The 144,179-nt window shown below is 44.9% G+C and overlaps 5 protein-coding genes across 6 annotated transcripts in view; 3 read left to right on the forward strand and 2 right to left on the reverse strand.

The window, feature by feature from the left end:
- Positions 1–39,043: 39,043 nt before the first annotated feature.
- LOC120028456 (protein HIRA) lies at positions 39,044–79,984 on the reverse strand. The gene is made up of 25 exons (XM_038974000.1): positions 79,764–79,984; positions 79,240–79,302; positions 78,919–79,029; positions 76,265–76,355; positions 75,884–75,978; positions 75,682–75,777; positions 75,437–75,597; positions 74,795–74,962; positions 73,911–74,024; positions 73,078–73,148; positions 72,763–72,868; positions 72,213–72,422; positions 67,767–67,852; positions 63,548–63,706; positions 63,234–63,413; positions 61,140–61,443; positions 56,161–56,262; positions 55,887–56,035; positions 52,181–52,342; positions 50,646–50,704; positions 43,259–43,364; positions 42,465–42,587; positions 41,154–41,317; positions 40,713–40,801; positions 39,044–39,933 (listed from the first exon to the last, which is right to left on the reverse strand). The coding sequence occupies exons 1-25, from the start codon at positions 79,798–79,800 to the stop codon at positions 39,817–39,819; spliced, it is 3,123 nt and encodes a 1,040-aa protein (XP_038829928.1). The 5' UTR covers positions 79,801–79,984; the 3' UTR covers positions 39,044–39,816.
- A 3,243-nt stretch (positions 79,985–83,227) lies between these two features.
- gak (cyclin G associated kinase) lies at positions 83,228–116,809 on the reverse strand. Of its 2 annotated transcripts, none has more exons than XM_038975679.1 (28): positions 116,469–116,809; positions 110,148–110,209; positions 109,867–109,926; positions 109,183–109,297; positions 108,478–108,620; positions 106,876–107,001; positions 106,118–106,207; positions 105,731–105,866; positions 104,978–105,090; positions 102,386–102,461; positions 97,200–97,320; positions 92,308–92,357; positions 91,832–91,980; positions 91,473–91,595; positions 91,144–91,277; positions 89,993–90,187; positions 89,743–89,860; positions 89,207–89,286; positions 88,866–89,059; positions 88,583–88,747; positions 87,804–88,250; positions 87,537–87,671; positions 87,327–87,455; positions 87,145–87,231; positions 86,777–87,031; positions 86,496–86,647; positions 85,908–86,084; positions 83,228–85,689 (listed from the first exon to the last, which is right to left on the reverse strand). In XM_038975679.1, the coding sequence occupies exons 1-28, from the start codon at positions 116,608–116,610 to the stop codon at positions 85,588–85,590; spliced, it is 3,876 nt and encodes a 1,291-aa protein (XP_038831607.1). In that variant the 5' UTR covers positions 116,611–116,809; the 3' UTR covers positions 83,228–85,587. The 2 variants fall into 2 exon arrangements, with proteins under 2 accessions (XP_038831607.1, XP_038830916.1); XM_038974988.1 differs by having other exon boundaries at positions 87,537–87,674.
- A 7,657-nt stretch (positions 116,810–124,466) lies between these two features.
- wdr31 (WD repeat domain 31) lies at positions 124,467–130,071 on the forward strand. The gene is made up of 9 exons (XM_039000727.1): positions 124,467–124,656; positions 124,850–124,979; positions 125,071–125,145; positions 125,426–125,570; positions 125,781–125,881; positions 126,529–126,596; positions 127,205–127,346; positions 127,641–127,803; positions 127,924–130,071. Exons 1-9 carry the CDS (start codon positions 124,607–124,609, stop codon positions 128,079–128,081), a joined length of 1,032 nt encoding a protein of 343 aa, XP_038856655.1. The 5' UTR covers positions 124,467–124,606; the 3' UTR covers positions 128,082–130,071.
- Positions 130,072–136,752: 6,681 nt separating this feature from the next.
- LOC120050181 (RING finger protein 223) lies at positions 136,753–137,427 on the forward strand. Its single transcript, XM_038996835.1, has one exon. It carries the CDS (start codon positions 136,834–136,836, stop codon positions 137,425–137,427), a length of 594 nt encoding a protein of 197 aa, XP_038852763.1. The 5' UTR covers positions 136,753–136,833.
- A 5,876-nt stretch (positions 137,428–143,303) lies between these two features.
- Positions 143,304–144,179, forward strand: part of tor4ab (torsin family 4, member Ab) — a 3,955-nt gene continuing 3,079 nt past the window's right edge. The window contains exon 1 of the mRNA XM_039000747.1: positions 143,304–143,454. The gene's annotated coding sequence lies outside the window, so the exon portion shown is untranslated. The remainder of the gene's footprint in view (positions 143,455–144,179) is intronic.

A 144,179-nucleotide genomic window follows, 5' to 3' on the forward strand; every position in this document is an offset into this window, starting at 1 on the left:
CCAATAGACGGACAGGACTCCTTTAGACCACCCAATAGACGGACAGGACTCCTTCAGACCACCCAATAGACGGACAGGACTCCTTTAGCCCACCCAATAGACGGACAGGACTCCTTTAGCCCACCCAATAGACGGACAGGACTCCTTTAGACCACCCAGTAGACGGACAGGACTCCTTTAGACCACCCAATAGACGGACAGGACTCCTTTAGCCCACCCAATAGATGGACAGGACTCCTTTAGACCACCCAATAGACGGACAGGACTCCTTCAGACCACCCAATAGACGGACAGGACTCCTTTAGCCCACCCAATAGACGGACAGGACTCCTTTAGACCACCCAATAGACGGACAGGACTCCTTTAGACCACCCAATAAACGGACAGGACTCCTTTAGACCACCCAATAGACGGACAGGACTCCTTTAGACCACCCAATAGACGGACAGGACTCCTTTAGACCACCCAATAGACGGACAGGACTCCTTTAGCCCACCCAATAGACGGACAGGACTCCTTTAGCCCACCCAATAGACGGACAGGACTCCTTCAGACCACCCAATAGACGGACAGGACTCCTTTAGACCACCCAATAGACGGACAGGACTCCTTTAGCCCACCCAATAGACGGACAGGACTCCTTTAGACCACCCAATAGACGGACAGGACTCCTTTAGACCACCCAATAGACGGACAGGACTCCTTTAGAATTATAAACACACTCATCCAGTGTTAATACTCTTACTCACCAACTCCAGTGCCGTGCACAGACATTTAGGGGGTACAGGTGCTCAAAGTAAAAAGAGGCCAACCCCCTCACAAAAAATATATATATGCCAACAGCTTTGCCGCTTGAACCGTTAAAAAAGTGGGACCAAATCACAGGATAACTGCAATTATACCCGGCAAAACCGTGGAGGTGTGGTTTAAACACGGCAGGCGCTGCGGCGTTAATGACAGCAGGCGCTGTGGCGTTAATCACGGCAGGCCCTGTGGTGTTAATCACGGCAGCAGCGGGAGGCGTGAAGCCCATAAAAGGAGAGTGGAGCAGCAGCTCAGACTAGAAGGCCCAGGGAGACAGGCGCAGCAGAGACGCTCATACCGACACAGGCTACAGACACACCGGATGGCCTGGTGTTAATTACACCTATGTCCATTAGCACTGGCACGCGCCAGGCCTCACACTCTCTCTTTGTGTCTCTGTCATTCACACACACCCTCACACACACACACACACACACACACACACACACACACACACACACACACACACACACACACACACACACACACACACACACACACACACACACACCGACATTCCCAGACACTTAGAAAAAGGCACACATTCCCTGTTGTCAACCACCCCGAAGGTGAGAGGACAAACATACATAGAGGGAAGAGTAGTGAGAGTGAAAGATGTATGGGAGCAGTAAGGACATCTGGGGAGGAGAGAGATGTATGGGAGCAGTAAGGACATCTGGGGAGGAGAGAGATGTACAGGAGTATTAAGGACATCTGGGGAGGAGAGAGATGTACAGGAGTATTAAGGACATCTGGGGAGGAGAGAGATGTACAGGAGTATTAAGGACATCTGGGGAGGAGAGAGATGTACAGGAGTATTAAGGACATCTGGGGAGGAGAGAGATGTACAGGAGTATTAAGGACATCTGGGGAGGAGAGAGATGTACAGGAGTATTAAGGACATCTGGGGAGGAGAGAGATGTACAGGAGTATTAAGGACATCTGGGGAGGAGAGAGATGTACAGGAGTATTAAGGACATCTGGGGAGGAGAGAGATGTACGGGAGTATTAAGGACATCTGGGGAGGAGAGAGATGTACAGGAGTATTAAGGACATCTGGGGAGGAGAGAGATGTACGGGAGTATTAAGGACATCTGGGGAGGAGAGAGATGTACGGGAGCAGTAAGAACATCTGGGGAGGAGAGAGATGTACGGGAGCAGTAAGGACATCTGGGGAGGAGAGAGATGTACGGGAGTATTAAGGACATCTGGGGAGGAGAGAGATGTACGGGAGTATTAAGAACATCTGGGGAGGAGAGAGATGTACGGGAGTATTAAGAACATCTGGGGAGGAGAGAGATGTACAGGAGTATTAAGGACATCTGGGGAGGAGAGAGATGTACGGGAACAGTGCAGGGAGATGGTGGTACAGAGGAGAGAAATGTATGGGAACAGTGCAGGGAGATGGTGGTACAGAGGAGAGAAATGTATGGGAACAGTGCAGGGAGATGGTGGTACAGAGGAGAGAAATGTATGGGAACAGTGCAGGGAGATGGTGGTACAGAGGAGAGAAATGTATGGGAACAGTGCAGGGAGATGGTGGTACAGAGGAGAGAGATGCTTGCTTGGCTCTGAGGGATTCAGTGGCTCCGCCCAGACCTTCTGTTGCCGTCACACAAGGCCACGGTTAAGGGAGTCACATCTGGGACCTGGGGAAGAGCTGTGATATGCTTCCTGTCTCTGTGGTTTAGATAAAGGCCATGTTTATCCTGGCACGGTGTGAACAAAACATGTCAAATGCAAGTGGCTAAACCTGGTTTTCTGTGGCCTCTTGTTTTAAACACAGGCAAACCATCCACTGGCCACAGAAGTCAATTCAACGTCTATTCCACCTTGGTTTAACGTCATTTCATTGAAATGACATTGATTCAACCAGTGTGTGCCCAGTGGGCAGTTACTTTAGACATCGCAAACTTTGCTTGTAATATTGGAAAAGTTTGACTTTATATGAGGTGTTGCTATATTCTGAAGTAAGCTCTCTGAATTGCATGTACAGCAGCAGTAATAGTATTAACATTTCCATCAGTGATGATGAAGGAAGCAGAGCTAACGGCTGGTTTCTACTAGCCCGGCTGATATGAACACTTCAACAGCTGGTGTCGGCCATCCAGACTAGATTTCTAGCCCTTTGGTTATAAAAAAAAAAGCATTTTGTGTAATGCAGAGAGGGTGAGTGTTTGCCCAATGAAGGATGTTGTGTTTTGTCATAAATATAGAAGCTTTGCATTTAAAAAAAATAGTATCCGCTGAGTCGATATTCATGATAAAAATAAGGAATTCCCATCGACCTCACCCACAAGTTGGGGAAACCAAACATTCTTTCCAATTGACCTCCATTGTAAAAAAGCCGACTTCGTCATCGATTTTTTTTTTTTTTTTAATACGAAATAACAAAACATACCGAAAAGATGCTGTGTTTTCAATGTACATGTAACCAGGTAAAAAAAATACCTATGGTTCACAATGCTCCCACATAGGGAGATAGAAGCTGTGAGAAGAGCCCTGGTGGCTTCAGGCTTTTGAAATGTGGGGACCTGGTGTCCAGGTGTGTGGAAAACACTTCATCACAGGGAAGACATTTAACTTTAGTTTAGTTTAGTCCGTTTGCAACTCCACTCGCTACGTGGAGCTATTTGTTTGTGATGTTGGTCTTGGCTAGCTTAATGTTTCAGTCAGTAGCTAACTAGCACTTACTAACTCACGTGGCTGCTCGCAACATCATGAAAAGGGGCACAAGGGAATGCAGTGTTACATTTTCCTAAGTAGTGAGAACGCTCTGGAGAAGGCAATGTTGAAAAGTCATTTTAGACATCTTGTACTTTTCTTAAATGTCATTTTGTAACTGACTAAAACAAACAGACAACAAGAACATTGCATTTGAAAAAGGTCCGTTTTTTGCTGTGAGCTAATAGAGTAACCTAGGTAACCACAGGTTGTTTTCCCCACAGCCATGCATGGTATCAACATTCTATCTAATACCGACTGGGACTATAACAGCGAAATCCCTTTATTCTGTTAAAATTGTTCGGATCATGGGGATTTTGTGATCTCTGATATGGTAATGTCACGGTTTTACCCCTAGATAATAATAATAATCCCTCATAATAACAGTATACCACGTGTAGAAACATGATACAGCTCTCTACCGCCCTCTAGTGTTTACACTAGATATCAAAGCTCATCACAATAGTTCTGTTGTCTCTTACATAACCATTCGCTGTTGTTTGGACAGGTTGGGTGGGTTTGTTCTCTCATGCGGAAAGGCTCTCTTAATACAGAGGTGTGCTTTTGTTCATGGTGGCCCCTATTTGACTAAGAGATTAGCGAGAGAGCCTCATGCAACCAACCCCCCCCCCCCCCCCCCTCAAAAAAAAGCTTTGGATTGAAGCACTGTGACGAGCCAGTGAGCTGGAACTGATTTCACACCTCTCTCCTGTTGTTTACACTCTCCATGACCTTTCTACCTCTGTCATACAGAAAAATAAAAGCAAAAAGTGCTCCTGTTGAGGGTTTGTATGTAAGAGTTAATTAGGATGAAATAATAAAGAAAACAAAGGTTTGTCTGAGAATAAAGTGGGTAGATTAGAATATGAAATACAGAATTAACTATTCCAACCTGATGACACCCAGCCAGAAACTGATGACACCATTGGGAACACCACTTCCTATGCAGTAGTGGTGTGTGGGTAAAATCACTGGCCACAAGACAGGGAAAAAAAAGCCCTACTACAACTTATGTGTTGTGATAATTGCATTGTTTGTTCTGTAACCTGTTAATTCATATTGACACCGTGATATTTAGGCCTAAAGGCCGAGACAAGAAGACAGAGTGGCAGAATAAATTCAACCACACCTTTGTTTCATCACAAAACCAGAGAACAACATCTGTCCAGTGAAGTCCTCAAAGCATATTGCATGTATCGAACAGTTACATGACTTACAGCATGGTCAAGCAGGGTAATGTTTCCAACATTTTCAGACCACTAAACAACTATTTATTTAGGATCACAGAGAGTTATCACACAACTCAAAGAAAACAGGAGCTGCCTCGATCACCATTTAAACTTCAACATCATCTAATCACCTATGCTTAGTCTAATACAGTGACAACTTAAACATACCAAAACAACTTAGTACAATCAATGTAAGCTAAATATGATTTGGCTGTCCATGGTTCTAATTTCTGTGTGTGTGTCTGTGTGTTTGTGTGTGTGCGTGCAAGTAGAAAAACATTTTGACTCACTCTACTTGTAGAGACATGGCAATGCCATCCTCCTCTCTTTCACGTTGCCTAAACGGTCTATCACTCTGTCATACAGTACACTTTTAGTTTTTGTTGTCATACGCTATCTGGCTAAAATGCTTGATCGCTAGAATAACTTCCTTTCATGGACAACGATTAACCAGCTAGTTAACATTAGCCTTCTACATCTAGCTACATATTGAACGTCCATCCTCTCAGGTCAGGGGCACAACAACGTATGAATTAATGGTTGGATCCGAATCACCGTCATAGTCATTGGACAGTACAGACAATTAAGTAAAACCACAAGTCCAACTCCCTATCTCCATCCATGGCTAATTTAGGAATGGGCAAATTTTAGCTAGCTGACTAGCTAGCCACCGGAGGACAACAACACAACGAGATGCAACAATTCAAGTTTTTTTTTTCTGTCAATTACGTTTTGCTCTCGATATGATGTGATTGGTGTGAAGCCAAATCCAAACTGGCTTACATTGCCACTTTTTTTCTGGTGCAACAGGGCCATTCACAGTTGAGCTCACCATTCACAGTTGAGCTCACCATTCACAGTTGAGCTCACCATTCACAGTTGAGCTCACCATTCACAGTTGAGCGCACATCTGCTGATATAAAAAGGGCTTTATAAATACATTTGATTTGATTTAGCTCAACACTGAATGGCTATTATTTTTTACCTTATTTATCAAGGAAGGCCAAATGCTTGCTGGCTTCCCTGGCATTCAATGCTACGGGCGGCAAAAATGTCATACTCTTTTTGACCAGACATCATCAGATAGATGGGCTACACATACAGAGGCAGAGGGGCGCTGTTTCACTAACTTTCTCCGGTGAAATACAGTACATGCAAATTGAAGGAAAATTGTGAAACACAGAGAGACGAAAGGCACACTAAAAGTTTGTGGGTCAAACATCTCATTCCAAAATCATGGGCATTAATATGGAGTTGGTTCCCCCTTTGCTGACATAACAGCGTCTACTCTTCTGGTAAGGCTTTTCACTAGATGTTGGAACGATTGCTGCGGGGACTTGCTTCCATTCAGCCACAAGAGCATTAGTGAGGTCAGGCACTGATGTTGGGTGATTAGGCCTGGCTCGCAGTCGGCGTTACAATTCATCCCAAAGGTGCTCGATGGGGTTGAGGTCAGGGCTCTGTGCAGGCCAGTCAAGTTCTTCCACACTGATCTCGAGAAACCATTTCTGTATTGACCTGACTTTGTGCATGGGGGCATTGTCATGCTGAAACAGGAAAGGGCCTTCCCAAACTGTTGCCACAAAGTTGGAAGCACAGAATCGTCTAGAATGTCATTGTATGTCACCATCACCACCCCCTACACCCCCACCCCTACCCCTACCCTCCCACCCCCTACATCACCACCCCCTACACACCCACCATCACCACCCACTACACCCCCACCATCACCACCCCCTACACCCCCACCATCACCACCCCCTACACCCCACCATCACCACCCCTACCCTCCCACCCCCTACATCCTCACCATCACCACCCCCTACACCCCCACCATCACTATCACCACCCCCACCCCCTACACCCCCACCATCACCACCCCCTACACCCCCACCATTACCACCCCCTACACACCTACCATCACCACCCCCTACACCCCCACCATCACCACCCCCTACACCCCCACCATTACCACCCCCTACACACCTACCATCACCACCCCCTACATCCTCACCATCACCACCCCCTACTCCCCCACCATCACCACCCCCACCACCCTCACCCCCTACCCCACCATCACCACCTCCTAAACCCCCACCCCCTACACTATCACCAGCACCCCCCCCCCGACACCATCACCACCCCCTACACCATCACCACCACCACCCCCTACACCACCCTCTACACCATCACCCCCTACATCCTTAGCACAGGCCCAGTAAGCCCCCCACAGCCTCAGATTAAAGCCTAAAAGGTTTTACGCAACAGCACTTATATAGATTACATCCATATATTCTCTCAGACCATTGCTGGGAGGAGAATCTTGCATTCAATTACAGAAAACGTGTTTTATTGATTTTTTGTCTGTGTATATATGTGTGTGTGTGTGTGTGCGTGTATATATGTGTGTGTGTGTCTGTGTATATATGTGTGTGTGTGCGTGCGTGCGTGTGTGTGTGTGTATATATGTGTGTGTGTGCGTGTGTGTGTGCGTGTGTGCGCGTGCGCGTGCGTGACTCTCCCTGACCTTGAGAGAAGAATGGAGGGTGACTTGACTTCCTCTAACACTCTTGTGTTCAACTGTTCTGTAATTTACTCCATGCCTGTTGTGCACCCCTACCCCCCATCGGTCCCATCCCCTGAAGACACCTTTTCATCGACTTTCATTGAAAAGGGAAAGGAACAGCTGCCTAAGGTTATGGAACTCTCCAGCACCACTGCCATTATCTGCTGACGCCATTTTGCAACTTCTCGCTCCAGCCTGTTTCAAATAATCCACAACAGATTTCAGGCTATGTTATGTTGGATAATTTGGATGTTTGTTATGTAGATTTCAGGTTATGTTGGATAATTTGGATGTTTGTTATGTAGATTTCAGGTTATGTTATGTTGGATCATTTGGATGTTTGTTATGTAGATTTCAGGTTATGTTATGTTGGATCATTTGGATGTTTGTTATGTAGATTTCAGGTTATGTTATGTTGGATCATTTGGATGTTTGTTATGTAGATTTCAGGTTATGTTATGTTGGATCATTTGGATGTTTGTTATGTAGATTTCAGGTTATGTTGGATCATTTGGATGTTTGTTATGTAGATTTCAGGTTATGTTGGATCATTTGGATGTTTGTTATGTAGATTTCAGGTTATGTTGGATCATTTGGATGTTTGTTATGTAGATTTCAGGTTATGTTGGATCATTTGGATGTTTGTTATGTAGATTTCAGGTTATGTTGGATCATTTGGATGTTTGTTATGTAGATTTCAGGTTATGTTGATCATTTGGATGTTTGTTATGTAGATTTCAGGTTATGTTGGATAATTTGGATGTTTGTTATGTAGATTTCAGGTTATGTTGGATCATTTGGATGTTTGTTATGTAGATTTCAGGTTATGTTATGTTGGATCATTTGGATGTTTGTTATGTAGATTTCAGGTTATGTTATGTTGGATCATTTGGATGTTTGTTATGTAGATTTCAGGTTATGTTATGTTGGATCATTTGGATGTTTGTTATGTAGATTTCAGGTTATGTTATGTTGGATCATTTGGATGTTTGTTATGTAGATTTCAGGTTATGTTGGATCATTTGGATGTTTGTTATGTAGATTTCAGGTTATGTTGGATCATTTGGATGTTTGTTATGTAGATTTCAGGTTATGTTGGATCATTTGGATGTTTGTTATGTAGATTTCAGGTTATGTTGGATCATTTGGATGTTTGTTATGTAGATTTCAGGTTATGTTGGATCATTTGGATGTTTGTTATGTAGATTTCAGGTTATGTTGATCATTTGGATGTTTGTTATGTAGATTTCAGGTTATGTTGGATAATTTGGATGTTTGTTATGTAGATTTCAGGTTATGTTGGATCATTTGGATGTTTGTTATGTAGATTTCAGGTTATGTTATGCTGGATCATTTGGATGTTTGTTTGATGGTGCTTGTTGTATGTCACCCATCATACTAAAATGAATCCCCGTCTTCCACAGAAAAGTGACAATTTCCTGCCCTCTTCACGGCCTATTTTGACCAAGGAATTGAAGTTAAATACATAATCACAAATAATGTGCCACAGAATGCAGTGGCACATGTTGTTGCCATGGAAACCCAGAATGCAGTACAAATAATACTGTAATATACCCAGCTTTGCTATCAGGCTGCTATTATACATATTTGGGATATGACGGGACCTTCCGGAGAATGAGATAGTTTGAAATATGGTTTGTTAAAATGTTTCAGGTCTGTCCACCAAGTAAATTGGAATGGCTGGGCTGAAAATGGGAAAAGTATCTTACAAATAAATAAAAATACAAATGGATATATCCACCAGACCTGTGTTCAAATTATATAACAAATGTTTTCTAATACTTTTAGAGTTTGCTTGAGCCTGCCTGGAGTGCCAGATGTGTAGGGTTGGCAATTTTGAGACGTTTCTATAGGTTTGTTTAAGGGATACTTTGGTATTTTGGCATGAATCCCTTTATCTATTCGAGTCAGATGAACTCACGGATACCATTTGTATGTCTCTGCATCCAGTATGAAGGAAGTTAGAGGTAGTTTCGTGAGCCAATGCTAACTAGCATTAGCGCAATGACTGGAAGTTAATTATATCTACTAGCATGCTAGGGGTTACCATAGACCTCCAGTCATTGAGCCAACACTAGTTAAAATTTCTTATGGCTGCAGTCCCGTTAACGGGATCGATATGACAACAGCCAGTCGAAGTGCAGGGTGCCAAATTCAAAAAACAGAAATCTCATAATTAAAATTCCTCAGACATTCATGTGTCTTATATAATTTTAAAGGTAATCTTGTTGTTAATCCCACCAAAGTGTCCGATTTCAAATAGGCTTTTCAGCGAAAGCACTACAAACGATTATGTTAGGTCACCACAAACCACAATAATCACAGCCATTTTTTCCAGCTAAAGATAGCTTTACAAAAACCAGAATAGAGATAAAATTAATCACTAACCTTCGATTATTTTCATCAGATGACACTCATAGGACTTCATGTTACACAATACATGCATGTTTTGTTTGATTAAATTCATATTTATATCAAAAAATCTGAGTTTACATTGAGGCGTTAGATTCACTAGTTGCAAAAACAAAGTGTTTTTGCATAGCCACATCATTTCAACAGAAATACTCATCATAAATATAGATGATAATACAAGTTATACACATGGAATTATAGATATACCTCTCAATGCAACCGCTGTGTCAGATTTCAAAAAGACTTTACGGAAAAAGAAACCAACGCTATAATCTGAGACGGCGCTCAAAAGTAAAACACCACAGCCGCAAAGACGGCGTCAACATAAACAAGAAAATACATGATAAATATTCCCTTACCTTTGATGATCTACATCAGAAAGCACACCAGGAATCCCAAGTCCACAATAAATGTTTGTTTTGTTCGAAAAAATCCGTTATTTATGTCCAAATACCTTCTTTTGTTAGCGCGTCTGGTATACATATCCAAACGCTAATTCTGGTCAGCGTTATATCGGACAAAAACTTCCAAAAGTGATATTACCGGTCAAAGAAACATTTCAAACTAAGTACAAAAATCAATCATTAGGATGTTTTTAACATATAGCTTCAATAAAGTTCCAACCGGAGTATTCTTTCTTGTCTTCTGAGCAATGGAACGCAAGTGACTTCCATGAGGAATAAGCATGATCAGAAAATGGCTGCTTGATGGACACCTGACTGATTCTGCTATCATTCACTCCCACAACACCATAGAAGTCTCATTATAATTTCTATTCATGGTTGACATCTAGTGGAACCCCTAGGCAGTGCACAATCATTCATAACTCAATTGGATTTCTTAAGGGACTCTGGTGAATACATACAAGCTCAGATTTCTGACTTCCTGTTTTGATTTCAACTCAGGATTTTGCCTGCCAATATGAGTTCTGTTAATCTCACAGACATAATTCAAACAGTTTTAGAAACTTTAGAGTGTTTTCTATCCAATACTAATAATAATATGCAAATATTAGCAACTATGACTGAGGAGCAGGCCGTTTGATATGGGCACCTTTCATCCAAGCGACTCAATACTGCCCCTTCAGCCATAAGAAGTTAAGAACTTCCTTCAAACTGCACACAGAGACACACAACTGGTATCCATGAGTTCATCTGACTCTGGGGAAGTGGATGACGGGCTTCTTTGGCCAAAATCCTGAAGTATCCCTAAGCCTGACAAGCTCAAACAGGCAGATAAAAATTTAAATAGATTTTTCAAGTAATTGAAACCCAGGTCTGATATCCACTCATTGAAGCCCATTATGCCAAAACACCTTTATAATTCCCAAAGAGTAGACAGAAGCCTGCAGGTAAGATAGACACATCCATCCCAATACGTTTCTTGTGTGATTTGTTTATTCCACATGGATACGTCCCGTGGTCTAAGGAAAGGAGCACCTTTTGTTTGTTATTACTACAGCCTCCACGCTGTGGTTACCTGCAGTCCTTCTGAACACGTGGAGTGTGAACAATTGCCAAAGTGAAGTAGAACTGAAATGAGGTGGAGTGAGGAAATCTATTTAGAAGTCAAGAACCATTTAAAACACACATGTACAGCACCTAGCGTTACTAAATGACTTTGTCTGAACACTAGCCCCTTGATTGGCAAATAGAGAAAGTGCAGTGGCAACCACAGGTGTTGTTTGTGAAAGAAAAGTCCAACTATTATGAATGAACTCCAGCTATTATGAATTGTCCATGTACCCATTTGGTGCTCTTTATATGACATTTTCTACTAAATCATGAAACAGGCCTTATGAAGGGTTAATTAAGCAATCATAACATATACTTTGTTTAAAGTGTGACTCGGCTTGTTTAAAGTGTGACCCAGCTTGTTTAAAGTGTGACCCAGCTTGTTTAAAGTGTGACCCAGCTTGTTTAACGTGTGACCCAGTTTGTTTAAAGTGTGACCCAGCTTGTTTAAAGCGTGACCCAGCTTGTTTAAAGTGTGACCCAGCTTGTTTAAAGTGTGACCCAGCTTGTTTAAAGTGTGACTCAGCTTGTTTAAAGCGTGACCCAGCTTGTTTAAAGTGTGACTCAGCTTGTTTAAAGTGTGACCCAGCTTGTTTAAAGTGTGACCCAGCTTGTTTAAAGTGTGACCCAGCTTGTTTAAAGTGTGACTCAGCTTGTTTAAAGTGTGACCCAGCTTGTTTAAAGTGTGACTCAGCTTGTTTAAAGTGTGACCCAGCTTGTTTACAGTGTGACCCAGCTTGTTTAAAGTGTGACCCAGCTTGTTTAAAGTGTGACTCAGCTTGTTTAAAGTGTGACTCAGCTTGTTTAAAGTGTGACTCAGCTTGTTTAAAGTGTGATCCAGCTTGTTTAAAGTGTGACCCAGCTTGTTTAAAGTGTGACTCAGCTTGTTTAACGTGTGACCCAGCTTGGATAGACTTTGCTATTCTAGATCAGCAGTATGCCTCCGGGATCAGGGTGACAGGAAGCATGTGTTACTGGCAGAGAAAATCAGCTTGAATAGGGTAAAGAACATTAAGTCAATGGCGTTGACAACAGTTTATCAAAACGACCTATAAATGGATGTCCTCTTGACCGTTTCAATCAATAACAGTAATGACCCACAAAAACCTCATTACAAACCACAGCAATGAGTGAATATTGTATAGATGACTCATCTGTGAGAAAATGTACTCTGTCCCTTAAGGGCTAACCATAGAAGTGGAATGTAGAACTTGAATAGAATGACAACTTCTATTGGGGCTGACACCTTCAACATGACTGCAGCTTGCAATGCTCAACGTCTCAACATAACTGGAGTCAAAAGAACAGAAAACGACAAAGACCACAGAGAGAAAAACCTCTCAAGGTTCCTCCTACAATTCTATTGTTCCAGAGCTTTTCTCAGTTACTAGATCATTCTGCTTTCTACCCTCTTCACTGCCTGGCCGTTCATCTCCTCGCTGCCTGGCCGTTCTTCTCCTCGCTGCCTGGCCGTTCTTCTCCTAGCTGCCTGGCCGTTCTTCTCCTCGCTGCCTGGCCGTTCTTCTCCTCGCTGCCTGGCCGTTCTTCTCCTAGCTGCCTGGCCGTTCTTCTCCTCGCTGCCTGGCCGTTCTTCTCCTCGCTGCCTGGCCGTTCTTCTCCTCGCTGTCTGGCCGTTCTTCTCCTCGCTGCCTGGCCGTTCTTCTCCTCGCTGCCTGGCCGTTCTTCTCTTCGCTGCCTGGCCGTTCTTCTCCTCGCTGCCTGGCCGTTCTTCTCCTCGCTGCCTGGCCGTTCTTCTCCTAGCTGCCTGGCCGTTCTTCTCCTAGCTGCCTGGCCGTTCTTCTCCTAGCTGCCTGGCCGTTCTTCTCCTAGCTGCCTGGCCGTTCATCTCCTAGCTGCCTGGCCGTTCTTCTCCTCGCTGTCTGGCCGTTCATCTCCTCGCTGTCTGGCCGTTCATCTCCTAGCTGCCTGGCCGTTCATCTCCTCACTAAAGCATAAAATAATCTGGAGAACAGGAGAACACACATTTGTGCAGTAGTTAATAGTTATAATAAAAGTTATATACCACTGCACAATTGCTTGTGAATGACATTTCTAGCATGCTTGTTGTCACCGTTACACACAGATCATTTCTGACCCAATAAAGGATGACCTGCTTGATAGCGGCCAGCGAGCCTCGTACATGATGACCTGCTTGATAGCAGCCACCGAGCCTCGTACATGATGACCTGCTTGATAACGGCCAGCGAGCCTCGTACATGATGACCTGCTTGATAACAGCCACCGAGCCTCGTCCATGATGACCTGCTTGATAACGGCCACCGAGCCTCGTCCATGATGACCTGCTTGATAACAGCCACCGAGCCTTGTCCATGATGACCTGCTTGATAGCGGCCAGCGAGCCTCGTACATGATGACCTGCTTGATAGCAGCCACCGAGCCTCGTACATGATGACCTGCTTGATAACGGCCAGCGAGCCTCGTACATGATGACCTGCTTGATAGCGGCCAGCGAGCCTCGTACATGATGACCTGCTTGATAGCAGCCACCGAGCCTCGTACATGATGACCTGCTTGATAGCGGCCAGCGAGCCTCGTACATGATAACCTGCTTGATAGCAGCCAGCGAGCCTCGTACATGATGACCTGCTTGATAGCGGCTAGTGAGCCTCGTACATGATGACATGTGCATTGTACAGTATGCATATTAGTACAAGCCTTGGTCTTGTGTTAGGTCTCATTGTCAGTGCTACTGGACGTGTAATTGCCACACCTTTCCCCACACAATGCATATTCTGACAGAAGATCAGTGAAATCCTACACTGAATAAAATTATTCCTTTATTTATTTTTTTACTTTGGGAGCGACGACAGAGGAGCGCTCTTTCTCTGCAGCTTAGTTCCTGGAATAAACAAGACTTTGATCACCTGGGCTCAGAACATCAGGCTTATCATTCCTGTCAGCCTTAAAGAATAAAAAACACAGGGGGACCATTCACTTTCATGTGTTGACAGCAAAGTCAATTTAATTATGTTGCCTGTGCTTCTTCATTTGGGTTTTGCCGGTCAAACTATGGGAAAAGTAAACCAGCTGTAGCTCGTGCATTATATCCTGCCTGTTTGGCCCTGTCCGGGAGTATTGTCGGACAGGGCCACAGTGTCTCCCGACCCCTCCTGTCTCTGCCTCCAGTATTTATGCTGCAAGAGTTTATGTGTTCGGGGGGGGGGGGGGCTAGGTTCAGTCTGTTATATCTGTAGAATTTCTCATGTCTTATCTGGTGTCCTGTGTGAATTTAAGTATGCCCCCTCTAATTCTCTCTCTCTCTTTTTCTCTCTCTTTTTCTCTCTCTTCTCTCAGAGGACCTGAGCCCGAAGACCATGCCTCAGGACTACCTGGCCTGATGACTCCTTGCTGTCCCCAGTCCACCTGGTCGTGCTGCTGCTCCAGTTTCAACCTGTTCTGCCTGCGACTATGGAACCCTGACCTGTTCACTGGACGTGCTACCTTGTCCCGGACCTGCTGTTTTGGACTCTCTCTCTACCACACCTGCTGTCTCTAACTCTGAATTCGGCTATGAAAAGCCAACTGACATTTACTCCTGAGGTGCTGACCTGTTGCAGCCTCGACATCCACTGTGATTATTATTATTTGACCCTGCTGATCATCTATGAATATTTGAACATCTTGGTCATGTTCTGTTATAATCTCCACCCGGTACAGCCAGAAGAGGACAGGACACCCCTCATAGCCTGGTTCCTCTCTAGGTTTCTTCCTATGTCCTGGTCTTTCTAGGAAGTTTTTCCTAGCCACTGTGCTTCTACATCTGCATTGCTTGCTGTTTGGGGTTTTAGGCTGGGTTTCTGTACAGCACTTTGTGACATTGGCTGATGTAAAAAGGGCTTCATAAATAGATTTGATTGATTGTGTAAACCCAATCTCCCCTGGGATCTGGGAAACCAACTGTTTTTACTTCACAGGTTGAGCCCTGCTCTTGATCGTCTGACGGACAGAATTTGGTCAAATGTAAAAGTTGATGCGGTAATCTTTAGTAAAAATGACACTGCATAGCTCCATCAGAACACCAAAGCCCTTTCAGTTGTATAACAGGGACAGAATAGAGAGATCTGTTGGATCCTAGCACCTTGATACCTTAGTTCTAGATTTACAAAAAAGTAATGACAATCAGTTAGGAGTGGTCTTAGACGTGACTGGTGTTGATACCAAGGCTACCCTCAGTTATCTCCCTCTATTAGTGTGGCCCTGCTGTCAAAAGAGGCCAGGGCGAAGACAGTGATCCATTTCCTGCCACAGCCAAGGACCGGCAGGGTCGATAGAGCCTGAGGGCCACCAGGGAGGAGCAGGAGCAGCCCAGGGTCTTCCACAGAAGCCTGACCCCACACTGATAAATGACCACACAGCACTATAGCTGCTGACCACCCCTGCTGACCCCTGGCCTGCCCACCCCTCTCTCCCTGACACAAATCACCACCAGGCCCACCACGACCACCAGGCCCAGCACCACGACCACCAGGTCCAGCACCACCACCAGGTCCACCACGACCACCAGGCCCAGCACCTCCACCAGGCTCACCACGACCACCAGGCCCCGCACCTCCACCAGGTCCACCACGACCACCAGGCCCCCATCCTCTACCAGGTCCAGCACCCCCACCAGGCCCAGCACCAACACCAGACCCACCACGACCACCACCAGGCCCACCACCACCACCAGGCCCACCACCACCACCAGACCCAGCACCACCACCAGCCCCACCACGACCACCAGGTCCAGCACCTCCACCAGCCCCACCACGACCACCAGGCCCAGCACCACCACGACCACCAGGCCCAGCACCTCCACCAGGCCCAGCACCTCCACCAGGTCCAGCTCCACCACCAGGTCCAGCTCCACCACCAGGTCCAGCACCTCCACCAGGTCCAGCACCACCACCAGGTCCAGCACCACCACCAGGTCCAGCACCTTCACCAGGCCCAGCACCACCACCAGCCCCACCACGACCACCAGGTCCAGCACCTCCACCAGCCCCACCACGACCACCAGGCCCAGCACCACCACGACCACCAGGCCCAGCACCTCCACCAGGCCCAGCACCTCCACCAGGCCCAGCACCACCACCAGGTCCAGCACCTCCACCAGGTCCAGCACCTCCACCAGGTCCAGCACCACCACCAGGTCCAGCACCTTCACCAGGCCCAGCACCACCACCAGCACCACCACGACCACCAGGCCCAGCACCACCACGACCACCAGGCCCAGCACCTCCACCAGGCCCAGCACCTCCACCAGGTCCAGCTCCACCACCAGGTCCAGCACCTCCACCAGGTCCAGCACCACCACCAGGTCCAGCACCTTCACCAGGCCCAGCACCACCACCAGCACCACCACGACCACCAGGCCCAGCACCACCACGACCACCAGGCCCAGCACCTCCACCAGGCCCAGCACCTCCACCAGGTCCAGCTCCACCACCAGGTCCAGCACCTCCACCAGACCCACCGCGACCACCATGCCCAACACCTCCACCAGCACCTACACCAGGTCCACCAGCACCCCCACCAGGTCCACCAACACCCCCACCAGGTCCACCAACACCCCCACCAGGTCCAGCACCACCCCAACCAGCACCACCCCAACCAGGCCCAGCACCACCCCAACCAGGCCCAGCACCACCAGGTCCAGCAGCACCTCCACCAGGCCCAGCACCACCCCAACCAGGCCCAGCACCACCCCCACCAGGTCCAGCACCACCCCCACCAGGTCCAGCACCACCACCACCAGGTCCAGCACCACCCCCACCAGGCCCAGCACCACCCCCACCAGGCCCAGCACCTCCACCACCAGGTCCAGCACCTCCACCACCAGGTCCAGCACCTCCACCACCAGGCCCAGCACCTCCACCACCAGGCCCAGCACCTCCACCACCAGGTCCAGCACCACCTGTTGTTTTATCCACGAGGTGGAAAACAGAGGCTGTTGGCACACTAATGATTTCTTCCACAGAACGAGCAGTATTGTTCTTCCACAGAACGAGCAGTATTGTTCTTCCACAGAACGAGCAGTATTGCACATGATGACACTGAAGAAGAAGAAATAATGATATAGCCACCTAACAGCAACACTATGACAACGGCTTCTGTGCTGAAGCTCAGTAGATGTGCTGAAGTTAGTGGACAGAGGATGGACCCATTCACCCGTCATCCCTTCATCCTCGTCCCTGAGCAAAGTGGAGAGTGGAGCTAGGAGGAATTCCTTAACACCTCTCTCTGTGGCTCAATCAGGGGGCTATTTGAATGGAAGCTCCTTTACCTTGTATAAGGTGTCTACACTCATTACGGAACAAATGAGATACTCATTCAGAGGGGAACGAGTGCAGGAAAGTAAAAACATCTCTAAGCACTGGTTTCAGATCAGCTATCCCTGCCACACTATTTTACCCCCCCCCCCCTCAACCAAACGCTCATTCTCAAACGGAGGGGGGGTGGGAAATGTATGGATGAAACAGCCCCCTTGGGAGCCATGTAAAACAGGTGGGAGGCAGGGAGCAAGAGAAGATCAAAGCTTGATTATTCTCCCTGCACATCCAGAAGCTAATAGAGCAATTAGTCTCAACATCTGCTAAAAGGCGCAGTGAGGCTGCATTGAGAGAATACTGAATGTGCCTGCTAGTAGAGGCACAAGCTTAAAAAGGCAGCGTTAGTTCAGGTGACTACTAAACCGCTGGGATTCGTTGAGGTGAGCAGGTACATTATACTGTAAGATGGTCTGTTGGCAGAATCTTGGAATCTTTTCTCATTCCCTTCCATTGCTCAAATTCATGCCCTGGTTGAGTGAATCAGGTGCTACTGTGTTATCCTATAGCTGGATCTATTAATAAGTCAACTGCCATCATGGGGGTGGTAGTTATCCACCCATTCCCCAGTGGTGGAAAAAGTACTCAATTCTCATACTGGAGTAAAAGTAAAAATACCTTCATACAAAATGACTCAAGTAAAAGTGAAAGTCACCCAGTAAAATACTATTTGAGTAAAAGTCTAAAAGTATTTGTTTTTAAATATACTTAGTGAACTAAAAGTAAAAGTAGTCAAAAATATAAAATAGTAAATTAAAGATACTCCAAAAAAACGACTTAAGTAGTACTTTAAAGTATTTTTCCTCAAGTACTTTACACCACTTCCATCCCCTCCCATGAGACAGAGGCCTGACACCATAAACCCTATACAGTAGCCCATAGGGCTCTGGTAAAAAAGTAATGCACTATTTTATGTAGGGAATAGGGTGCCATTTGAGATGTGACCAATGATCCTGCATGTTGATTACAGACAGGGTGTCACGGTGTCTGGGAGCTGAATTCTCCCGTGGCAGGCTGCAGACTTTGTCAGTCTGATGCTGTTTGTTTGTTGTGGGCTGCCAGTGTCAATGGCTCATCAGCAAGTCCCTGCAAACCCGGCGCTGCGCATAATTACATGTGATTGCATTTGGATACCAAGTCCGCTTAATGTCGTTACTTATTAATAACTACAGAAGATAAGACGCAGGAAGTCAATAAATGCCAGTAACTGTACCCATTTCTTTCTCTGTAAAACAATACTTGTTAGATTTCGTGTGTATTTATTTGGCTTAGAGTTCATGTTAATAAATGGTATTTGCATTGCTTCTGTTCTATTGCACAATAACAAATCCCTCAATTGGGATCGATTCAGAAAGCCTTCAGGTCTGAACTGGGGGATGTCGATTATGATTCCAGTCACACAAGAATGTGAATGATTTCTAAATATTTCTTGAATGCAAATGGGATAAAAGGAGATTTGGCAGTCGTATTGGAACCCGGGGAATGACTGGTCGTTATGAATATTGCATATGTGATTAGATGCACTTTCCACTGTTTTAACATCCATTCATTGTTATATTTTATGTAGTGCTGTGTCATGTGTAACTGTATGTATTCTGCTCTTTTGGCCAGGGCTCACTTGAACAAGAGATGGAAATCTCAATGTGATTTCTCTGGTTAAATAAAGGATGAATACAATTTTAAGCGATTGACTCCAAATGGCTTGTTAGCTCGCCTAAATAGGCCTTATGCAAGGGGCCGAAAAGCATGGCAAAAAGAGTGGTTCGACAATCTCCTGAAGAATCTGCATATGAGGTAAATAAAACAACAAAAGCTACAGACTTTTTACCTAGTGTGACTGTAATCTGTAATATCCTGTTCTAATAGCGAAAGAAAACCTAAAGTCATTTTTGCACAACAGACAAGAGTAAAGCCTTCATCTCATAATCTCTGGCTGCGTCTGAAATGGTTCCCTATATAGTGCACTACAGCCCTATGGGCCATCGTCAAAAATAGTGCACGACAGCCCTATGGGCCCTCGTCAAAAGTAGTGCACTACAGCCCTATGGGCCCTCGTCAAAAGTAGTGCAGTACATAGGGAACCATTTCAGACACAGCCTCTCACTTGCTGCTGGCACATGGAGAGATGAGTCTCAGCAGGGGGTGTGACCTATCAAGGCACATTTTTTGGCAACTCATAATATGTATTTTGGTGAGTATGTGTCATTTCTTGTATTTATACCAATTGGCTTCTCACATGGACATTGCACAGTACTTGAACAAATTATTATCCTTAATTGCTTGAGGACGTTCTCCCCTGCCACGCACTCTTGCCTGTCCAGCAAGACAGAATATTAATAAATAACAATAATACATTTCATTTGTAGCCTAGGTAGGTAGCCTAGCGGTTAGAGCGTTGGGCCAGTAACTGTTGCTTGTTTGAATAACTGAGTCATCAAGGTGGAACATCTGTCTGTTTCCTTGAGCAAGGACTTAACCCTAACTTGCTGCATGGGCACTGTACTACTATGGCTGACCCTGTAAAACAACACATTTCACTGCACCTATAATACTACTATGGCTGACCCTGTAAAACAACACATTTCACTGGACCTATCATACTACTATGGCTGACCCTGTAAAACAACACATTTCACTGGACCTATCATACTACTATGGCTGACGCTGTAAAACAACACCTATCATACTACTATGGCTGACCCTGTAAAACAACACCTATCATACTACTATGGCTGACCCTGTAAAACAACACATTTCACTGCACCTATCATACTACTATGGCTGACGCTGTAAAACAACACATTTCACTGCACCTATCATACTACTATGGCTGACCCTGTAAAACAACACCTATCATACTACTATGGCTGACGCTGTAAAACAACACATTTCACTGGACCTATCATACTACTATGGCTGACGCTGTAAAACAACACCTATCACACTACTATGACTGACCCTGTAAAACAACACCTATCATACTACTATGGCTGACCCTGTAAAACAACACATTTCACTGGACCTATCATACTACTATGGCTGATGCTGTAAAACAACACATTTCACTGCACCTATCTGGTGTAAGTGACAAAAACCCTATCTAGTTATTCTAAAGCTCTACTTAGGCAACAAAAAAATAAACATTTTTAATCAAGGCAGATAAAATAACTAGGTGCTGAAAATATTTTTCAGATTAGGGCTATGAAAAAGAGGAGCTCTGGTTAATGAAGCAGCTGTCAGATGGTCAGCGAGAGCATACCATAGACGAGGGGCAATTAGAAGGAGACTTGTCATAGGAGACATATCGAAGACATAGTATCTTAGAAAAATGGGTTCCGGAAGGGTTCTTCGTAGGACCACATAGGAGAATCCTTTTTGGTTCCAGGTAGAACTGTTTTGGGTTCCATGTAGAACCCTCTGTGGAAAGGGTTCTACATGGAACACAAAACAGTTCTACTTGGAACTAAAAGGGTTCTTCAAAGGCGACAGCCAAAGAACCCTTTTATGTTCCAGACGGGCAAAACAAATTCTAAGAGTGCAGGAGGGAGGAGGGACTCTGAACCTGTGAACATGTGAATGACAGGAGTCTGCTAAACTGAGGCCAGCATGTTGATGTTGCCATATCCAGAAATAAACTTAGCTGGTGAACTGATAGCAGCAGATTGTGGCATGCAAGGATGGGAGATTTGGCTCGATTCTGACAGACGGGCTAACAGACGGACTTGCCGTGGTGCGTGCCATTCTGTATTTATACCCACAAGTCTGTAGGGACTGTGCATGCCCACCACAGCCACCCCCGCCGCCACTCCCTGTACCCAGCCTCCACCCGCTGCCAGAACTAGGGCTTTGGTGTGCTGCTCTGTTCTGTTGTGTTCTAGAAAATAGATTTTAGTGCCTGTGTCGCCAAATCTACATCACAATGAATAGTAAACAGGAGATAGAACTGTTCGGCCTTGGCAGTCGGATTCAAGTTGAGGTACTGAGCCAACAAGTGCCATTCAGATCTCTTAAATACAAGATCTACAACAAACAAACATCTCTCCAAATAATTTGCGGCTGAAAAGGGTATTGGCTCAATTCTTTCTCAACAACAACATCCACACTGCACTTTTAATCATTTGAAATGAAATAATCCCATTTTGTTGTGTTCCTTTGCCATGTTGTTCAATCAGAGAGCCAGAGGACACGCTTGGTGGGCGATAGCATCGTCTCTGGCAGGCAAGGGGACAGGGTCTGTCATCTATCTTACCATAAGTCTTGTCCCTGGGTGAATTTACACAGCCGGTGACAATACAGGGGCCTTCGCAGGCATCAACCTTGAGAAGGATGTCATTGCATCCTACAAGCCTAGCGAGCTGTGAAAAGAACGGCATGTATATAACAGCCCATTTCAGAACTGTGGCTTGACTGACATCCAGTAGGCCATAGTTTTAACCCTGATTCATCGCCTTGTGTCACAGGCATTATGGGAAAAATGTGCTTCAGTGTACTTTGCAATCTTCCAGGCATTGAAGACACCTTACTGTTGCTGTAAACCCACATACAACAAATGCAGCGTGTAGAAGAAGATTGTGCTGATTTTGGGCAGTGTATCTCCAAGCTTGAAGATCACAGTGAAGGAAGGAAGTGGTAGGAGGACAGAAAGATGTAGAGCGTAAAGAGAGGAGGGGATAAAGAGAATTACTGAGTAAAGCTCTGAATCTTCATGAGGCGAATTGTTATGAGGGGTTGCTGTTCTGTGTCATCGTGTTGCCTACGCCCTCAATACCTTGGCTGTCCTGTGTCACCATGTTGCCTATGCCCTCAATACCCTGGCTGTCCTGTGTCACCATGCTGCCTTCGCCCTCAATACCCTGGCTGTCCTGTGTCACCATGCTGGCTATGCCCTCAATACCCTGACTGTCCTGTGTCACCATGCTGCCTACCCTGGCTGTCCTGTGTCACCATGTTGCCTATGCCCTCAATACCCTGGCTGTTCTGTGTCATCGTGTTGCCTACGCCCTCAATACCTTGGCTGTCCTGTGTCACCATGTTGCCTACGCCCTCAATACCCTGGCTGTCCTGTGTCACCATGCTGCCTTCGCCCTCAATACCCTGGCTGTCCTGTGTCACCATGCTGCCTATGTCCTCAATACCCTGACTGTCCTGTGTCACCATGCTGCCTACCCTGGCTGTCCTGGCTGTCCTGTGTCACCATGCTGCCTACGCCCTCAATACCCTGGCTGTCCTGTGTCACCATGCTGCCTTCGCCCTCAATACCCTGGCTGTCCTGTGTCACCATGCTGCCTATGCCCTCAATACCCTAACTGTCCTGTGTCACCATGCTGCCTACCCTGGCTGTCCTGTGTCACCATGCTGCCTACGCCCTCAATACCTTGGCTGTCCTGTGTCACCATGTTGCCTATGCCCTCAATACCCTGGCTGTTCTGTGTCATCGTGTTGCCTACGCCCTCAATACCTTGGCTGTCCTGTGTCACCATGTTGCCTACGCCCTCAATACCCTGGCTGTCCTGTGTCACCATGCTGCCTTCGCCCTCAATACCCTGGCTGTCCTGTGTCACCATGCTGCCTATGCCCTCAATACCCTGACTGTCCTGTGTCACCATGCTGCCTACCCTGGCTGTCCTGGCTGTCCTGTGTCACCATGCTGCCTACGCCCTCAATACCCTGGCTGTCCTGTGTCACCATGCTGCCTTCGCCCTCAATACCCTGGCTGTCGTGTGTCACCATGCTGCCTTCGCCCTCAATACCCTGGCTGTCCTGTGTCACCATGCTGCCTACGCCCTCAATACCCTGGCTGTCCTGTGTCACCATGCTGCCTACGCCCTCAATACCCTGGCTGTCCTGTGTCACCATGCTGCCTACGCCCTCAGTACCCTGGCTGTCCTGTGTCACCATGCTGCCTACGCCCTCAATACCCTGGCTGTCCTGTGTCACCATGCTGCCTACGCCCTCAGTACCCTGGCTGTCCTGTGTCACCATGCTGCCTATGTCCTCAATACCCTGGCTGTCCTGTGTCACCATGCTGCCTATGTCCTCAATACCCTGGCTGTCCTGTGTCACCATGCTGCCTACGCCCTCAATACTCTGGCTGTCCTGTGTCACCATGCTGCCTACGCCCTCAATACTCTGGCTGTTCTGTGTCACCATGCTGCCTACGCCCTCAATACCCTGGCTGTCCTGTGTCACCATGCTGCCTACGTCCTCAATACCCTGGCTGTCCTGTGTCACCATGCTGCCTACGCCCTCAATACCCTGTCTGTCCTGTGTCACCATGTTGCCTACGCCCTCAATACCCTGGCTGTTCTGTGTCACCATGCTACCTACGCCCTCAATACCCTGGCTGTCCTGTGTCACCATGCTGCCTACGCTCTCAATACCCTGGCTGTCCTGTGTCACCATGCTGCCTACGCCCTCAATACCCTGGCTGTCCTGTGTCACCATGCTGCCTACGCTCTCAATACCCTGACTGTCCTGTGTCACCATGCTGCCTACACCCTCAATACCCTGGCTGTCCTGTGTCACCCATGCTGCCTACCCTGGCTGTCCTGTGTCACCATGCTGCCTACGCCCTCAATACCCTGGCTGTCCTGTGTCACCATGCTGCCTACGCCCTCAATACGCTGGCTGAATCAAAGACAAAACCAGGACACAGTTTGCCTCACAACAGGATGAGCAAATGGACATCAGGGCCTGTATCACAAAGAGTCTCAGAATGGGAGTGCTGATCTGGCATCACCACCGTCCCCCGTCCATACTCTTATTCATTATGATCAAAAAGGCTAAACTGGTTATTAAAGTATGAAATGAGAGTACAGGGGTACGAGCTACCTTATTTTTTCCTAAGGCAGTTGAAGCTAACAGTGTTTTGAGAACTTTTTAAAAAATGGAGGAGGTATTCTAGTATCTTCACTTTGAACATAAAAAATGTCTGCTCCTTATTGTGCTACTACCTACTGTTTTCTTTCTGTTTGTTGTGCGTTTTGGAATGTTCACAGAAGTGACTGTTTACTGGCGCCATGTTGTTTGACAAATTCTGCATCCTGGTTAAACATAGGAGGTTGTTCTTGTAGAAGATGCAATGCCAGCTGGTGACCTTGCTAACTGCACTGGCGTTACTGGTGACCTTGGTAAGTGCACTGGGGTTACTGGTGACCTTGGTAACGGCACTGGCGTTACTGGTGACCTTGGTAACGGCACTGGCGTTACTGGTGACCTTGGTAACGGCACTGGCGTTACTGGTGACCTTGGTAACGGCACTGGCGTTACTGGTGACCTTGGTAACGGCACTGGCGTTACTGGTGACCTTGGTAAGTGCACTGGGGTTACTGGTGACCTTGGTAACGGCACTGGCGTTACTGGTGACCTTGGTAACGGCACTGGCGTTACTGGTGACCTTGGTAACGGCACTGGCGTTACTGGTGACCTTGGTAACGGCACTGGCGTTACTGGTGACACTACGACCAAAAGGCAAAGAATAACTGAAAATTTTAAAATAGAAAGGGAGAAAACAAATGAAGGAGTCAAAACACAACAAGACAAAATAATAGAGTAATGGGCAAGACAGGAACATACAAGACAGGATGGGAAAATACAAGACAGGACAAGGAATTACAAGACAGGACTAGAACATACAAGACAGGACAAGGAATTACAAGACAGGACTAGAAAATACAAGACAGGACTAGAACATACAAGACAGGACAAGGAATTACAAGACAGGACTAGAAAATACAAGACAGGACTAGAAAGTCCAAAACGGGACAAAAATGTACAAGACAGGACAGGACTGGAAAGTACAAGACTAATATATAAGCCAGTTACCATGGAGCTGTGAATTAGGAGGAGGTGACATATTAAATGTTGTCTGGGGTTGCTTAGGGGCAATGCAAGATAGGAATGGTTTCCAAATGTCATTATAATCTTTCAGTTTGTTATTTAGTTAGACGGTATATCTCTCCAGGGAGGCCAAGTCAGACAATAAATTAACCAGTATAGATCGGAATCTTTGGACCCCTTGTGTCTCCAAACTTTCACTCCTTTGCTTTGCAATTTCATAGTGTTGCTGGGGGGGGGGGGGGGGGGCTGCTATCAAAACCAAACAAATAAAGTGCATTCGGAAAGAATTCAGACCCCTTCCATTTTTTAAAGATTTTGTTACGTTATAGCCATATTCTAAAATTGATACAATTGTTTTTTTTCCCCCTTGTCAATCTATACACAATACCCCATAATGGCATCACAATAATGTCCCCATAATGTCAAAGCGAAAACATGTTTAGACATTTTAGCAAATGTATATATAAAAAAACAAAAAAAAACAGAAATACCTTATTTATATAACTATTCAGGTCCTTTGTTATGAGACTCGAAATTGAGCTCAGGTGCATTTTGTTTCCATTGATCATCCTTGAGATGTCCCCAAGAACACCGTGGCCTACATCATTCTTAAATGGAAGAAGTTTGGAACCACCAAGACACTTACTAGAGCTGGCTGCCCGGCCAAACTGAGCAATCAGGGGAGAATGGCCTTGGTCAGGGAGTCGACTAAGCACACGATGGTCACTCTGACAGAGCTCCTCTGTGGAAATGGGAGAAAATTCCAGAAGGACAACCATCTCTGCAGCACTCCACCAATCAGGCCTTTATGGTAAAGTGGCCAGACGGAAGCCACTACTCAGTAAAAAAGGCACATGACAGCACTCGTGGGGTTTGCCAAAAGGCACCTAAAGTCTCTCTGACCATGAGAAACAAGATTCTCTGGTCTGATGAAACCAAGATTGAACTCTTTGGCCTGAATGTCAAGAGTCACGTCTGGAGGAAACCTGGCACCATCCCTACGGTGAAGCATGGTGGTGGCTGTATCATGCTGTGGGGATGTTTTCAGTGGCAGGAACTGGGAGACTCGTCAGGATCGAGGGAAAGATGAACGGAGCAAAGTACAGTGAGATCCATGAGGAAAATCTGCTCCAGAATGCTCAGGACCGCAGACTGGGGTGAAGGTTCACCTTCCAACAGGACAACGACCCTAACACACAGCCAAGACAACGCAAGGAGTGGCTTCGGGACAAGTCTCTGAATGTCCTTGAGTGGCCCAGCCAGAACCCGGACTTGAACCCGATCGAACATCTATGAAGAAACCTGAAAATAGCTGTGCAGTGACGCTCCCCATCCAACCTGACAAACCTTGAGAGGGTTTGCAGAGAAGAATGGGAGAAACTCCCCAAATACAGGTGTGCCAAGCTTGAAAGCATCATACCCAAGAAGACTCAAGGCTGTAATCGCTTCCAAAGGTGTTTCAACAAAGTACTGAGTAAAGGGTCTGAATACTTTTGTAAATGTATTAATTTTTTAAACATTTGCTAACATTTCTAAAAACCTGTTTTTGCTTTGTCATTATGGGGTATTGTGTGTGGATTGATGATGAAAAAAATGAATTTCATTCATTTTAGAATAAGGCTGTAACGTAACAAAATGTGGAAAAAGTCAAGGGGTCTGAATAATTTCCGAATGAACTGTTGTTCCCCGTCAACCTAGAGGAAGTGTAAGGATGACAGTGTTTGGCTCACTCTCTGTGTACTGTGTTGTTGATGTTTGTGAGAGAGGCACAGTGGGGTTTGTGTGTATATTCCTATGCATCGCAGCAGCTCGGAACACGTGTTCTGTAACTCAGGAGTAATTAAGCAGCCAGGTAAAGTAAGACTCACTCCTCGTCTCAAAGACGTCTGAGGTGACATCAAATCGAATACATTTGATTTACTATGAATTACAAATGCATTGCAATTACATAATGCCAGCAGCTTTAAATATTCCCCTTGGTGTGTATGTGTGTGTGTGTGTGTGTGTGTGTGTGTGTGTGTGTGTGTGTGTGTGACCCACTTAACATGTCATATTTATCACTCAATGTGATTTTTTTCACCGATTGAGGGTCAAAGGCCCCAAAAAGGAAATGTGGCCCACAGTGAGCCCCGAACAAACTGCTTCTTTAGGAAGAGGAAGCAGGGCTGGTTATTAAAGTCAAAATGACAGACTACATGGGTATGAAGTAAACTCTCCGAGCCGAAGGCAGTTGAAGATAACAAGCAGTGTGATAGCTCACACTCAACATGAGGAAAAGCAGTCCAAATTATTCCCCAGTAATCTATAGCCTCCGGTATACACCCCTGCATATTAAAACGGAGAGGGAGACAGTTCTATTGGATCTACCAGCGGGCCAGTGGGGTACAGCAAGTATCTTGTTCCAATAGCGAGAAATGCCAAGATACTGTACATATTTGAACAACACACAGTCAGTAAAACTAAGCCAATTTGCTCCCTCAGTGTAGCTGCCATAATTCTACTGATTTCATCCTCTTTGCTTCTTGATTCCACATCCGTAGGCTGTGTCACCATGCTGCACCACATCCGTAGGCTATGCACCACAGTAGGCTGTGTCACCACATCCGTAGGCTGTGTCACCATGCTGCACCACATCCGTAGGCTGTGTCACCATGCTGCACCACATCCGTAGGCTATGCACCACAGTAGGCTGTGTCACCATGCTGCACCACATCCGTAGGCTACGCACCACATCCGTAGGCTGTGTCACCACATCCGTAGGCTACGCACCACATCCGTAGGCTGTGTCACCATGCTGCACCACAACTCGCCCCCTTGACATAAGTCGATCAAGGACTTCAACAACTTCAGTTTGGAAAAACACAAAAATTCTGCATGTTAAAATATATATATATATTTTTTTTAAGGTGTGTGAAAGTGGCTCGGGGAGAGATCTCAGGTGTGTGAATGTTCTGCTCTGCAAAAAGCCTTGGGACATCCCACATGGCACCCTAGCAGGGGTACCACTCCGTTCCCTTTTCTCCAGTCCTTACAGTACTTTGAAGAGTTCTCTACGGCCTCTTTTCAAACTGCCAGTCACACCTCTCGCTCTACAATGTGTGCCTATAGACAGACACGGTTGTTAATGGTCCTGGGTTAGCCCATCAGTGCTGAAAGAACATCTCAGTGAGACTTGTATCCCAAATGGCACCCTATTCCCTATACATTACTTTTCATCAAACTCCTTGGTCTAAAGTAGTGCACTACATATGGAATAGAGTGCCATTTGGGACAAACTTGTCTAAACACCCCCGGTACATAATGAGGTGAAACCCATTGTGTGGAGTGAACTATTCAGACGGTAAAACATTGAAGCGTCCTCAGTGGAGGGGAATGTTATTGGGAGAAAGAGGTGTCATCTGGATGCCTGAGGCTGTCTTTCTAAAACTTCTGATTCAAATCATTCAAGTGAATAGGATTCAGAAGTCAGAAGGTAGACTAGGTGAGTGTGTAGGTCTAGGGGGCCTTATATCTACTGGGTGGGTGATTCTCAGGTGTTAGTCCTGTGGTGCTGGGAAGGAAGGAAGGAGTTTACTGTTTACTTTGAGCCGACTGTTCCTGTTGTGACCTCCCCACGACGGAAGAAGGCAATAAAGGGCCCCCGTCACCAACCGAGACAAGGATAAAATACTAACGGGTGATTTGACTAGGAACCAAACTTGAGCAAACAGGCCGCAATGGCCCAATAAGAAATGCTGATTTCCGTTGCAAAACATTTTACAATCACCACTAACCCTGTGGCAGGAAGGGGAAACCCTTTTGCCTGCATTTAATCAGCATTAGAGATTAGCATTCTCTCCATTCCGGCTGCTTGATTGCTGTCTGTGTCCCAAATGGGATCCTTTACCTTACATAGTGCACTACCCCGTAGGGCTCTGGTATAAAGTAGTGCACTATGTAGGGAATAGGAGCTGTCTGTCATTGATATTCCTCGGGGGAAGCAGTATTTGGCTAATTTCTGCAGACGGCTATTTTGGGCATGTTTCAGTGAATGGGATGAATTATTTACAGAATGCCAGTCACAAACAGCATGCTGTCCACACACTGAACATATTGGACAGGTGCTGACTGACCTTGTCATGGAGACCTTCCCTTTGTGGTGCCTGGCAACGCTCTGAACCGTGTACTGTGGGTCTCTACTACTACGCTCTGAACCGTGTACTGTGGGTCTCTACTACACTCTGAACCGTGTACTGTGGGTCTCTACTACACTCTGAACCGTGTACTGTGGGTCTCTACAACACTCTGAACCGTGTACTGTGGGTCTCTACTACAACGCTCTGAACCGTGTACTGTGGGTCTCTACTACACTCTGAACCGTGTACTGTGGGTCTCTACTACACTCTGAACCGTGTACTGTGGGTCTCTACTACACTCTGAACCGTGTACTGTGGGTCTCTACTACACTCTGAACCGTGTACTGTGGGTCTCTACTACACTCTGAACCGTGTACTGTGGGTCTCTACTATAACACTCTGAACCGTGTACTGTGGGTCTCTACTATAACACTCTGAACCGTGTACTGTGGGTCTCTACTACACTCTGAACCGTGTACTGTGGGTCTCTACTATAACACTCTGAACCGTGTACTGTGGGTCTCTACTACAACACTCTGAACCGTGTACTGTGGGTCTCTACTACAACACTCTGAACCGTGTACTGTGGGTCTCTACTACAACACTCTGAACCGTGTACTGTGGGTCTCTACTACAACGCTCTGAACCGTGTACTGTGGGTCTCTACTACTACACTCTGAACCGTGTACTGTGGGTCTCTACTACTACACTCTGAACCGTGTACTGTGGGTCTCTACTATAACACTCTGAACCGTGTACTGTGGGTCTCTACTACACTCTGAACCGTGTACTGTGGGTCTCTACTACACTCTGAACCGTGTACTGTGGGTCTCTACTATAACACTCTGAACCGTGTACTGTGGGTCTCTACTATAACACTCTGAACCGTGTACTGTGGGTCTCTACTATAACACTCTGAACCGTGTACTGTGGGTCTCTACTACAACGCTCTGAACCGTGTACTGTGGGTCTCTACAACACTGAACCGTGTACTGTGGGTCTCTACTACACTCTGAACCGTGTACTGTGGGTCTCTACTACAACGCTCTGAACCGTGTACTGTGGGTCTCTACTACTACACTCTGAACCGTGTACTGTGGGTCTCTACTACACTCTGAACCGTGTACTGTGGGTCTCTACTACACTCTGAACCGTGTACTGTGGGTCTCTACTACACTCTGAACCGTGTACTGTGGGTCTCTACTACACTCTGAACCGTGTACTGTGGGTCTCTACTACACTCTGAACCGTGTACTGTGGGTCTCTACTACACTCTGAACCGTGTACTGTGGGTCTCTACTATAACACTCTGAACCGTGTACTGTGGGTCTCTACTATAACACTCTGAACCGTGTACTGTGGGTCTCTACTATAACACTCTGAACCGTGTACTGTGGGTCTCTACTATAACACTCTGAACCGTGTACTGTGGGTCTCTACTACAACGCTCTGAACCGTGTACTGTGGGTCTCTACTACAACACTCTGAACCGTGTACTGTGGGTCTCTACTATAACACTCTGAACCGTGTACTGTGGGTCTCTACTACACTCTGAACCGTGTACTGTGGGTCTCTACTACAACACTGAACCGTGTACTGTGGGTCTCTACTACAACACTCTGAACCGTGTACTGTGGGTCTCTACTACTACACTCTGAACCGTGTACTGTGGGTCTCTACTACTACACTCTGAACCGTGTACTGTGGGTCTCTACTACACTCTGAACCGTGTACTGTGGGTCTCTACTACACTCTGAACCGTGTACTGTGGGTCTCTACTATAACACTCTGAACCGTGTACTGTGGGTCTCTACTATAACACTCTGAACCGTGTACTGTGGGTCTCTACTATAACACTCTGAACCGTGTACTGTGGGTCTCTACTATAACACTCTGAACCGTGTACTGTGGGTCTCTACTACAACGCTCTGAACCGTGTACTGTGGGTCTCTACTACAACACTCTGAACCGTGTACTGTGGGTCTCTACTATAACACTCTGAACCGTGTACTGTGGGTCTCTACTACACTCTGAACCGTGTACTGTGGGTCTCTACTACAACACTGAACCGTGTACTGTGGGTCTCTACTACAACACTCTGAACCGTGTACTGTGGGTCTCTACTACTACACTCTGAACCGTGTACTGTGGGTCTCTACTACTACACTCTGAACCGTGTACTGTGGGTCTCTACTACAACGCTCTGAACCGTGTACTGTGGGTCTCTACTACAACACTCTGAACCGTGTACTGTGGGTCTCTACTACAACACTCTGAACCGTGTACTGTGGGTCTCTACTACAACACTCTGAACCGTGTACTGTTGGTCTCTACTACACTCTGAACCGTGTACTGTGGGTCTCTACTATAACACTCTGAACCGTGTACTGTGGGTCTCTACTATAACACTCTGAACCGTGTACTGTGGGTCTCTACTATAACACTCTGAACCGTGTACTGTGGGTCTCTACTATAACACTCTGAACCGTGTACTGTGGGTCTCTACTATAACACTCTGAACCGTGTACTGTGGGTCTCTACTACAACACTCTGAACCGTGTACTGTGGGTCTCTACTACAACACTCTGAACCGTGTACTGTGGGTCTCTACTATAACACTCTGAACCGTGTACTGTGGGTCTCTACTATAACACTCTGAACCGTGTACTGTGGGTCTCTACTATAACACTCTGAACCGTGTACTGTGGGTCTCTACTATAACACTCTGAACCGTGTACTGTGGGTCTCTACTATAACACTCTGAACCGTGTACTGTGGGTCTCTACTATAACACTCTGAACCGTGTACTGTGGGTCTCTACTATAACACTCTGAACCGTGTACTGTGGGTCTCTACTATAACACTCTGAACCGTGTACTGTGGGTCTCTACTATAACACTCTGAACCGTGTACTGTGGGTCTCTACAACACTGAACCGTGTACTGTGGGTCTCTACTACACTCTGAACCGTGTACTGTGGGTCTCTACTACACTCTGAACCGTGTACTGTGGGTCTCTACTACAACACTCTGAACCGTGTACTGTGGGTCTCTACTACAACGCTCTGAACCGTGTACTGTGGGTCTCTACTACAACGCTCTGAACCGTGTACTGTGGGTCTCTACTACTACACTCTGAACCGTGTACTGTGGGTCTCTACTACACTCTGAACCGTGTACTGTGGGTCTCTACTACACTCTGAACCGTGTACTGTGGGTCTCTACTACACTCTGAACCGTGTACTGTGGGTCTCTACTACACTCTGAACCGTGTACTGTGGGTCTCTACTACACTCTGAACCGTGTACTGTGGGTCTCTACTACACTCTGAACCGTGTACTGTGGGTCTCTACTACACTCTGAACCGTGTACTGTGGGTCTCTACTACACTCTGAACCGTGTACTGTGGGTCTCTACTACACACTGAACCGTGTACTGTGGGTCTCTACAACTCTGAACCGTGTACTGTGGGTCTCTACTACACTCTGAACCGTGTACTGTGGGTCTCTACTACACTCTGAACCGTGTACTGTGGGTCTCTACTACAACACTCTGAACCGTGTACTGTGGGTCTCTACTACAACACTCTGAACCGTGTACTGTGGGTCTCTACTACACTCTGAACCGTGTACTGTGAGTCTCTACTACACTCTGAACCGTGTACTGTGGGTCTCTACTACAACACTCTGAACCGTGTACTGTGGGTCTCTACTACTACACTCTGAACCGTGTACTGTGAGTCTCTACTACACTCTGAACCGTGTACTGTGAGTCTCTACTACACTCTGAACCGTGTACTGTGGGTCTCTACTACAACACTCTGAACCGTGTACTGTGGGTCTCTACTACAACACTCTGAACCGTGTACTGTGGGTCTCTACTATAACACTCTGAACCGTGTACTGTGGGTCTCTACTATAACACTCTGAACCGTGTACTGTGGGTCTCTACTATAACACTCTGAACCGTGTACTGTGGGTCTCTACTATAACACTCTGAACCGTGTACTGTGGGTCTCTACTATAACACTCTGAACCGTGTACTGTGGGTCTCTACTACACTCAACCGTGTACTGTGGGTCTCTACTATAACACTCTGAACCGTGTACTGTGGGTCTCTACTATAACACTCTGAACCGTGTACTGTGGGTCTCTACTATAACACTCTGAACCGTGTACTGTGGGTCTCTACTATAACACTCTGAACCGTGTACTGTGGGTCTCTACTACACTCTGAACCGTGTACTGTGGGTCTCTACTACACTCTGAACCGTGTACTGTGGGTCTCTACTACACTCTGAACCGTGTACTGTGGGTCTCTACTACACTCTGAACCGTGTACTGTGGGTCTCTACTACACACTGAACCGTGTACTGTGGGTCTCTACAACTCTGAACCGTGTACTGTGGGTCTCTACTACACTCTGAACCGTGTACTGTGGGTCTCTACTACACTCTGAACCGTGTACTGTGGGTCTCTACTACAACACTCTGAACCGTGTACTGTGGGTCTCTACTACAACACTCTGAACCGTGTACTGTGGGTCTCTACTACACTCTGAACCGTGTACTGTGAGTCTCTACTACACTCTGAACCGTGTACTGTGGGTCTCTACTACAACACTCTGAACCGTGTACTGTGGGTCTCTACTACTACACTCTGAACCGTGTACTGTGAGTCTCTACTACACTCTGAACCGTGTACTGTGAGTCTCTACTACACTCTGAACCGTGTACTGTGGGTCTCTACTACAACACTCTGAACCGTGTACTGTGGGTCTCTACTACAACACTCTGAACCGTGTACTGTGGGTCTCTACTATAACACTCTGAACCGTGTACTGTGGGTCTCTACTATAACACTCTGAACCGTGTACTGTGGGTCTCTACTATAACACTCTGAACCGTGTACTGTGGGTCTCTACTATAACACTCTGAACCGTGTACTGTGGGTCTCTACTATAACACTCTGAACCGTGTACTGTGGGTCTCTACTACACTCAACCGTGTACTGTGGGTCTCTACTATAACACTCTGAACCGTGTACTGTGGGTCTCTACTATAACACTCTGAACCGTGTACTGTGGGTCTCTACTATAACACTCTGAACCGTGTACTGTGGGTCTCTACTATAACACTCTGAACCGTGTACTGTGGGTCTCTACTATAACACTCTGAACCGTGTACTGTGGGTCTCTACTATAACACTCTGAACCGTGTACTGTGGGTCTCTACTATAACACTCTGAACCGTGTACTGTGGGTCTCTACTACAACACTCTGAACCGTGTACTGTGGGTCTCTACTATAACACTCTGAACCGTGTACTGTGGGTCTCTACTACACTCTGAACCGTGTACTGTGGGTCTCTACTACACTCTGAACCGTGTACTGTGGGTCTCTACTATAACACTCTGAACCGTGTACTGTGGGTCTCTACTATAACACTCTGAACCGTGTACTGTGGGTCTCTACTATAACACTCTGAACCGTGTACTGTGGGTCTCTACTATAACACTCTGAACCGTGTACTGTGGGTCTCTACTATAACACTCTGAACCGTGTACTGTGGGTCTCTACAACACTGAACCGTGTACTGTGGGTCTCTACTACACTCTGAACCGTGTACTGTGGGTCTCTACTACACTCTGAACCGTGTACTGTGGGTCTCTACTACACTCTGAACCGTGTACTGTGGGTCTCTACTACAACACTCTGAACCGTGTACTGTGGGTCTCTACTACACTCTGAACCGTGTACTGTGGGTCTCTACTACACTCTGAACCGTGTACTGTGGGTCTCTACTACACTCTGAACCGTGTACTGTGGGTCTCTACTACACTCTGAACCGTGTACTGTGGGTCTCTACTACACTCTGAACCGTGTACTGTGGGTCTCTACTACACTCTGAACCGTGTACTGTGGGTCTCTACTACACACTGAACCGTGTACTGTGGGTCTCTACTACAACGCTCTGAACCGTGTACTGTGGGTCTCTACTACAACACTCTGAACCGTGTACTGTGGGTCTCTACTACAACACTCTGAACCGTGTACTGTGGGTCTCTACAACACTGAACCGTGTACTGTGGGTCTCTACTACTACACTCTGAACCGTGTACTGTGGGTCTCTACTACTACACTCTGAACCATGTACTGTGGGTCTCTACAACTCTGAACCGTGTACTGTGGGTCTCTACTACACTCTGAACCGTGTACTGTGGGTCTCTACTACAACGCTCTGAACCGTGTACTGTGGGTCTCTACTACACTCTGAACCGTGTACTGTGAGTCTCTACTACACTCTGAACCGTGTACTGTGGGTCTCTACTACAACACTCTGAACCGTGTACTGTGGGTCTCTACTATAACACTCTGAACCGTGTACTGTGGGTCTCTACTATAACACTCTGAACCGTGTACTGTGGGTCTCTACTATAACACTCTGAACCGTGTACTGTGGGTCTCTACTATAACACTCTGAACCGTGTACTGTGGGTCTCTACAACACTGAACCGTGTACTGTGGGTCTCTACTACTACACTCTGAACCGTGTACTGTGGGTCTCTACTACTACACTCTGAACCGTGTACTGTGGGTCTCTACTACTACACTCTGAACCGTGTACTGTGGGTCTCTACTACACTCTGAACCGTGTACTGTGGGTCTCTACTACTACACTCTGAACCGTGTACTGTGGGTCTCTACAACTCTGAACCGTGTACTGTGGGTCTCTACTACACTCTGAACCGTGTACTGTGAGTCTCTACTACACTCTGAACCGTGTACTGTGGGTCTCTACTACAACACTCTGAACCGTGTACTGTGGGTCTCTACTACAACACTCTGAACCGTGTACTGTGGGTCTCTACTACACTCTGAACCGTGTACTGTGAGTCTCTACTACACTCTGAACCGTGTACTGTGGGTCTCTACTATAACACTCTGAACCGTGTACTGTGGGTCTCTACTACTACACTCTGAACCGTGTACTGTGAGTCTCTACTACACTCTGAACCGTGTACTGTGAGTCTCTACTACACTCTGAACCGTGTACTGTGGGTCTCTACTACAACACTCTGAACCGTGTACTGTGGGTCTCTACTATAACACTCTGAACCGTGTACTGTGGGTCTCTACTACAACACTCTGAACCGTGTACTGTGGGTCTCTACTACAACACTCTGAACCGTGTACTGTGGGTCTCTACTACAACACTCTGAACCGTGTACTGTGGGTCTCTACTACAACACTCTGAACCGTGTACTGTGGGTCTCTACTACAACACTGAACCGTGTACTGTGGGTCTCTACTACTACACTCTGAACCGTGTACTGTGGGTCTCTACTACTACGCTCTGAACCGTGTACTGTGGGTCTCTACTACTACACTCTGAACCGTGTACTGTGGGTCTCTACAACTCTGAACCGTGTACTGTGGGTCTCTACTACACTCTGAACCGTGTACTGTGGGTCTCTACAACTCTGAACCGTGTACTGTGGGTCTCTACTACACTCTGAACCGTGTACTGTGGGTCTCTACTACGCTCTGAACCGTGTACTGTGGGTCTCTACAACACTCTGAACCGTGTACTGTGGGTCTCTACTACACTCTGAACCGTGTACTGTGGGTCTCTACTACACTCTGAACCGTGTACTGTGGGTCTCTACTACACTCTGAACCGTGTACTGTGGGTCTCTACTACACTCTGAACCGTGTACTGTGGGTCTCTACTACAACGCTCTGAACCGTGTACTGTTGGTCTCTACTACACTCTGAACCGTGTACTGTGGGTCTCTACTACACTCTGAACCGTGTACTGTGGGTCTCTACTATAACACTCTGAACCGTGTACTGTGGGTCTCTACTACTACACTCTGAACCGTGTACTGTGGGTCTCTACTACTACACTCTGAACCGTGTACTGTGGGTCTCTACTATAACACTCTGAACCGTGTACTGTGGGTCTCTACTACAACGCTCTGAACCGTGTACTGTGGGTCTCTACTATAACACTCTGAACCGTGTACTGTGGGTCTCTACTATAACACTCTGAACCGTGTACTGTGGGTCTCTACTACACTCTGAACCGTGTACTGTGGGTCTCTACTACACTCTGAACCGTGTACTGTGGGTCTCTACTACACTCTGAACCGTGTACTGTGGGTCTCTACTACACTCTGAACCGTGTACTGTGGGTCTCTACTATAACACTCTGAACCGTGTACTGTGGGTCTCTACTATAACACTCTGAACCGTGTACTGTGGGTCTCTACTACTACACTCTGAACCGTGTACTGTGGGTCTCTACTACTACACTCTGAACCGTGTACTGTGGGTCTCTACTACTACACTCTGAACCGTGTACTGTGGGTCTCTACTATAACACTCTGAACCGTGTACTGTTGGTCTCTACAACTCTGAACCGTGTACTGTGGGTCTCTACTACCCCCCTGTGGTCAACTAACTCTAAATCTAGTCATTGGATTGATGAAGGAACGGGCTAGGGGGAGTTTCCACCACATCACTTATACTAGTCATTTCCATTCTAATCCATGAAAGGAAGTGATCAAGTGCACACATTAGGAGAGTTTATTGGCACACACCCTCACTGAACAGAGTGAGGATGCTAACTAACTAGCTTATTGAAAGAAAAACAACCATGTCATCCTGAATAGATCAGCATTAATTTCTTCAGACAGGCCTGAGGCTCCAGACACGCCAGGCCTGGCCTGAGGCTCCGGACACGCCAGGCCTGGCCTGAGGCTCCGGACACGCCAGGCCTGGCCTGAGGCTCCGGACACGCCAGGCCTGGCCTGAGGCTCCGGACACGCCAGGCCTGGCCTGAGGCTCCGGACACGCCAGGCCTGGCCTGAGGCTCCGGACACGCCAGGCCTGGCCTGAGGCTCCGGACACGCCAGGCCTGGCCTGAGGCTCCGGACACGCCAGGCCTGGCCTGAGGCACCGGACACGCCAGGCCTGGCCTGAGGCACCAGACACGCCAGGCCAGGCCTGAGGCTCCAGACACGCCAGGCCTGGCCTGAGGCACCAGACACGCCAGGCCTGGCCTGAGGCACCAGACACGCCAGGCCTGGCCTGAGGCACCAGACACGCCAGGCCTGGCCTGAGGCACCAGACACGCCAGGCCTGGCCTGAGGCACCAGACACGCCAGGCCTGGCCTGAGGCACCAGACACGCCAGGCCTGGCCTGAGGCACCAGACACGCCAGGCCTGGCCTGAGGCACCAGACACGCCAGGCCTGGCCTGAGGCACCAGACACGCCAGGCCTGGCCTGAGGCACCAGACACGCCAGGCCTGGCCTGAGGCACCAGACACGCCAGGCCTGGCCTGAGGCACCAGACACGCCAGGCCAGGCCTGAGGCACCAGACACGCCAGGCCTGAGGCTCCAGACAGAAACAACCGTGGACAAGAAGATTCGCCAAACAGCATTTGTTGATTGTTTTATTTAATTTCAAAACACAAGTGTTGCCTGTTTGTATTATTTTCCTCTCATTTCTTTTTTTTTTTTTCTTCTTTTTTTTAGAAAATGGAAAAGAAGTTGCCTTGTACAAACATTTAAAAATGACTAACAGAAAAGAGTCTGTACACATTCTGTAAAGATAGGAGAGGGGTTAAGCTCAGAAGAGGGTGATTCATGGTAGAACATAGCTCCTCTATCCTACTGTAGCTTTAGTTTTTTTCCTTACATTGACCCTTAAGCATGTGACCCCAGATAACCCTGTATAGTTGCACCCCAGGGCAGGAGAGGACAGGACAGGGCTGGTGCGACCCATAGCCAGGCTTGGTGGGCAGCAGCCACACATAGCAGTGGTCCGGTGAGGGAGTCGGTGGAGGTTAAGGGGGACGGGACTGTTGTGCTTCTAGTGACCCATCCAAAACCAGGTATACGCTTTTCTCCGTCTTCCCAGAAAGAGAACCCCCCCTGACATTTGTAGCAGGGCACGGATTTCCTTCAACATAATTATCATTGTCGTTATCAACATAATTAATCGATCAATTATTAATGGATACTTGGTGACAATGCATAATCAGTCATTATTCAGTGCTGTTTTCAGCATTCTACAACCCAGGTGGCAGTGGTTCTCCACCCAGGCACAGAGAGCTTCCTTCAGGCTGGGTTAGACAGAGCAGAGCGGAGAGAGGCCTGGAAAGAGCCAGAGCTGGAGGAGGGAATGTCGGTCAGCAGCCAGGGTGGAGCTGGGCTGGATAGGATAGTGGGTTAGTAAGTGAGTTACTTGAGAAGTGCTATTTGTTGCCGAGCAGCTCCAGCTGGTCCTGGTACTCTGTGAAGAGCCTTTGGAAACGCAAGTTCTGTCCTATGACAGGCAGCAGCTCTCTCAAGAGGTCCCTCTTCCGCAGGCCCTGGGGACAGACAGGTCAAAGGTCAAGTCACACAACATGATCATTTCACTGTGTTTGGATTGGACCACATTACTGGAACTCCTATTGTAATTGAGCCGCGACCTCCCATCACGAGTAGTGTTCCTGTAACCAACGCTGTTTGGGACTCTCTCTGGGATTGACCCAATCCCATAATCACTGCTCTCTTAATCATCATTGCTATTTCATTTGGGATTAGGGATGGGTATTTGAAATGATTTCACTGTTCGAGTCTCATTAAATGATTTCAGAGTACTCGCAGGAAGATTCAAAACAGAGTCTCATTAAATGATTTCAGAGTACTCGCAGGAAGATTTAAAACAGAGTCTCATTAAATGATTTCAGAGTACTCGCAGGAAGATTCAAAACAGAGTCTCATTAAATGATTTCAGAGTACTCGCAGGAAGATTAAAAACAGTCTCATTAAATGATTTCAGAGTACTCGCAGGAAGATTTAAAACAGAGTCTCATTAAATGATTTCAGAGTACTCGCAGGAAGATTAAAAACAGCTGAAGGAGGCTGTCTCACCTTTCAGCCACACCTGTTTTAAGTCCAATTCTGTTGCTAAGTATTTACAGGATCTAAGTATTTACAGGATCTATGATTGTGTTTTCACAGGAAGCCCCATTCTGTTCTTCTGTCCAATTACTGGCAAGAGCTGACCTGATTGGTCAAAAAGACCAATTAGTCAAAAAAATTAAAATAATAATACTTAATTGTGCAGCTTGTGTAAACCGCGTGCTGCCTTGTAGGCACCTACCAGGGTTGTAGGCTCCCAGGCACTGCCGGCAGACTTGTGCACTGGTCCCAGTAAGTCTTTACAGAGCTCCCGTAGCCGATAATCAGAACCTGCCGGACAGAACACAAAGGTTAGACAGCAAGAAAAAAATGGAAAGTTCAGGATTTTACAATTTAGATGGTTCCTCATCCTGAAATGAGTCTATGGGCCATGAGAAACTATAATCCATGGTTCATTTTTCAGCTACTACAATCTTTAACTTACTTTGGCCACCACCAGCTAACAATCAATGGAAGCGGATGGGACACGTGTGCATGTTAAAAAATAAACTGCCAAATCACATTCCCAAATACGGAGTTGATGTCAGTTAATTTTGTCACACATGCCCCATTCACTTCCTCTATGGGCCCTGGTCAAAAATAGAAGGGCATAGGTTGTCATGTGGGACACAGTCTGGCTCACCCTCAGTGACCAGGAAGCGTGCGTAGATGAGCAGCCAGTAGTGGTACTCTGTGCTGGAGCGCAGGGTGAGGGCCGACGCCAGCTGGTTCTCCAGGAAAACCAGGGTCATGCCACTCTGCAGGTGGTGGGGGGTGGACGACAGTCTGGATGCTAGGCGACCCGCACTGAAAACAACCACATTAAACATCATCGGAAAAACAGGGAAAAGTTTAGCAAAGGTTTCTGGATGAACGTAGATTCATCATGTGTGGATAGAAAGTTAACGCCAAAGTCCAACTTGTACATTTACGGTGTAAAATCACCAAAACCAAGCAACGACTGTATCTGTGCATTAACAGTCACCTTGACGACACTAACTAGCTACTTCCCTCGTCGGAACGTTAACAGAACTGCTGGATAGCAGTGCTCGGCAGGCGGGGGTCGAAGGTCACAGTGTAGCTGCGTTGTGAAACACCAAACATGCCGTGCATGCACTCTCCGCTGAGTAGACTGTATCCCGTGACTTCCAAATAGTGACCAACGTCATGACCTTCGCTAAACCCTGGGAGGAAAACATCTGGCCATGTTACCGCTGGAGACAACGTGACACAGCTGCCCCGTGGGAACACCTCCATACAGTAACGCGAGCTAGTTGACATGGTGATCAATATTACAGGTTACTTCTCGCTTGCCCATTGAAATAAACAGCACTTGTTAACTAGTGGTCGGTATTTCATATCTGTTTAAATGTCTGGAAGCCGAAGACATCTTCCCACATCTCACCTCCCATGCTGTTACAGGGAAGCAGCCTCAACGGCAGCGGGCGCAGCATGCAGCCTCAACGGCAGCGGGCGCAGCGGGCAGCCTCAACGGCAGCGGGCGCAGCGGGCAGCCTCAACGGCAGCGGGCGCAGCAAGGCAATGCTAATGGTCATTTTGTGTGATACCGTTCCTGCAGTAACTGCAGTCCGCAGATCGATAGTATTGTCAATATGACACACCATGTGAACATGTCTGAAAACGTTTTGGAGACAGAAAAGGAAAACGAGCCTTTTTCTTATTGGACGAGTTCGGATAGTACCTCCCCTGTTTTAGTGCCGGCTGTAGTCTTGTTTCTGAACGTGGCTGTTCACCATCTACATCTGAATCGCTCGGCTCTTCACCAGAGACCTTCAGCCCTGGTCTAATCATGACTAAATGTGTGTGTGTAACAGTCTGTGTGTAGGATGACGTTTCCCTACACTCTGATCTTGGCTCAGTTTAGCATTGTCCCCACTAATGGATAAGGTTATGATAAGTTGATCCTAGATCATCGTTAACAGTCAAGACTCACTTGAGGTTGTGTCCCTGTGTGAGAGCCAGGGGTCCCTGTGACACAGGTGCATCCTGGGAGGAGATGCAGTTCTTGAAGTCAGCACACTGCACCAGGGAGTCCTGCTTATCCGCTATTAGGTTCCTGACACACACACACACACACACACACACACACACACACACACACACACACACACACACACACACACACACACACGACAAGAGAGCATTAGTGGACAAGACACTGTTTTTGTTTGTACACCTAGATGTCTGTCGATGGCATACATACCCGATCACACAGGTTTAATAATTCAACACTACTTGTTGACTGTACAGAGAAGGAGTCCCTGGCTACATTCAAACTTGGGACAATTTTTTCTTGAGCGGATAGTCGGGGGACCGGAACATAACTATAAATAATTTGTAGACTGCAAATTGATCACAAGAAACCCAAACAGATAACATTTGAGTAAAATATAATAATCTCTACTGTTGAATACAGATATGTGTATTTACTCGATTTACTGAGGAACAGATTTTCTACAGTACAATCACTCTGAGCTGATTTCCTGGGGATTTTCCATTATTTTTAACTGTTAAAGTGTCCTGTTACAACAGTCAGTAGAACAGTTGGCAAGGTGCTAACTAATAAACACTCTACAGTATATACTTCTAAAGATGTCATGGATTGATTGACCAGACATTTGTGCCGCCTTCACCAGTCAACATCGTGCCGAAACATTGGGGGGGGGGGGGGTATATAGAATGTGTGACTTTCATGATTTCTCTAAAGTAAGTGTGTGTGTGTCTTACCATGTCTCCAGGGAGGAGTTGAAGCAGTAAGATTTCCCATTGGAGAGGCCAATGACTGGGACCCCCTGCTGTGTCAGTAAAGACTGGGACACAGTGCATTCTGTGCCTAGGAGAGGAGACAAAGAGAAGGATGAATACAGGGAAGAGAGACAGGAGAGAAGGATGAATACAGGGAAGAGAGACAGGAGAGAAGGATGAATACAGGGAAGAGAGACAGGAGAGAAGGATGAATACAGGGAAGAGAGACAGGAGAGAAGGATGAATACAGGGAAGAGAGACAGGAGAGAAGGATGAATACAGGGAAGAGAGACAGGAGAGAAGGATGAATACAGGGAAGAGAGACAGGAGAGAAGGATGAATACAGGGAAGAGAGACAGGAGAGAAGGATGAATACAGGGAAGAGAGACAGGAGAGAAGGATGAATACAGGGAAGAGAGACAGGAGAGAAGGATGAATACAGGGAAGAGAGACAGGAGAGAAGGATGAATACAGGGAAGAGAGACAGGAGAGAAGGATGAATACAGGGAAGAGAGACAGGAGAGAAGGATGAATACAGGGAAGAGAGACAGGAGAGAAGGATGAATACAGGGAAGAGAGACAGGAGAGAGGATGAATACAGGGAAGAGAGACAGGAGAGAAGGATGAATACAGGGAAGAGAGACAGGAGAGAAGGATGAATACAGGGAAGAGAGACAGGAGAGAAGGATGAATACAGGGAAGAGAGACAGGAGAGAAGGATGAATACAGGGAAGAGAGACAGGAGAGAAGGATGAATACAGGGAAGAGAGACAGGAGAGAAGGATGAATACAGGGAAGAGAGACAGGAGAGAAGGATGAATACAGGGAAGAGAGACAGGAGAGAGGATGAATACAGGGAAGAGAGACAGGAGAGAGGATGAATACAGGGAAGAGAGACAGGAGAGAGGATGAATACAGGGAAGAGAGACAGGAGAGAAGGATGAATACAGGGAAGAGACAGGAGAGAGGATGAATACAGGGAAGAGACAGGAGAGAGGATGAATACAGGGAAGAGAGACAGGAGAGAGGATGAATACAGGGAAGAGAGACAGGAGAGAGGATGAATACAGGGAAGAGAGACAGGAGAGAGGATGAACACAGGGAAGAGAGACAGGAGAGAGGATGAATACAGGGAAGAGAGACAGGAGAGAGGATGAATACAGGGAAGAGAGACAGGAGAGAGGATGAATACAGGGAAGAGAGACAGGAGAGAGGATGAATACAGGGAAGAGAGACAGGAGAGAGGATGAATACAGGGAAGAGAGACAGGAGAGAGGATGAATACAGGGAAGAGAGACAGGAGAGAGGATGAATACAGGGAAGAGAGACAGGAGAGAGGATGAATACAGGGAAGAGAGACAGGAGAGGATGAATACAGGGAAGAGAAACAAAGCTTTTAAAACATTTCAGACCGTCAGTACGGTTGAAGGTATAGATTATATCCCACGCGCTCTGCACAGGTTGAGTAATAATAACAAAGTCAAGCAGGTGACATGACAGCGTGGGAGGACGTGCCCCCCCGCGGTTCATATTTAAAAGTATGTCAGACCTTGTCTCAGAAAATCTTCTCGCCCCAAAAGATTGAGTGACAGGAAAGTACTGACAGTCTTCCAGGTCTTCATAGAACCATAGTTATAAAGTAGAACAGAAGTTACGAATGTACCTTTCAGACCGTCAGTACAGTTGAAGGTATGGACGACTTATACCAACAAGGTCACGAGGAATAGCACTAACCTCCGATTAATGCACCAGTGCCGCTGGAAGAACGGTAGAGCCCATGGTGTGGCAGGATGCGACGTTGACCTTGTCAAATCTTGAGAACGTGCAGGGCGACAACCAGGTAGCAGCTGCGTATCTCTCATTTCAGGGGGACGCCGCTCAGCGCAGGCCAGGATGTGGTGACACTCCTAGTCGAGTGGCAGCTCACACCTTCTGGGACATGGAGCCCTACTCCCTTGTAGGCCTGAGTGATGACATCCACAAGCCAGTGTGAAAGCCTCTGCTTGGACAATGCAAGGCCTTTTGACTTCCCACCGAAGCACAGAAACAGCTGCTCTGACTTCCTGTAGTGCTCCAAGGCTTGCATATAGCGTTTGAGGGAAAGGACTGGACACAGGAGACTAGCACACTCTTCCTCCGCATTCTGGAAAGGATGGGGGCAGTTGGCCACCAATTCAATGGCTTGATTGATGTGAAGGGGTGATAAACCCTTAGGTAAAAAGGCTGGATTGAGCCATAAGGTCACGCCTAGGTCGTCTGCCTTCTATCGTAGGTAGACCGGGCTCATAAAGAGCTCACTCACACGTTTCGCTGATGAAATAGTTAAGAGGAAAGCTCCTCTATATGCTTGAAAGGAAGTTACGTCCGATAACAGCAGGATCGCAGATGATCAGTAGAGGGTCGGGCACTTCAGAGGCCACACCCATAGCTGTAGTTGGGCTGGGATGCCATAACCTGCATTCCAACTGAACGCAGCTCCTGTCTAAGGGAACTGCCATGGCTCTCCCTCCAAAAGAATAAGGGTTGGAAACCAGGGTTTCACTGGCCATCTGGGGGGCTACAAGCAGCAGCCTGTGCTGAGCCTGAGAGACCATGTGCAGCGTTGCTAAGAGGCCCTCTGGCCATGTGTGGGCTAAGGTGTCCATGCCCAGAGGGATGTTTGCTATGAGGCAAACAGGTTCTCGTGCCGTTCCAAACCGCTGCCATTCCCCTGCGACAAGAAGACTGCCACCTTGTTCACCTTGCCTGGGAGATGAATGGCTCATAGGGAGGCCAGACGTGGTAGGGCCCATATCAAGAGTTGTTGGGCCACCTGTAGGGACCATACAGACCTCGTTCCCCCTTGATGGTTGATGTGGAACACTGTCCACGTATTGTCTGATCGTATCAGGACAGGAAGTGATTCAGGGCTAGGTAAACTGTCTGAAGTTCTAGCACATTGATGTGTCCTTTCCTTCACACACTCGCGAGAGAAGCGGCGCAGATGAGCCAGTCGTCGAGGTAAGGAAGGATCTCAATCCGTTGTAGATGGAAGGAGCTCAGGGCTGCGCTCACGCATCTTGTGAAGACTCGAGGCGCCAGGGAGAGACCGAAGGGTAATAACGCAAACCGGTAAGTCTGGCCCTGGAAGGCGAAACGCAGAAAACGCCTGTGTTCCAGTAGCACAGGAACGTGAACGTAAGCATCCTTTAAGTCCAGGTACGTGAATCATTCCTCTCTGGCTACAATCTGGAGAACGTTGACCGGCCGCAACATGTGAAAGGGGAGAACGTTTAGGGAAAAAACATTGAACCGTTTTAAATCCAGAACTGGACAGAAGCCTCCGTCTTTCTTCGGAACCAGAAAATAGGTTGAATAAAAGCCATCTTTGCTGTTCTGATGCTTTTACTTGTGATCGCACCCTTCTCCATGGTTGAGGGCGCAATCTCCAGGGTTGAGGGTGCAATCTTTCAGGTTGAGGGCGCAATCTTTCAGATTGAGGGCGCAATCTTTCAGGTTGAGGGCGCAATCTTTCAGGTTGAGGGCGCAATCTTTCAGGTTGAGGGCGCAATCTCCAGGGTTGAGGGCGCAATCTCCAGGGTTGAGGGCGCAATCTTTCAGGGGTTCTGTGACTGTCATTCTGATCCCTGAGAATGGTGGGGGCCGGTGTCAGAAGTGCAACCTGTACCCTTGTGAGAGGGTCATCAACACCTATGGGTCTGTTTTCTACGTATGATGACCCGAAGAGCAGTCTGCCTAGCTCTCTGTTCATGAACGCAAATGCTTAAAGAGATGCGTCATTCAGGTTGCAGAAGTCCGGATCTGCGCGCTCCGGCTGGAGCATCCTGTTCTGTGCTAGCATGAGCACTGAGGGCTGGGGCATCTTTCAGGGCTTCATCTGGAGAGAGCATTAGTTCTGCTATGTATTCATCCACCTTAGGCATATGGTCCAGCCCATGTTGTTTTGCGTCGCGCATGGCAGATAGCGTCCTACTGTCCTTGCTGTGGTGGGCAAGGGCCCGCGGGACAGACCAGCATCTCTGAAGCTCCGTAAGAAAAGACGGTGAAGGTGGCATACTGAACGGTGTTGCTGCCTGGACCTTCTTAAATAATGGGTTAGCTGAGGGGGCTGTTGCTTGAGGGTCATCAAGCTCCAGCCTAGCTAAGGCAGCACGCAGGACTGTGCGCATAGTGAGGCAGAGCTTCCTTATGACTCCTCTGACCCTTTGGCATTGAGACTGAATAGCTGCACAGTGGTTGGCACCTCCATCACCGTGTTGAGCGTGTCATCATCCTGGTCACTACAGTGCTGGTTGGATGCCCGAGTGGACAGCAGATCATCATCTCAGCTATCTGAGTCCTCTGTTGCGTCCCCGGTACGGCAGTGTGCGAGAGGGGGCCCGACTCAGGGGCTTGAAGGAACGCAAAAGCGTTTTTAGTTGCTCTATCTTAGAAGAGAAGGAGTCGGCCTTCCGTGTGAGGCTCTTATTTTTGATTATTATTTATTTTTTACAGGAGGGGGGGGGGGGGGGGGGGGGTTCCATCGGTTTCGTTTTTGGTGGACCTGGGTGGGTCCTAGCGAACAACACTGGTAAATTATTTGTGAAAACCAGGCCCTCTTCGCTTCCCTCACCTTCACAGGCAGGAGGGCGCAGTTAACGCAGGGGTCAGACAGATGGCCAATGGATCATGACCATCTGTAACCTGTAGTTCAGCTCCACAAGACGAGCAGCCATGCATACCTAGCATCATGGTGATGCAGTGTTCTCTGAGCTCAGAATGTAAACAAAATAAATCAAATATAAATATTTATTATACTGATTCATCAAATTAACTAATATAATAGTAACCGAAGACTGTATTACAACAGCTACCACAATACACAGAAAGGGTAGAGAGCTACAATAATCTGGAGGGAGATGTAAACATGGCTGGAATAGGAGCTGTAACATATTTAAATGTATGCTTATTTATGCGAAATACGCACGAATGGCAGTCGTTTGGTAAGGCAAGCTGACAACACAGTGGCAGCTAGTTTAATAAACTGGCAAGCTAGCTTGTGATACCAAGCGTGTGTAGCTAGCTTGTGATACCAAGCGTGTGTAGCTAGCGTGGGATACCAGGGGAGAGAGATGCCTAGGGGAGGCAAACTGAATCGCATGTCATATAGCTGGCTAGGCTAACAAAATTCCTACATGTGGTTATCTAGGAAAGTGACCCGTTCGAGTTTTATATACAGTCGTGGCCAAAAGTTGAGAATGACACAAGTATTAATTTTCACAAAGTCTGCTGCCTCAGGTGTATGATGTATGATGGCAATTTGCATATACTCCTGAATGTTATGAAGAGTGATCAGATGAATTGCAAATAATTGCCAACTCCCTATTTGCCATGCAAATTAACTGAATCCCCAAAAAACATTTCCACTGCATTTCAGCCCTGCCACAAAAGGACCAGCTGACATCATGTCAGTGATACTCTCATTAACACAGGTGTGAGTGTTGATGAGGACAAGGCTGGAGATCACTCTGACATGCTGATTGAGTTCGAATAACAGACTGGAAGCTTCAAAAGGAGGGTGGTGCTTGGAACCGTTGTTCTTCTGTCAACCATGGTTACCTGCAAGGAAACGCGTGCCGTCATCATTGCTTTGCACAAAGAGGGCTTTACAGGCAAGGATACTGCTGCCAGTAAGATTGCACCTAAATCAACCATTTATCGGATCATCAAGAACTTCAAGGAGAGCGGTTAAATTTTTGTGAAGAAGGCTTCAGGGCGCCCAAGAAAGTCCAGCAAGCGCCAGGACCGTCTCCTAAAGTTGATTCAGCTGCGGGATCGGGGCACCACCAGTACAGAGCTTGCTCAGGAATGGCAGCAGGCAGGTGTGAGTGCATCTGCACGCACAGTGAGTCGAAGACTTTTGGAGGATGGCCTGGTGTCAAGAAGGGCAGCAAAGAAGCCACTTCTCTCCAGGAAAAACATTAGGGACAGACGGATATTCTGCAAAAGGTACAGGGATTGGACTGCTGAGGACTGGGGTAAAGTCATTTTCTCTGATGAATCCCCTTTCCGATTGTTTGGGGCATTCGGAAAAAAGCTTGTCCCGAGAAGACAAGGTGAGCGCTACCATCAGTCCTGTGTCATGCCAACAGTAAAGCATTCTGAGACCATTCATGTGTGGGGTTGCTTCTCAGCCAAGGGAGTGGGCCCACTCACAATTTTGCCTAAGAACACAGCCATGAATAAAGAATGGTACCACTACCAACACATCCTCCGAGAGCAACTTCTCCCAACCACCCAGGAACAGTTTGATGACGAACAATGCCTTTTCCACCATGATGGAGCACCTGGCCATAAGGCAAAGTGATAACTAAGTGGCTCGGGGAACAAAACATTGATATTTTGGGTCCATGACCAGGAAACTCCCCAGACCGTAATCACATTGAGAACTTGTGGTCAATCCTCAAGAGGTGGGTAGACAAACAAAAACCCACAAATTCTGACAAACTCCAAGCATTGATTATGCAAGAATGGGCTGCCATCAGTCAGGATGTGGCCCAGAAGTTAATTGACAGCATGCCAGGGTGGGTTGCAGAGGTCTTGAAAAAGAAGGGTCAACACTGCAAATATTGACTCTTTGCATCAACTTCATGTAATTGTCAATAAAATCCTTATGACACTTATGAAATGCTTGTAATTATACTTCAGTATTCCATAGTAACAGCTGACAAAAATATCTAAAGACACTGAAGCAGCAAATTTTGTGGAAATTAATATTTGTGTCATTCTCAAAACTTTTGGCCACGACTGTAGTTGAAGAATGACTAACGTTAGTGCCCGGTGACCTTGATAACGAGCACAGCAGTGGAGGATATCTTGACAAGATTAGCACCGGAGTATGGTGGCCAACACACACACACACACACACACACACACACACACACACACACACTAGCTGGTGGGCTAAATCAACACAAGACAAGGAAGCCTGAAAACCTCAGATAAAAGGGATAGGTAGGGGAGAGCTGTCACACAGCCTTGGAGGGCGAATTTTACGCTCTGACCCACAGGTCTCAGGCTGTTGGTCACAGACTGACAGTACACACAACTCACACAGAGTTTAGCTTACCATACTGGGACCTGGGAAGATGCAAACTGAAAAACGGGAGCAGCGGACCAGTCAATTTGCGTGATATGCTATGCTAACTTTGGGGGAAGTAATAAGAGACAGTGTTCTGACGTACGGTTGTATATGAACCGCGGGCGCCTCCCCCCACGCTGTCACGTCACCGGCGGGACTTTGTTGTTATTACTCGACCTGCGGTGGGATATAATCCATACTGTCAACCGTACTGACGGTCTGAAAGGTTTGAAGTAGAACTCCTCTCACCTGATAAAATGGTCTGCAAAGATTCATTCTTCACTACCGCACTCTGTTTTTGGACATCCCTGTAAAGAAGAAAGAACACGTCTCAATTCTTTTAATTAATTGAACTTTTATTTAACTAGGCAAGTCAGTTTAGAACAAATTCTTATTTACAATGATGTACTCAATGTATGGCCCTGTCCAGAAACAAACAACCCCGAGCCTCTGAACCCCTAGACACTTGAGGAGATCTGACAGGATTTGATAGGTGTAAACAATGTGTCATTCTTCCTAGCCTATCAGAGAGCAAGTCTGAGATATCAGCATATTGGTGCGGTAGGTAGCCTAGCAGTTAAGAGCGTTGAGCCAGTAACCGAAAGGTAGCTGTTTCGAATCCCCGAGCAGACTAGGTGACAACTGTGTCAATGTGCCCTTCACCATAGCTGCTCCAGTAAGTCGCTATGGATACGTGCGCCTGCTAAATTAACAAAAATGTCCAATGTTCACACCTATCAAATGAAAAGGTGTCAAGGGACTAGGGGTTGTCTCTAGTCTAAAATACAAGGTGTGGCGAGTCAGGAGTGATCACCGTCGCTAGTGCACCCCAGAGTATGCGAGTCGTGTCAAGCAGTCGGAATTCCCACACTCATCGCTCACCTAGGTGATAGGCTATGTGGCCACTGCGTTAAACAAACAGCTTTTTCTCTAATCCACTGATGATCAGATGCTTTAATTAGAACTGTGGCCCTGTTGTGCTCACATCTTAACAGTTCATTGACAACTTTAGCACTCCTCTCTTTTTTAAACAACAGCCTGTATAGAAACCCAAACGTCTCTGATGCTGCTGCATGGGCTCATTGGTTGTCTTGTCATCAATTACACAGGTGGTGACCCATTTCTTGTTTGACTCATATCAACATCTCTGCACATTAGTGGTGGGGCTAAATAAATACAACAATAGGTCCAATTAAAAGAACAGTGATGAAGGAAATGAAACATGCTGGGCAGAGCCCCTCCTCTCAGCAGAGCCCCTCCTCTCAGCAGAGCCCCTCCTCCCAGCAGAGCCCCTCCTCCCAGCAGAGCCCCTCCTCCCAGCAGAGCCCCTCCCCCCAGCAGAGCCCCTCCCCCCAGCAGAGCCCCTCCCCCCAGCAGAGCCCCTCCCCCCAGCAGAGCCCCTCCCCCCAGCAGAGCCCCTCCTCCCAGCTGGGCAGAGCATGGCCAGAGCTCGCGGCTGAGTTGGTACAGGAGCCAAATCGCCGTCGCTCTATTTTTTTTAAATCCACTCCACACTCCAGCAAAATGATGCACGCTCCGCTCCTCGCTCGACTCACACCCTCTGGTGCACACTAGGTGTAGGGTGAAATTGGATCAGTTTTGCATTTCCCCCACTAATGGTTAAAATTAGGATCAGGGAAGCTGATCCTAGATCGGTACCTAGTGGAAACTTCCCATCAGAGCAGCAGCCTAGATGGTGCATCTCAATAGGTTTTGTCACGTCAATACGGGGGTATGTGTGTGTGTGTGTGTGTGTGTGTGTGTGTCACGGGGCTCTCTCTCACCAGACAGACAGGGTGGCGGAGGCGGTCAAGGCCATGACGTAGAAGCCTGAGCAGTGCAGGGCGGACATGGGCGCGGGCAGCAGGATGGCGGGTAGTAGGCGGCGGCCACACGCCGAGAACACAGACAACATGCGGTCCGCGCACGCCACTGCCACCACATCACTGGGGGAGGAAAGGAGGAGAGAGACGCACATTATTTACTACTGTGTCAATAAAGTTTTAACATTTGTTCATTACGACAGTTGGAATGGAAGCTAAATCCTTGCCCCCTATAAAAACAGCACAGTCAACTCCAAAGACGTTAAAGCTGAGATATAAAACAGCACAGTCAACTCCAAAGACGTTAAAGCTGAGATATAAAACAGCACAGTCAACTCCAAAGACGTTAAAGCTGAGATATAAAACAGCACAGTCAACTCCAAAGACGTTAAAGCTGAGATCCACATTAGCGGAAGCAGCACCACTGGCAGCCCCAGGCATATTGTTATGGTTTACTTTACTAACCCAGTCGAAGCCCTGTCTAAAGGAAGTCTGTTCTCAAGTGCCTCTCCTATATCTGAGATAAGATCAGGAAACATTTGTTTCTACTAAGCTATATGGATTTCTTTTTAAGAAGGTCATACACCAAGGAACAATAACAAACAAAAAATGATTTGATGAAAATGTTTATTTAGTTTCTTTGGCCTTACAGATATTATCCCATCCAAACGCATTGAATAACAGATTCACTACATGGAACAATAGTCCCCCCCGAAAAATCTAAAGGAAGTTTGTTCTGAAGTGTAGGTCCTATATCTGAACGATATAAGAAAGATCAGGAAACATATATTTATATATTTTTTTACAGGTATTTAAACCCTTATTTGGGGCTAAACAGTCTCCATATATACTTCCATTCACTTCTTCAACTAGAGCAAAACATGTACGTGTTTGTGACAGTCTCACCTTTCCACAGAGGTAGCCCAAACTGTTCGGACGCTACAGACAGAAGTTGTCAGATTGGCTGTACCAACTTCAGACGAGTCCTAAGACTCTTGTGAGGGGAACACCATTGACCGTGAGAGTCTCATCTTTCCAGAGAGGGGTCGTAATAGTTTAGGCCAAACCGTTTGGATGCCTTTGTGAGAACATGTCTCATGGTCTGACATACACCGCCTCTAGCTCTGTCACTTTTCATTTCTCTACCATAAGCCACCTCCAATGTCATTTTAATGAATTTGGCAGTACATCCAACCGACCTCACAACCGCAGACCACGTGTAACCACGCCAGTCCAGGACCTCAACATCCGGCTTCTTCACCTGCGGGATCGTCTGAGACCAGCCACCCGGACAACTGATGAAACTGAGGAGTATTTGTTCTGTAATAAAGCTCTTTTGTGACTGGCCTGGCACCCCAGTGGGTGGGCCTGTGCCCACCCATGGCTGCAGTCATGTGAAATCCATAGATTAGAGCCTAATTTATTTATTTCAATTGACTGATTTCCTTATATGAACTGCAACTCAGTAAATTTGTTGAATGATTGCATGTTGCGTTTATATTTTTGTTCAGTATAGATTTCCGCAGGGGCAACGGACATTGACTCGAGGGGGTTGAACAGAGAAGAGGAGCTATACAATCTGCTGTTCAATCACAAGTGCAATGACGTCCCTCAAAAATATTAGTTTGAAGTAACTTCTTTGTTGTAGTAATACCGCAAATGGATATAGCAGTTTCATTGCTACGGATTCCAGCTTTAACCCTTCACACTCGTACCAGTATACAGGTTGAAAATGACAGATTTGGGCACTAATAATCTCAGAAATCAAAACGTAGTGGCTGTACAGTAACATGCTACGCATGACATCATAGCTCAGTGGATGTACAGTAACATGCTATACATGAGGTCAGAGCTCAGTGGCTGTACAGTAACATGCCCTGCATGATGTCAGAGCTCAGTGGCTGTAGAGTAACATGCTATGCATGACGTCAGAGCTCAGTGGCTGTACAGTAACATGCTATGCATGACGTCAGAGCTCAGTGGCTGTACAGTAACATGCTATGCATGACGTCATAGCTCAGTGGCTGTGGAGTAACATGCTATGCATGACGTCAGAGCTCAGTGGCTGTGGAGTAACATGCTATAAATGACATCATAGCTCAGGCTCTGTGCTTCACAGCTCTGTATGGGTTTTGACTGACAGATGTTCTGAACTTGAGCACCTCACGCGACAAGAAGTGGTCACCATCCCTCCCACTAATTTGGCAACTTTAGCTTTTTTGTTGTCCGAGGGAAATGCTGTAAATTAAGAGGACTCTGTGTATTTTCAACGATGAGACATTGATTAGAATAAATACCACTTTGATGTGATCCAAGCAAGCCAAACACCTGTGAGTCCAAATGTGCACTTCACATTTCCACATCATAAAACTCATGTATACACAGTGTCACTGTTAATGATCACCATGCTTGACGTATAATTAAAAGTTGACATGGCGTCATACCCTGTGTTATTCTGAATAGAATCAGCCTGTTATTGTCTATTGTGAAGACAAATCGCCGCGGAACACGCACCTGCATACACACATGATTATTTTCTATGTGCACCAAAATGATGATCTGTTTGCGTTGTGAAAGCCTAACACGAAGATAATATTTTATAACTTTATAGCTAGTCATGTTGGCAATAGAACAAGCTTTCAAATGACGCCGACCTGAACCAGATTGCGATTTATAAAATGGGACGTTTCTGGATTGCTTAAACAACAGTAATTGTGTGATGGGGACGCAGAGCTGCGTTCCAAACAAAACAAACACAAGTGTGCTTGCTCTTAGTTCCTCAACAGCACAGCTAGGAGAGTAAAAACAAACACAAGTGTGCTTGCTCTTAGTTCCTCAACGGCACAGCTAGGAGAGTAAAAACAAACACAAGTGTGCTTGCTCTTAGTTCCTCAACGGCACAGCTAGGAGAGTAAAAACAAACACAAGTGTGCTTGCTCTTAGTTCCTCAACGGCACAGCTAGGAGAGTAAAAACAAACAAACACTAGTGTGCTTGCTCTTAGTTCCTCAACGGCACAGCTAGGAGAGTAAAAACAAACAAACACTAGTGTGCTTGCTCTTAGTTCCTCAACGGCACAGCTAGGAGAGTAAAAACAAACAAACACTAGTGTGCTTGCTCTTAGTTCCTCAACGGCACAGCTAGGAGAGTAAAAACAAACAAACAGCTTATGGTTGAAGACTGTTCCTTGAGCCATAAAAGTGCATTGAAATGACTTGGGACCTGTGCACATTTTGGAGAGGTGTGTGGCCACTTGGAGAGACCAGTTAGTCCTCTCACTCAAACACTGGTCATTTTGTCTTGAGTTGCACCTACCCCAATATTATTATCATGTTACTGAATATATTTATAATAAACAAATGCGGCAAAAAGTACAGTAAATGTAAAATACACATAAAAATCAACAGTGTAATGTTTGGATTCAGTCGTGTCAGGTGAACTGTTATGTCCTCAACTTTGACCTAATTTTCTCAAACTTCAAACCGTTCCCTTTCAATTGCTACCGTGGTTATGTTTATGCTTTTCATATTTCTTCTGGAAGAAACACTTCCATTTAGCTCTATCCATATTAGGCCAATTCCTACAAGTGTAAATTATCAAGACAATAGATAACTACCATTAATACTACTGGACTAGACATGTAGAACCTCCCTCCCCCTACTGCTTACCTGCTGCCCGCTGCAGTGATGACTCGACTGGGCAGCAACGTGTCCCACTCCCTGCCCTCCCTGGAACAGCGGAGCTGGCTGAGTTTGGCTCCGGACACCGCAGAGACCTCGTTCTCCACCTCCAGGTACACCGGGGGCTCCGTACTGACCTACAAACATAAACAAGATGGCGGAAAGAGAGCACATCCGACTAGCATCCATTGTACTTATCATGACTCTGTCTCTGACCATGTGGGTTGTTTAGCCACAACTGAAGAGCGATATAATAACATACCTGAAGAGTAAATGCTTTCTGTGGTGTGGGAGTGGGCAGTTTGAGGACAGCCACGGGGACAGCAGCGACACAACAAGGCTCCTTCTCTGATGAAGGGGTAGCCTGCAAGTGTGCAGTTGGGGAAAGAAAAAAAATGCATAAATGTCCCTGGTCAAAAAACTCTAACATAGCCTATAAGATAGAAAAGTGACTCCAAACACATGTTAACTAATAGCAGCTGTTTAAACAAAAGGTTGGCAAAAATGTATGTCCAAGTCAAGAAAGAGTTACCAGCAGCAAGCGGTACTAAACTGGTACTAAACAATGTCTTTTCAAAGCCTGTTAGATACTATGTAAGCGTAATTAGCACCAATGAGTGCAAATGGGGAGTTCACATGCTATCGGAGTTAGCAAAAGTTCTGAGTTCCGAGTGGGAAATATCACTTCAATAGCTAGGTTTCCTTCAAATTCGCATTAAAACCAACACATGTTCCTACCAGAGGTTTCCATCAAACTGACTCGTGTATACAAGGCATTATGCCTGATGACGTAATGCACATTCTGCGCTTAAGTTCTCATGTACCAACAACAACAAAAAAGACAAATGTAATGTGTTTTGGCTCATGCTCTCAAGACCATAGCTGGCTGATAAAGTGGACAGGGCTGGCAGCCCTGCAAGGTTTAACACGTTTAAATGTCTTACTCAGCCATGGAGAACAAGTGCCCACAGTCCTTGGGAGCAGGCTGCACCGGTGGCACTGTTATCCTCAAAGCAGGCGAAGAAGGTGTTTAGCTTGTTCGGGAGCAAGAAGTCTGTGTCTGAGACGTGGCTGTTTTTCCCTTTGTAGTCTGTGATTGTCTGTAGACCCTGCCACATACGTCTCTTGTCTGAGCCACTGAATTGTGACTTCACTTTGTCTATGTACGGACGTTTTGCCTGTTTGATTGCCTTACGGAGGGAATAACTACACAGTTTGTATTCTACCATATTCCCGGTGGTTTGCACTTTTAGTTTTGCGCTAATGCTGCCATCTATTCATGGTTTCTGATTTGGGCAGGTTTTAATAGTCACAGTGGGAACAACATCTGCTATATACTTCTTGATGAACTCAGTCACCATATACGTCAAATGTTATTCTCAGAGGCTACCCAGAACATATCCCAGTCCGCGTGATCAAAACAGCCTCGAAGCATGGATTCCGATTGGTCAGAGCAGCGTTGAATAGACCTTAGCATGGGTACTTTGTTTGAGTTTCTGCCTACAGGAAGGGAGAAGCAAAACAGATTCATGATCTGATTTCCGAAGGGAGGGCCTTGTTGGCGTCCCAGAAGTTGGAGTAGCAGTGGTCGAGTGTTTTAGCAGCGCAAGTACTACAGTCAATGTGTTGGACAGACCTTCGGTAGCGCTAGGTCGGGTGAACAAAAGGACTTGAGTTTCTGTATGTTACCACAATCACACCAGGAGTCATTCAACATACACCCCTGCCTTTCTTCTTCCCGGAGAGTTCTTTATGTCTGTCTGCATGATGAACTGAGAACCCAGCTGGCTGTATGGACGGGGACAGTATATCTAGAGAGAGCCATGATTCTGTGATACAGAGTATGTTACAGTCCCTGATGTCTCTCTGGAAGGAGACCCTCTCCCTGAGCTTGTCTACTTCATTGTCCAGAGACTGAACATTAGCGAGTAATATACTCGGAAGGGGTGGATGTTGTGCCCGTCTCCTGAGTCGGACTAGAAGTCCACTCCGAAAACCTCTTCTCCTCCGGCAGCGTCTTGGAGCAGCCTCTGGGGTAAGTTAAATTGCCCTGGGAGGTACGAACAAAGGATCCAATTCGGGAAAGTCGTATTCCTGGTCTTAATGCTGGTGAGTTACCGCCGCTCTGATATCCAAAAAGCTCTTTCCGGCTGTATGTGTTAACATTCTGGGCTAATAAAGGAAGAAATAACACACAAAAAAAATAAAATACTTCAAAGTTGCTTAGGAGCTAGAAGCAGAGCTGCCATATCTGTCGGCACCATTCATGGTTGAATTGCTGTAAAGAAACCACTACTAAAGGACACCAATAAGAAGAAGAGACTTGCTTAGGCCAAGAAACACGAGCAATGGACGGTAGAAATCTGTTCTTTGATCGGATGAGTCCAAATTGTAAAATGTTGGTTCCAACCGCTGTGTCTTTGTGAGACGCAAAGTAGGTGAACGGATGTTCTCCGCATGTGTGGTTCCCACCGGGAAGCATGGAGGAGGTGTGATGGTATGGGGTTTCTTTGCTGGTGACATTATGAGTTATTTAGAATTCAAGGCACACTTAACCAGCATGGCTACCACAACATTCTGCACCATCCAAATCTGGTTTGCGCTTAGTGGGAGAATCATTTTTTTTTCTCAACAGGACAATCACAACACACCTCCAGGCTGTGTAAGGGCTATTTGACCAAGGAAGAGAGTAATGGAGTGCTGAATCAGATGACCTGGCCACCACAATCACCCGACCTCAACCCAATTGAGATGGTTTGGGATGAGATGGACCGCAGAGCGGAGAAAAAGCAGCCAACAAGTGCTCAGCATATGTGGGAACTCCAAGAGTGTTGGAAAAGCATTCCTCATTAAGCTGGTTGAGAGAATGCCAAAAGCTGTCATCAAGGCAAAGGGTGGATACTTTGAAGAGTCTTAAATATATTTTGATTTGTTTAAAAACTTTTTGATGTCTTCACTACTATTCTACAATGTAGAAAAACCCTTGAATGAGTAGGTGTCCAAACTGTCGACTGGTGCTGTAGATCTTCATTGTAAAGGGTTTAAACACTGTTTCCCATGCTTGTTCAATGAACCATAAACGATTAATGAACATGCACCTGTGGAACGGTCGTTAAGACACTAACAGCTTACAGACGGTAGGCATTTAAGGTCAGTTATGAAAACTTAGGACACTAAAGAGGCCTTTCTACTGACTCTGAAAAACACCAAAGAAAGATGCCCAGGGTCCCTGCTCATCTGCGTGAACGTGCCTTAGGCATGCTGCAAGGAGGCATGAGGACTGCAGATGTGGCCAGGGCAATACATTTCAATATCCGTACTGTGAGACGCCTAAGAACGCGCTACAGGACGGACAGCTGATCGTCCTCGCAGTGGCAGACCACGTGTAACAACACCTGCACAGGATCGGTACATCCGAACATCACACCTGCGGGACAGGTACAGGATGGGAACAATAAATGCCCGAGTTACACAAGGAACACACAATCCCTCCATCAGTGCTCAGACTGTCCGCAATAGGCTGAGAGAGGCTGGACTGAGGGCTTGTAGGCCTGTTGTAAGGTAGGTCCTCACCAGACATCACCGGCAACAACGTCACCTATGGGCACAAACCCAACGTCGCTGGACCAGACAGGACTGACAAAAAGTACTCTTCACTGACGAGTCACGGTTTTGTCTCACCAGGGGTGATGGTCGGATTCGCGTTTATCGCCGAAGGAATGAGCATTACACCGAGGCCTGTACTCTGGAGCGGGATCGATTTGGAAGTAGCGGGTCCGTCATGGTCTGGGGCGGTGTGTCACACCATCATCGGACTGAGCTTGTTGTTATTGCAGGCAAACTCAACTCTGTGCGTTACAGGGAAGACTTCCTCCTCCCTCATGTGGTACCCTTCCTGCAGGCTCATCCTGACATGACCCTCCAGCATGAAAATGCCACCAGCCATACTGCTCGTTCTGTGTGTGATTTCCTGCAAGACAGGAATGTCAGTGTTCTGCCATGGCCAGCGAAGACCCCAGATCTCAATCCCATTGAGCACTTCTGGTACCTGTTGGATCGGAGGGTGAGGGCTAGGGCCATTCCCCCCAGAAATGTCTGGTGCCTTGGTGGAAAAGTGGGGTAACATCTCACAGCAAGAACTGGCAAATGGTACATCTGTGTATGCATGTATGTATGTATGCACACATACACTACCGTTCAAAAGTTTGGGGTCACTTAGAAATGTCCTTGTTTTTGTCGATTAAAATAACATCAAATTGATCAGAAATACAGTGACATTGTTAATGTAGTAAATGACTATCGTAGCTGGAAACAGCAGATTTTTTATGGAATATCTACATAGGCGTACAGAGGTCCATTATCCGCAACCATCACTCCTGTGTTCCAATGGCACGTTGTGTAAGCTAATCCAAGTTTATCATTTTAAAAGGCTAATTGATCATTAGAAAACCCTTTTGCAAAAATGAAGGCTATTCCATGCGAGAAATTGCCAAGGAACTGAAGATCTCGTACAACGCTGTGTACTACTCCCTTCATTAAACAGCTCAAACCAGAATAGAAAAAGGAGCGGGAGGCCCCGGTGCACAACTGAGCAAGAGGACAAGTACATTAGAATGTCTAGTTTGAGAAACAGACGCCTCACAAGTCCTCAACTGGCAGCTTCATTAAATAGTACCCACAAAATACCAGTCTCAACGTCAACAGTGAAGAGGCGACTCCGGGATGCTGTCCTTCTAGGCAGAGTTCCTTTGTCCAGTGTCTGTGTTCTTTTACCCATCTTAATCTTTTATTTTTATTGGCCAGTCTGAGATATGGCTTTTTCTTTGCAACTTTCGCCTAGAAGGCCAGCATCCCGGAGTCACCTCTTCACTGTTGACCCCTGCCATACCACAGCGAACCCATAGGGGACCCCCGGTTGAATTTTTATTTATTTATTTAACCTTTATTTAACCAGGTAGGCAAGTTGAGAACAAGTTCTCATTTACAATTGCGACCTGGTCAAGATCAAGCAAAGCACTTCGACACATTCAACAACAGTTACACACAAAAAAAAAAACTATATTCCTTGACTATAGGAATAAGGGTGTCATTTCGTACGCAGCCAATCAGTTTGTTGATCCCATATCCAATCAAGACCATTACATTCAAAGACAAGGATATCTTGAATATTATCATATCTTCTATCAGAAAAAATGTGTAAAGTCATGAGATTACGTGAAATTCAACTGGCACTGGTCTTACCTGCTGGAAGGCTTGGTGGGACATGGGCGTCATCATTTTCGCGTCCATTTTCCTGGGCCGTCCCTTTTTCCTCTTCTCTACCTGGTTGTCCCCTCCGTCCACGTCTAGGGCCTTCCGCTTCTCCACCTGGTTGTCCCCTCCGTCCACGTCTAGGGCCTTCCTCTTCTCCAACTGGTTGTCCCCTCCATCCATGTCGAGGGCTTTCCTCTTGGTGAAGGAGGGGGACTTCACCACAGCCATCTTGTCCTCGCTGTCGCTGCTCGTCTCATCCTTGAGCTCCTTGTAAGTGCTGCTGTCTTTCACTCTACAACAGGAGGACAACCACAGAAATAGACTCACAATTTGTTCCATTAACCCATGCCCAATCGCCTTAGTAGTGTTTCCCTATATATGATCATAGGCGAAACAATGCTTGGTAATATTGAATTTATTAACTTTTTTGTAAGTGGGGTTGAATTGTGTGTTGAGCCCAATTTGAATGATGTACTTCCTACCCTATTTCCAGGTTAACTTATGGCTGGGGGGCAGTATTGAGTAGCTTGGATGAATAAGGTGCCCAGAGTAAACTGCCTGCTACTCAGGCCAAGAAGCTAAGATATGCATAGTATTAGTAGATTTGGACAGAAAACACTCTGAAGTTTCTAAAACTGTTTGAATGATGTCTGTGAGTATAACAGAACTCAAATGGAAGGCAAAAACCAGAGAAAAAATCCAACCAGGAAGTGGGAAATCTGAGGTTTGTAGTTTTTCAACTCTTTGCCTATCCAAGATAGTGTAAATGTGATCCGTGCACTTCCTAAGGCTTCCACTAGATGTCAACAGTCTTTAGAACCTTGTTTGAGGCCCTCTACTGTGAAGGAGGAGAGATGAGAGCTGTTTCAACCAGAGGTCTGGCAGGGTGCCATGAGCTCAGTCTCGGGCGCTCCCGTGAGAGTTAGTTGCGTTCCATTGCATTTCTAAAGACAAAGGAATTCTCCGGTTGAAACATTGAAGATTTCTGTTAAAAACATCCTAAAGATTGATTCTATACATCGTTTGACATGTTTCTACGAACTGTAATGGAACTTTTTGACTTTTCATCTGGCCTGCGCCTCATGAATTTGGATTTGTGAACTGAAGTCGCGAACAAAAAGGAGGTATTTGAACATAAATTATGGACTTTATCGAACAAAACAAACATTTATTGTGGAACTGGGATACCTGGGAGTGCATTCTGATAAAGATCATCAAAGGTAAGTGAATATTTATAATGCTATTTCTGACTTCTGTTGACTTCACAACATGGCGGGTACCTGTATAGCTTGTTTTTGTGTCTGAGCGCCGTACTCAGATTATTGCATGGTGTGCTTTTTCCGTAAAGTTTTTTTGAAATCTGATACAGCGGTTGCATTAAGGAGAAGTGGATCTATAATTCCATGTATAACACTTGTATTTTCATCAACATTTATGATGAGTATTTCTGTAAATTGATGTGGCTCTCTGCAAAATCACCGGATGTTTTGGAAGCAAAACATTACTGACCATAACGCGCCAATGTAAACTGAGATTTTTGGATATAAATAAGAACTTCATCGAACAAAACATACATGTATTGTGTAACATGAAGTCCTATGAGTGTCATCTGATGAAGATCATCAAAGGTTAGTGATTAATTTTATCTCTATTTTTGCTTTTTGTGACTCCTCTCTTTGGCTGGAAAAATGGCTATGTTTTTGATGTGACTAGTTGCTGACCTAAAATAATAGTTTGGTGTGCAAGGTCAACAAGGAAAAAACAAAATCAGAAAAATCTAGTTCAGTGAATAAAAAAAAGAAACTGGTCATCACTTAATAACATCTATTCCAAGAAGAAGTGTCAATCAAAGGTGGATTGCTCCGTTAAAAACAAGGCATTCAACCTGTTGTTTCTGTTGTGTTCATAGGAACATGAGTACGTCCTAAACTGATGATACTGTTTTATTTTTTCCATGTTCAGATAACAAGAATCTCAGATGTGGAATCGACCAATAACGTTCCAGCATTGTATGCCTCAAATCAGCAACTGTTGACTGATCATAAAGACTATTGGATAAGCTTGATGGTTCTGTTCCCTTACCTGTCTAGCGGGGTGAGTCCCGCCATGGAGATGGTGACCCCGGGCATGACCTTTGACCTCTCTGTGAACCTGGAGTCAAGGGCTTTCATCGGCTCCATCTTAGTGGAGGTGGTTAGGAGCAGGTTGGACTTCATGGATGTGGTGTTAAGAGACGAGGCCTGGGCCATGGCACCGGAAACACTGTCAGGAATGGAAAGAGAGGGAGAGCAAAATACTAAATTAAACAGGCCGGTAAGGGGGGGGTGGAAGCAGAGCAGGAGAGAAAGAGGGATGGAGAGGAGAGAATGGCAGAGAAGACTAGACAGACAACTGACCTGTCTTTGGCGTCATCTGGGGCCTTGCCCCCCAGTGGGGTGGATAGGGGGTCCAAATTGGAGGTGGCCGTGTTGGAGTCTGAGGAAAGCTGGGAGGTGAGCTGGCTGGCCGACCCAGGGAGGATGGGTACGCTGTTGAAGAGGGCTGGGGAGAAATCCCTGAGGATTCAAACAGAAACAGTGAGAGCTCAAACTAACAGAAATAAGAATATCCCCGTGGTAATATATTGATAATTATTTGTAAAATAACAGGTTTAGTTTATCTATTTCGAGGTAGCGTGTTAGCACGTAGGGAGCATCGATTGGTGTCACCTCGTTAGTAACTGTGTTACACCTGTAATGGCTTGTCCATCTTGTTAGTCGGTAGGTGTTTCACCCATGTTAGCATAGGTAATATTTAAGACTGGCTGGGCCAGTGCTCCAGTTGAGCGTGAGAGATGTTGGGAGAGCTATACTTCACGTCAGCTGAGGTGTGATTTTTGAGCTCAACCTTTTAAGTTTGAAAGAAGCCTGATTTGTTATGGTTTCCCCTGTTTGTTTTGCTCCATATTATTTTTACTCCCCATCCTAAGTTGTGTTTTAAAACTAATTCTGAGGCAAACCTAGTGGGCATCTATGGTGGGTCTTTCAGAACCTCTTACTAGTTGCTTTGCCAGTTTGCACCCACATGGGTACCTTTCAGAACCCTTTACTAGTTGCTTTGCCAGTTTGCACCCACATGGGTACCTTTCAGAACCCTTTACTAGTTGCTTTGCCAGTTTTCAGTTTGCACCCACATGGGTACCTTTCAGAACCCCTTTGTTTTGTTTATCAGTGATTTTCTTTGTCAGTTAAATTTGTTGTGAGCAACTTGTTGAGTTTGTCTTGTGGGAACATAACAAAATGGCGGCTTGTCCGGGATCCTCTTTGTCATGAGTATGGTAGTCACCTACTCTGAAGCTCTGTGGGGTCCAGATATTTTAGTATTAAAAATACACTTTTGTGGTAGAGTTTGTGTCACCGGAATCCACCCTGAGAGGGTTATAAGATTGGCGGAATAATTTAGAAAGAAAGAAACACAGGTTTATAAAAAAATAAAGCCACAGACTAAGTTTGTGGAGCATTTGTGGAAATCCCTACATGGGAGATGCTATCTAAATGTACGAAGAATCTACTCGTCATCGCAAAGCATTATGACATCAAAGTTGCACATGCAGACTCAAAAGCAGTAGTCAAAAAGTCTATACTGCTTTAGTGGAGGAGGAAATCCTACCGGAGAGGGAGGATGATGAAAAGGGTCTTACGGGTGGTAGAGTACACCCCATTGAGGGAGGACGGTGAAAATGTATTTTTTATTTTTACGCTTGGTAGCGTACACCCCATAGACATACAATTGAGGTAGTATTAAAGGCAACATGGTAACAGAAATTAGAGTTGGAGGACAAGGAAAGACAAGATGAGCGTGCAGCCAAATGATAAGAACACACAGCCAGACTAGAACAAGAAGAAAGTGCCCATGCCATTTGATTGAAAGAGATCAATCTGGAAGTACTCCCAATCCAGTCAGGCCATCCTACACCCTCAACAGAGTTTGATCTAGGACGGAACAACCGACTTGTACCGCTTTTCAACGAAAAGGAGGTGGATGTATATTTGACTGTGTTTGAGTGGATTGCCACATCCCTAAAATGGCCGCAAGGTATTTGGTCACTGCTCCTCCAAAATGTTCTTGTGGGAAAGGCTCGAAGGTCGTGCTAAATCCTGTCGTTTGAAAGTAACCCAGACTAGAGGAACCTGATGGGTTATCAGAAAGGTACCCTAGAATATTCCCAGCGTGTTCCGTTACACGTGCTATGTCTAAAAATGTCACTGGGAGCAAGTCTAGTGTTAAGGAGAACGTCAGCGATCGCACTATATTTAATCTGTCCCAGACATTTATAGGTGATCCTGATTTAGCTAAACCTCCTGAGTTGACCTCTCCCTTGAAAACCCCAAAAGCTGAGCGGGTTCGTAGGACCGCTGAAGTAAGAGTTGACACTACAGTTGACACTTTGATGTCTAGGAAGCAGCAGCTGATTGCGGAATAGTAAAGATGTTTCCCTCTCCCCTCTTTTTGCTGAGATATGTCCAGAGGATTTTGATGAAGTTTGTGTGGGTTACTTTGACAGAGACGGTGTTCTAATGAGGAAATGGCGTTCTCGCGCCACTTCTGGGAAAGACGATTAGCTCAGTGTCTCTCAAAATTGTCGTTCCAGTTATACTTCGACAAGAGATACCGATGTTGGGTCATGATGGAAGTATGGCAAGCCATCTTGGGGGTCAACAAGACTTATGACAGTATTTTGTGTGACTTCTTCTGGTCTGAAACAGGATGATGCGGCTTACTGTAAATCCTGTCGTATTTGCCAGCGGAAGGGTAAACCGAACCAAGCTGTACCGGTTGTACCTTTGCAGCCTATTCCTGCTTTTGACGAACCTTTCAGCAGGGCTCTGGTGGACTGTGTTGGTCATTTGCCCAAAGCCAAGAGTTGTAACCACTTAACCATATTGTGTGCTGCCACTCATTCGCCTAAGGCCATTCCATTCAGGATCATCTCGGCTCCCAGTATTTTTAAGGCCCTGGTGAAATTATGCTCATCGTTTGGACTTCTGCAGGTAGCGCAGGTGGAGCAAGGATCGAATTTCATGTCAAAGGTCTTCCAGCAAATGCTACAACAGTTGGGCCTAACCCATTGCCCCTCTAGTGCCTACCACCCAGAGTATCAAGGTGCTCTTGAGAGATTTCATCAGACTTTGAAGTCTATGTTGAGAGCTTACTGAGCAAGCTTGTCCAACAAAAATATAGGATATATTTGTTGTCTTAAGGGGGAAGGTGTTAAAGGTTTTGTTTTCTTCATTTATGTTTTGAGGATGGACTTTAGCACGTATAGCTCATTAGTGCGTAGGGCACGACGATTGGTGTCACCTCGTTAGTCAGTATGGGTTACACTTGTGCTGGTTTCCATCTCGTTAGTGGGAAGGTGTTTCACCTGTGCTGGCCAAGGTGCTATGCAAGTGTGGCTGGTCCAGTTCTTCAGTTGTCTTGACAGATGTGGAGGGTCCAGTTCTTCAGTTGTCTTAACAGATGTGGAGGGTCCAGTTCTTCAGTTGTCTTGACAGATGTGGAGGGTCCAGTTCTTCAGTTGTCTTAACAGATGTGGAGGGTCCAGTTCTTCAGTTGTCTTAACAGATGTGGAGGGTCCAGTTCTTCAGTTGTCTTAACAGATGTGGAGGGTCCAGTTCTTCAGTTGTCTTAACAGATGTGGAGGGTCCAGTTCTTCAGTTGTCTTGACAGATGTGGAGGGTCCAGTTCTTCAGTTGTCTTGACAGATGTGGAGGGTCCAGTTCTTCAGTTGTCTTGACAGATGTGGAGGGTCCAGTTCTTCAGTTGTCTTGACAGATGTGGAGGGTCCAGTTCTTCAGTTGTCTTGACAGATGTGGAGGGTCCAGTTCTTCAGTTGTCTTGACAGATGTGGAGGGTCCAGTTCTTCAGTTGTCTTGACAGATGTGGAGGGTTAACGCCTTTAGTTGGCTCTCCCTAGTTAATTTCTAGAAAAACATTCCTTAGTCCGATTTTGTTTTGCTCTACCTTTTAGGTTTGCTTCCTGTCTATGTGGGTTTGCTTCCTGTCTTTTAGGTTTGCTTCCTGTCTATGTGGGTTTGCTTCCTGTCTTTTAGGTTTGCTTCCTGTCTATGTGGGTTTGCTTCCTGTCTATGTGGATTTGCTTCCTGTCTTTTAGGTTTGCTTCCTGTCTATGTAGGTTTGCTTCCTGTCTATGTGGGTTTTTCGTTTGTTTACCTCTTCTTGGGCAAATTTAGTGGGTGTCTTTTAGGTCCCGGTTGTTGTTGCTAGTCAACTTTCTGTGGACACCACCATGAGTGTCTTTCAGAACCCCTCCTGAAATCCCACCTGTTTTGTTGATTGTCAGTGACTGTTCGAGCGACATGATGTGCTTTTCTAGCTGGGGAACGTAACAAATGTATGAAATTGTATGTCATTTGGCTTAAAATGTATTTGCATGTTTTTAACATTGAAGGAAAAAAATGAATCCCAAAATAAACGTATTAAAAACAAAAAAGAATGAATCTTGTCTTTTAAAATGAGTTCTACAGTATAACTGCTTTGTTTGATGGAGGAAGGGCTCATTGTAATTTCTGGAATAGAATAAATGGAAAGGTGTATCAGAGGTGTATGAGTTACCCTGTGTCGAGCTGGGCGATGCAGAGAGGAGTAATCCTCCTCCTGCCGTCCGCGGTCCTTGTCTCAACCTGTTTCTTCAACAGGTTCTAGGAGAAGAAAATAAATATCCATGGTAAGACACCATTCAAGACCATTAAAACATGTGCAAGGCCACAGAATACATGACAACATCATAGCAACTCATCTCTATGTCCATTTGTCTTGTTAACAAATGAGAGCTGTTTTCATATTTTACTTCAGTCTTTTTTCCCACATGTTTTATTCCTTCAGTTATATCTGATCTGGTCCCGTATTTACAAAGCAGAAGTGCTGATCTAGGATCATTAAAATCAAAAAGGACCTAGACCTGATCCTAGATCTTGTGCCGTGTGTATCAAGCACCTAAAAGCAGGAGTGCTGATATAGGATCAGTTTATCCTTTTAGATCACAATGAATACGACTATAAGGACAGATTATATCAACGTCTAAGACGTTTAAAGGGACAGTTCAGCATGACATTTGATACATGCTAAGAGGGAGATTGACTTACACGGGAAATGTATCCGCAAATGTTGCTAATCCTTGTCCATAGACAGCTTTCAAAGTAAGGAAACTAATATCTAAATATATATGTTAAATTACTGGAATATCTCTAACGAATACGGGCCCTGATATCTGCCTTTCAGGGAGAGCAAGTCTGTCGAAGGGGGCAAAACAAAGACAGAACTAGGGTTGCAAAATTCCCTGGTTTTCCAGACATTTCGATTGGAGGATTTCTCAGATTTCCTCGTAATTCCAGGAATCTTGCAACCAGGATATCTGCATTGGTGTTATGGTTTACATCAATAGGTTTATTGATTTCCTACATGCCTGTCATTTCATTACATCCCCTCAATGAAGCCAATGGATTCAAAATGTAGGGATATGACAAAAATACAATAAATGTAATTGTAAATCAAACAGCGGAGAGAACCGAACACCTGCAACATGGAGAACTAAGTGACAGCTATATTGGGCTGAGCATGTGTGCCTGACTCACATTATTGGACCGACCGGAACCATACTGTTCTGGCTTGGATATTTTCTTTTCACATTCATGTTCCGTTCCAGCAACTACGGAAGATGCATAACCAGGCCAGCCCTTTACAGCTTGGTTCGGCTTGGCCTGGTCAGCCTTTATAGTGTTAATCAAACTTGGCTGGGTCAGCCTTTATAGTGTTAATCAAACTTGGCTGGGTCAGCGTTTATAGTGTTGATCAAACTTGGCTGGGTCAGCCTTTATAGTGTTAATCAAACTTGGCTGGGTCAGGCTTTATAGTGTTAATCAAACTTGACTGGGTCAGCCTTTATAGTGTTGATCAAACTTGGCTGGGTCAGCCTTTATAGTGTTGATCAAACTTGGCTGGGTCAGCCTTTATAGTGTTGATCAAACTTGGCTGGGTCAGCCTTTATAGTGTTAATCAAACTTGGCTGGGTCAGGCTTTATAGTGTTGATCAAACTTGGCTGGGTCAGCCTTTATAGTGTTAATCAAACTTGGCTGGGTCAGCCTTTATAGTGTTGATCAAACTTGGCTGGGTCAGCCTTTATAGTGTTAATCAAACTTGGCTGGGTCAGCCTTTATAGTGTTAATCAAACTTGGCTGGGTCAGCCTTTATAGTGTTAATCAAACTTGGCTGGGTCAGCCTTTATAGTGTTGATCAAACTTGGCTGGGTCAGCCTTTATAGTGTTAATCAAACTTGGCTGGGTCAGCCTTTATAGTGTTGATCAAACTTGGCTGGGTCAGCCTTTATAGTGTTGATCAAACTTGGCTGGGTCAGCCTTTATAGTGTTAATCAAACTTGGCTGGGTCAGCCTTTATAGTGTTGATCAAACTTGGCTGGGTCAGCCTTTATAGTGTTGATCAAACTTGGCTGGGTCAGCCTTTATAGTGTTGATCAAACTTGGCTGGGTCAGCCTTTATAGTGTTGATCAAACTTGGCTGGGTCAGCCTTTATAGTGTTGATCAAACTTGGCTGGGTCAGCCTTTATAGTGTTGATCAAACTTGGCTGGGTCAGCCTTTATAGTGTTAATCAAACTTGGCTGGGTCAGGCTTTATAGTGTTAATCAAACTTGGCTGGGTCAGCCTTTATAGTGTTAATCAAACTTGGCTGGGTCAGCCTTTATAGTGTTGATCAAACTTGGCTGGGTCAGCCTTTATAGTGTTAATCAAACTTGGCTGGGTCAGCCTTTATAGTGTTAATCAAACTTGGCTGGGTCAGCCTTTATAGTGTTAATCAAACTTGGCTGGGTCAGCCTTTATAGTGTTGATCAAACTTGGCTGGGTCAGCCTTTATAGTGTTAATCAAACTTGGCTGGGTCAGCCTTTATAGTGTTGATCAAACTTGGCTGGGTCAGCCTTTATAGTGTTGATCAAACTTGGCTGGGTCAGCCTTTATAGTGTTAATCAAACTTGGCTGGGTCAGCCTTTATAGTGTTGATCAAACTTGGCTGGGTCAGCCTTTATAGTGTTGATCAAACTTGGCTGGGTCAGCCTTTATAGTGTTGATCAAACTTGGCTGGGTCAGCCTTTATAGTGTTGATCAAACTTGGCTGGGTCAGCCTTTATAGTGTTGATCAAACTTGGCTGGGTCAGCCTTTATAGTGTTGATCAAACTTGGCTGGGTCAGCCTTTATAGTGTTAATCAAACTTGGCTGGGTCAGGCTTTATAGTGTTAATCAAACTTGGCTGGGTCAGCCTTTATAGTGTTAATCAAACTTGGCTGGGTCAGCCTTTATAGTGTTGATCAAACTTGGCTGGGTCAGCCTTTATAGTGTTAATCAAACTTGGCTGGGTCAGCCTTTATAGTGTTGATCAAACTTGGCTGGGTCAGCCTTTATAGTGTTAATCAAACTTGGCTGGGTCAGCCTTTATAGTGTTAATCAAACTTGGCTGGGTCAGCCTTTATAGTGTTGATCAAACTTGGCTGGGTCAGCCTTTATAGTGTTAATCAAACTTGGCTGGGTCAGCCTTTATAGTGTTGATCAAACTTGGCTGGGTCAGCCTTTATAGTGTTGATCAAACTTGGCTGGGTCAGCCTTTATAGTGTTGATCAAACTTGGCTGGGTCAGCCTTTATAGTGTTGATCAAACTTGGCTGGGTCAGCCTTTATAGTGTTGATCAAACTTGGCTGGGTCAGCCTTTATAGTGTTGATCAAACTTGGCTGGGTCAGCCTTTATAGTGTTAATCAAACTTGGCTGGGTCAGCCTTTATAGTGTTGATCAAACTTGGCTGGGTCAGCCTTTATAGTGTTAATCAAACTTGGCTGGGTCAGCCTTTATAGTGTTGATCAAACTTGGCTGGGTCAGCCTTTATAGTGTTAATCAAACTTGGCTGGGTCAGCCTTTATAGTGTTGATCAAACTTGGCTGGGTCAGCCTTTATAGTGTTAATCAAACTTGGCTGGGTCAGCCTTTATAGTGTTGATCAAACTTGGCTGGGTCAGCCTTTATAGTGTTGATCAAACTTGGCTGGGTCAGCCTTTATAGTGTTGATCAAACTTGGCTGGGTCAGCCTTTATAGTGTTAATCAAACTTGGCTGGGTCAGCCTTTATAGTGTTGATCAAACTTGGCTGGGTCAGCCTTTATAGTGTTAATCAAACTTGGCTGGGTCAGCCTTTATAGTGTTAATCAAACTTGGCTGGGTCAGGCTTTATAGTGTTAATCAAACTTGGCTGGGTCAGCCTTTATAGTGTTAATCAAACTTGGCTGGGTCAGCCTTTATAGTGTTAATCAAACTTGGCTGGGTCAGCCTTTATAGTGTTAATCAAACTTGGCTGGGTCAGGCTTTATAGTGTTAATCAAACTTGGCTGGGTCAGGCTTTATAGTGTTAATCAAACTTGGCTGGGTCAGCCTTTATAGTGTTAATCAAACTTGGCTGGGTCAGGCTTTATAGTGTTAATCAAACTTGGCTGGGTCAGCCTTTATAGTGTTAATCAAACTTGGCTGGGTCAGCCTTTATAGTGTTAATCAAACTGTGGTGCTGTACTGGTCCTGCTCTGAGGTGCATTGTTGCCGTGCAGAGTAGGGTGAAGTTGCCCCTAGACGCTGATCTAGGGTCCATTTAGCAGATTCCCCACTAATGGGTAAGGTTAGGATTGGAGAGGGTAAGCTGATCCTAGATCTGTATTTATCAGGGTTGGGGTCAATTCCATTTAAATTCCAGTAAATTCCGAAAGTAAACCAAATTCCAATTCCAAATGTTCCTCGTTAAAAGCATTGAAGAGAATTGAAATTTCAGTCTACTATTTTGAATTTTCTCAAATTGACCCAAACCCTCATACCGGCCTGTCCTACCTTGCGGATGTCACCCCCCTGCCCTAGACGCTGATCTTGGGTCAGTTTTGCAGATTCCCCACGAATAGTTAGGATTGTGGGAGCTGATCCTAGATCTGTACCTAGGGGAAACTAGCTGGCCCATCCTACCTTGCGGATGTCCTCCAGGGACTCTCCATTGACCACACTGGTGAGTTTGTGGGCCTGGGCCTCGTGAGTCATCCTGTGGTTGGCCTGTTCCGCACGCTGCCTCTCCTGCTGGTACTTGAGCATCTCCGGGTTCTCGATGATGGTGGTGGAGAGTTGGGCCTCGGTGGTGATGGCCAGGCTCTTACCATAGATGTTCTGGTGGATGGCATTCTGGACGGAGGAGTGTTAGCTAGCTAGAAGATCATCTCATAATCCACTAGACAAATATCTTATAGCTCTGGGGGGAGTTTCTTGAAAGCTAACGTGACGGCCCAGTGGCCAAAGCAGGGGGAGAAAAAGTATATGTGAACTGAAATTTGCTAAACTAAGCACTTTGCAGTTCTACAAGTGTTCTGGGTTGTTGTGAGAAATATAATTGCCACCTTCGCTGTAAAGCTTTTGGGGGAAACTTTATATTTACAGAGAATGTACAGAAAGAGGGAATTGAAGTTGTGGTATTGACCCCAACACTGGTTGGGTCACGTCAAAGGACATTAGCAGTTTGGCTGACCTTCTCGTCCTCGTTGAGGGGGTCCCCGAGCTCGTCCTGAGAGAAGTTGAGGTATGCCACTGTACCGTCCATGGAGCACACCAAGATACCCAGCCCATTCAGGGTCCTAAGTGGAGCAGGAAGCGAAACGCCACCACACACTGTAACTAACAGCGTTCCCACCCGTATCTCCATACACTTTGAAAGAAAACTAATATCATCAAACCCAGGCTAAGAAACAGACTATCAGTCTCTAAAGACATGTATTATATGTCAAAGTAGATTCATTCAGTGAGGGGGGGTGGGGGGGAAGATGGAGGGAGGAGGTGCTCTCACCATGAGATGTCCATGATGGATTTATCAAACAGGTCGTGGATGACCACTAGAGGGCGCTTCAGAGACGTCAGCTGAAAATGGAGAGGTATGCCCACACAAAACAGAGTTGGTACAGTTCATTATAGATCTGTCAAATATGTTTTGGGGGATTCTACAGACATTCACATGTACACATACTGCTGTCAAGACACATTGATGGAGGGTGGGTCTCACTATCCGTCTAAAATGTGTGAATAGATTAGATGCAATTAAAACAATCAATACAACAAAAACAAGAAAACCGATTTTTTTTGCTAGTGGATATGTCCGTTTGAATGAGGTATGAAGGATAAACATCTGACAAATCCTGTACACAAACCAGGTCCCCCAGTGTCCAGTCTGGAGCGTGAAGTCACAAGCGTAGCAACCTAGCGCTGCCAAAAGCCCTGGTTTGCTCTAGAAAGCCTACGTAAATTCTGATCGCAAGAACGGCCAAACCAAATAAATGTAGGGGCCCTTGTTTTGGGCTCTGAAAGGAATTGATTATGATCAAGTTCGATCCCCACGTGAATTATTTTAAAGTTCGCTACGAATCAAGATATTTAATTAAATAGCGATCTATTCTGACTACTACATTTGTCATCATACAGGACCACATACTGACATAGACCAATCACGGGCCAGCAGGCTACGAGGAGGCTCCAGGTTGATGAAAATGACTACATCAACCATGATCCTTGCACTTCAAATACTTAATGCGCCATCGGGAGTTTTCCATAGGAATACGTGGATGACATCAAAGCTATCACTATCTACTGGTTGTAATGTCTATGACTTAGAACGATGGTTCTTACCCAAACGGAGAGAGAGCGGTCTTTGCTTCCCACAGCACAGCAGCAGTAGGGACAGCTGGGCTTGGGAGAACTCCCATTCCTCTGTTTCTTTTTGAAGATTTTGGGGTTGAATTTCTGAGAGAGAGAGAGGAGAAGTGATTGGGAGCCTGAGGGATAAGAGTGATTCTAGAGCTGAAATGCCATCCCAATTGTGCCCTCTCTAAGTTTATGTCAGCGTCTGCAAGCTTGTGGAAGGATCTTTCCTCCAAACTTGTTTAATAACAGCATGTTGTGACAACACGCTTTGGAAAGTGTTTTGCACATAAAGCATTATTACTCAGATTCCTAGTCAATATCCACTATCACCATTACAAGAATAAGAGTGTTTACCAGAAAGCCTAACATGTAAGTTCTCAGTGCAATGTACAAAAATACAAAATCAATAATATGTTGTAAGGGATTTCAGGTGGAGTCCAAAAGAAGAAAGAATCCATTAACGTTATTCATTGTCCACAGAAAAGGACTGGCCACTCCTCTGAGCCTGGTTCCTCTCTAGGTTTCTGCCTCTGGCCACCCCTAAGCCTGGTTCCTCCCTAGGTTTCTTCCTTGGTTCCTGCCTCTGGCCCCCCCTCTGAGCCTGGTTCCTCTCTAGGTTTCTGCCTCTGGCCACCCCTAAGTCTGGTTCCTCCCTAGGTTTCTTCCTTGGTTCCTGCCTCTGGCCACCCCTCTGAGCCTGGTTCCTCTGTAAGTTCGTGCCTTCCAGGGAGTTTTTTCCTAGCCACTGTGCTCTGCGTTGCTTGCTGTTTGGGGGTTTAAGGTAGGTTTTAAGCTGGATATCTGTGACAGGTGCTAATGTAAAAAGGACGTTATAAAATACATTTGACTGATTGATCACTGGCCCTCACCACAACAGTGACAGCCTTGCGGTGGCCCACAAAGTCCATGTTGGTCTTCCAGCCGTCCCTCTCAATGATCTGAGCGGTGGGCCCTGAGTTGTTCATAGCGTGGGCTGACACCAGGTACTGTCCGTCGGGAGACCAGCTGAGACGCAGCACGTGGGTGGTCCCTCCACACTGGTCAACAACACAGAGAGGAGCAGAGAACAGGGAGTTAGGGCAACAGAAATGACAGACATCAATCCTGAGAAGGGAGAGTGACAGCTCGGGTCTCCTCAATAGGAACTAAATAGAAGCAAACGGGCCGAAAAGTGAAGAGACATTCCTGAATTTGTCGAATAGTATAAAAATAATAATAAGGTGGGTGCTATTTCACACATGTACAAGTGTGTATTATACATGTGTGGATTTGACATTTGTTTTTTTGCATATCCCACTCCCCCCGAGACGACCTCGGAAAGTGGGGTCACGGCCAGGGATCAGTCAATATTGACGGCGACCGTTATGTTGACAGTCGTGCGCCTGTGGGCACATCTCATTTTTTGTTGCAAAACATTTACCATCGCAAAGTGATTTGCTACAGTTGGCACTGACGAATACACCCCAACTGTGTTGTGTGGAGGGTTGTCAGCTTGGCAGAGTGGAGCTCACCTCGTTGAAGGGCTTGGTGACGTTGGTCTCCTGCTGCCAGTCCATGGTCCTCCACACCTTCAGGCTGTGGTCGTCAGCCTGGGAGGCGATGTACTTCCCTACAGGGTCCCACGTCAGCCCCTTCACCAGGCCTGTGTGGCCCTTCAGCGACGCCACTATCTCTGGAGGGAAGATGAACAAGGAAGGTTGTGAGAAATAACTCACAAATACACACAAAAAAACGGTGGGTGTCGTTTGGCTCGCACCTGGGAATTTGCGGGCATTCCAGATCACAATGGTGTTGTCCACACTGCAGGAGGCTAACCACACGTCGTGAGGGGACCACGCCACATCCATCACATCTGAAAACACAGACGGGATGTGCCCAAAGGCAAACGACTGTCAATGTAATGTAGAGCATTATCTGAGCTGTGAGCAGTCCATCTTTCCATAGAGCAGACAACTTACCCCCTGTGTGATTTCTCAGTATGGTCACACAGCGCCACTGCTCCACGTTGGCCAATTTACTGCTCGACCCAAATACAGTACTCGGTCCAATGAAGCTGTTCAAGTGAACACAGAAAATCAAAGATCACTTACATCAGGGGTGTCAAACTCGTTCCATGGAGGGCCTAGTGACTGCTGTTTTTAGGTTTCTCCTTTCCTTACTAATAAGTGACCTTAATTTGTTAAGCAAGTACAAGGGAGGAGAGAAACCCCGCAGACACCCGGCTCTCTAGGGGAATGACTTTGATGCGTGTGACTTACATGGTGAGTTGCAATGGCACAATATTACAGGAAAATATCAACCAAACACAGCATGTAATTAGGTGGGAGTATGTTACATACGCAGCTCTCTTCCACACCATGACCAGCTTGTCATCTCCTCCGGAGGCCAGGTAAAGCCCAGTGTTTGACCAGCGGACACAGTTCACACAGGCTAGAAAAGAGAAATCAACACAGCACCTGTTTTAGTTCAAACAGAAGTGATCCACTGCTTGTAGTGTTCAGTGAATTTGCCCCTAGACGCTGATCTTGAGACAGTTTTGCATTTCCCCCACTAATGGTTAAGGTTAGGATTGGGAGAGGGTGAAACTTCACCCCCAGAGAACCTCTTGTATGCAGTTTTTTTTGGTCAGATTAAAAACACGCCGGAATAAGGTTTGTCTCTATTGTCAGTCAGATCTGCGCAGCAGACATATGGTTCGTCTCTATTTTCAGTCAGATCTGAGCAGCAGACATATGGTTCGTCTCCCTATTGTCAGTCAGATCTGAGCAGCAGACATATGGTTCGTGTCCTATTGTCAGTCAGATCTGAGCAGCAGACATATGGTTCGTCTCTATTGTCAGTCAGATCTGAGCAGCAGACATATGGTTCGTCTCCCTATTGTCAGTCAGATCTGAGCAGCAGACATATGGTTCGTATCCTATTGTCAGTCAGATCTGAGCAGCAGACATATGGTTCGTCTCTATTGTCAGTCAGATCTGAGCAGCAGACATATGGTTCGTCTCCCTATTGTCAGTCAGATCTGAGCAGCAGACATATGGTTCGTATCCTATTGTCAGTCAGATCTGAGCAGCAGACATATGGTTCGTCTCTATTGTCAGTCAGATCTGAGCAGCAGACATATGGTTCGTCTCCCTATTGTCAGTCAGATCTGAGCAGCAGACATATGGTTCGTATCCTATTGTCAGTCAGATCTGAGCAGCAGACATATGGTTCGTCTCTATTGTCAGTCAGATCTGAGCAGCAGACATATGGTTCGTATCCTATTGTCAGTCAGATCTGAGCAGCAGACATATGGTTCGTCTCTATTGTCAGTCAGATCTGAGCAGCAGACATATGGTTCGTCTCCCTATTTTCAGTCAGATCTGAGCAGCAGACATATGGTTCGTCTCTATTGTCAGTCAGATCTGAGCAGCAGACATATGGTTCGTCTCTATTGTCAGTCAGATCTGAGCAGCAGACATATGGTTCGTCTCCCTATTTTCAGTCAGATCTGAGCAGCAGACATATGGTTCGTCTCTCTATTGTCAGTCAGATCTGAGCAGCAGACATATGGTTCGTCTCTATTTTCAGTCAGATCTGAGCAGCAGACACATGGTTCGTCTCCCTATTGTCAGTCAGATCTGAGCAGCAGACATATGGTTCGTATCCTATTGTCAGTCAGATCTGAGCAGCAGACATATGGTTCGTCTCTATTGTCAGTCAGATCTGAGCAGCAGACATATGGTTCGTCTCCCTATTTTCAGTCAGATCTGAGCAGCAGACATATGGTTCGTCTCTATTGTCAGTCAGATCTGAGCAGCAGACATATGGTTCGTCTCTATTGTCAGTCAGATCTGAGCAGCAGACATATGGTTCGTATCCTATTGTCACTCAGATCTGAGCAGCAGACATATGGTTCGTCTCCCTATTTTCAGTCAGATCTGAGCAGCAGACATATGGTTCGTCTCCCTATTTTCAGTCAGATCTGAGCAGCAGACATATGGTTCGTCTCTATTGTCAGTCAGATCTGAGCAGCAGACATATGGTTCGTCTCCCTATTGTCAGTCAGATCTGAGCAGCAGACATATGGTTCGTCTCTATTTTCAGTCAGACCTGAGCAGCAGACATATGGTTTGTCTCTATTGTCAGTCAGACCTGAGCAGCAGACATATGGTTCGTATCCTATTGTCACTCAGATCTGCGCAGCAGACATATGGTTCGTCTCTATTTTCAGTCAGATCTGAGCAGCAGACATATGGTTCGTCTCCCTATTGTCAGTCAGATCTGAGCAGCAGACATATGGTTCGTCTCTATTTTCAGTCAGATCTGAGCAGCAGACATATGGTTCGTCTCCCTATTGTCAGTCAGATCTGAGCAGCAGACATATGGTTTGTGTCCTATTGTCAGTCAGATCTGAGCAGCAGACATATGGTTCGTCTCTATTTTCAGTCAGATCTGAGCAGCAGACATATGGTTCGTCTCCCTATTGTCAGTCAGATCTGAGCAGCAGACATATGGTTCGTATCCTATTGTCAGTCAGATCTGAGCAGCAGACATATGGTTCGTCTCTATTTTCAGTCAGATCTGAGCAGCAGACATATGGTTCGTCTCCCTATTGTCAGTCAGATCTGAGCAGCAGACATATGGTTCGTCTCCCTATTGTCAGTCAGATCTGAGCAGCAGACATATGGTTCGTCTCTATTGTCAGTCAGATCTGAGCAGCAGACATATGGTTTGTCTCTATTTTCAGTCAGATCTGAGCAGCAGACATATGGTTCGTCTCCCTATTGTCAGTCAGATCTGAGCAGCAGACATATGGTTCGTCTCCCTATTGTCAGTCAGATCTGAGCAGCAGACATATGGTTCGTCTCTATTGTCAGTCAGATCTGAGCAGCAGACATATGGTTTGTCTCCCTATTGTCAGTCAGATCTGAGCAGCAGACATATGGTTCGTCTCTCTATTGTCAGTCAGACCTGAGCAGCAGACACCAAACATCAGTGACAGAAGAAACACCTAAGTGATTGTCCATCTGGCAGAGCATCTTGGGGATGTTCACGTTCTTCTCGTCCTCCTCTCGGAGCACTGGAGCCATGTTCCATATGACAACCTTCCCAGAGTCCTCTCCTGCAACACATGGCACACAAACACAACTCAGTACGATTGAACTGATCTCCTTATTAAAGTGTAAAACAATGGTGCATAGTGTATTGATTATTATGGTATGCTTGAGAAAATGGTCAAACAGTACTTTACGCTTGTACTGTTTAGTGAGGTGTATTGTTTAAATGTAACCCTAACAGTTATACCGTTATTAGGCTGAATGAAGGACCTTACCCTGGCCACCTGTGGCAAACTTTGTTCCATCAGGATGGATGTCAACAGAAAATATTGGTTTCCCTGAGAAGCAGACGTGATTTAAATTGTATTAACAAGCATGTCATCAAAATGCTGTAGATAGCTAAAATGCCTGATTCATAACACCAGGGGGGTATTCATTACGCAGATTAATAAATAGTAATAAATACAGCCCAGCTGTAGATACGATCTCAAATGAATACTGCAGCCTGCATTGGGTGTTTTGCAACAACTGCTATCTACTTACTGTTTTGTGGAATATGCTTACAAGCTAACCTTAACAAATAAAAACAGATAGCTAACTAGCTAACATTAGCGCCTTAGCGCATGGCTCATTCAAGAGAGCGTTGTGCCTTGCCCTTTGTAGCTATAGTTCACAAAGGAATGAGTAACGTCAGCTAGCTAACCCCCCCCAAACAACAACAGAAGCGCAACTTGTCTTGGGTCAAGATTCGGTCAACTATTATTATTCATTCCAGCACAACCGCGATTCAAATGCTTACCATTGTGACTGACCCAACTTGGTTTCAATAGCTTCATTTCAAGTGCGTTGGCTTTGAATTAAAATATTTTGAGCTAATCGTGATTTCTCCACGTCTCTTGCGTTTAGTTAGATATCCTTGGATCTGAAGTACCCCTCCTTTTGTGTCAAAGTCCGTCCGTTACTTTAATTGAACTCCATTTCTCTTGCTACCCTCTGGCACATCTCGCATTCTCCCCAATCTCCAAGCAGAAACAGTTCAGCGTCTCGTCGGCAACACTAAAAAAGTACTTCCGGGTCACAGACATTTTCTAAATAAAAGTCTTCCACGTAATAGTAGAAAAGTGTCCTAAACATGATGTATGTATCTAAACAATGCTTCATATTTAAGTGACATTCGCATTACATTTGGGTTTTAAAACATATTCCAAAGCAAATTACTTCATTACAATTCATTACATAAAACACGATTATTCTAGTGCTAGATCAGTAGGGTCTGTAGAATATTATTAAATACAGAAATCATCACAGAAATAATTTTGGGTTGAATTTTCCTTTAAGCTCCAGCCATTTCTCAATGTGCTCCACCTCATAATATTATTTATCTTATATAAATGTAATTAAAAAAATACAAAGATCATCCCATTTCCCGCAGGAGGCCTTTTGGTAGGCCGTCATTGTAAATACGAATTTGTTCTTAACTGACTTGCCTAGTTAAATAAAGGTTAAATAAAAAAATACAGCATTCTCCTTTTTTTCAGATGTAGTTATAATTTTGTAACATCATTTTTAAATTATGTAATTTGCAAAGCTACAAAAAAATTTGATTTTATGTCGTATGCATAGCGTTTTACGGCAGACTTTTATTTTAAAGGCAAAACCATAAAACCGGGACGGTAATGCTGCTGTCGTGATGCTAATAAGAAACAGACACCATAAAAGCAGCGGCAGCAACAAAGGAAGTGTTCCACCTTTCCAGTAGATCGTCTGGAAACATGTCCCGCAAGGCGTCTATTCCGCAGATTCATCCCACTGGATGTGCATTTAATTACTAATTTGAAAAGAGAAAGCTACTGCCTATTGTGAAATAGCACATACAGATTAAGACCGTGATATGGAAAAGGAAAGTAGCGCTAAAGGAAATAACTAGCTAATAGCTTTCCCAAGTAGCTAGTGTAAAATATTGTAAAAGTGTGCCGCGCTGTCTTTTATTTTGAAAAACCATGGCAAACGTCTTCGTCTGGCAAACCAAACAAAGGGCCTGTCTGTTGAACCTCTTAACTAATTAAAGTATCACTTATTTTCTTTATATGATCGGAATATAACCACCGAAATTATAATTTAAAAAAGTGACTGGAGAGGTTTTTCAGCTGTTGCACTTTGTATGGGTAGATGTATGGCTATGTAGCCCAGCAAATTTGTAAGGAAGCAAGCTACTAACTAGATAGCTAGGTATTGATTGGCCAGAGCCTTCTATTTACAGCTAACTAAATGTCGATATTATACACATTTTTGTTAAACAATGCCACTTAATATGTTTACATACCCTACATTACTCATCTCATATGTATATACTGTACTCTATACCATCTACTGAATCTTGCCATCTTTATGTAATAAATGTATCACTAGCCACTTTAAACTATGCCACTTTTATGTTTACATACTCTACATTACTCATCTCATATGTATATACTGTACTCTATACCATCTACTGCCTATGCCGTTCTGTACCATCACTCATTCATATATTTTTATGTGCATATTCTTCATCCCATTACACTTGTGTGTATAAGGTAGTTGTTGTGGAATTGTTAGGTTAGATTACTCGTTGGTTATTACTGCATTGTCGGAACTAGAAGCACAAGCATTTCGCTACACTCGCATTAACATCTGCTAACCATGTGTATGTGACAAATAAAATTTGATTTGATTTTGTTGTGGTTCATTTTGACCTGGAGGCTTTCATCTGTATAGATATTGGCACAGGTCCAAAATAAACAAGTGTCTTTGATGTATTTTGTTTTGACTGGTTCTGGTTGCACTTTTATAATGATGTTTGTGTGAAAAGGAGCTTTCCAAAGCTTCTCCTTCTCAGTGTGAGAGCAGCAGATCTCTGACATAGACACTCATAATGAGCTCCAAACAGAAAATGCTTGTTTGTGAGAAAGGAAATATGTTTAACAAATGGTTCTTAAATATAGTTTTTGAAATCAAATGTTCTTGTATTTCTTCTTTTTTAAAGGTCTGACAAGACAAAATAAAGTTTGGGCTGTTTTTACTTGATTCTTTGACTGTCTTGAATGTGTTTAAACTGGTCGGGTCGATCTGACCCATACCACAATGGACGTCGTTTTTTTTCAGCAAAGCACAAGGGTTAAACAAACTATTAAACTATATATTTACATAAACTTGTGCAGAGTGATTTAAGTGTGATACTTGTTTGTCCTTTGAATGTGGACAATAACAAATCTAAACTTGCTTAATAAAGTTCTTAATGGTGTATGTGTACTAGCTAGCTAGGTTAATATTAGACTGTTTTAGGAAGTAGGCTATGTTAGAATTGTTGCAGCTGTAGGCAATGATGTTTACCCACTACGCATCTTCCATAGTTATCATTGATTATCTGAGACAACATAATCAGTTGCCTAGGCCTAGTATTATCAAAGCTATAACTAACATGATAATGGATACTATACATTCAATTAGATTTCATTGTTTCTGCAAGGAATGGGCCCATTGATAAATGACATGCGTGTGTGCCGTAGACCATAGGTTCTCAAACTCGGGTACTGCTGGGGATCTGCACATATTTATTTTCTAGGAAAAAAGAAATATATATTTTTTAATGTAAAACTAAATATAAATATCACTAGCTGCAACAGAATACCTTCGTGGTTACTATTTTTATGTTTCTGTGTGCAGTATGAAGGAAGTTAGAGGTAGTTTCACGAGGCAATGCTGTCGCTGTTTCTGGTTCATCCGACTCTGGGGAAGTAGATAAGTGGCTTCTTTGCCAAAATCTCAAACTATCCCTTTGATATGAACGAAATGATTACTTTAAATGTCAATTATAATTCACCAGATGATAGGACAATACCTGATTTCCTGGGAAATCACAGAGAATAATGCAAGACGACACTTTTTCATGATTGCGTTTTAATGGTCATAAATGTCATTCCAGAAACAGAAGGGAAGAAAAAAATATTGGAAATATAACGGTTTGTCAGCAGGAAGGAACCTCCGTTTTAGAATGTTGGTGGTCCAGAGTCCATGTGGAATGAAATGTACGGCCTAACATGTGGGTTATGTTCATTACCTGGATATGTTAACAAATTGGGACGTTTGATGGTTCATCTATCACACTGGTCAGTTGCATTCATTCAGCAGCTGATGCTTGTAATCAGTAGGAGAAAAAATTTGAGATTTTTAAAACTTATTTGTCTTACTCATGGGTAAACATTTCTACTGAAGCTTTTCACTTTACGGGAGTCAACATTCTCTCAAAATCAGTGCACCATTTACTTGAATACTATACAGTATATTCAATGTCAATCATTCTGTAATACCAACATGTGACTTTAATAATAGTAGAGAAGCTCAATGGTTTGCAACAAATGGGGATGATCAGATGAAGTATTTTTCTATAAAAGGCTCACTGCACTATCTGAATGTAGAATCAATATCCCTTTTAGTCTGCATTAAAGGACAAACATGATAAGCAAAACCATATAAAGGCTTTACAACCATTAGTAAAATGGCCATTCATTTCGTAACAATTATTTTCACAACTTGTCTCAAGAATACTCCATGGTAATCAAAACCAAATTTCTTTCACCGCAATTTTCAGAAACCACATCATAATATTGTCACTTTGTGAATGACCTTGATCTTTGAAAACTCACAGTTAATATCACTGGCCAGCTCTTCACATAACATGAATCCTTTCTCATCCATCTCCTCATATCGAGACAATAATCAATACCATCCACTTCAGTCTTTTCATGCCTCTGATCAAAACCTTTTTATTTCTGTACTGAAATCTACATTCATATTTTAATTTGGTTGAGTAGGCTTTCTTTCTCCTTATAGTGTACTAACATGATACTGTCAAAATTAGGTCTATTCAAAATGGCAGCCTTACAATCAAGTATCTCCTTATAGGCTGCATTTACACAGGCAGCCCAATTCTGATCTTTATCCACTAATTGGTCTTCTGACCAATCAGATCAGCTCTTTCGCAAATAATTGGACAAAATATCTGAATTGGATTGACTATGTAAACACAGCCATAGTGTTACTGGAATCACAACAAAATAAGGTTTCAATAGGTGGGGAATGAACAGAATCAACAATCCCGGTCATGGGATGGGCGGCAGGTAGCCTAGCAGTTAAGAGAGTCGTGCCAGTAACTGGAAAGTTGCTGGTTTGAATCCCAGAGACTGTCGATGTGCCCTAGAGCAACCCTAACCCTAAATTAGGCAACCCTAACCCTAAGTGCTCATGTAAATTGCTCTGGATAAGAGCTAAATAACTCAAATGTAGAAATAGGGAGGTGAAAAAAGGGAGGATCCCACTGTCAAATAAAAACAAAGTTACACAGAAGGAAGCAAGACTAAAACAGAAGCTACATATACCCAACAAAGACCATACAAAAACACATTCACGTTAAGACGCTTCGGAATGATTTCAGCTCGGCAAAACAACTGTCATGGGACCACCTATAAATGCCCATTCCCTCCATCGCATTCAAGACATTCAATTCATATATTATTTTTTATTTATTAAGTTCTGCAATTAAATGTCATGGATACTTATGATACCCCACAACAATAAGAAAATAGGTGTTTTAAATTGGTCCATGAGGTAAAATGTAAAAAAAAAATATTATATATTACACAAAAAGCTTCAGGAGGCTATCAGGAGGTCATTTTAAAGTAAAGAGAAAAACAGCTATGGAACACAAAATGGAGGGTTGCAATGAAAACTCCCTGTAAACCTTTTGTGTAATAAGTGGAATTAACACAAGACCATTGGAAAAGAAAGGCATGATGATCTACTGGTAGAGAGAGCGAGGTGGTGAGCTACCGTCCTTAAACAACACACACACACACACCTCTGTGTGTTTCGGCATCTCACTATCTACCTAAAGAACCACATCATTGAGAAAATATTTACACTTAAGTGAGGACTATCATTGACAGAGAAAACAAAAAAAAGACCAAACATATTGCACAATTCCACATGGCAAAAAAGCAACCAGATGAAATCCCTATATTCTCTATTTGTCTCCTATGTTGCCGTGGGGGGGCGGGGGGGGGGGGCAGTTATGAGCAAGTGTAATTTGTTTTGCCGTCCGCAGAGCAAGGCGCTTACGGTAGAGGGCTTGTGGAGGAAGGAGGAGTCTTGTTAGTGGGAGAATGGTTCTGTCAAGAAGCAACAGCAGCATGAACTCTTGGAGAGAACGCTGCAGAAAGGTCTGTCCAAGGAGTGTAAAGGAATAAGAGCCATGTCCACAGCAACAAAGTCTACGGGGTTCCAGTGGCCATACAGTCCCCAACATTTCCGAATGGATGGAGCCTGGTTGGTGACCATCTGGTCTTCTCTGTGATTGTCTCTGTCGTCATATCCATCCCTCCGATCTTCCAAGCTTTTGAACCACTGGTCTTCCACCCATGCCACCCTTTGCATGTGGTGGCAGTGTCTTATAAATGGGCAATGATGTTGAACTGCAGATGAGAAATAAAGTAAGGTGCCCTTTTCTCAACGGCAGGAGGGTTGGCAGACCTCTCTAAGGTGGGGGGGGAAACCCTCAAGGACCCAATATGGGCCCCGTCCAGTAAGTCTTAGAAGAGGGCTTTGCTGCCTTGGTTCTCAAACTCGGACCAGGCGTCGTTGAGCTCCATGAAGATCAGTGTAGCGTAATCTTCGTAGGGCTTTCCGGCGGCCTGCAAGGAACGAGTTTCAAGTGCGGTTAGCGTTCACAGATCAAGAACTTGCCATTGCTTTCAAGCCCACAATACTAAACTTTAATCCCAGCCATTCATCTACAGCAATCAGTCTTCAGCCGTACACAAAGAGCATGCATTCACCACAGGGTGAGTTGAGGCAATTGTGACTAACCGATAGACCTATTTAATTGTGTGTAAAATCACATTGATGTTACCTTATCTGGGTGCACCACCAGCGCAGCTTTCCTGTAGTACCTCTTAACCTGGTCTGGAGTGACTAGGTCTGCAATGTTTACGGGCTTCCAGCGCGTCTCGCCCTCCCACAGGACTGTATGAAGCGTGGAGAGGAGGGACCGGATGTTCCTCTCCTTCCCCTCAATCCAATCCAGGATCTTGGTTTGGAACAAGGATCACAAACCACAATCACTCAGAACAGGTTCAAAGATTTAAAACTCGACTAGAAATATACACGCATAGAATGAACTATCTCCCAGTGTAGAGATACATACACCAAGGGACAGTTTCCCAGACGAGGACTGAGTCTACTCCTGGGCTGTATTCATTGGTGCACTCTGTAGCAAAGCACTTTGAAAATTGAAAACTTTTTCAATTAAATCAATCATTTATTACTGGACAAATGTAGGTAGGTCCCTCCACGTCTTGTTTGCTTCCGTTTACTTCCTAGTGAATACACCCCTGGACTGAAAAGCATTAGAAATGGAGAATCTCAGTCTTGGCCAAGGCAATCTGTGTCCAAGAAGGAGGCCCTTTTGTATATTTGGGAGGAGGCATGCTGGTGCTACCTGCAGTTTGAGGGGGTCCATGTTCTTTGAGAGCTCCTGTTTCCTCATCTCTGCGATGGTCCTGGGTCCACTCTTGTCAAATAGCTTGGAGGCAAAACCCTGAGTGGAGAGCAGGTCTTCAAAGTCGTCCTCTTTGACTTTGGGTTTTGGACCTGGAACATATAGTCACAGAGCAAAGATCCTCAATTAGACGGGGAAAGAAAGAGCAGAGACCGGGTTTTCTACACAGAGGCTGTCACTAATTAGACATGCTCAGATAGTGATGTGATTGGTTGTCTCACCAAATCCTGGGCCCCTGACGCCTCTCTCCTCTCGGCCCCCGATCACACTGAAGTTAAGGTTGTAGTTGGGCTTGGCTGGCTGGGGAGCAGGCTTGGGTGGCTGGGCTTTGGGGGCGGCAGCACTGGGGGCCATCCAAGGCTTGCTTTGGCCAGCGGAGGGCCGGCCAGACTGCTGCCACGGCTGCCCAGCACTCTTGGTGGAGGCCCCACTCTTAGGGTTGAAGCCTGGGCCTGAGAAACTGACACTGGAGGAACCTGGAAATAAAATATTTATATACATGAGATGATAACTGATTTACAGCCCATGGATAGTACAGCCCACTGTCTAAGTGTAACATGGTACCAGGAGTCACTGGCGTCTGTTTTACCTGGAAGCGTAGGACCCAGTTTTCCCAAGTCTGCAAACGGGTCGAAGCTCTGAGACTTTGCTTTGGAGAAGGAAGACACTCCGGGAGCTGGAATTCCAAGAGGGAAAAAAACTCAGTGCATATCTGCTAGAGTTGTTACGGTGTTAAATCCTAGATTAACAGCCCCAGTAGCTACTACCTACCTGGGAAGGCTGGCTTATGGGAGGAGGCGGCGGCCATGCTCCCACTCGATGCCCAGCTGTCCCACCCGCCAAGCAGGTCTGGTTGGCTGGCGGACGAAGTCATCTTAGGGGGATTGTTGGTCAGCTTGTCTGTCGAGAGAGAACATTGAATGAATGGAAGTGGACATGGGAGTTGTAGTTCTATTCTTATACATATTACTGGTGTCTTACTGAGGTTGAAAAGGCTGGAGTTGGAGGTGGGCGGGGGGTTAGTGTTGGTGTCGGAGCTCAGCAGGTCCCCAAACAGGTCGGGTCCGGACTGACTGGATGAAGATCCCATCCCGAACAGGTCAAACAGGTCATTTACTGCTGTGGGACAGAAATAGCCAGGAATACGTGTCAGAGGGGATCGCCTGCATGAAAACGATACAAATAGTAATATGCTACCACTTCTACTGACACCAAGGCAGAAAGGGGACACATCGATAAGACGCTTACGTTTTGGGGTGGCCGAGTCTGGTGGTGCAGCAGGGTTACTGAAGAAGAGGTCCTCCTGGGCACCTCCGTCCTCAATCAGGTTGTTGGAGCTGCCCTGCTGAGCGTTGCTGCTGGGCGTGGAGGCAAACAGGTCGTTGAGAAGGTCACTGTTACTAGACGAGGCCTTCATGCCGCCTGCTGCCGTGGAGGGTTGTGGGGGGGCGGTGGAGCTGAGGTCGGAGGTGAGACCCAGCAGGTCAGCCGTGTCGCTGGGCCCCGGGGACTCCCGGGGTGTGGCGGCAGCCTGGAACTCAGCGTTGAACAGGGACTCGCTAGGCTCCCTGGAGAGGGGTTCGCCGGCCAGGCCGGAGTAGGACTCCTCGTCCACGGAGGCGTCACTGAGCTCGTCCTGGTCGTCAATGGTGCCTCCCAGGCTGTCCGAAGCGTCCGCTCCATGTCCACTCCCATCTACGTGACAAAGACTCGTCAAAAAAGGCTTAGGGCAGGAGTATTATAATCTGGACCCAGAACCTTCCACTGCTGATTGTCATTCTCCTCATATCAAGGACTGATTTAGACATGGGAGACCAGGTGGGGACAAATAATTATCAGGTAGAACAGAAAACCAGCAGTACTCCAGACCCAGATTTGACCCCTGGTTTAGGGCAATGGCAGCTTTCAAGTATTTTCAATACAATCAACCAGCTAACATGCAGTTGGCCCTTGCAAATGTAATCAAAATAACAATTTTTAGCAATAGTTTATGCACTAGAAAGTGTGCTCGTCGACAGGAGACATACCATCCCAATCCAAAGTCTGGAAGAAGTTGTTGGCATTGGTATCGGTGCTCTGGTGAGATTCTGCTTCCATGGTGGAGCTATCAGGAGTCTGTTCCAACGGAGGCGACGCGGTGTCGTAGAAAGAACCGGAGAAAGAGCCCGGTTGCCGGGGAAGCTCTGGTTTGCCTATGGGGGAGGGACAGAACATGAGTTAGGTACCTCGAGGGCCACATCGGTACTTCGAAATTCAACAGAGGACTACACAGATTATTTTTTGGACTGACAAGACAGCCGTGAAACCCACCAAACTTGGTGAGGATCTCCTGCTGCTCGTCCCGGCTGGAGAAAAGGATCTTGGGGTTGAGGCCCTTTGTGGCAAAGTTGTCCCAGGGTGGAGTCTTGTTACTCGGCCTGTCGCAGGGATCCACCTCCATATCCAGGTGGACCTGGAAGAGGTCCGGGTATTTCTCCTGGATGTCAGTGGCGTCCAGGTCATACCTGTTGGAGGAAGAACGACGACGGACAGTTATCTAGTCAATTAGAGGTCAAGTCAATTGATTTAAAAGTGTCCTGGGCTATCGTCACACACATGCACCTGCCTGGACTGAGGGTAGTGGCTTAGATTCTATGGATGGTGGTACCTACTTTGCAAACTTGACCGTGGTGGCGTTCTGGGGCACAAACCCTGTGTGAAACTGAATCTGGAACATCTTCATGGAAGCCATCTAGTCAACATACACACAGCAAGACACCCACGTGACTTCATAGTAGCAGAGAAACACCCCTTTGGTCGGGTTCCAGGCTGACTACACGGCAGACGCGCGTGCCAGATCTCACAACACCTGGATAGGTGTTTAACATATCAGCTAACTGCATCGTATGATATAGCAATCTGATGCTTGATGGCGCAGTCCAGGATGTGGCACACCATTGTTCGATACAATGCAACGTCTGCAATGTAGTCGGCCTGGAACGCAACGTTTATCTCTGGATCAACTCAAGTACAACAGGCCTCATTGGATAAGCTCGTTTTCATTACATTATAAAAAGTCTGATTAGGGCATTTAACTATGATGTATGGACGCATGTCCTTAGGACCGTCACTGAATTTAACCGAATTGCACGAACAAACTTCAATGAATGCAAACTAACTCTGGGTCCGTCCCTGCTGTGGCCCCTACCTTGGCCTGAAGGCGGCCCCCCAGGGTTGAGCGGGCATGGAAGATGACCACCAGCACATCCCCCTGCACCGTCACGTTCAAGGGGATCTCAGCCCGTCCATCCTCCAGCTTAAAGTCCCTGCAGAGAGAAAGGGCGAGAGAGAGAAATGTCAATAACACACTATGGACCCTGGTCAAAAGTAGTGCACTAAATAGGGAATAGGGTGTCATTTGGGACCAATCAAATTAAGTCCTGCATCATGTGACCTACTTCATCTTGTCGTACTCCCCGGAGGTGGTGGCCACGCGCTCGTCTCCCACGTACACCTCGCAGAAGGGCCGGCAGCCACTCTTCTGCTTGTTGAAGAGAGGCACAGGCGTCATGGTGATGGAGCGGATGAGGATGGGTCTGCTGTGCGGGGTGATGGGCTCGTCAGCCATCATGTCACACATGTACTCCATGTACCTGCAGCGGGGGCCAATCAAGTCAGCAGCAGCGTGTCAACAGGAGCCAATCAAACAATCCTTCACCGGCCCGACGACCAATCAAAAGCGTGCACACGTCTGCACTGAACATCTCAACACATTTGAACCCTGAACTGGGCGTCACAGAATCTCTGCCCGATTCAAGATCATAGTAAATAAAATAAAAAGTAGCCTAGTTTGAGTCAGAACGGCCCATAGGGCAGGAGACAATATTCTGTAAAGCATCCGCATACCTAGGTTCAGTTTGCTCCTAGCAGAACTGGGCTAGGCGAAGTGCAAGTCTTGTGTTTACGCCGCTGCTACTCTCTGTTATTATCTATGCATAGTCACTTTTAATAACTCTACCTACATGTACATATTACCTCAATTACCTCGACTAACCGGTGCCCCCGCATCAGTACCCCCTGTATATAGTCTCGCTATTGTTATTTTACCGCTGCTCTTTAATGTCTTGTTCCTTTTATTTCTTATTCTTATTTTTTTAAACTACATTGTTGATTAAGGGCTTGTAAGTAAGCATTTCACTTAGGTCTACACCTGTTGTATTCGGCGCATGTGACTAATAAAATTTGATTTGTCTCTCATACTCCCTTAAAGAGCTTTGCTTAGAAAACAAGAAAGAAGCGGTAATATTACTGTTGTTTGTCTCTCTTGAGCCACCGTAGCAACATAGCCAAAAGCACTTCTTCAAAATAGTCTGAATTCATCAAATCAAAATGTTTATTTGTCACATACACCAAATACAACAGGTGTAGACCTTAGTGAAATGCTTACTTACAAGCCCTTAACCAACAATACTTTAAAAAAGTTAAATATAGAAAATTAAAGTAACAAATAATTAAAGAGCAGCAGTAAAATAACAATAGCGAGGCTATATACAGGGGGTACCAGGAGAAAATTGACTTAAGGCTGGATGACTTGACCAGGAGCACCTACCTCTTGTGGGAAGGAGAGATCCCCGGGGGACAACGTTTCATACTGAACATGTACACGGCCGCCTCAGCCGTGGTGAAGAGGCGGCAGAAACACAGGAAGGAGCACACCGCCACAGCCGAGGCCGCCCGCCCGTCCTACAAGCACACAAGACAAGGGGGATCATAGGGGACTAAGAGTACAAGTTCTCGGGTTGGTCTGCATTTCAGACAGACTACCAATTACGTGAGGAAAATGGTGATTTAAAAAAGGTATATAATGCCACCAAGTTATGGTGAGTACTTTGTGTGTCCCAGTGCAGTGTAAGTGAGTGTAAGGGTGTATGTGCTCACCAGGCAGTGGACTACAGCGATGTTCCTCTGGTCCTGTTTCAGCCACAGGTGCATGTTCTTACAGAGGATGTAGAGGCTCCTCAGGTTGGGTGCCCGCCGGGCCTGCCAGCCACACTCCGACACCTACGGTAGAACAAGGACGAGCTTTTAGGAAGTCTATTTTCAAATAGGTGTCTGTCTAATGACTATACCTAATACTGAACTTTAACTTTGACAGATTGCAAAATTCGCTCAAATAAATCAGGGACGCACAAACCAGCGCACCAGTAGAATCGTTCCACAAAACCCTCCTTTCTTTACCTAATAGTAAATAAATAGTAAATATTGGTCATATTCTGTCTGGTGGTGGGCTGCCTTACCCTGTTGTGGAAGCGGGTGGGTCTGTAAGAGCGCTTGGTCAGGTTGTAGACGGCGTAGTGTCCTGCGTGACGGCCATCCAGGAAGAGACGCACATCCTCCATGTTGTTCTTAATGGCAGACTCCACTCCCTCCGCCGGGAAGGACATGACTGAGCGTACACACACACGTTACACAAGAGAACAGAGTAAACCATCACATTACTTCACTTAGCCTTTTGAAAACACTACAGATGGATGAGCTTCAATTCTGCTCAGAGACATAGAACCATGAGCATTATTTTTATTTTGTCATAATCAAGGACAAGCCACAAAGCAACACAGTTTAGAAGGTGATCAAAGACAATAAAAATCAATAATATAGTTTACAATGAGTAGTCTGGTCCCAGATCTATTTGGGCTATCATGTCAACTCCTTGTTATACCAAACAAGACAACACAAAACTGATCTAGGAAAAGGCTAGAATGAGGGTACATACCTGCTATTCTAGAGGTGATGTAGGAGATATCCAGGTCTCCCTTTGTGTAACTGTGAGGAGAAACACACAATGGGTACAATTCAGATCTGTTGTTACAAACGAAGAGGACACTTGGTTCCCGGACAACACTGAACAAAGGCCAGGAACAACAACAAAAAAATGGACAATCTAGTTGCCAAATTTCAAAAGGGTATTCTGGTTGTATCCCAATATCTCCTCCTTCCTCCTGTAGTGTGCACTCATTGACTACTTCCAATAAATAAAAAAAAAGGGTTGGATTGGCATAGGGAGTTTGCATACATCAGTCATTTACCTGTGAACAAGTGCACACTTCGAGAGAGAGAGAGAGGAGAGACAATTGGGATACACACCGACTATATTTAGTTGTGTGTAGAAGCATTTCACTGCAATGGCACATTTTATCTCACTATCATCGCACATTGTCAATGACAGACTTAAAAAAAACTAGATTAAAATACTGTACTTATTCCACCGCAAATCTACAGTCTAAACCGAAGAAAACTAGTAGGATCTATGGGATTAAAAAGAAGAGCAACAGATGTAGGCGAGTTAGAAAAATGAACGTTGGTGAGATGTTGGTTTTTAGTAGGAATTCAAACCATGTTTCAACTCAAACCCCATATTCACCTTATGCTGCTAACATGGGATTATGGACACAGCAGCGTGAATATGTTGCAGACTACGGCCACAGGCGCACACACACACACAGGACATGAGGCGGGTACAAAGAGGGCGTGTAGTATCCCATATTTACCTGGGGCTACAGGAAGGAGTTTATAGGACCATGAGTTGTGGTAGAGGCAGAGCTCATAAAACAAAATCAGAAAAACACAAAACAGAACTAAAATGGGCAAACCAATGAATCAAAACAGGATGATTGGACAAGGGTGGGGTGAGTTATCAGATCCTAGAGAGAATGGTGTGTGTGAGTGTGTGGGTGTGTGTGTGTGGAGCTTGCATGGGCAGAGATATTTGCGACAATGCAGAAAGGGAGACAGTCTTTCTGAGCAGTGTGTGTGTGTGTGTCAGGTTTTCAGTTACGGAAATGTGGCGCCAGACATTTGACCGGCAACGTTTTAATTTACCGGATATTTGAGAAATTTACCGGACCCATATTCATTGGGTGCGTAACCTGATTAGGGCGTCCACCCACGGTGCTCAGAATGACAGAAATCACATCTAGATTATGGTAATTCATATTAACAGAAAATGCAAGTCGACAACGTGCGGTCCTTCTTACCTAATTACAACGTGCGGTCCTTCTTACCTAATTACAACGTGCGGTCCTTCTTACCTAATTACAACGTGCGGTCCTTCTTACCTAATTACAACGTGCGGTCCTTCTTACCTAATTACAACGTGCGGTCCTTCTTACCTAATTACAACGTGCGGTCCTTCTTACCTAATTACAACGTGCGGTCCTTCTTACCTAATTACAACGTGCGGTCCTTCTTACCTAATTACAACGTGCGGTCCTTCTTACCTAATTACAACGTGCGGTCCTTCTTACCTAATTACAACGTGCGGTCCTTCTTACCTAATTACAACGTGCGGTCCTTCTTACCTAATTACAACGTGCGGTCCTTCTTACCTAATTACAACGTGCGGTCCTTCTTACCTAATTACAACGTGCGGTCCTTCTTACCTAATTACAACGTGCGGTCCTTCTTACCTAATTACAACGTGCGGTCCTTCTTACCTAATTACAACGTGCGGTCCTTACATTTACATTTAAGTCATTTAGCAGACGCTCTTATCCAGAGCGACTTACAAATTGGTGCATTCACCTTATGACATCCAGTGGAACAGCCACTTTACAATAGTGCATCTAAATCTTTTAAGGGGGGGGGGGGGGGGGGGGGTCAGAAGGATTGCTTTATCCTATCCTAGGTATTCCTTAAAGAGGTGGGGTTTCAGGTGTCTCCGGAAGGTGGTGATTGACTCCGCTGTCCTGGCGTCGTGAGGGAGTTTGTTCCACCATTGGGGTGCCAGAGCAGCGAACAGTTTTGACTGGGCTGAGCGGGAACTGTACTTCCTCAGTGGTAGGGAGGCGAGCAGGCCAGAGGTGGATGAACGCAGTGCCCTTGTTTGGGTGTAGGGCCTGATCAGAGCCTGAAGGTACTGAGGTGCCGTTCCCCTCACAGCTCCGTAGGCAAGCACCATGGTCTTGTAGCGGATGCGAGCTTCAACTGGAAGCCAGTGGAGAGAGCGGAGGAGCGGGGTGACGTGAGAGAACTTGGGAAGGTTGAACACCAGACGGGCTGCGGCGTTCTGGATGAGTTGTAGGGGTTTAATGGCACAGGCAGGGAGCCCAGCCAACAGCGAGTTGCAGTAATCCAGACGGGAGATGACAAGTGCCTGGATTAGGACCTGCGCCGCTTCCTGTGTGAGGCAGGGTCGTACTCTGCGGATGTTGTAGAGCATGAACCTAGGTCCTTCTAGGTCCTTCTTACCTAATTACAACGTGCGGTCCTTCTTACCTAATTACAACGTGCGGTCCTTCTTACCTAATTACAACGTGCGGTCCTTCTTACCTAATTACAACGTGCGGTCCTTCTTACCTAATTACAACGTGCTGTCCTTCTTACCTAATTACAACGTGCTGTCCTTCTTACCCAATTACAACGTGCTGTCCTTCTTACCCAATTACAACGTGCGGTCCTTCTTACCCAATTACAACGTGCGGTCCTTCTTACCCAATTACAACGTGCGGTCCTTCTTACCTAATTACAACGTGCGGTCCTTCTTACCTAATTACAACGTGCGGTCCTTCTTACCTAATTACAACGTGCGGTCCTTCTTACCTAATTACAACGTGCGGTCCTTCTTACCTAATTACAACGTGCGGTCCTTCTTACCTAATTACAACGTGCGGTCCTTCTTACCTAATTACAACGTGCGGTCCTTCTTACCTAATTACAACGTGCGGTCCTTCTTACCTAATTACAACGTGCGGTCCTTCTTACCTAATTACAACGTGCTGTCCTTCTTACCCAATTACAACGTGCTGTCCTTCTTACCTAATTACAACGTGCGGTCCTTCTTACCTAATTACAACGTGCGGTCCTTCTTACCTAATTACAACGTGCGGTCCTTCTTACCTAATTACAACGTGCGGTCCTTCTTACCTAATTACAACGTGCGGTCCTTCTTACCTAATTACAACGTGCGGTCCTTCTTACCTAATTACAACGTGCGGTCCTTCTTACCTAATTACAACGTGCGGTCCTTCTTACCTAATTACAACGTGCGGTCCTTCTTACCTAATTACAACGTGCACTTTGAAGATGTTAGAATAACGGTCCATGTTTACTTTTCCTCAGACAACAAGACGAGTAACGAACAGCTGAATCACTATCTCTCATCACTATCCCCCATCATTCTTAAATGGAAGAAGTTTGGAACCAACAAGACCCTTCCTGGAGCTGGCCGACCGGCCAAACTGAGCAATCGGGGGAGAAGGGCATTGGTCAGGGAGGTGACTAAGAACCCAATGGTCACTGACAGAGCTCCAGAGTTCCTCTGTGGAGATGAGAGAACCTTCCAGATGGACAACCATCTCTGCAGCACTCCACCAATCAGGCCTTTATGGTACAGTGGCTAGACAGAAGCCACTCCTCGGCAAAAGGAACAGGACAGCCCGCATGGAGTTTGCCAAAAGGCCCCTAAAGACTCTGGTCTGATGAAACCAAGATTGAACTCTTTGGCCTGAATGCCAAGCCCCACATCTGGAGGAAACCTAGCACCATCCCTACAGTGAAGAATGGTGGCAGCATCATGCTGTGGGGATGTTTTTCAGCGGCAGGGACTGGGGAGAATAGTCAGGATCGAGGCAAAGTACAGAGAGATCTTTGATGAAAACCTCAGACCTCAGACTGGGGCGAAGGTTCACCTTCCAACAGGACAACAACCCCAAGCACACAGCCAAGACAACGCAGAAGTGGCTTTGGGACAAGTGTCTGAATCTCCTTGAGTGGCCCAGCCAGAGCCCGGTCGAACATCTCTGGAGAGACCTGAAAATAACCGTGCATCGACGCTCCCCATCCAACCTGAAAGAGCTTGAGAGGATTTGAGAGGATTTGCAGAGAAGAATGGGAGAAACTCCCCAAATACAGGTGTGCCAAGCTTGTAGCGTCATACCCAAGAAGAATCAATGCTGTAATCGCTGCCAAAGGTGATTCAACAAAGTACTGAGTAAAGGGTCTGAATATATATATATATAATTTGTTTTACTTTTTTTTATAAATTAGCAAACCTTTTTTTTTTTTTTTTTTTTACTTGTTTTTGCTTTGTCATTATGGGATATTGTTTGTAGATTGACGAGGAAATAAAACAATTTAATCCATTTTACAATAAGGCTGCAACGTATGAAATTGTGGCAAAAGTCTAGGGGTCTGAATAATTTCCAAATGCACTGTATATTGTGATGTTTCTCAGTATAATGCATTGTGATGTTTCTCAGTATAATGCATTGTGATGTTTCTCAGTATAATGCATTGTGATGTTTCTCAGTATAATGCATTGTGATGTTTCTCAGTATAATGCATTGTGATGTTTCTCAGTATAATGCATTGTGATGTTTCTCAGTATAATGCATTGTGATGTTTCTCAGTATAATGCATTGTGATGTTTCTCAGTATAATGCATTGTGATGTTTCTCAGTATAATGCATTGTGATGTTTCTCAGTATAATGCATTGTGATGTTTCTCAGTATAATGCATTGTGATGTTTCTCAGTATAATGTATTGTGATGTTTCTCAGTATAATGCATTGTGATGTTTCTCAGTATAATTGTGATGTTTCTCAGTATAATTGTGATGTTTCTCAGTTCTAAAGTATTGCAGGTGTTTCTGAGCCGACTGTCTCTCACCTGGCCACAGACTGGATGACTTTAGAGGAGGTGTCTTTGATGTTGGTCAGAAAGCGTTCGGTTCCTCCCTTCAGGATGTCGAGAAAGCCCCCGCCCTGGTCCGGGTCCGCACCGTACACCCCTGAAACACACAGGAATGAGACAAAGTCATTGGTCAGCGCACAAAAGTGGTTTCACACATTAAGCATCTGGAAATAAACATTCCTTTCATAAGCTAATCATCAATTGACATTTATCACACAATCTGTGACGGGTGTCAAACATCCGGGCCACAGGTGGTTTGAGTAAAAAATAAATAATAAGCACATCAATACATTCCTGGAGAGGGGTCAAGCACAATATACTTTAAAATGACTCATATCTAATCTTAAACTGTGTTTAAATGATAATGAACCTACATTCATTCAGTTTCTTGACTGTGTCCAGCTTCTAATAATCTTCTAAATAAAAGGCTAGAGAGTCAGGGAGCTTAAAATTAATAATAATAATAACATTCATAATAATAATAATAACAATATGGATAGAGGACTACTTAATGCACATTTTGACTGCGAGGAAACACAACCAATTTTCAATGCGGCCTTCCAGACCCTCATTGAAGACCAAATGCAGCACCCGGGACAAAATTAGTTTGACACCCCTGAAATCTGTTCCCAAGTATTCCCTGCATAATAGAGAGACGTGATCGTATACAAATGTAAGCAAGGTTTGAAATGATTATGTTTTAGTCATGCATATCAGTTTGGGCTTCATCTGGTCAATTTACAGTCCACCCGACCATCCACTCAAGAAAGAAAAATTGTCCCGAGGCTGAATCTAGTTGATGAACCCTGGACTAGACAATAGGGTTTGACTAGACAATAGGGTTTGACTAGACAATAGGGTTTGACTAGACAATAGGGTTTGACTAGACAATAGGGTTTGACATGAGCCTACAACTCACTGAATTGGGTCCTTTGTCTTTTCTCCATGTTGTTTTTAGAGGGATGACGTAACCCTGAATTTATATTATAAAAACACATTTCTGCTGCGAAACATTTTGCTACAGTGTGCACTATTGAATACACGCCAGACAGTGCTTCATTTGTAATATGGGACGTGCTGGAACAAAAAATTAGCAGCGGTGTGGAGCCGCTTGCAGAAGTTGCACACATGGAGTACATTTTTTGTAGCCTAGAGTTCTGGGAAAATGTGGGCTTTAATAAATGCATTTCATGTAATTCTACATGACTGGAGACTTTCGCAGAATCTTTAATACCTCACAAATTAATCAAAATGACAACTTACTTTGACACTGACAAACTGATCAATAACAACGACCTTGTCTTCAAATCCATCAATAGCCTAGGTGTGCGTAGAAACACATTACTGTAGGTTACAATACGAGGAGGAAATTAGTCCAAAACATCTTCCCAGTTTCACTGACTCACACAATGTTGTGCAGCTCACTAAGCAGCCAAAAGCTTCTCTCTCTCTCGCTTTACTTTGTAAAACAATGCTGTTCACTCAATAGGCCTATTTTGAAGTTATTAACTTGGTAACATAAACAGATTAGTATTTTATTTTCAGGCGGATTCATTTGCTTTCCAACCTGTGTTTTCCAGCGATTGCATTTGAAATATTGCGAGAGGTCTGTTTTGGCTGCATGCTATTCACTGACAGATCTGACACGTGTTACCGACAGTAGGCAGGCCTAGGCAATTTTTTTTTACAAATTAGCTACGGATCCTCTGTGGCTAAATTATAGGTGTACTCTTGATGTAGCATTGGGAATTATTTCATTTCTTTCTTAAGACTGCAAAGTGCTGCCACACCTCCCGCAGCTATTATTCTATTAGGAAATAAATGATGACGTGCAATGCTGAAAAGATGAGTTGCCGGCTCAGAGCACAGAGAGGGAGAGAGATCATAGAAAGTGAATCTCATTATAGTTCTGTGACAGATACAGGCGTGCTTCTCTCGCACCACAGAAATGGTCTATATAGGTTACAATATTGCCATAAACCCGGGCCAGCCCAACATGAATCAGTTCTTACAATATCAGGCACATTTTCACATTACGTTTTATTTATTTTTTAAATATATTTTTAAATGGAGCATGACAATTACAGAGGAATCCAAAATGTAACTACTCTGATTGCTTTTATTATGATTTTTACATTGCAAACAGTGAAAATAATTGTTCATGCCACAAGAGGTAGGCTACATGATCCTGGCAAATGGGCTCCGTGAACGAAAGAGAACAAAACAGAGGTGCCGGATCCTGTTCCGGCAGGATCCGTCTCAAATGAAGCACTGACGCCAGGTGTGAATGAGTGCAGGAAGCATCTCACCACAGGGAGCCCCCAGTCTGTTCACCGGATGGCTGACTGCCAAAAGAGCAATCCTCTTAACTTCTTTGGGACTAGGGGGCAGTATTGAGTAGCTTGGACAATAAGGTGCCCAGAGTAAACTGCCTGCTACTCAGGCCCAGTAGTAGTAGCAGCAGCAGCAGTAGTAGCAGCAGCAGTAGTAGCAGTAGTAGTAGCAGTAGTAGTAGCAGCAGCAGCAGCAGTAGTAGTAGCAGCAGTAGTAGTAGTAGTAGCAGCAGTAGTAGTAGTAGTACCAGCAGTAGCAGTACCAGCAGTAGCAGTACCAGCAGTAGTAGTAGCAGTAGCAGTACCAGCAGTAGCAGTACCAGCAGTAGTAGTAGCAGTAGCAGTACCAGCAGTAGCAGTACCAGCAGTAGTAGTAGCAGTAGCAGTACCAGCAGTAGTAGTAGCAGTACCAGCAGTAGTAGTAGCAGTAGCAGTACCAGCAGTAGTAGTAGCAGTAGCAGTAGTAGTACCAGCAGTAGTAGTAGCAGTACCAGCAGTAGTAGTAGCAGTAGCAGTACCAGCAGTAGTAGTACCAGCAGTAGTAGTAGCAGTACCAGCAGTAGTAGTAGCAGTAGTAGTAGCAGCAGTAGTAGTAGCAGTAGCAGTACCAGCAGTAGTAGTAGCAGTAGCAGTACCAGCAGTAGTAGTAGCAGTAGCAGCAGTAGTAGTAACATTACTAGTAGTAGTAGCAGCAGTAGTATTAGTAGCAGCAGTAGTAGTAACATTACTAGTAGCAGCAGTAGTAGTAGTAACATTACTAGTAGTAGTAGCAGCAGTAGTAGTAGTAACATTACTAGTAGTAGTAGCAGCAGTAGTAGTAGTAACATTACTAGTAGTAGTAGCAGCAGCAGTAGTAGTAGTAACATTACTAGTAGCAGTAGTAGTAGCAGTAGTAGTAGTAGTAGTAGTAGTAGTAGAGGTAGCAGTAACATTACTAGTAGTAGCAGCAGTAGTAGTAACATTACTAGTAGTAGTAGTAGTAGCAGTAATAGTAGTGTCCACTCCATAAGCACTCTTCATTAAAAGTTACATTTCCAAGTATGATAGATTCAAACAAAAGTATTTTTCAGCCAAGATTATAATAAAGTTTTCCTAGTAGATGTTTGCAATGCTAATTCTGAAAAGAGTCAATGTAAATATATATCCACAGGGAAAAGCACATGCAGGATATGAAAGTTATGCTTAGTATTTTCCTTAATTTAGTGCCAGTAAAAAATGGAAAGTACTAAGCATATAAACTTACAAATCCTGCCTGTGCTTTTCCCTGTGGATATATATTTTTTTCTTCATAATATATATGAAATATAAATATATAATATATATGAAATATCATCCATTCTGACTAAGAGTTAAGTTGCAACTACATGTTGTGACCCATATTGACTAGCCAGTCCCTTCCTACGTGAGTCAGCTGTAAGCCATGTTCCAGCATTTAAAATCTATGTATCCGTAGGTTATTCCTATTCTTATAATTTGGTTTTTTAAAACACACTGAGTGCAAACATCAGGTGACAAGTGGACCACACCATGCGTCTTCTAAGAGGACAAACACAGCAGCTGGTGGGTTGTGAGTGTGTGATCATCCAGCCTTCAGGTGAAGGGAAAGTCTGTGATCAGGAGGTCATATGTTTCAAACATCTCAGAGTAGAAGTGCTGATCTAGGATCTGTCCATGGAATGTTATTACTTATAAATATAAAAAGGCACAACTGTTCCTCGAACAGCATTCCTGAAATATGAAATATGGTGAATATGGACCCAGCCTTTCTTCATCAACACAGGTCCAAACCAATTTACACTGTGGCAATACTTGTTCTTTCCTACCCTGGGGTCAGGCGGGAGGGAAGGAGCCAAGAGCCAGCAGCATAACCTGATTACAGGCATGAGTGACATGGTGAGCTCTTCGCCAGTTATCCTCCAAGTTAGCCTCCAGACCGCCATCAATTGTGATTAGTGTCCCCAGGCAGGGGTAGTGGCGACATAGTCCACTGATTGATGAGCCCCTAGGCAGATAGAGTGATCTATGGCTAGAGCTACTGGTGTCCCGTTATGAAGAGAACATGGCGGGGTACGTTCCAGTAGACAGGCTGAAATGCATCTTATTGAGTAACTAACAATGAGAGAGACACAGAGACACAGAGAGAGACACAGAGACACAGAGAGAGAGACACACACAGAGACAGAGAGACACACACACAGAGAGAGAGACCCTTTCAGACTATCAGAAAAAGGAAACAATTTAGACAAGCTTTGACAAGACAGTCTGAGATCAAAAAAATCATGTCAATTAAATGCGATTAGACATATATTTTTTGCAGTCTTTTTAGGAGACACCATCAACTTTTCTTTTCTCAACAAACTACATGTTGCCACATCATCCTTTCTTACATGGAATGGGTTAAAATGATATCGTCTGAATCAAGTACAATGTTGGCCCCAATTCCAATCATTATAAAGCTATTCCTGGATGAATCAAAACATGAAATGCACAAATCAAAGTGACAAGTGCCAGATACAGAGGCTCAGGGACGTGCTTTAGGCAAGACAAAGGTATATAAATATATATATATATATATACACACACACACAAAAACACGAGACACACACACACACACTAGACACACACGAGACACACACACACGACAAGACAAACAAGAAACACACACACACACACACACGACAAACACACACAAGACACACACATACGAGACACACAGACACACGAGACACACACACGAGACAAACACACACGAGACACACACACACGAGACACACACATACGAGACACACACATACGAGACACACACACACACACAGCGTTTGAACTCACCTGCATTGTGGATGTTGTGGATCTGGGCTGGGGGCTGTGCGCCGTTGTTACCAAAGCCTCCGTTCTGCTCCAGCAGCTGCAGAGATTCATAGTCATCGTAAGCAGGCCTCAAACAGTAATCTGGCCTCAACAGACTCATGGGGCGACCAAGTACCAATAACAAACAGTTGACAAGTGAAGAGAAGGACAAAAACAAGTCCCAAGAGAAGGCAGTCAGAGTCGTTGGATTCAGTCAGAACGTTAGTACATTTCCCCTGGACTAGAGTGTAGGTATCTCTGGGTGTGAGTCCTGCAAGTCTTGGCTGTGCCTCCTCTCCGGAGGCAGTAAGCTCCTTAACCCACAGAGAAACCCCCGCTTAAAACAGATCATCCCAGCCTAAATCTGCCCTCAGACACAGGGGAGCAGTTATGTCTACCCGTTACTACCGCCACTACTACTACTACTACTACCACCGCCAGCACTACCACCGCCACCGCCACTACTACTACCACCGCCACTACTACTACCACCACCACCACTACTACTACTACCACCACCGCCACTACTACCACCACCGCCACTACTACTACTACCACCACCGCCACTACTACTACTACCACCACCGCCACTACTACTACTACCACCACCGCCACTACTACTACTACCACCGCCACTACTACTACTACCACCGCCACTACTACTACTACTACCGCCGCCACTACTACTACTACTACCACCGCCGCCACTACTACTACTACTACTACCATCACCGCCTACGATTCCCACAACATGCCAAGTCCCACAGTAGGCCAAGCATACGGTTCCCACAACATGCCAAGTCCCACAGTAGGCCAAGTATACGGTTCCCACAACATACCAAGTCCCACAGTAGACCAAGTATACGGTTCCCACAACATACCAAGTCCCACAGTAGGCCAAGTATAGGGTTCCCACAACATGCCAAGTCCCAAAGGCCAAGTACACAGTTCCCACAACATGCCAAGTCCCACAGTAGGCCAAGCATACGGTTCCCACAACATGCCAAGTCCCACAGTAGGCCAAGTATAGGGTTCCCACAACATGCCAAGTCCCAAAGGCCAAGTACACAGTTCCCACAACATGCCAAGTCCCACAGTAGGCCAAGCATACGGTTCCCACAACATGCCAAGTCCCACAGTAGGCCAAGTATACGGTTCCCACAACATACCAAGTCCCACAGTAGGCCAAGTATACGGTTCCCACAACATACCAAGTCCCACAGTAGGCCAAGTATACGGTTCCCACAACATACCAAGTCCCACAGTAGGCCAAGTATACGGTTCCCACAACATACCAAGTCCCACAGTAGGCCAAGTATACGGTTCCCACAACATGCCAAGTCCCACAGTAGGCCAAGTATACGGTTCCCACAACATACCAAGTCCCACAGTAGGCCAAGTATACGGTTCCCACAACATACCAAGTCCCACAGTAGGCCAAGTATACGGTTCCCACAACATACCAAGTCCCACAGTAGGCCAAGTATACGGTTCCCACAACATGCCAAGTCCCACAGTAGGCCAAGTATACGGTTCCCACAACATACCAAGTCCCACAGTAGGCCAAGTATACGGTTCCCACAACATACCAAGTCCCACAGTAGGCCAAGTATACGGTTCCCACAACATACCAAGTCCCACAGTAGGCCAAGTATTGCTCTATCCCTGTCCCTCCTTCCCTTTTGTGTCTTTCTTTCTCCCTCTCCTTTGTATCATTCTCTCTCCATCACGTGACATCACATTCCATTAAGACTGAAACGCCTGTAGTGTGTGAATATGGCTGGGATGAGACACTCCTTTGTGACTGATGGTGGTGGGGGCAGGGGGAGGGGGCGGGTGGAGGGGGTTGAGGCAGAAGCAGGGAGGGGAGCAGGCACTCAATAGCTCTTCAGAGAGTTGGTGGCACTACTGGAGAACTGACTCCCTTTGTACCCCAAGAAATGACTTGTTTGCCGTAAAGGAGTCAGGGGGGACTGGGCTACAAAGTCCCAATTCAATTCCTACATAGCCCTTGGTCCTAACTCATCAACGTTTGCAGATGTTTAAGACGGAAGCTTTAACAATACACTGGTTATACCAAACCTGGAGGGGTTTGGTCCGAGAACAAAGGGAGAGGGAATCTCTAAACCTCATGGTCACACGAGGGAAAGGTGACCTGACCTATCGTGTGACCTTAAGCAAGGGGCATTACCCTGAGTATCAAACCAAGCATATATCCTCCTCCTCTCAGAACGGAAGATAGACACCCCACAACTACTCACCCCTCTCCACAGATACTCTGATACGGCTAAGGCTAGGACAATGCCCCTAACAGAGAAATAAGTAGGTCATTGTGTGAGCAACTAAACAGATTTTTTTTATTTTTAAACTGGCAACATGGGGTGTTTGGCTGACAACATTACGCATCCTGTGACGTTCATTTGGTATTTGGTAGTAATAGTCTATGTCAAGACTCCTCATGCAAAAGGCTCTAGAAAGGAGACATGAAGGAGTTGGGTTGCAATGCTAGTAAGGTCAGACAAGCAGAAGAGGTTCAGAGGTCAAGGGTCAGGGGGTTGAAGGTCAGTCGGTTACCTCTGTGATGGGAGACTTGGGGTTGACATTGCGCGCCGCAGCGATCTCCTGCAGTTGGTTGACCAGCTCCGTGATGGACAGCCTCTCCTCTGGGTTGATCTTCAGCATGGATCCTGAGAAGAGGAATGCCCAAACAGATCCTCTTAGCACATTTTAAAGCCCTTTTTACATCAGCAGTTGTCACAAAAGGCTTAACAGATAACCAGCCTAAAACCCTACGAGCAAGCAATGCAGTGGCAGAAGCACAGTGGCTAGAAAAAAACTCTAGAAAGGCCAGAACCTAGGAAGAAACCTAGAGAGAGGAACCAGGCTCCAAGGGGTGGCCAGAGGCAGGAACCCATGAAGAAACCTAGAGGAACCCAGGAAGAAACATAGAAGAAACAGGCACGGAGGAGCGGCCAGAGGCAGGAACCTAGGAAAAAACCAGGCCCAGAGGAAGAAACCCAGGAAGAAACCTAGAGAGGAACCAGGCTCCGAGGGGTGGCCAGTCCTCTTCTGGCAGATCTCACGTCATAATCTGAAAGTCGGTCGACCATATTTTTTCAGTGTGCGTTTTGTTACTCGTCTTTTAAATACTAGTCGTTCCTGCCAAAAACAGCAACTAGACCTAGATGGACTGCTGGGTACATGGATTCTCTTATTTTTAATCAGATATTCAACTAATCATTTATTTTTTACAACCACGGGCTGCATTTACTAAGACAACCACTCATTTCAGAGCCCTGATCTGATGAATGTAAAGAGGTTCCTTACTGATGAGCTCGTGGTAAACAGTGTACTTGACGTCATTCTGGGGGATGGTGTACTTCCCGTTGACTATCTGCAGCTTAGCGCCCTCCTCGAAGGGGTGCTGCTTAAAACACAACAAGTAGAGGATACAACCCAATGCCTGGAGAGAGAGAGAGAGAGAGAGACACACACACACACACAAATGATTAACAGGCTATAGAGATGTGGTTTTAAAGGGACAATTTTAAAAACTCTTAAATAACACCCTATTCCCTTTATAGTGCACTACTTTTGACCAGGGCACAAAGGGCTCACCGTAGCAGGTGACATAGCAACCAATATAGCAGCAAACGAAACCACAAAAAAATAACAAATAGACAGACTAAATAATGTTGCTGTGACAAGACTTACCCAGATGTCCTGCTTCTCGTTAATGGGGAAGTTGGAGTACAGGTCAATCATCTCAGGTGTCCTGTAGGCCGGAGTAGTGTTTCTGGTGATCTGGGTACAGTGGAAGGTGACCAGAGAGGGTAACTTTATTTTACCGGTAGCTCACAGAACTAGAATGAGCAGAACGGGCCTCCCCATTTAAGTCAATGATGCCATAATGGGTCGTCTGGTAGCCATTTTGAGTGCACCCATGAGTTTACCTATTCGAGGTTCCAAGTCCTAGTCGTTCTATTTCTAAGGTTAAGCTATCTTCCTCACATTCAAATACAGAAAACATTTAACCTTTTACTTTTCCCAGGAAATTGTGGGGATTAACAGCCTGTTTCCAAGAAAATCTTATGCATGAGTGATTCTTCTAGACAATAATTAGCTTTCTGTATCCATGCTAGTTTCCTGTAGGGCACCATTAAACTGGAGGAAAATAGACTGGCGTTACAGGGAGGAAAACCAGCGTTACAGGGAGGAAAACCAGTGTGTTCTGATTTGATTAACCAACGTTGGTGCAGGAACAAAGTATAATTTTGTGTAATTATATCAATAAGGGATGGTTTTCCCAGACACTAATTAAGCCCAATTCTGGACTAAAAAGTATTTAAGGAAATGATCCATTGAAGTAGATTTATAGTCCAGGACTAGGTCTCCTCTCCCTTGGGAGTCTTCATCAGCGATAGTGGAAGGAGTACTAGAACACGGTCACAGACAGGGGTTTCCAAAATCACCTCATCCTCAACCATGGACCTCTTCTGGGCAGACCAGCCGTAGTCAGGATAGTGGGCTATTGTGGTGGAACTGCCAAAGTCACACAGCTTGATGGTGCCTTGGTGACTGATCAGCAAGTTCTCAATCTGGAGGAGGCAGACAAAAAAAAGGGTAGTGGATCATTATGCGATTGTAGTTTGTGTGTACATTTGTTTTTCTATATTCGGTCTGGGAATTTTGTTTGTTTGTAAGGCGATGTCAGCACCATTTCACCAAATCAAATTCCTGTAAGACGTAAATGTATTTGGCGAATCAAGGTGATTCTGATAAACATCAATAAAGCAAGGACAAGAGGCAGCAACACCTTTATTTTCGAGGGCGCTTTAGAAGCAGGGTGATTTATTTTAACGTCGCTTTAGAAGGGCGATTCATTTTCTAGGGCGCTTTAGAAGCAGGGCGATTTATTTTCGAGGGCGCTTCAGAAGCAGGGTGATTTATTTTCTAGGGCGCTTTAGAAGCAGGGCGATTTATTTTCTAGGGCGCTTCAGAAGCAGGGTGATTTATTTTAACGTCGCTTTAGAAGGGCGATTCATTTTCTAGGGCGCTTTAGAAGCAGGGCGATTTATTTTCTAGGGCGCTTCAGAAGCAGGGTGATTTATTTTCTAGGGCGCTTCAGAAGCAGGGTGATTTATTTTCTAGGGCGCTTCAGAAGCAGGGTGATTTATTTTAACGCCGCTTTAGAAGGGCGATTTATTTTAACGCCGCTTTAGAAGGGCGATTTATTTTAACGCCGCTTTAGAAGGGCGATTTATTTTAACGCCGCTTTAGAAGGGCGATTTATTTTAACGCCGCTTTAGAAGGGTGATTTATTTTAACGCCGCTTTAGAAGGGCGATTTATTTTCTAGGGCGCATTAGAAGCAGGGTGATTTATTTTCTAGGGCGCTTTGGAAGGGCGATATATTTTCTAAGGCGCTTTAGAAGCAGGGTGATTCTCAGTCTCAAATCAAAGACTTGTGGCCTGCTGTTTGGCGGTACTCATGAAAATATTGCAGCGAGGCAACTCCGCTCCTTCAACATTTGTCGACCCATTCACAAAACGCATAGCCTCTGGTTTGACCTGGTTCTCAGTTTCCATTCCAAAAACACTTAAAACAATCCCTGAGTCCGCTAGAAAGTCAGGAAACAGAGCGTGATGGGCCAGGCGAGGGGTGGAGGGGTTCCAGAGAACACAGAGGCCTACATCAGCACTCTGTAGCTACAGCAAGCACATCACCAGGGTGTTTGGTCACTGATCAAATTTAAAAAAAAACATCTGACAAACAAGTGGCTGAAAGTTAAGTGTGGCAGTGGTAGAGCAGGGAGGGAGGGAAGTCTTACCGGAAGAGGAAGAGAATGGTTATGTCTAGATAGCATACAGATGGTGGCAGGTATAGTATGGTGTAATATTGGCCATGGCAGGAGTTGAGAGGGGAAGTAGGGTGATGTTGCAGCAAAGATGCTGATCTTGGGTTCTGCATTTCCCCCACTAATGGTTAAGGTTAGGATTGGGGGAGAGGAAACTGATCCTAGAGCTGTACCTTGGGGAAATGACGAGGGCGAGTTGGGGCTTTGAACTGCTCACCTTAAGATCCCGGTGGATGATAGGAGGCTTCTGTTTGTGCATGTGCTGCACGGCGCGACACGACTGGTAGAAGATCTTCAGCACTGTGTCACATGACATGGGTCCCTTTTGCTCCACCCGCTTGATGAAGTCCACCAGTTGACCTGAGGGAGGCAGACAGGAAACAGGACGTGCCTTATCAGCAAAATGAAGAGTACTAGTCAAAGCAATTGCTAAATCACTGGCTAAACATTATGGGGCAGTTTCCCTGATACAGATTAAGTTTAGTCCTGGACAAAACATATCTTTCAATGAAGAATCTTAGTCTCTATTGAGAATGCTTTTTAGTTCCGAACTAGGCTCAGTCTGTGCATGGGAAACCAGCCATAAAGGTATTGCTAATTAGTAGAAGATTATAGCGCAGACATTTGCTTGATAACATCAGGCATATTCACAGAAGCATAAACTGTATTACAGACTTGTGAATATACCACTCCAAAATAGGCCTCTAGAAGATGTCGCTACATCCACATTACGTTCAAAGAAGAGAAAACGTTAGGCTTCGATTTCAGCCCTTAGCGCTGCGCACCCCGAAACGGAAAACGTAGTGCGGACGTAGCTTAGGTGGGATTTATATTCCACTTGAAGTACTCCAACAGCTTTGTGACTTCACTGTGTACCACAGAGGGGGCCCGGCCCAAAGCGATAAAGTGGAGTCTACAGTACCTTTACAGAGTTCTGTGAGAATGAGGAACTCAGCCTGGCCCGTGTCCGACTCCTCCTTGGCAATGGACGCTGCAGAGCTGAACTGCACCACGTTGGGGTGACCAGAGAGCTTTTTCTATACAACACTCAGGTCAAAGAAAAGGAACTGATTGTCTGTATATCAAACTGGGTTGTTTCTTAAGCCCAGTTTCCATTAGTGCTTTACATTAGATTTTTTTTGTTTTTTTAATTTAACCTTAATTTAAACTAGGCCAGTAAGTTAAGAACTAATTCTTATTTACAATGACTGCCTACCCCGGTCAAACCCAAACCCGGACGACGCTGGGCCAATTGTGCGCCGCCCTCTATGGGACTCCCAATCACAGCCGGTTGTGATACGGCCTGGAAAATCAAAGCCACATTCGACCCTAATGCCAATGGACATAAAGTTTTAGTGAATTAGGCTGTTTAAATAATGTTAGGGTCATGAATGTGGATGTACGAGGTGCCAAATCCCTCTTGCCATTTGACTCCTACACCAGATTGTTTAAAGAAATTTGTCTACTTTATTCAGATTGGTCTATTTTATCAAAATGATTATTACGTCAGACAGACACATCAGGTGTTCCTTTGACTAAAGGATGTTGTCTAGGAGGAATGTTCAGTGTTTGACGTTCAATGAGCATAGACCACTCAAAAAGATACCATGATGCAGACCTCCTGGATGATTTCTTTGTTCTTCTCCTCCTCGTGGGACAGGAGCCTCTGTGTGCACACACACACTTTACCATTTAACAAATACAGAACAATGTATGCGTCCCAAATGGCATGTTATTGGAGCTGGTCAAATGTAGTGCACTACATAAAATAATAGGGCACTATATAAAGGAATAGGGCACTATTTGTGACGACTGTCTAAACTAACATACGTTAGCAAGGTGTGTGCAGAAAGGGATAATGTGTGTGAAGGAAATCAAAACGCTTACCTTGAGAGCATAGTCTTTACTGCTGCCTATGTCCTGGGCTTCATACACAAATGCAAAACCACCTGCAGAGGCAAAGACAACGAGGGATCAATGGCCCGGATGAAAGAGCCAGCACAACAATAGCTCGCTTCAGTGCTATTTCACATCCAGTGCTGATTTGTACTACCTGCCGTAGCGCCAATCAGGGCCTGTATTCATAAAGTGTCTTGGAGTAGCAGTGCTGATCTAGGATCAGGTCCCCCCTGTCCATGTAATGTTACACATTATGGTATAAAATACCAAACTGACCCTAGGTCAGTACTCCCACTTTTTGATGCTTTATGAGTATGGGCGCTGGTGTTGTAAATGCGAATAACTTTCAATTAAAGAGACATTATATCTAATAGTGATTGCGGTCAAAAGTCAACATAAGAAGGTTTCCTCAACCTATTGCACTACACTACATTGTCATAACGGACAACAAAAAAAATGCTTTAGAATTATCTCATTGAAAACAGAGGTGGACGACTGAACACTAATCTGGAGACCACACCCATATTCCAGGGAGCTTTTAGTCACTACTGTTGCTGCTAAATGGTTGACATTGCAAGACGTTCCGTCACGTGTCAACAGAGCAGTTCTCTTTTTCACAGACAACGTTATTGCAACATCAGTTTTGCTGTAGTTTTCAAGAATAGACACAACACACTGTCTGATGACTTATTTGTAACAATTCTGTTCCAAGTTAACCTTCAAATGGAAAAAGGTGTGCTCTCTGCAGTCTACTCAAACAAGACCATCACTCAGCTCTAATGTTTCTCAGGGCAAATCTGCACATTCCAACATTGTGCCTGCATTTGGGGAGTGTTAGAATTGTGTACAAAGACATTTTTCTCATTATTTGTTGTACTTGCTAAACACCTAACATGTAAGATAGCTCTGTGTGCACTGGGAAAGCATCTCGAGTGAATACTAATTCACTATTCATTTTGCATACGCCCTTCAAGTCAATGAGGATTTGCTCCAATTCCTTAACGACAAAACAGAGGCCGCTGAAATTAGACACCAGTCTGTTCTCTGTGAAACATGAAACACTGAAGGCAGGGCCTCCTCACTATTTATTGGACAAGAATGTAAAGGTGCCCTGTTTCTGGCACAACGCCATTAACATTCCATGCCTGAGGTATGTTACGGCCCTGGTATCTCAGTAATCAAATAAAGCCCTGCTAAAACGCCAACACTCTCCTGCTTCCACAAACCAGTGTGTAGGCCCTATCTGCAACAGCAAACCTGTTAGCCAGGACAGAGGGACAAAGGTTGGAGGAGGGCTGTAGAGTGGAGACACTCCCAACTCAGATGTCAAAGGCTAGTGTAATAAGGTATAGAGAGAGAGAAAGAGCAAGAGAGAGAAAGAGAGAGCGAGAGAGCGTACGGGTTAGACATGCTGCAAATAGTTGTTAGTGTGCCCCTCTTTGGGCCCTGGTCTATAGAGCATGTTTACAAAGGGCCGGGACGACACCAGTATCTTTACTAGGGCCGGGACGACACCAGCATCTTTACTAGGGCCGGGACGACACCAGCATCTTTACTAGGGCCGGGACGACACCAGCATCTTTACTAGGGCCGGGACGACACCAGCATCTTTACTTGGGCCGGGACGACACCAGCATCTTTACTAGGGCCGGGACGACACCAGCATCTTTACTAGGGCCGGGACGACACCAGCATCTTTACTAGGGCCGGGACGACACCAGCATCTTTACTAGGGCCGGGACGACACCAGCATCTTTACTAGGGCCGGGACGACACCAGCATCTTTACGAGGGCCGGGACGACACCAGCATCTTTACTAGGGCCGGGACGACACCAGCATCTTTACTAGGGCCGGGACGACACCAGCATCTTTACTAGGGCCGGGACGACACCAGCATCTTTACTAGGGCCGGGACGACACCAGCATCTTTACTAGGGCCAGGACGACACCAGCATCTTTACTAGGGCCAGGACGACACCAGCATCTTTACTAGGGCCAGGACGACACCAGCATCTTTACTAGGGCCGGGACGACACCAGCATCTTTACTAGGGCCGGGACGACACCAGTATCCTTACTTGGGCCGGGACGACACCAGTATCCTTACTTGGGCCGGGACGACACCAGTATCCTTACTTGGGCCGGGACGACACCAGTATCCTTACTTGGGCCGGGACGACACCAGGATCTTTACTAGGGCCGGGACGACACCAGCATCTTTACTAGGGCCGGGACGACACCAGCATTTTTACTAGGGCCGGGACGACACCAGCATCCTTACTTGGGCCGGGACGACACCAGCATCTTTACTAGGGCCGGGACAAAACCAGCATCTTTACTAGGGCCGGGACGACACCAGTATCCTTACTTGGGCCGGGACGACACCAGCATCTTTACTAGGGCCGGGACAAAACCAGAATCTTTACTTGGCCCGTGACGACACCAGTATCCTTACTTGGGCCAGGACGACACCAGCATCTTTACTAGGGCCGGGACGACACCAGCATCTTTACTAGGGCCGGGACGACACCAGTATCTTTACTTGGCCCGGGACGATACCAGTATCTCAATATCAATTTCATGGTAAAAATGAAAACACGAAGCAGACCAAACTCTTTGGTCCTTTAAAAACCTGCTGTATGTAAAAATATTGTGTGCTATAGCTTGGGAAATAAATACATGTGAATCGAAATGACAAGATAATGATGTTTGGTCACAATATTAGGGCTTTTTTCCTAAAGAAGTTAGTGTTTGACATTAATGCTTGTCCGGCAAAACACATTTTTTTATTAACGAAATTGGTACTAATGTTGTGTTTTTGAGCTAGCACCCAATAGACTCCAATTCGCTCCTTGTCCAAGATTTACCCAGAATACAGCGAGTAGGCAATTGACATAGCAAAGGCAAAGTTTTAAATCTCCTCAAAAGTATAAAGTGCATTCGGAAAGTATTCAGACCCTTTGACTTTTTCCACATTCTCTTGCGTTACAGCCTTATTCTAAAATTGATTGAATGTATATTTTCTTTATCAATCTACACACAACACCACACAATGACAAATCGAAAAGTATTTTTTGTTGCAAATAAAAAATTTAAAAAAACAGACATACCTTTTTTACATAAGTATTCAAAACCTTTGCTATGACTCTAAATTGAGCTCAGGTGCATCCTGTTTCCATTGATCACCCTTGAGATGTTTCTACAACTTGATTCGGGGTCCACCTGTCGTAAACTCAATTGATTGGAAAGGTAGACACCTGTCTATATAAGGTCCCACAGTTGACAGTGCATGTCAGAGCAAAAACCAAGCCATGAGGTCGAAGGAATTGTCCATAGAGCTCCAAGGCAGGATTGTGTCGAGAAACAGATCAACAAATGTCTGCAGCATTGAAGGTCCCCAAGAACACAGTGGCCTCCATCATTATTAAATGGAAGAAGTTATGACCCACCAAGACTATTCCTAGAGCTGGCCACCCGGCTAAAGGGGAGGTGACCAAGAACCCGATGGTCACTCTGACAGAGCTCTAGAGTTCCTCTGTGGAGATGGAAGTACCTTCCCGAAGAACATCTCTGCAACACTCCACCAATCAGGCCTTTATGGTTGAGAGGCCAGACGGAACACACTTCCCAGTAAAAGGCACATGACAGTCTGCTTGGAGTTTGCCAAAAGGCACCAAAAGACTCTCAGACCATGAGAAACAAGATTCTCTGGTCTGATGAATCCATGATTGAACACTTTGGCCTGAATGCCAAGCATCACGTCTGGAGATAACCTGGCACCATCCCTATGGTGAAGCATGGTGGTGGCAGCATCATGCTGTGGGGATGTTTAACAGCGGTAGGGACTGGGAGACTAGTTAGGATTGAGGCAATGATGAACGGAGTGAAGTACAGAGAGATCCTTGATGAAAACCTGCCACAGAGCGCTCAGGTTCACCTTCCAACAGGACAACGACCCTAAGCACACAGCCAAGAGAACGCAGGAGTGGCTTTGGGACAAGTCTCTGAATGTCCTTGAGTGGCCCAGCCAGAGCCCAGACTTGAACCCAATCAAACATCTCTGGAGAGACCTGAAAATAGCTGTGCAGCGACAATCCCCATCCAACTTCACTGAGCTTGAGAAGAATGGGAGAAACTCCACAAATACAGGTGTGCCAAGCTTGCAGCTTCATACACAAGAAGACGCAAGGCTGTGAACGCTGCCAAAGGTGCTTCAACAAAGTACTGAGTAAAGGGTCTGAATACTTACGTAAATGTAATTTGAGATTTTTTAAATTATTTGTAATAAATTTGCAAAAAATTCTAAAAACCTGTTTTTGCCTTGTCATTATGGGGTATTGTGTGTAGATTGAGGGGGGGAAACTATTTAATCTATTTTAGATTAAAGCTGTAACGTAACAAAATGTGGAAAATCGCCTAAAAAAAACTGTACCAACTACCTACTTCACATGCTGATATTGTCTTTGGTATTATTGTGTGTAGCTATGTTTGCTTGCTAGCTAGCTAACTAACTAGCCAGCCCACAGAGAGAGCATTGGAGTTTGTAGTCGAGCTGCGACAGCAAAATGAAACATTTGTTCACAAAAACTATTCTTCTCACACAGTGTTATTTAACACTGCAAATTAAAGAAAAAAGGGGATTTGGTGGATTTTTCTTTTAATTTCTAACGAATATTTTAATCTCTGTCGCATGAAACCCCTTGTGCGTGCGGGGCTCTTTTGATTATGTTTCTTTCCTGCTAATTGCATTTTGGAACATTCACGCGGACCCTACAGCCATGTGCGCATTTGTCGAGCTTATAATATGAATAAATAAAACATTTCCGATATTAATGTGCAGTGGTTGTATGAATTTTGGATCTGTCGTCCCAGAGTCTGTTTTGAACCGGAGGAAATTATTTAATAAAGAAAAGTATTTGGTTGTAATGTTGCAATATTTTATAGGCTACCAAGGGAGGCCAACCATCCTCCAGAAGAGCCTTAAAAGGGCAGTGCTGTGTTTTGAGAGGCTTGAATATGCAAAGAAGCCAATAGGCGGAGTGTAGACTACATTTTTGTCTGATTCTCTATGGTAAATAATATAGTAATGCATTTTTGTTATGGTTCCTTTGCATAATACAATGATGTAAAAATTGTTACAAGTGACTTGAGCTTTTGAACAAGTAAAAACTATCTGTACTACTTGTCCTAAGGACATTGATGACAGCTAGGCGACATGGCAATGTAAAGGTCCTAATTAAATCAGGACCGAATCAGAGAGGTGCGGAGATCCTGCAATCATTTCAAAGTCAGTCTTAAAACAATCCTTTGTCGTCATCTATCTTTAATGTTTTATCAATGAAAGGAAGTGTCTCAGATGAGAACACAGTGCTCCTGTTTAGTTAATTGTAAATTCTGAAAGTCTTCGTCATCAAGCCTTTGTGCGGGCATTTCTATTCCTTTCATGACTGTTTTTGTACCTTGCCTGCATCTAAAATTGTTGGATGACCATACACTCCTTTTAAAAACTGACAATATTACAATAAACCTGATCACAAGAACAACTCTTTTCCTTAATAAGGAAATATGAAACATCGCTTGAGAGTGAGACGAGAAAGTGTTTGATTAAAGGGAAATTGGTTTTCCATTTTGATGGCATGAAGCACTACTAGGTCTCGGGAGTCTTCTCTGTAAACTTCCACATGAACAATACTGCACTACTTTACGTTGAAGATTCTCAGAAGAGGTAATACAACCACCGGGAACCTTAGCACTTTCTCTTTTCCTGCTCCATCTCTCCCCAGATTCCTCAAAATGTCAGCTGTCTGTGTCAAGGGTAAGCAAGAACCTGTCCCACGCAGGTTATGTGTACTGAGGGCAGAAAACAGTAAGTAGGTACTAGGTAGTTCGATTGTACACAAACAGTCTATATAGATATTATCCATGACACATTTCTAAACAAAGTTATCTAATAATTATTTGTTACATGGACAGCACAGCTAAAGTACCAGTATTTATATTAACAACACTTGCTACAGTATATCATCATGTAATTTGTTGTCACCTGCCTATCATTGTTAATAAAGCCGTCTTAACAGTTGGCCGTAAATAAAAACATAAAATACTATAATATCTAGTATGTCTTGTTAAAATCATATTCTAGCTAGCTGATAAAGGATGCTAACAATAAACCAGATAGCTAGCTAGCCAAAGTTAGCTAGCCAACCAGTATGGCTAGCTTGCTAGCTAGTTAACGTTAGCTAACATTAGCAAGCCTAGTGTCATGTAAATATGACGTTTGCGGATTATCAACCTTGACACATAACTCACCTTCAGCTATAACCCTTTTGATTCTCAGTTTCATGTCACCAAGCTCCACAATTTGCCCAACAAAATCATTTTGGTCTCGACTTGCGCCTCCAGTGCCACCGGGCCCTGCCAGGAAATCAAGTGCCGACTGGAAGAGGGACATTTTGTCCTGCGTCCCCGGTGTAGCTCAGCGAGCTCTTTCCAGGCCTTACAGAGATAATATGCTGTAGGCAAAGTTTTTTTTTAAATCAATCAGTGATGTCGTTAAGTTAATTATGAACGTTGGTGTCTAGTTATTTGATTCCTTCGCTACACAAACATTATCGTCCTACTCATCTAGAGTGGCCATCACTGCACTTCCGTGAGGTGGTGACGCTCATCGTGACGTCACAAACATTCTTCTTCTATGGTATAATGGAGGTCCGCAAATTAAAGTTTAAGGTGCATGCCGCCGCCTACTGTGCTGGAGTGTGCGTTCAATAACGGTTTTCCTAATTCTGTACTAATAAGAAAAATAAATAAACGAATAAATCCCTACTAACAAACCCTCACCAAAACCCTTCCAACCCCCTAGTAGAAGCACCAGTGCTTGGGCTCCCGAGTGGCACAGTGGTCTAAGGCACTGCATCTCAGTGCTAGAGGTGTCACTACAGACCCTGGTTCAATTCCAGGCTGTATCACAACAGGCCGTGATTGGGAGTCCCATAGGGCGGCACACAATTGGCCCGGTGTTGTCCGGGTTAGGGTTTGGCCATCATTGTAAATAATAATGTGTTCTTGACTGACTTACCTAGTTAAATAAAGGTTCAATTAATTTGTAAAAAATCTGACAGTATGTCCACTTACTAAGGGAGCAGCCATGGTAGCTCCATCCGTCCGCTTAGTAGTTCCACCAATTTGTTTTACAGCCTCTGTGTAAAAGCTGTCCAGCGAAGACAAGAATACTGGTCTCGACACCAGTGTTACAGATATGATTGTCGATCGTAACTCTCTTACGTTGTGTTTTTAAAGGACTGTCCAGCCAGCGATCCCAGTTGATCTGTAGTTTATTCTTACAAAAATAGTACAAAATACTATAAATGTAAGTACCTGACGATAGACACAAGCAAGAACATCAGATGTGCAGGACAACAGTGTGTTAATGGCTGTAAATTCGTAATTTGTTTGTTAGCATGTAAATAACTGAATTAGCAGGGAGCTCCAACATAGGATTTTGCCTGTGCTTTGCTGGATTCCGTTTCTTTTTATCCCAAAAAACGACCTAGTCCTTGCCGATGACAAGCATACCCATAACATGATGGCGCCACCGCCATGCTTGAAAATATGAAGAGTGGTACTCAGTGTTGTGTTATATTTGCCCCAAGCATAACTCTTTGCATTTATTTCTAACAGCTGACCATGCGAACACAAGAACACTGGTCTCGACACCAGTGGAACAGATGGGATCATACTTGGCTGTAGATTTGTGATTCGTCTGTTAGCAGGGAAATAACTGTGAATTAGCAGGGAACTAATGGGACCATTACAATTAGAGCATGCTAGCTAACTCACTCTTACAGCAATAACATCCTATTAGAGCATGGCTAGCCAACTCACTCTTTTTTTAACCTTTATTTTAACTAGGCAAGTCAGTTAAGAACAAATTCTTATTTTCAATGACGGCCTAGGAACAGTGGGTTAACTGCCTTGTTCAGGGGCGGAACGACAGATTCTCTTACAGCAATAACATCATATTAACGCATGCTAGCTAACTCATCTCTTACAGCAATAACATCCTATTAGCGCATGCTAGCTAACTCATCTCTTACAGCAATAACATCCTATTAGCGCATGCTAGCTAACTCATCTCTTACAGCAATAACATCCTATTAGCGCATGCTAGCTAACTCATCTCTTACAGCAATAACATCATATTAGCGCATGCTAGCTAACTCATCTCTTACAGCAATAACATCCTATTAGCGCATGCTAGCTAACTCATCTCTTACAGCAATAACATCCTATTAGCGCATGCTAGCTAACTCATCTCTTACAGCAATAACATCCTATTAGCGCATGCTAGCTAACTCATCTCTTACAGCAATAACATCCTATTAGCGCATGCTAGCTAACTCATCTCTTACAGCAATAACATCATATTAGCGCATGCTAGCTAACTCATCTCTTACAGCAATAACATCCAAAAGCACATCCCAGGAAGCCCCCAATATCTAACAGGTACAGTACACACACACATACATATGTATATACAGTTGAAGTCGGAAGTTTACATACACCTTAGCAAAATACATTTAAACTCCGTTTTACACCATTCCTGACATTCAATCCTCGTAAAAATTCCCTGTCTTAGGTCAGTTAGCATCACCACTTTATTTTAAGAATGTGAAATGTCAGAATAATAGTAGAGAGAAATATTTATTATTTCTTTCATCACATTCCCAGTGGGTCAGAAGTTTACATACACTCAATTAGTATTTGGTAGCGTTGCCTTTAAATTGTTTAACTTGGATAAAACGTTTCAGGTAGCCTTCCACAAGCTTCCCTCAATCAGTTGGGTGAATTTGGGCCGATTCCTCCTAACAGTGCTGGTGTAACCGAGTCAGGTTTGTAGGCCTCCTTGCTCGCACACACTTGTTCAGTTCTGCCCACAAGTTTTCTACAGGATTGAGGTCAGGGCTTTGTGATGCCACTCCAATACCTTGACTTTGTTGTCCTTAAGCCATTGCCACAACTTTGGAAGTATGCTTGGGGTCATTGTCCATTTGGAAGACCCAAGCTTTAACTTCCTGACTGATGTCTTGAGATGTTGCGTCAATATATCCACATAATTTTCCTACCTCATGATGCAATCTATTTTGTAAAGTGCATCAGTCCCTCCTGCAGCAAAGCACCCCCACTTCATGATGCTGCCACCCCCATGCTTCACGGTTGGGATGGTGTTCTTCGGCTTGCAAGCATCCCCTTTTTTCCTCAAAACATAACGATGGTCATTATGGCCAAACAGTTCTATTTTTGTTTCATCAGACCAGAGGACATTTCTCCAGAAAGTACAATCTTTGTCCCCATGTGCAGTTGCAAACCGTAGTCTGGCTTTATATGGCGGTTTTGGAGCAATGGCTTCTTCCTTGCTGAGCGGCCTTTCAGGTAATGTCGATATAGGACTCGTTTTACTGTGAATACAGATACTTTTGTACCCGTTTCCTCAATTATCTTCACATGGTCCTTTGCTGTTGTTCTGGGATTGATTTGCACTTTCACATCAAAGTACATTCAACTCTAGGAGACAGAATGCGTCTCCTTCCTGAGCGGTATGGTGGCTGCGTGGTCCCATGGTGTTTATACTTGCGTACTATTGTTTGTACAGATGAACATGGTACCTTCAGGCGTTTGGAAATTGTTCCCAAGGATGAACCAGACTTGTGGAGGTCTACAAAAACATTTTCTGAGGTCTTGGCTGATTTCATTTTGATTTTCCCATGATGTCAAGCAAAGAGGCATTAAGTTTGAAGGTAGGCCTTGAAATACATCCACAGGTACACCTACAATTGACTCAAATGATGTCAATTAGCCTATCAGAAGCTTCTAAAGCCATGACATCATTTTCTGGAATTTTCCAAGCTGTTTAAAGGCACAGTCAACTTAGTGTTTGTAAACTTCTGACCCACTGGAATTGTGATACAGCGAATTATAAGTGAAATAATCTGTCTGTAAACAATTGTTGGAAAAATGCCTTGTCATGCACAAAGTAGATGTCCTAACCGACTTGCCAAAACTATAGTTTGTTAACAATAAATTTGTGGAGTGGTTGAAAAATGAGTTTTTATGACTCCAACCTAAGTGTATGTAAAAATTCACCCAACTGATTGTGGGAAGCTTGTGGAAGGTTACCCGAAACGATTGACCCAAGTTAAACAATTTAAAGGCAACGCTACCAAATACTAATTGAGTGTATGTAATCTTCTGACCCACTGGGAATGGGATGAAGGAAATTAAATCTGAAATAAATCATTCTCTCTACAATTATTCTGACATTTCACATTCTTAAAATAAAGTGGTGATACTAACTGACCTAAGACAGGGAATTTTTACTAGGATTAAATGTCAGGAATTGTTTAAAACTGAGTTTAAGTGTATTTGGGTAAGGTGTATGTAAACTTTCGACTTCCACTGTATGTACATGAAGGCAGGGTAAATCTAGCAATTTCACAACAAATGCCTAATACACACAAATCTAAGTAAAGGAATGGAATTACGAATATAGAAATGTATGGGTGTGGCCCGTCAGGAAGTCCAGGATCCAGTTGAAGAGGGAGGGGTTCAGTCTCAGGGTCCCTAGCTTGCAGTGGTGTAAAGTAATTAAGTAAAAAAATACTTGAAAGTACTACTTTTTTGGGGGGGGGGGGGTATCTGTACTTTAGTATTTATATTTGTGACTTTTATATTTGTGACTTTTACTTTTACTTCACTACATGAAAATGATGAACTTTTTACTTCACCCTGACACACAAAATGACTCCAGCAAAGTTTTGAATGCTTAGCATTCATTTTGAATGCTTAGCAGGACAGGAACATATTCTAATTCACACACTTATCAAGGGAACATCCCTGGTCATCCCTACTGCCTCTGATCTGGCGGACTCACTAAACACATGCTTCGTTTGTAAGTGATGTCTGAGTGTTGGAGTGTACCCCTGGCTATCCGTAAATTAAATAAACAAGAAAATGGTGCCTTCTGGTTTGCTTAAAATAGGGAATTTTAAAATATTTTAAATTTACTTTTGATACTTAAGTATATATAAAACCAAATACTTTTACACTTCTACTCATTTAGAATTTTACTGGGTGACTTTCACTTTTACTTTAGTCATTTTCTATTAAGGTATCGTTACTTTTACTCAAGTATGACAATTGAGCACTTTTTCCACCACTGCTAGCTTGGTGATGAGCTTGGAGTGGGCTATGGTGTTGAACGCTGAGCTGGAGTCTATGAACAGCATTCTCACGTAGCATATTTCCCCTTTGTTCAGGTGGGTGGGGCAGTGTTAAGTGGAATTGAGATTGCGTCATCTGTGGTCTGTTGTGGAGGTATGCAAAGCTGTCATCACGTCAAAGGGTGGCTACTTTTAAGTATCTCAAAAAATAAAATATATTTTGATTTGTTTAACATTATTTTGGTTACTACATGATTCCATATGTGTTATTTCATAGTTGTGATGGCTTCACTATTATTCTACAATGTAGAAAATAGTACAAATAAAGAAAAACTCTGGAATGAGTAGGTGTGTCCAAACTATTGACTGGTACTGTATATATACATTTATATTTCAGAATCTGGTCCGGAAGCTAATTTCCTGCAATTATATCCATTTTGCTATGGGGTTTTGTACTGTGTATTTAAATAGTGTATTCTCGACATAGCTCATTCTAATATTTCTACTACTGTACAGTTAGTTACACTGTGTATACACACCACATATTCATTTATATACTTGATTCTTGACATAGCTCACTCTAATATATCTACTGCTGTACATATCATTCTTAGTATATCTTGTGTAAACAGTACACACTGAGTGTACACAATATTATTGAGTTGCACCACCCTCTTTTTGCCCTCTGAACAGCCGCAATTCATCAGGGTATGTACTCTACAAGGTGTCGAAAGCTTTCCACAGGGATGCTGGCCCATGTTGACTCCAATGCTTCTCACAGTTGTGTCAAGTTGGCTGGATGACCTTTGGGTGGTGGACCATTCTTGATACACATGGGAAACTGTTGAGCGTGAAAAATCCAGCAGCTTTGAAGTTCTTAACACAAACCGGTGTGCCTAGAACCTACAACCATACCCTGTTCAAATGCAGTTAAATCTTTTGTCTTGCCCATTCACCCTCTGAATTGTACACATACACAATTCATATCTCAGTTGTCTCAAGGTTTAAAAATCCTTCTTTAACCTGTCTCCTCCCCTTCATATATACTGATTGAAGTGGATTTAATTAACAAGCGACATCAATAAGGGATCATAGACTGACCAGGTGAAAGCTATGTCATGGAAAGAGCAGGTGTTCTTAATGTTTTGTACACTCAGAGTTCATACAGATAGCGTTTGGATTACTGTTGCAGTGCGATTTGAGTTGTTAATGGGATCATTTTTGTAATTTTAACTCTTTTTCTCCCCAATTCCTTGATGTCCAATTACGATCTTGTATCACCGCTGCAACTCCGGAGAAGCAAAGGTCGAGTCACACGTCCTCTGAAACATGACCCGCCAATACGCGCTTCTTAACACCTGCTCGCTTAACCCGAGCCAGTTGTGACACAGGCTGTAGTGAGAGTAGACTACTGGGAGGCCCCTTTCTTGTTAATTGTTTTATTATTTGTGTACTTGCTTTACATGTTACTGCATTTTTAGGCGCTAGTAACATAAGCATCTCGCTGCACCCGCTATAACATCAGCTAAACTGTATGTGACAATTAACTTAGATTTGAAAGGAAAGAGAATCCGACCTAGGACTCTGACACCCTCTCCCTAGCTCTACAACTTGCCCCCCAAACTTGCCCCAACAGGATTGCGCCCCTTAAGTCACCTGATCATTTAGAAGTGAACTTTGATTCATTGCTAGTCCAATATGACCTTCCGTTGGCTCACTGCATTTGTGATGCATATTGGGATGTTCAAGTGCATTCTTATCCTGTCGTGTCCATCATCCTGGCTGTCTGCCCTGGAATTGCCATGTTGGCTTGGTGATAGTTATGGTGTATGGAGAGGATGGAACCACGTATAACAAGCGCACAAAGCAGGTGTTCACTACAAGGAACCAACACAACCTGACACTCATTGACTAGAAATGCCAATGTGAATGTCATTCTGAATCTCCCATACATGTCCTTGAGAGGCCCACTCCACCATTAGCCATCCCCTAAGGCAGTTACTAGACCATGGAATTGGACTGCCACATGACTGGTACTCAGACTAGATTACAATAGCTACAACATTAAAAAAAAAAATACAAATAAATGTTACTGTATGTATTTTTGTCAGGTAGGAGCATACAGCACTAAATGAGAGTTTGTAAACTAAAGTTAACATTCATCAAAAATATGAATAGTTGATAGTTCCTCCTTTTGTATCTGTGTTTACAGGTCTATATTTCCAAAACGCTTTAATATATCCTAATGTTTGTTTCTTTATGTAGGGGAAATAATTTTAGCAACATAAGAGCTTGCAATATTGGGTTACATCATCTTACGTGGGCCTTGCCACGCCACTAGTTTAATTGCACAAATCACACAAAATGAGAGCACGGACTTTTATTTGGTAGTAGACTATTAGAAAGCTATTTTGTCAAAGTTGCTCCTCCCTCTGTGTCAGGTGACCTCAGTTCGCCTGGTAACAGAGAAAGCGTCGCTAGGAAGTGAATAGTGCGATGAGTTCGCGGCAAAAAAATAGCTTTTTTGAGGCAATCTACGGCGAAAGTTTACGAATACCGGAACGGGAGTACAGTTTATCTGTGAGAAGAAGGGAGTAACGTTGTCTAATTTATCACAATTATGCGTCGTCGCGTGCTAGCTAGCTCATTCACATCTCGTGGCATGAGAGATAAAACAAGATTAAGTTAGCAAGCTAGCTAGCCAGCAGCTAGCTAGCTTAGTAGTCATAGTCAATTACGCACCCCAGCTGGGCAGGTAAGCAACAATCGATCTGGCTTGCCACCACCTGTTTTAGCTCGACAAGTCACTGTAAAAAAAATATTTGATCTGTTTACCATTTAAAGTACCGTTAACCTGGTATGTGTGTCCGCATAACACTGCTACAGCTATGGAAGTAGTGTCGTCGTCGGTTGGGTTAATGCGATGTGGCAGTAATCATAATAGGATTTCACCCTCCTTCCTGAATAAAGCTTCCTTCTGTCTGTCGCCCGTTTTATTTATTTAGCTCATGGAGTGTTTACATCATCACACAGTTGAATAGGTAGACTACTGTAATGGTGTCAAGTGACATAGTGGGTGCACGTTGCATTAATCTGTGTATTGGGTTGATATTTCAGCAGAAGGTGGTTGACAGTTGAAGAATAACACTACCCTAATCTGCTCATATGGGTTGGGGACCTGGGTGGTAGCCCTGCTTGCTTCCACAGCCAGGTTGTTCTGACACAAACATGGGGAAACTTCAGAGCAAGTTCCGACGGTCGCGCTCTGAACTGTACAGGTAAGACAGCCAGCAACACAGGCTGAGTGACCCCATACCTAAACCTGTTTAAGACAGACTCCAGATGTTTTATTGATCAGATGATCTGTGCGGTGCTTGGTTCCGATTGTAACAATCCCATAACATACATCAAATAGGCCTAATAGATAATTGAAGGCTATTCTTGAGGTGCAATTGTACTGTGCCTCTGCAGGGCGACCAAAGGTAATGGCGAGGATGCTGCTGTCAGTCAGGTGATACAGTATGAACCCGCCCACCGTGATGCCGTCAACTGTGTCACCAACCTGACCTCAGACCTTTGTGTGTCTGGGGGAGGTGACATGGTGAGTAAATTGACTAGGTTTTATGCACGTGTTTTACGAGTGACAATATAGTACAGGAAACTGACTGCTAATCTGTCTCATCTCTCCCCAGGCAGTGGTTGTGTATGACTGGAGAGGAGGGAAGTTATGTCAGTCATTCCAAGGTCACAACAGAGAGGTTACCAAGGTAAACAGCCAGTGCACTCTGCACCCTCTTTCTTCAACTACCTCAATGTGGCTGTGGATATTGAATGGATGCCTGCCGTTGTTTTATTGGTGTGTTGTAGTCTTTAGAATAGATATCAATTGTGGTGCTGGGAGTAACAGAGTAGAAAAATACATCTCCCACACACACGATTTTACCTCTGCACATTTGTTGTTGTCAACGTTTCGCTACAATACCTTTTTTTTGTGTGTGTTTGTAGATATTCTGTATCTAATTATCGAGTCTCCTCTCGCTCTCCCAGGTGGAGTGTTTTCCTGGCAGCACCTGGATCTTCAGTGCGTCTCGAGACAAGAGTGTTATGATGTGGGACCTCAACCAGGGGGACGAGCCCATCCAGGAGTTCTGTGGCCATGAGCTGGTGGTCAACGGGCTGGCCGTCAGTCCAGGTAGAAACAGGGTGAAGTTTCCCCTAAGTGCAGATCTAGGATCAGATTTCCCTCCTCCCCCAATCTTAACCTTTAACTATTAGTGGGGAAAATTCAAGATCAGCGTCTAGGGACAACTTCCACCTTCACCCCTCAAACACTTGCATTAACACCTTATCAAACACCATAATAAATACCTGTGTGTGTAAACCATACTTGTATTTTCGGTAGATGGGTCGAGGCTGTGCACTGGTTCCCGTGACAACTCCATGTGCCTCTGGGACATTGAGTCTGGCGAGCGTGTGCATAAGAACACAGTCTCCAGAAACCTGGTAAGTGACTCCTCTATCCCTTGATTTGAGGGTACTATTAAAAAGGGTTTATAAAGGTAGGATGATATCTCATACCCTGTGTCCGAATTATCATACTTCATACTGTTTACTATAAGTATTTACTAGGCACTAACAGTACTGCATACTATTTAGAAACACAGTTTAGTAAAAAGTTATACTAGTACAAATGATGAACATACTACAGCTCATCCATACTGAGGAAGTGTCGTCTGTTGCACCGTCATAATGGAAAGGCAATTTAATTCATGAATATGTTAAAGTGAAATCAAAGTTTGGTGATGCGTTTTGTATAGTTTGCACAATCTCACTTTTTACTTTGTACTGAAAGTGCTCTATCTTAAATGTTACTGCTGACATTCAACATTTTTAGGGTCATATCAACAGTGGACTAATAAACTATATGTATATTTATTTATTTATTTATTTATTTGTTTTGAAGTAAAATATCCCTTTAAGGAATTCACACTATATGAAAAGGGGAAATGAGTATGACATCCTGGCATTTAAAGCATACAAAATGTAGATCAATCTTGCATACCACTAAACGTTATATTATTACATACACAAAAAAGTATTGTAAATATTATTCCGTATGATCATTCGTATAGAGCCTGACTCTTTTTCAGGTTACTCATGTGTGCTGGGTACCTGAGAGCAGCTCCATCGTTCAGACATCCGAGGATAAAACCATCAGGTAAGTTGTTATAGCCTGGTCCCAGATCTGTCGCTGCTTTTGCCTACTTCATTGTCAAGCCAAACATGTTTTGAATACCAATTCCATAAGGAGTTTGCAAGAGAGCAGTAACAGACTGGCCCCCAGGCTATAGGACGACAGACTGGCCCCCAGGCTATAGGACGACAGACTGGCCCCCAGGCTATAGGACGACAGACTGGCCCCCAGACTATAGGACGACAGACTGGCCCCCAGACTATAGGACGACAGACTGGCCCCCAGGCTATAGGACGACAGACTGGCCCCCAGGCTATAGGACGACAGACTGGGACCCAGACTATAGGACGACAGACTGGCCCCCAGGCTATATGCTGTTGGTAGTCCCTCAGGGTATGATCACTAACAGTGTTACTGTGTGTAATGCAGTCAGAGGAGGCTAGTGGGAGGAGCTATGAGGACGAGCTCATTGTAAAGGCTGGAATGGAATGAATGTTCCAGATGTTTAATGTGTTCGATACCATTCCATTTAATCCATTCCAGCCATTACAATAAGCCTGTCCTCCTATAACTCCTTCCACCAGCTTCTGAATGCAGTGCTCCAGGTTGATACATGCATTTTGAATGTGCAGGGTGTGGGACAGTCGTACCTGGCAGGTCACTAACACGTTCCCAGCCAAGCAATACATCCAGACACACTGTGACATCAGCGCCAACGGTAACCACCTCCTGTCCAGCAGCAATGGCTTCGGAGGCCAAGGCTGTGAGGCTACGGTGAGACCCCTTCAACCCTCTCTGGGTTTTCAATTCTCTACCCTTTTCCAGAACTGTGCACTTGTTCACTCCCCCCCAATGAACGGCATTGGTTTGGTGCAAGAATGACTGAAGTGAGTTTCTACCATGTTGCTCACACCTGTCCATCCCTTTTAAATTGATGAGGGGGAAGTGTACGAGTTCACACTCCTGTAGAAGGGTAGAGAATTGAAATGAAGCCTGTCCCTACGGAGTTTTGTTACTGTGTGAATCCCACACCCACATCACTCATGTGTTTTCTGTGTGTGTTTGTAGCTTTGGGACCTCAGGCAGCCTGGCTGTAAGGTGGTGGAGTACCGGGGCCACCGTGAGACCACCGCTTGCTGTGTGTTCCTGCCCTCCAGCCCCGGGGGCCCTGCGCTCGTAGCGTCCTCCTCTCATGACTGCTCAGTCAAAATCTGGGATCAAAACACTGCAGGTAACACTGCCCTACACTACGATGCCCTACCCTAGTGAGCTAAATGGCCTCTATCTTCTCATCATGTTTATTCTTCTTGGTTCTTTCCCATTTTCCTTGTCACTCTTTCTCTCTCTGAAGCCTGTCTGACCACTCTGACCCTGGATGGATCAGGTCCTTTGGTGTCTTTGGCCCCAAGTGACTCCAGCAGTCTGCTGTGTGCCAGCTTTAACACAGGGCTCCACGTACTCCACCATCACACGGATGGGCTGGACCTAAAGGAGGTGGCGCGCTTCTGATAAGGGCTGTCCCTTCTGACAGGAAGTCCCTTCTGACAGGAAGTCCCTTCTGACAGGACTGGTGCCGGCACGGTAACCCGAAACCCCAAATCACCTACACTGTGGGCCACACAGACCTCCAAGCCAGCGAGGCCCTTTAAGTCAGATGGACCTGATCAGGAGACACCATCCCTGGGTCAACTGATGGGAGAAGACCCCTGCGAGTCATTCTAAAATCAGGGAGAGCCCTAAGACATTGTACTCAGAGCATCAGGCGAGGCCCAACTGCTTTGGGATGTCTTGGTACAACAGAAATGTTTTGGATGTTTGGAGACTAAGTGGATAGTGATAGCTTTAGCAAGTACAATTAGCCAAATTGCTAACTGTAAGTAGACAATTGTGGAATCGTTAATCAGATAGTTTAGGAAAAACTGTAACCACTATAAAATAGAGCAGGCAAATAAATCATGAATCGTTTAGAGCAGGGGTGTATTCACTAGGAACCAAACGGGCCCAAAACGTGGAGAGACTAAACTGAACTTGTCCAAAAAGTGCAAATGTTCATTGCAAAATATTCAGTTGCAAAACGCATGTTGCTAGTTTACTACGGTGTGCACTAATGAATACACCCCAGTCGTGTCCCACTCTAATAAAGCGTCTACTTCAGACCGGACTTGGGTGAAACTTCACAGGAGGAGATTGACACTTGCGTTCTTACGACAGTTTATTTGAAATGGCTTCACGACCCCATTTTAATCATATAATAACAAATTTATGCCAAATTTTATCAGATGCTTTTATCCAAAATGATGACTTAGTCATGCGTGCATATATATATATTTTTTACGTATGAGTGGTGCCGGGAATCGAACCCACTACCCTGGTGTTGCAAGCGTCATACTCTACCAGCTGAGCTACAGCGCAACTCGGCAGTGCTAATGTCGACCCAGGTTGTGATACTCGACTTCTGTGACATACTCCGTTATTATGCTGGCAAAAATGTAACTTATGGAATGCAATGTATTTGTATTAAACTGACTGAGATACTGCCACACTGTAGGTCAGCGTTTGCCAAACTAGGGGTTGCGACCCCATATGGGGTCACCAGTTTTGAAAATAGGGGTCTCGAGAGAAACTCTGGAAAAAAATGTTACATTTGCGCTTGGTTAATAGAGGCGGGATTCATTCAGTAACCTCCGGTAGTCGCTAGATATGGTTGTAATAAACAGAGGGGTTCTGTTTTCTTCCTACAAACGTGGCTCCATCTTTCGAACGGTTTAAGCTACAAAATATTATGACCCCCCCCCCCATCACTGAATGATAAGACTCTCAGGAACACATGTGTGTCTTCCCTTCTGCAATGCCCAAAAGCAAGACTCATTTAGAACAGAATGGACAAGTCCAACAAGCAGAACTCGTTAGAACAGCGTGGACAAGACCAGGCACTAAATCAGACTGGGGGAGGAAATAACATCAATGACAATGTAACTTTCTTCACAGAAAATCATTGGCTGATGATCTTCTGAACTTCCCAATGCATTTCAGTCATTTCAAAACATATGTCCTTCAGATTGAAATACTGTCAAAAGTACTGTCAGACTGATTTGTAATAGACTGACATAGCCCAAATTTAAAAAGTTAACATTGGCTGTTGATTACATCACTTTTTTTTTTCAAATTTTGGGGTCGCGAAAACATTTTTCATATCAAAGTGGGGTCGCGGGTCAAAACAGTTTGGGAATCCCTGCCGTAGATAGTTACCTCTGAGGAATTGGATAGGCACGGAGAGACACTATACCAACACATCATGAAAGGGCTTTAGCTACAGTAGTTAATTTGCCAGTTACATGGCTAACACATTCTGATGGGAACACATCCAATACAGTTTCAAGTTTTAATGTCATGTGCACAAGTACAGTGAAAATGCCTTTTCTTTCAAGCTCCAAATGTAGCACAAAAAAAAAAGAACAAGGTAGAACAAAAATAAGAAGAACACAAAGTAAGAAGCTACAGTGGGGCAAAAAAGTATTTAGTCAGCCACCAATTGTGCAAGTTCTCCCACTTAAAAAGATGAGAGAGGCCTGTAATTTTCATCATAGGTACACTTCAACTATGACAGACAAAATGAGGGCAAAAAATCCAGAAAATCACATTGTAGGATTTTTAATGAATTTATTTGCAAATTATGGTGGAAAATAAGTATTTGGTCACCTACAAACAAGCAAGATTTCTGGCTCTCACAGACCTGTAACTTCTTCTTTAAGAGGGTCCTCTGTCCTCCACTTGTTACCTGTATTAATGGCACCTGTTTGAACTTGTTATCAGTATAAAAGACACCTGTCCACAACCTCAAACAGTCACACTCCAAACTCCACTATGGCCAAGACCAAAGAGCTGTCAAAGGACACCAGAAACAAAATTGTAGACCTGCACCAGGATGGAAAGACTGAATCTGCAATAGGTAAGCAGCTTGGTTTGAAGAAATCAACTGTGGGAGCAATTATTAGGAAATGGAAGACATACAAGACCACTGATAATCTCCCTCGATCTGGGGCTCCACGCAAGATCTCACCCCGTGGGGTCAAAATGATCACAAGAACGGTGAGCAAAAATCCCAGAACCACACGGGGGGACCTAGTGAATGACCTGCAGAGAGCTGGGACCAAAGTAACAAAGCCTACCATCAGTAACACACTACGCCGCCAGTGTCCCCCTGCTTAAGCCAGTACATGTCCAGGCCCGTCTGAAGTTTGCTAGAGAGCATTTGGATGATCCAGAAGAAGATTGGGAGAATGTCATATGGTCAGATGAAACCAAAATATAACTTTTTGGTAAAAACTCAACTCGTCGTGTTTGGAGGACAAAGAATGCTGAGTGGCATCCAAAGAACACCACACCTACTGTGAAGCATGGGGGTGGAAACATCATGCTTTGGGGCTGTTTTTCTGCAAAGGGACCAGGACGACTGATCCGTGTAAAGGAAAGAATGAATGGGGCCATGTATCGTGAGATTTTGAGTGAAAACCTCCTTCCATCAGCAAGGGCATTGAAGATGAAACGTGGCTGGGTCTTTCAGCATGACAATGATCCCAAACACACCGCCCGGGCAACAAAGGAGTGGCTTCGTAAGAAGCATTTCAAGGTCCTGGAGTGGCCTAGCCAGTCTCCAGATCTCAACCCCATAGAAAATCTTTGGAGGGAGTTGAAAGTCTGTGTTGCCCAGCAACAGCCCCAAAACATCACTGCTCTAGAGGAGATTTGCATGGAGGAATGGGCCAAAATACCAGCAACAGTGTGTGAAAACCTTGTGAAGACTTACAGAAAACGTTTGACCTCTGTCATTGCCAACAAAGGGTATATAACAAAGTATTGAGATAAACTTTTGTTATTGACCAAATACTTATTTTCCACCATAATTTGCAAATAAATTCATAAAAAATCCTACAATGTGATTTTCTGGATTTTTTTTCTCATTTTGTCTGTCATAGTTGAAGTGTACCTATGATGAAAATTATAGGCCTCTCGTCTTTTTAAGTGGGAGAACTTGCACAATTGGTAGCTGACTAAATACTTTTTTGCCCCACTGTATATACACGGTCAGTTCCAATACAATATTAACAATATGCAGGGATACTGGAGTGAGAGGTAGATATGTATAGGGGTAAGGTGACTAGGCATCGGGCTATATGATAAACAGTGTAGCAGCAGCGTAAATTATGATTGTATGCGAGTGTGTGTGTACGTGACTGTAGAGTCCTGTGAGTGTGCATAGAGACAGTGCAAAAAATAACATACACGGGGTCAACTCAGAAAGCCCATGTAGCCATTTTGTTAGCTATTTTAGCAGTCTTACGGCTTAGGGATAGAAGCTGTTCAGGAGCCTGTTGGTGTCATACAAACATACACTGAATGAAAAACATAAAGAGCAACATGTAAAGTGGTGGTCCCATGTTTTCATAAGCCGAAATAAAAAGATCCCAGAAATCTTCCATATATTATTTCTCAAAAATGTTGTGCATAAATGTGTTTTTACGTTCCTGTTAGTGAATATTTTATCCTTTTGTCAAGATAATCCATCCACCTGACAGGTGTGGCATATCAAGAAGCTGATTTAAAACCGCACGATTATTACACAGCAGCACCTTGTGTTGGGGACAATAAAAGGCCACTTTAAAATGTGCAGTTTTGTAACACAATGCTACAGATATGAAGTTGAGGGAGCGTGCAATTGGCATGCTGACTGCAGGAATGTCCACCAGAGCTGTTGCCAAAGAATTGAATGTTAATTTCTCTACCGTAAGACACATCCAACGTCGTTTTAGAGAATTTGGAAGTACGTCTAACCGGCCTCACAACTGCAGACCACGTGTAACCACGACCTCCACAACCAGCTTCATCACCTGCGGGAGTATTTCTGTCTGTAATAAAGCCCTTTTGTGGGGGAAAACTCATTCTGATTGGCTGGTCCTGGCTCCCAAGTGGGTGGGCCTATGCCCTCCCAGGCCCACCCATGGCTGCACCCCCGCCCAGTCATGTGAAATCCATAGATTAGAGCCTAAGGAATGTATTTCAATTGACTGATTTCCTTATATGAACTGTAACTCAGCAAAATCTTTTAAAATTGTTGCGTTTATATTTTTGTTCAGTATGCATACAAAAATTGCATCAGTGTCAACCATGAGTGGCATGGTGAGGAGCCACAAGCATGAGATGCCACTGTTCTGTGTAATAATCAATGATGCTCTTGGTTGGAATCTAACCGTCCCATTGTCTCCTTTGGGGTGCGTCACAAATGGGACCCTATACCCTATATAGTGCACTACTTTGGACCAGAGCCCTATGTGCCCTGTTCAAAAGTAGTGCACTAAAAAGGGAATAGGGTATAATTTGGGATGTAAGCCATATTTTAATAGAATAAGAGAAGGGGTGTGTGGGTCCCGTTGTGTTAGCTCTGTCTGTGTTGGTCTATGTTTGATCTAATAAATCTGATTGTTACAAATATGGTCAGTCTTATGTTTTACCAAAGCCAACACATTCACTAATCTCACCAATGGAATGACAATACTTCAATCTCTGAGTCCTTAGTGGACACCCTCAAAACGATGGGAGGGGGGTGACAGAAACAGGTCACATCTGTCCTTACCTGCAGCTCCAGGTCGAATGTTCCCCTGTGTACAGATCTAGGATTAGATTGACCTCCCCCAACCCTACTCCTTACATTTCTCCTGTTCTCATCTGTCGCCAATAAAAATATTTTTAAAAAAACATGAACAGCCACCTAAGCTTTTTTTTTTTAGATAGGCTTACTACTTACATTTCACAATAATTATCCTCATCAAATGTCTTCGCCAAGCAAAGTTTTTGGGACATCCAACTATTTATATAAAATCCTGTACTGCCAAGTAACTTCATACAATAGGGCCTATCTATCTACAGCCTTTGTATAAGCCATGACAGACAAGACACGTTTTAATTTTCTTTCCAAGACTAATGAGTAGTCTGTATTGTGTGGAGTTTGTGGGTCGACTCGCTAATCAACATAAAGTCGCCACAGGTGCAACGACGGCTATATTAGATTTGTGCATTTCCAAATTACTACCCACGGACGGCCGCTCGCGCTCACCGAGCCAAGTATGTTTACACAGATAGGCCTAATATTTCCGAGTCGCTCATTTGACTAGCTACCCCGTACATGTTTCCTCATATTGTAACAGTATTCAAATACTGACTTACCCAAAGCCGAGAGCAAAGGAGCTGAGTTGAAGTAGTATCACCTAAAGATCAAGAGTTTGGTTGGAGGAGCGCGCTCTATGACCTTGCTCCAGGGGATCTGCCTGCGCTCGCCCTTCACCGGCAAGATCACGCTTTAACCACGACTATATGAGAGACATGGTAACTACTTCAACTGTAGTTTTTCATTTCATATTTTTTATAAAGTTGGACTCGGGGTTAAAACTTTCAGAAGTGAAAACGGCAGGCTTGTATTCTTCTGGGCACCTCTGCTGCTTTCAGAGCAAAAGGCCCGTCAGACGTCACTTCTCCTTACAACTGTCAAATAAGGATGTAGCCTAATATTTCCTCTTGTCGAGTCGGATTACATACTGTCAAGTTATCCACATTCACCTATTTTACCAGTAAGTAGGTCTGTTTCTTGGGGGTTTATGGAAACTGAATATTGGTATATGTTGCCTTGCCTGATTTGTGAGAAATATGAACTTGAATGTGTTTCTCACTCAGGTGATGTAACATGATATCAGTCCTTTCTGTATGTATTTCTCTAAATTGATAGACTAGTTCATACTGAATGTCAGCTAGTAGCCTATATTAGTGGAGTGGTAGATGGCGGAACTAAAGTTGTCCTTCTCTTTTGCATACAATAAATGTGTTGCTATGACTACTTTATTTGACCCATAAATGTGAGAGGGGCATGCTTTACATGAAACCACCTAAAAACATGTTTACCTTACATGCATTTTAAGAAAAATAAAGGAAACTGCAGCAAGGTCTGCCAGTTAGATTGGTGAGCCATATTACAATACATATTGGCACAGCTCAGTATTAGACTAAAGGAACCTCATGTTAGTCCTTATAGTCCAAGAACCTTACATGTTCTGTTTAAAGGGTGACTTGGCTCTGGAAGCCAAAACAGCCAAGTACTCCATCTAAACGTGAATCGATTCTAAATTGCGGTACAGGTCTAGAAACAAAGTTCTCTACTTTCATATCACATCTAAATTATTTCATAAATACACACTTACTGTACACTGTTTTAACACAGTTGCAGCTGACCGTTATTTTCAGTGACAACACATTTTGTGTCTTACGTTTACACACAGGTGTTCGGAGACACAGATAGCTAATTAGCACAGGTATGCCACTGTTTTCCGTAAACAAGCGCTGTAACATGGAGATCTGGCCATGTGGGAACCCTAACCCTATAAAGTTGTATCAATTGAACCTTTTTTTGTTTTTTTGAACTGATTTCTCACCGATATGAAATATGACGTCCGTCTGCTTCTAAAACCGCACTGCAAGCGATGTGTGTGAATGTTCAGACGGAGCATCGCGGATTTTAACAAATTTCCCCCCTACAGAAGCCTCCTTCGTCCAATGATTCCTATGTGTAATGTAAATGGACTGGGAATCATGATCAAGGGCTACTATTGACATAGAATTCTGAGGGGTGGCTTCCTAGACACAGATTAACTAAACTATTAAAAATCTGCCTAGTCAGACCATTATTAATGTTTCTCCAGCTGGCTGATTAGGAAGGTAAGAGTAGCACAGAGATTTTGACAAACCTTTACTTGGCGATACTTCCTCAATTCCCGACTTGGAAGACGACACGTTTCAGCTTGGAAGACCGTCTAGTTGCAGGGGGTTTGTTTGAATTTAGAAAATGCTCCGTTAAATTAAAGAAACGTTTTGCTCCATGAAGCACTTTTAACATTTGAGGAATTGTTGACTCTATAATGTGCATTTTAATGTGAATATGAATGTGTAGTTTAATGTGTATCCTGTATATTGTGGCGCTAAACAGGGCTCATCTGGAAGAGACCTTGGTCTCAGTTTTGACTCCCTGTCAACATAAAGATTAAATAGAAATTATGCTCCCCATTTCTACATGACTCCCTCAATAAAACAGAAACATTTTTCTGAGTGTTCAGATATCACCTTTCTCCTGACGTTTGCACACATTCTGTTCCTTCCCACAATCTAAACGTGTTGGATTAGTGGAGGTCTAGATGCGGCAAAGAGGTCAATCAAACTCGACCAAAACAATGTAAATGCCATGGAAACACGTGGGGACTGTTCTCAAATGTCTTCATTGCTCCCCAGCAAAATGTGTGCCCCCCTCAACACTATGTTGAGGTTAAAATCGGGGCATAATGCTTGTATGGATGTCAACCCCAACACATGTTCATGGCATCTTAACCATACAACTGCGTTAGTTAAAAACGACTTAGACTACCACCACCGATTTCCTGTATGCTAGCTATGCTAACCAGATTATACGAACGGGTGTTAGCATTTAGCAGTCACTTCTTCTAAACCTGAAAAGGGTATACTTCTAAATGTTATATCCAAATCTGACTTTAGTAACCACATTGTGGGCCTGTTACAATACATCAATCATGACAGATTTGACAAATGTCCATTTTGTTAGATCAGATTTGTTGAATGTGCGCCAGTCTGGTCAATGGAACAGTCTGCATTCCATTGACCCCGTTACTGGGCCTAGTGGGAGTTTCCACCACATTTCTTATACCAGTCATTTCCTTTTCAAATCAGTGAAGGGAAGTGAACAAGTGCACACTTTCGGAGGAAGGAGAGATAATTGGGACGTACCCAGTGTGTGTTCAACACGTTGTTCTGTAGGTAATTGATGACTGATCAGCTGCTGATCCCCCCCCCCTCTTGTGTACAGCCTCCTATCTACAGATAGAATAGGAGATGTTTTCTTCATTATCATAGCATTTCTATGTTGATCTTACTTCCCTGGGGTGTATTCACTAGGAACCAAACGAGCCAAAACGGGGAGGGACTAAACTGAAATTGTCCAATAACAAATGCATCGTTTTCATTGCAAAACGTGTGCACTAATGAATACGCCCCTGGTTAAGAGGTGCCATGTCACAGGTGCATCATCACCTCAATGTTGTGTCCTCCTCAGGTTCCCAGCGGTCTCATGTCTGTGGCAGTTGACCTCCTCCATTCCTGTTGATTCCCGAGAGCTGCTCTGAACTCCCACTGCTGCCCACCGGTCCCAGCCATGGACCCCTACCAGGAGCCTCGACTCGGTTTCCAGCCCCCGCTTGACGAGGGCGCCCCAGACCTGGAATGTGCCATCTGCTTCAGCCAGTTCAACAATGTCTTCCGCACTCCCAAGATGCTCCAGTGCAATCACACCTTTTGCCTGGAGTGCCTGGCCCGTATGAATGTCAAGTCAGCCAAGCCGGACTCCATCCAGTGCCCATTGTGCCGGGGCCACACACCGCTACCCGACCTGGGGTTGCCCAAGCTGACCACGGACCGGGCCGTGCTCTCTTACCTCCCCGGGGCCATGCAGCGTGTCTACAGCATCCGCTTCAACCGCAACAAGGGCAAGCTGCAGGTGAAGAGGACCACCGATGTACCCCCCCCCCTGAACTCGCTGCGTTCTATTAGTCACTCTCTGGATGTGGGGCTGCCAAGCCCCACAGGAGGCAGCGGGGACGTAGAGGGGGGGCAGAGGCGAAGGCTCGGGGCACTGCTGAGACTGTGTCGTAGACCAGGATGCAGAGCCTCCCTCCTGGTGTCAGTGGTGATGATGATGGTGGTGCTTACCTGCGTCATCATCTTTCTCCTCGCATATAAACAGCTATAACACCTCGGAGAGAGGACCTGATGGACCTCGGAGAGAGACGTTACCCGGCTTCTACTATCTACTGTAGCAGTTTTCAGTACCTTTTTTTTTTTTAAACATATTTTTTTAAAGTGTATCTATTTCTTAGCAGTTGTGTATCTGTATGCTGAATTTGTGTACAACTATGACGCATGTCGTACACGAGAACCACATTTCCCTCTGTGGTTTTCTGTTTATAGGCTGTCATGTGATACATGTCATAATATAATAGTCCTGCTGTCCTCCAGGTTTCCATCCACAGTAAACACACTCCACGTACTTCAATGCAAATCAATAGTGACTGGCTATACAAATGCACAGTTACCTTTTTTGAGTAAGACACTGCGGTATCACTGTGAGAAACAGTTAGGGCTAGGAGATTGGAGATAATCTTGAGGTCACATGTGGGGGGGGGGGGGGGGGGGGGATATCAACGTAGCAAGGGGTTGAAGATTGAAATGTGGAATTAGTATGTTTGCTTATACCAATTACACTTTTTTTTTTAATATATATTTTTTAAGGAAAAAAGCCATTTTGGTTGCATGGATATTATCCAGCTGATAGAGACATAGAATCAAACAGTCAGAATAACAAATACAATTGTCACATTTTCTCCAGTTTATGCTTTCACACATATCAGGGTTTTAGGATTGTCTTGTTTTATAATATTTAAAAATAAACCATATTTTACATACTTTGGCTGTACATTTGTCAAATGTTGCTCTGGCAAATTATTTGCATTTCCTAAACTTGAAATAAAGTCGACATGGATTTGGTGCCCATTGTGTTTGTCTATCAGAATACATATGTGAAGTTTCTTTGAAGATGATGTTAGATTGGCTTAGATGTGTCAGGGAGATTTGCTTGTATAATATATTTGTATTCAAAGTGAATATTCAGTTATATTACACTGTGATAACAAATGAAGTAGCACTTCCAATAAGGGATGCTAATTTACTGAGGTTCAGATTTGTCTTTCTCTGTGGTCTCCACCAGATGGCGTCACAGCATTGAACAGAGGACTGATGCGCGTCACTCTAGCGATGCATGTCGCGCATGTGTCATGGAAAAGTACAGAGCTTTGTTTTGAAGTTGTGCTCATCTGGCTACTGACTGACCAGTTCACCGGCTGACAAAGGGTCAAGTAAGGTCAATGAAAATAATGACGTAAACTGCTGCTGCCTGATAGTAAGATTTGTAATGGGAACCTAAAAGATTGAGAAATATCTGGGGGAGGGAGGGGTCAGAGGAAGCATGACAAAGCAGGAAGTGTAAAGCAGTGGATTTGGGTTTTTGTAATACAGGAAGTTGGGCCTCGCATGGGAATATCCAGTTATCAATCGACCCAAGTAAAAAAAGTACTTGAGACTCCCTTCTATTTTTCAATGAATAGAAAAAGAGCAAAGTCAGCACTGTCCTTGCAGTGAAATAAAGGAAAATGTATTCCATCTGACAGTTAGATGTTCCTCCTTTTATTCCATCTGACCGTTAGATGTTCCTCCTTTTATTCCATCTGACCGTTAGATGTTCCTCCTTTATTCCATCTGACCGTTAGATGTTCCTCCTTTATTCCATCTGACCGTTAGATGTTCCTCCTTTTATTCCATCTGACCGTTGGATGTTCCTAATTTATTTCACTGCAGATACTGAGTGCTGACCTTGCTATTGTTTCTATTTATAACAGCTTACCTTTTTGCTCTACGCACCACAAACCTAAGAGTCTATAATTAGACCTGTGGATGGTTTTTCCCCATTTCCTCTAATAATCTTCAATGACAATTCTTTCTTCCTCCAGTGACCTCTGAAATGTGGTACAACCAGAAAAATTTCCACAAAATAACATTGGTTCCTTTGAAATGAATGAGACCAGTCAAGTTACTCTCTTCTGTCATCATAGCATATACAACATGTTTTACATGGCACCTGCAGTAACAGAGTAATATATTGGATTCCGGTTCAAGTTCTAGGTGGATGCCAGTCAAGAATGTAGCCAGCAGAGGTGCGATGCATACAATACAATGTTCCGTTGAGATCCGCGTTTTAGAGATGTTAACAATGAGGAAATTGGAAAAAGAGTCCTGCACACAGTAGTCCTGCCAGTGGTACATTTACATTTACATTTTAGTAATTTAGCAGACGTTCTTATCCACAGTGACTTACAGGAGCAATTAGGTTTAAGTACTTTGCTCAAGGGCACATCGACATATCTTTCACCTAGTCATCTCAGGGATTCGAACCAGCGACCGTTACTGGCCCAAAGATATTCTCTTTGCTTTTGTACATTGATTTATTTTGACATGATCAGTAAAAAAAAAAAATGTGTATGACATATTGCCTTATAAACCATTGTCATCACATGCACTAATCACATGCACTTTTAGATCACACATTCCCCTGAAAAGGAAGTTCAGGATTTTTAACTACTGATGAGTAAAGTTAGCTGTGGTTTGTAGTGACTGATTAAAGATAACTGCACCATGGATTCCAGGTCATTCTGACACAGACTGGTAGTTTCAGGGTGAGGAAATGGGTAATAATACCAAGGAAATGAATGGATTTAGTGATGGATGTCGTGAGCTGTACAGTTGTGTCGTCATTTCAGCTTCTGATAGGATGGGGAGGATCTAGGGGTTTCCTTTGTGTGTGAGTGCACGGGGTGGGGTTTGTGGGTGTTTCACAGGACAGAACGGGGTACTCCCTTCGCATGTGTGTGTGTGTGTGTGGGGGGGGGGGGGGGTGCAGGGGGTGGAGTTGTGGGTGTTTGTGTCGTGGGGTGTGCTTTGAGCGGTGAGCTGAGCCACCATGGGAATTTGGCAAAAAATGTGAGATTTGAAAGTACCAATGAGGATCTTCTCTTTTGCACTTCAATAAGAGGCTTTGTATGGTTTCAACAAATGACAAAAAAAGCAAAACAGTGGGCCTTGAAACAGTGGTTCTTGGTGTGGGTGATGGGTACTGAGTGTCGCTCCATGTCCTGTCTTCTCTGGCAAAAACACTGTACCCGAAAGAGGTCACTGCACTCACAAAACCTCCGGATAATTCTCTTCCTCCAACGTTCTAAACCCCAATCACAAACAAGACTCATCAGCACGCCCACGCAGTTTGTGTGTGTGTATACATGTGTGTGTGTGTGTGTACACCTACTGTGTGTGTGTGTGCCGGGACTCAGTGCTGCCACACTAAGGGGGACAATGGTGAGCATGAAAACATAGCTTGAATAAACAAAAGGGGCTCTGTTTTGAAATCTAAACCGCTGAAAGTAAAGATAATGAGCAGACAAACAGTCTCCAGTCCGCTCTCTCTCTCTGGGACAAGGGACAGGCAGTCAGCACCTGCTTTAGTTGGTTAGCTATATTAACGCTTACATTGGATTAAAATCAAAGCCACATAAAAACGGAGACATATCACATGCTCACTGAGGGGTTTATTACACAATTGAATTTCAGAAAGTGACACTGTCTGTCTGTCCACCTGTCTGTATCTGTCTGTCTGTCCACCTGTCTGTATCTGTCTGTCTGTCCACCTGTCTGTATCTGTCTGTCTGTCCGTCTGTCTGTCCACCTGTCTGTCCACTTGTTTGTATCGGTCTCTCTGTCCAGCTGTCTGTCCGCCTGTCTATCCACCTGTCTGTCCACTTGTCTGTATCTGTCTGTCTGTCCACCTATCTATCCACCTGTCTGTCCACCTGTCTGTCCACTTGTCTGTATCGGTCTGTCTGTCCACCTGTCTGTCGGCCTGTCTATCCACCTGTCTGTCCACCTTTCTCTGTCCACCTGTCTGTATCTGTCTGTCCACCTGTCTGTGTCTTGTCTGTCCGCCTGTCTGTCCAACTGTCTGTATCTGTGTGTCTGTCCACTTGTCTGTCCGCCTGTCTGTGTCTTGTCTGTCCGCCGGTCTGTCAAACTGTCTGTATCTGTCCACTTGTCTGCCTGCCTGTCTGTATCTGTCTGTCTGTCTGTCTGTCTGTCTGTCTGTCTGTCTGTCTGTCTGTCTGTCTGTGTATGGTCACGTGAGCATGCAGCAGTGTGATCAGTTTGATGTATTTATTAAAGTATTAGTATAATGTGGAACTACACGAGTCGATGTTGTCACCCATTGTGTTTGTGAAAGGTGGTGCAGTTTTCATTCAGCAGTAATAACTAGCCATTACCAGCTCCATGGATACACACATAATGTGTTTGTGAAAGGTGGTGCAGTTTTCAATTAGTATTAATAACTAGCCATTACCAGCTCCATGGATACACACATAATGTGTTTGTGAAAGGTGGTGCAGTTTTCAATTAGTATTAATAACTAGCCATTACCAGCTCCATGGATACACACAAAACGTGTTTAAATGCCAGTTCCGTTACCAAGGTGGGGCCGATGCATACACACACGCCCACCCAACACGCTTACACTATGATATAGCACGGAGACAGAGTACCACTCACATTTATCTGTCAGTCATACAGGGAGGGACACACCAACATTGAAAAAGAAAAAGACTGTTCTGTTACTTTTGTTTGTCTTTGCTGTTGCATGGAAATGAACGTCTTAGCTGATACAATTGTAATGAGAATTATCTCACACGAAGATAAAGGGCAGATATCCAGACAAACACAGATCAGTTATGATTTATTTTGTTGTTTAGTCAACATACCTGACTGATGAGAAAGCATTCTGTATCCCCTGGCTAGACCTGGCTAAACCTGGCTAAACTTGGCTAGACCTGGCTAGATTCACCACACAGTTCCACCAAAGTGTGTCACACTCAACTGGAGATGGGAATAACATGGAATTGTATCATACACAGCATCAAACATTCCCTACCCCACAGATACGCACGCTCCACCCAAAATGAATACACACGCACACACGCACAGACACACACACACGCACACAGAGAGAGAGAGTACAGGCATGTACAGGCATGCAAACAAATCCCCAGTCCAAGGACATCCCTCTCAGACTCCTCAACCTCTAGCCCATACCCCCTAAGCAGTTAATCAGAAAGGATGGGGATAGGTTTAGACAATATGGTAGTTGTTTACACCTGTCTAACCTAGTTTCCGTGCTAATTGTGTATGTGCACATAAAGGCCTGGAACCAACCATACAAATCTGTCCTGTGTGGGAGTGAACTAGTTGGGAGTGAAAGTACTTGTCATTATTTGATCTTAGTGAATCACATGACTGTGAGGCATGGCTCAGAAGCAGAGACATATGGTGTACCTGGAGACTGTGTTCAGAGGGAGCCATCCCCGAGACAGAAACACAATCATCACACACACACACACACACACACACACACACACACACACACACACACACACACACACACACACACACACACACACACACACACACACACACACACACACACACACACACACACACACAGACACACACACACACACACACACACACACACAGACACACACACACACACACACAGACACACACACACACACACAGAGAGACAGAGAGACAGACAGACAGACAGACAGACAGACAGACAGACAGACAGGCAGGCAGGCAGGCAGGCAGACAGACAGACAGACAGACAGACAGACAGACAGGCAGGCAGGCAGGCAGGCAGGCAGGCAGACAGGCAGGCAGGCAGACAGACAGACAGACAGACAGACAGACAGACAGACAGACAGACAGACAGACAGACAGAGTTTCCCTTTTCATAATGATCCATTTGGAAATGATTATGTAGGCAATGAGTAGCGCATGATGGGATGTTGTTTTTAAAACTGTCAGGGACCAATGGTTTGGTCACTGGAAAAGAAGAGGCTTGGATGAGAGAGGAGGGGAAGAACAAGAAGAGGGGGAGGAGCGAGAGCAGGGGTGGGAGAACGAGCGAGCCTCACTGGACACAGGTGCAGCCTGTGCGTGTGTTACCGTTTCGGACGAGCGCATTTGTGTTTGCCATCCTTATTCACACTCTGCGGGGGTCGAGACTTTTGCCCTCTTCGGTTGTCACCACGGTAAGACGAACACCACGGTCACCACGGTCACCACGGTAAGACGAACACCAACAGCCCTTCTCATCCTTCCCTCCTCTCTTGATACATGCAATCTATCTCTCACTCTCTTTTTTTACTCCTTCAATTGCGTTCCCTCTTTCTCCTATTTTGTCCCTATTTTGTATCCCTTTCTGCATTGTGGTAAATATCTCTCCCATCAAGCTTAAGATTTAACAATGAAATATTTATATCTCTATTTTTGTCTCTTCGACATGTCTCACTCTATTTTTCCCCCCTCTCTCTCTTCCTCCACTTGATGACTAATATTTGCATACTTAGACGGTTCTGTATCATTTGTAAAACATTAAACCTCTAAAGTTTGCATTCCTTTCTGGGGAGCACACAGACACACAGACATTATCCCACCCATCCATCGACACATGCAATTCTTCATGTATTTTGTGTTTCAAACTTGACATTACACCCAGATTAAAGCATGGGACATTTCAGCAGACATTTCACTTCCTCTTTGTCCAATGCAAAGTTATTACTCCATAAATAGCACTATGCAAAAGGCTTATGGCCTCGTTTTCTACATGGGATAATGTTACTTGTTCATCTGACCAAACTTCAATTGCAAAGGGAGAATGTTTTCAATAAAGTATTGGAGTTATTTTGGGGTCATGAGGTGGTTGTTTTCAGCCATGTCAACATTATCTGCACCAAGTGACAGGTAGTTCACCGATTTAAGAACTTGACTTTGATGCAGGGTTGTTGTGGG

The sequence above is a fragment of the Salvelinus namaycush genome, chromosome 1, assembly GCF_016432855.1.
Source record: "Salvelinus namaycush isolate Seneca chromosome 1, SaNama_1.0, whole genome shotgun sequence".
Lineage (NCBI taxonomy): Eukaryota > Metazoa > Chordata > Actinopteri > Salmoniformes > Salmonidae > Salvelinus > Salvelinus namaycush.

Excerpts from the sequence above, each read along its gene's own strand:
- LOC120028456 (XM_038974000.1), bottom strand. The coding sequence starts at position 79,800 with ATGAAGCTATTGAAACCAAGTTGGGTCAGTCACAATG. Across the intron at positions 52,343-55,886 it reads ATCACTGCAGCGGGCAGCAG|TGATGTGGTGGCAGTGGCGT; the intron begins GTAAGCAGTAGG and ends TTCCTCCCCCAG. Across the intron at positions 41,318-42,464 it reads ACACAGGGACACAACCTCAA|TGCGGGTCGCCTAGCATCCA; the intron begins GTGAGTCTTGAC and ends GGTTGTTTTCAG.
- gak (XM_038974988.1), bottom strand. The coding sequence starts at position 116,610 with ATGTCCCTCTTCCAGTCGGCACTTGATTTCCTGGCAGGGCCCGGTGGC. Across the intron at positions 89,287-89,742 it reads GGGGCCGCCTTCAGGCCAAG|ATGGCTTCCATGAAGATGTT; the intron begins GTAGGGGCCACA and ends TATGTTGACTAG. Across the intron at positions 85,690-85,907 it reads TGGTGGTGCACCCAGATAAG|GCCGCCGGAAAGCCCTACGA; the intron begins GTAACATCAATG and ends CGTTCCTTGCAG.
- wdr31 (XM_039000727.1), top strand. The coding sequence starts at position 124,607 with ATGGGGAAACTTCAGAGCAAGTTCCGACGGTCGCGCTCTGAACTGTAC. Across the intron at positions 124,657-124,849 it reads TCGCGCTCTGAACTGTACAG|GGCGACCAAAGGTAATGGCG; the intron begins GTAAGACAGCCA and ends GTGCCTCTGCAG. Across the intron at positions 127,804-127,923 it reads CTGGGATCAAAACACTGCAG|CCTGTCTGACCACTCTGACC; the intron begins GTAACACTGCCC and ends CTCTCTCTGAAG.
- LOC120050181 (XM_038996835.1), top strand. The coding sequence starts at position 136,834 with ATGGACCCCTACCAGGAGCCTCGACTCGGTTTCCAGCCCCCGCTTGAC.